General features: G+C 49.2%; 5 protein-coding genes and 1 long non-coding RNA gene across 12 annotated transcripts; 1 reads left to right on the top strand and 5 right to left on the bottom strand.

The window, feature by feature from the left end:
• Nucleotides 1–4,070: 4,070 nt before the first annotated feature.
• On the top strand, nucleotides 4,071–24,753 carry LOC140655421 (uncharacterized). Of its 2 annotated transcripts, XR_012043773.1 has the most exons (4): nucleotides 4,071–4,314; nucleotides 6,993–7,331; nucleotides 20,276–20,343; nucleotides 23,381–24,753. It is a non-coding gene; the product is annotated as an uncharacterized lncRNA (long non-coding RNA). The 2 variants fall into 2 exon arrangements; XR_012043770.1 differs by lacking the exon at nucleotides 6,993–7,331.
• Nucleotides 19,049–27,512, bottom strand: TXN2 (thioredoxin 2). 2 transcript variants are annotated; one of them, XM_072869937.1, is made up of 4 exons: nucleotides 27,392–27,512; nucleotides 26,498–26,715; nucleotides 24,749–24,872; nucleotides 19,049–19,799 (listed from the first exon to the last, which is right to left on the bottom strand). In XM_072869937.1, the coding sequence occupies exons 2-4, from the start codon at nucleotides 26,713–26,715 to the stop codon at nucleotides 19,683–19,685; spliced, it is 459 nt and encodes a 152-aa protein (XP_072726038.1). In that variant the 5' UTR covers nucleotides 27,392–27,512; the 3' UTR covers nucleotides 19,049–19,682. The 2 variants fall into 2 exon arrangements, with proteins under 2 accessions (XP_072726038.1, XP_072726027.1); XM_072869926.1 differs by lacking the exon at nucleotides 27,392–27,512 and adding an exon at nucleotides 27,104–27,194.
• A 2,197-nt stretch (nucleotides 27,513–29,709) lies between these two features.
• FOXRED2 (FAD dependent oxidoreductase domain containing 2) lies at nucleotides 29,710–38,629 on the bottom strand. Of its 2 annotated transcripts, none has more exons than XM_072869904.1 (9): nucleotides 38,498–38,629; nucleotides 37,358–37,903; nucleotides 35,496–35,747; nucleotides 34,706–34,975; nucleotides 33,800–33,966; nucleotides 32,981–33,146; nucleotides 31,771–32,012; nucleotides 30,707–30,877; nucleotides 29,710–29,975 (listed from the first exon to the last, which is right to left on the bottom strand). In XM_072869904.1, the coding sequence occupies exons 2-9, from the start codon at nucleotides 37,879–37,881 to the stop codon at nucleotides 29,710–29,712; spliced, it is 2,058 nt and encodes a 685-aa protein (XP_072726005.1). In that variant the 5' UTR covers nucleotides 37,882–37,903; nucleotides 38,498–38,629. The 2 variants fall into 2 exon arrangements, with proteins under 2 accessions (XP_072726005.1, XP_072726013.1); XM_072869912.1 differs by having other exon boundaries at nucleotides 38,444–38,556.
• A 283-nt stretch (nucleotides 38,630–38,912) lies between these two features.
• On the bottom strand, nucleotides 38,913–47,044 carry EIF3D (eukaryotic translation initiation factor 3 subunit D). 2 transcript variants are annotated; one of them, XM_072869879.1, is made up of 15 exons: nucleotides 46,910–47,044; nucleotides 46,382–46,515; nucleotides 46,017–46,062; nucleotides 45,481–45,617; nucleotides 45,296–45,381; nucleotides 44,730–44,802; nucleotides 44,478–44,593; nucleotides 44,129–44,261; nucleotides 43,352–43,499; nucleotides 42,976–43,106; nucleotides 42,418–42,503; nucleotides 42,059–42,188; nucleotides 41,429–41,571; nucleotides 40,094–40,374; nucleotides 38,913–39,074 (listed from the first exon to the last, which is right to left on the bottom strand). In XM_072869879.1, the coding sequence occupies exons 2-15, from the start codon at nucleotides 46,502–46,504 to the stop codon at nucleotides 39,061–39,063; spliced, it is 1,647 nt and encodes a 548-aa protein (XP_072725980.1). In that variant the 5' UTR covers nucleotides 46,505–46,515; nucleotides 46,910–47,044; the 3' UTR covers nucleotides 38,913–39,060. The 2 variants fall into 2 exon arrangements, with proteins under 2 accessions (XP_072725980.1, XP_072725991.1); XM_072869890.1 differs by having other exon boundaries at nucleotides 38,914–39,074; nucleotides 44,478–44,590.
• Nucleotides 47,045–62,033: 14,989 nt separating this feature from the next.
• CACNG2 (calcium voltage-gated channel auxiliary subunit gamma 2) lies at nucleotides 62,034–113,259 on the bottom strand. Its single transcript, XM_072848971.1, has 4 exons — nucleotides 113,049–113,259; nucleotides 66,798–66,881; nucleotides 63,046–63,186; nucleotides 62,034–62,569 (listed from the first exon to the last, which is right to left on the bottom strand). Exons 1-4 carry the CDS (start codon nucleotides 113,257–113,259, stop codon nucleotides 62,034–62,036), a joined length of 972 nt encoding a protein of 323 aa, XP_072705072.1.
• A 12,073-nt stretch (nucleotides 113,260–125,332) lies between these two features.
• Nucleotides 125,333–139,150, bottom strand: IFT27 (intraflagellar transport 27). Of its 3 annotated transcripts, XR_012043767.1 has the most exons (9): nucleotides 139,015–139,150; nucleotides 135,509–135,588; nucleotides 134,383–134,442; nucleotides 133,650–133,709; nucleotides 132,579–132,696; nucleotides 132,157–132,266; nucleotides 131,726–131,945; nucleotides 128,706–128,808; nucleotides 125,333–125,500 (listed from the first exon to the last, which is right to left on the bottom strand). XR_012043767.1 is itself a non-coding variant. In XM_072869859.1 (7 exons), exons 1-7 carry the CDS (start codon nucleotides 139,046–139,048, stop codon nucleotides 131,847–131,849), a joined length of 561 nt encoding a protein of 186 aa, XP_072725960.1. In that variant the 5' UTR covers nucleotides 139,049–139,150; the 3' UTR covers nucleotides 131,549–131,846. The 3 variants fall into 3 exon arrangements, 1 of the variants encoding a protein (XP_072725960.1); XR_012043765.1 differs by lacking the exon at nucleotides 125,333–125,500 and having other exon boundaries at nucleotides 128,087–128,808; XM_072869859.1 differs by lacking the exons at nucleotides 125,333–125,500; nucleotides 128,706–128,808 and having other exon boundaries at nucleotides 131,549–131,945.
• Between the last annotated feature and the right edge of the window lie 570 nt (nucleotides 139,151–139,720).

Below are 139,720 nucleotides of genomic sequence, written 5' to 3'. Positions count from 1 at the left end.
TATTTAAGCCCAAGTTCTAGCTCTGTTCATCCAAATTCTACCAGGAGCAACTGACATAAAAGAGCTGCCCTGCACCACACTAAGGGAAACGTGGCCCGGTAACCTGTCTCAGAAGCAGCCAGTAGCAGGTGTTAGGAGGAGAGTAGCCCTTTTCTTACAGAATGATGCTACCCTTAGCATGACTACCCAACTTCTGGCATGGCTATGGAAAAGGTACGGCTTAATTGGCTCATTTTCACATGTCGGGGTGCGATTCCATCATGCCCTCTTCATCAGCAAAGCTGGTTTTAAGATGCCTATTCTCCCACTAGCCATTCGTTCCTAATGCTGTGTCAGAGTTTACCACTGATGCAGATGTTTCAAAAGCCATATTGTAAACTGGATCACTGAAGTAGAGTTACAAAAGAAGGTTAAGAAAAAAGATCAGTTCACTGATCTAGTTTATAGGCCCACAGAGAGATGCATCAGCACAACTGAAAGGATTAAACTGAGGCAGTGTGACAGGAGTCTTTCAAATTGACTTTGCTGATGGAGAAAATTTAAGAGGGAACTATACCTGCACCCCAAGACTGGGGAGGAGGGAAAGAGCCGTACCTGGCATACTCTAGCATTCAAAAGTTATTCTACTTTTCACCTCTCCCCAACCCTCCACCCACACAGTCCCATATGAACAACCTGCTGAACTCCTGCTCCCTCATTGTGGTTCTTGCTTCAGCTTTAGTAAAAGAGGAACACGTTTTTACTTTCTTAACACATTAATTACAAGATCTGCAGCTGAAAAACAAAGCATTTACCTACAGCATCTCTGCTTGTGTGGGATACCATTCATAAGCATAAATCTCTACCCATAGATTATGTAGCACAGTAAGTATATTTATCTTGTGCCAGAGTCTCTCCTTTCAGTAATATGGGAGTGACACCATCTCGTAGAAGGGACCTTTATTGGGGAAGCAGGTTATCAAACAGCTGTGCTCTGACTGAACTCATGGAAGTATCCTCAGAAACACACCTAAATGAAAACTTCTGTCTTAGGCAGAGGAAAACTCTTCCTGGAACTTCTGAGTTCCTCCAAACCCCGAGATGGGATAACAGCTCCATTATGCATGGTTAGAGACACCACATTCCTGATCTGACATACCAAGAATAATGGCCCGGAGCTCTTTACCTCCAAGGAATTCTAATATAATTTCTGTCATCTAAATGCAAGCACAATGCTAAGCAACAGGCATTTTTTAGTTCAGTATATCCCCTTCCTAACCTTGTTTCCTCTAGCCATGTTCTCTTGCTGCTCACTACTTTCTATTCAGCTTTAAATTTGGAGAAAGCTGGCATTCAACACCGTTATACAAAAGGGCCAACAGGAATACAAGCCATCCAGCAAAAGTATCTTTGCCTCAAAACCATGATGTGGGATCTGAGTTTTCTGCCTTGGGCCTACCCAGACTTGTGCAAAATACCAGCAGAACACATCCTGTTACCTGCCTTAAATAAGCATGGCAACTCTTTGCTGCAGAATACAAACTGAGCATTTTCACACAGTCTGTTATGGCTTAGCTCCTCCAGTGATAATTCAGCAAGTACAATGCATGTAATTTTAGGCTTGTCTGTCCTGGCCTCACAGCCCCCTGGTTCAACAATTGCTAAGGATCCTTTATTAACATCTCAGATACCCCCCTCTGAGAAAGGGAGATGGAAAAGGAGGTAAGAAATGCTTCAGATTCTCGAGTTTAGAAGGGCTTGGGGGCATTCCTCTTACTCAGCAGAGGATAAGCTGAAAGGAGAGTAACATCCCACCCCAGCCCCTCTATCACCTTGCACCTGTCATGCTTGTGACACTGAGTTAGGAAACGTACTTGCCAGGCTTGGGTCAGATATTGATAACAAAAAAATACTTTAAAGAGATTGACAAATCCATCTAAACGCCATTTAATTCATCCTGATGAGGTAGGGCTGTGGAGAGCTTTACGCCACCTTTGCTTCTCTTTTTCTTTCCTACGTCTCAGGCTGGGCCATGTTTTCACAGAACCAAGAATTCAGTAGCAGGGTGACTATGCTATTTGGAAAACAGGACTAAGTTCAGAGAATACATAAAGGTGATAGTGTTTAGCTACTTTGCTTTTTTTTTTTTTCATTGTTTTAATTGCTTTTCAGCATCAGCCACCTTTATAGACCTCTAAGCAAAAGGCATCTAACTGGGTGCTTGCTTCCCTCTTCCTCTCCCCAAGCATCTTCCTGTATATAGCAGGAATTTAGTCTCACCTTATTTTTTTCCTCCCTAGAAAAACATGAGGGCACCCCAACTTTCAGCTTGCTGCCTTTCCTGAGGTTACTGTGTGAGCTTTTGCTCCACTAATGGTGCCTCTCAGCTTACCTCATGTTTGCTGTTTGTTTTTGGGCTCAGCCTGCAATAGTAATCAAGGCCAAATATTTGCTCAAATGAAGTGGCTCTGTGGTTCTCATTCCAGGGAGCTGGCTGAGGACAAAGTGAAACTAGCTTGAAATATTCTAGTATACCCAAGAGATGCTAGGAACAAGGGATTTTTCCAGTGCTGTAGAAAGTCATCCAGATTCTCATTGTAGCTTTGTTGTGGGAACTGCAGGGAAACTAACTCATTTATAGCCTGCCACAATTAAAGACACCACTTTTGTCTGCCAGAAACCAAAGTCAGTCCGGTCAAAGACAAACTTTGGGACCATTCTTTCGGGCTACAACCAGAAAGAAGACTCAATGTGAAGTTACGCAAGCATTCGTTCTCCCTCTTCTGAAAGACTGAAGCCCACATTTTTCTGATAAGAGGCGGCTACATCCTTTGTGCTTGCAAGTCAGCAGCAGGTCTTATAAACACACCCACAGATTCTCAGCGTAACATATTGCAAGCTCTGTGCGTCTGGAGCCAGTGCATGCTTCGCTCAACAACCCCCCTTTCATTTCTGCCAAGATTCCCTCCCACATTTGGGACTTTTTTCCTGCTCCCTTGAGAGCCTCCTCAATTCTCCCAGCTCCTCCGGCCTCCCACTGTCAGCATGGACTGTTCTGTATGGCTTTGCTGGTCTGCTCTGCCTTCAGAAACATATGGGCCAATGCAAGAAGCTGGGCACAAAGAAGATCCATGCATTGCCCTTATTCTCAGCCCCATGTTTAGGTCAGGTGGATGGACCAGAAGACTGAACTGACAGCACTGGCACAGAAGGCAGAAAATTAGCTGGGACTTACTGAGGTGTTAGCTTTGTGGGATGTGAGAAAATACCAACAGAGATACATGAGGTGCCATCACTGTGGGAAACCACCTTTTAGCTGAGGTGCAGATGAGCTCCATTTAACACAGTCACTTTTCTTTGCCGTTTATCAGAGCATCACTTCCTGGGATTATTCTGGAACAAAGAAACTAACTCACTGGGCAACCTACATGTTTTCATAAAACACAATTAATGCCAAAAATCAATATTTCACTGAGGAGTAGCAGGCTACTGAGCTTCCCAGCTGCAGGCTAGCACCTGCTCTGCAATATTTCTTAGCTACCAAGAGGCAGAGTGTTAGAGGAACCAAACCCACAGGACAGAGGTGCTCGGGGGCTTCTTATGAAATTCCTCTACATGAGGTAGCAGCTTGTGTTAGGCTGGAATGGAAGGAGTCCTGCAGGCACTGCTGCCTTCTGCACCAGCTTAGGGGAAAAAAAAAAAAAAAAAAAGAGGTTAGAAGGTTTTTTGTGGAAGAGAATATCTGGACTTTGAGTCACAGACCCAAGCATGATACAAATCTAAAGCATGAAATAAGAAGATAGCTCTGTTCTCTTCTACCCAGTGTGTCAATGCATTCAACCTGTGGTAAATCGTGTCCACTCCCTCCTTGTCTTTTCTGTTCACACGTGGTGTAAAAGCATCCTTGAACCACTTGCTACTCTACCGTTCTCCTGATTGCAACTGCATCTAGCACTGAACTTTAAACACATACCTGTATATAAGTTTGTGGCTAATTGTGAGACAGCACAGGGGCCTATAATTCTTTGACTCTCTATAGAGGAATGTACATGTATAAAAGCCTTCTGAATTTTCATAAGCCGCCCCTTAGATGTGGGATAGCAAAACACAAAAAGATGAAAACAAGATGTTCACCCGATGATTCAGCTTTCCTGCAAAGTTTCTTCTAGCAGCCATCATAACCCTGAAAATAATAATTCCAGCCCCTTTTTCCTGTGGGCTAAAAACACATCAGCGATGAGGATCATAATTTAAGGTTTTTGTTCCCACTTAGGAATCCATGAGAAAGAGCTTTGCATTACGTGGAGAAAAAAGAATCATATGCAGGAAAAGAAGGTATGTGTATTTTTTTTTTTTACTTAAGGAATGCTAAATCAGGTTTGGCTTTGCTAGGGGTCATACCAGCTGTCTCCAAGCTCTTTTTATTATGATCTCTCTTGTACCTTAATTGAGAAAGCAGGGTGTGGAAGTTTCAACAAAGGCTCCCCTTTGTAGTGTGTTAATTAGGCACAGGAGTTAACAAAACCCCCCAGTTATAAACAATTACCTTTCCCCAGGCTTACTTTCATTTTCATGCTACCACGTTTTTACTAATTTTCTATTAGTTTTCCAGAGTGGACAAGACTAATTTCTAAAATTAGTCTTCTAATTAGCAAAGAAAAGAAAAAAAAAACCCAAGCAGGAAAATATGTAAAGCAGGAGGGGGAAAAAAAAAAAAAGGTATAATTAGAAGCACTTAAAGATGCCTTTTTTTGTGCTTCTTCAGGATACAGGAGCCCAAGGTCTTTTCAGATCACTGTAAACTCTCCTTTAAAACTGAAAATCTAGATTATGGTCTCCTGGAAATGACTCTGGGTGTAAATGCCTGGGAATGGGAAAGAATCTGGTCTGGGTTTGCATGCCCTGAAATGAGTGCTACCCTCACCCCCACAGGAGGAGGAAACAGAGGAAAGCGAGAGGGGCTGTGAGCCATAATTCTTCCAGACCCCCTCCATCCATTCCATTTGCAAAGCAAAGTTTGCTTTAAAAAAAGGGCCCTGCTGGGCCCTCAGGACATCTTTTTGCCTGCTGGTGTCCTGGCTGCCTGCTCAGTGTGTGCTCAGACCCAGAGACACACAACAGCTGGGAAGGGAGAGGCCTCTGCGCTCCTCCCCACCAATGCTACGCTTGGTCCTGATGGCAATGACATCACCTCTTGGCACTGAGCTGTCCCGCAGGGGAGTGCCAGCCACCCTGGCACTGGTACCCCTCCGCCTCCTGGCAAAGGGAAAGAAGAAACCCAGGGGCTTGGGGCAGTCCTTCTGCCTCAAAAAGAGGCAATCCCAATGATGGAAAACTGTACTATAAGGACAACTGCCATCTTAATGCAAAATGTTTTACACCCTGCATTGGCATGAAACCTTTCACACTGCTGCTCTCTAATCTTGTTCTCTGTTGAATTTCTGGAGAAAGGTCGAGCAAGGCACTTTAACCTACAGTATTGGGAGAAGCATGTTATGATTCAGCCTCCAGTCAGTGTCACACTTTTGCCGCCTGTGATAGTGCTGTTTGCCCAAGACCTTTACAGTGCAGAAGGCACCCAGATATTCAAGCATAGATGAGAGTCTACATCTGTGTTCCCTGAAGGTTGCCTTTGCATCCAAGGAGCTGCCCAGAAAGCAGGGGAGCAGTGTTTATGTGGGACTGGGGAAAGAGTCGCTGAAGCTACAGTCCCAACAGGGTCTGTGTCTCCTGGCCTGCCAGCAGACCTGGAAAAGACTCTAGGGGAAAACTCATAATTCTCAAGCAACTTCCCAAGCATAGCAGTTCTCACTGGAAACAACCTTGCCTTTCCTCTCTGGAAGAGACTGAGGATAGTCTAGTGAAGATAGGCATTCCCCCCTGTATTACTGGACATCAAACCACAGTCCTCCTTTCTCACTGCGTTGCAGTAGCGTAGGCTGATTTTCAAGCCAAGATCAGCTCCTGTTGCTTTCCCCAAAGAGCTTTCAAGCTCAAACGGACCAGACAAACTCAGTGTGAGAGAGCAATCAGAAGTGAAGAAAGGCTGAGAATGTCCCCAGTGCCTGCAGCAGGTCCCAGGCAGGAGCTGGGTACAGGATACTACCCTGACTGACCAGGCAAGTCAGGGAACTAAGGACCCCATAGCAGCACAGAGCTGCTTCACGTACGATGGAAAAATGTTTAAACTGCTGTAGTTGGGGCCCACAGGAAACTTTTGGGAAGTGTGTGCTGGGTCTAAGGAACCAAGAGAGTCAGTGTTTAAAATATGCACTGACAATGAATTGCTTCATTACTTAGAGAAAAACTGAGAAAGGGGGGGGGGGAAGGAGTAAAACAGCCACATTAGGAAACAGGCAAATAATTGTCTGCCGGCCACACCAGGTCTCCTGACTGCTGGTCTAGGACTTTGCTGCTGCTCAGCCCATAGTGTCTTCTTCATCATAAGTTTCTCCTTCCAGGAGACAGCAAGGTCTCCTCTGCATTTAGGTATTCCCCATGGGGATGCACTGCATCTCAGAAAGGGCAGTACGTCCTTGGAAGATCATGTTCCTAGAGAGAAAAGCTGGGGAAGGTGGCCATTTGAAGGCTCACATGCTAAGCATAAGACCCTGAGGACAGCCTCCTCCCTTGACACCAACAGCAGGGGCTGCATGGCACAGCTAAGTCTCCCCCACTGTATGCCCCCGTGTGCCTCACATCCCCACGGGCTGTGTAGGGTGCAGGGGACGCCGCAAGAGAAGTGCCACAGCCATGCTATGGGATTAGGACCAAGCTCAGCAAGGTGGTGCAAACCCTGCCTACATGCTGGTCACCACAGCTCCTTTCCTGTCATGCAGTCCCCTGCCTGGGTACATCCTCTCCTGTCAGATCTCACACCCTGGAAAAGAACCAAGCAGAAACGTCTTGGCATAGGGCTGCTTACCACTGCTGCTAGTGTCTTGTTTTGCCCTGCTGTACTGTTTTTCTTTCTCTTCCTACACCTTCCCCTGTACATACACTCTCAATTGAAGAATGAAAGTGTCATGCTTCAAACTAAGGAAACTTTTGGGCCATGAGCAGCTGAAGAAAGGCACATAGACATGTGAGCCGCAGCCCTCCTCCCACAGCACTTTGTAAAGCAAGTCTCAGGCAGGAGACTTTCTACACTTTGAACAGTCCAAGGCAAGGAGTCGTGCAGGGCAGAGCACCTGGAGCAATTGGACCTCGTGACCCCGACGGGCTTGCACGTCTGTGAGCAGATACGGGAAACACTGCCTTCCTGGAGCTGGAGTGGGGAGGGGAGCCCTGGAAGCTGCAGGCAGGAAGAGCCTGACTTGGGAAGGTGCCCAATCTCGCATAGAGCGAGGCAGGTAATGATCATACAACTATTTATGGCTCTTTTTCGTTGTGACAAGCACAGCCTTATATGGGCAAGAGCACTCCACTCGAGGAAGAGCTGCGGAGGTGGAGCCTCAAGGGGCACTCCTGATGCTTGCTCCCAGGCTATCTGCCTGCACAAGCCACTGACCTCCTTCCCGGGAAAAACCCTGGGAACCCTTGCTGAATCCAGCTGTTTAAATTTCAAAGTACAAAATGGCCCGGCTCCCTTCCCCTTCTCCCCCATACCTCCTACTAGCTGGAGCTGTGGTGAAGCAGAAGCGTCTGCATTTGTAATGCTGTGGGTATCTGGGAGCACTGGGTTGGAGAGTCCCCTGCATCCAACGTGGGAAACCTATTCCCATCTGGTTGTGATAGTACTGAGAACCGGAAGAAAAAAAAAAGAAAGGAAAAACAAACAACCCTCCCCTCGCCCCCCCCCAGTGCTGCTTGTCAGACACTAGCGAGTGTGTGAAAGGCTGCAGCTGGCAAATCTGGTGCACAAACTCCATTGCAGATCCTTTTGCCTCTGGATGTGCTTTGGAGCCCCACAGTATCTCTGGCTGAACTGCCAGTGTGCACGCTGGGTTCTTACACATTTCAACCCTGTCCAATCCACCCAGCTGAACTATGCTGGAAACTGGTTACAAATAAAACCGAACGTAAACATGCTAAAAATGTCACTGTCATCAGATAAGGTTACTATGCACATAAAATTCCTAACACAAGTTCATTAAACCAAGGACATTAAAAGTTAAGCCACGTGCATACAGTGGCTGGGATGGGGAGAGGGGTACGGTGAGCAGGGATTCAGGCTGTAACTCTGTTTTTGGGCCTGCTGCCAGCCCCTAGGACATCACCCTGGTGTGACTCAATTTCTCCCAATGGGAGGGGGGTGAAAAAAAAAAAAAGCCACAGCACCCACCTCCTCCTGCGAACACTGGCATGCTTTGGGAAGGATCAGCAGGCAGGGATTAGCCATGCCGCTTGCGAGCTGTGGAAGGCTAGCCTTTCAGAGGACAAGGCACGCACTAACCATCAGCCCTTGGCAATCTTTACCAAAAACGGTCATATTTAGCACTCCAGGAGGCAGTTATCTCTGTTTTATAAGAGAGGAAACAGGCGCCAAGAGCTTCCTCTATAACACACTTCTTGTAGTTGTGGAGATGTTCGAGTCACAGAAATGCAGGGTTGAGTAGGCTAGATGCTACCACATGGGCTTACCAATTCTCAAACACCCAGGTTTGTACATGAGCTGCCAGATGTAATGACCTTCCCTACCACGTACTGAGTTTTTATAGTTCTCAAATACCACGTATTTTAAGAGCCAAGGAGGGCAGGAGCTGTGGGAGTGGTTCACAGGTGGGAGTGATTTCAGGTGATTCCCCCCTCTCCTGAGCTTACCACAACAGCCACCGTTTAACTGCTTGTAGGCTGTCTGTGGCTCAAGAAGGAGAAGCTGTGCACCCTTTCCCCGGGGATGAGTGACGTGGGTTAGGTTAACCTACAAGGGTGGAACATCATGTTCCTCCTCAGCCTCATAAGGGTCAGGGTTGGGGCTTGACAACTGCGCAAAGCCAACCCAAGTCTGAGCAGCCCCTGAAGGAAGAAGTCCTGTTCCCCTCCCTCCTCTGATCTTCACACTCTCACTGCCAGTCCCAGATGACACAGCCAGCTGATCCAGCTGGAAACGAACCAAAAGAGAGGTGTTTCCAGCTTGATCATTTTCTTGGTCCATTTGACTACCTGGGTGCTAGAGAGGCGCTGGAAATGCACGGTCATGGGCAGCCAGACATAAGCTGGTCAGAAACTGAAGGAATTGCAGCCTAGAGAGGCCAGAAAGCCTCCTTTCCAGTGGTACCATGAATGAATTTACTCCAGCTGCATAGCTGGTCACAGGGGTTGTTACAGAATTCCACATGCAAGTGGTTGTGATCAGTATCTGAATTAAGGAACGTCTATTGCCAAACATATAGGATTACCAAAATCACGCCATCATGTATTGTAGGAGGTAACTTTGGAGGTCTCCAATCCAACCACCTGCTCACAGCAGGACCAGCCTTAAGGTTAGAACAGGGTGCTCAGGGCTATATCCAGCTGGGTTTTGAAAACTTCTGAGGATGACAAATCCACAGTCTCTGTTCTTGCCTCTTGTCCTTTCACTGAGCACCTCTGACAATCTGACTCTACCTTCTGCATAACCTCCATTTGGGTAGTAGAAGGTAGCAGTTAGATAAGCCCCCTCACAAGGCATCTGCTCTCTTTGCAAACCAAAACCTCTCTTTGCAAACTCCCTCCCTTTGTGTGTCACATGCTCCAGCCCCCTAGCCAGCTTCATGCTCCTCCGCTGGAATTGCTCCAGTTTGTTAATGTCCCTCTTGCAAATGCAAAGGACTATTGTGAAGCAGCCTAAGGAATTGTCCGTCTCACCTCCTGGAGGAGAGCAGGTGTCTCTGCCTACTTGTAAAAGGACGAGTCTTTGCGAGCGTGTTTGTTGGTGTGTGCATGCACAGTACCAGCCTGTGTTAGTGCATGTACACAGTGTCACACAGGGAGTCGGTGCATCCACCTATCATGTAAATATTGGCTCAGAAGTTTAGGTCATAAGAATGGGTGCAAATTTACTCAAGTCCAGGGAGCTGTGCTGGTTCTGTGAGCAGAGCTGTACTGCATGTATCCTGTGTGAATGCTGTCCGTATGCATACCCAGGGATGTCTGTGCACTGACCTTCTCCTTCAGTGGTTCTATGCCTTAGCAGGCACAGATCCTCCTTCCCATTGTTATCAGAGAAGATGTTTATAGTCAGGTCTAAATCTGGTCAGGTAGCTTCTTGATTACTCACCTGTCAGTTATTACTCTGCTTCAGTAACCCTGAAGCTTGGAGAGAGAGGGTGTACCAGGTGGTAGCTAGGGCTGGAAGATAACAGAAATCATGTTCTGCTCTGGTGATGTTGCCCGAGGGCAATGTATCACTGCCATGATGTCATAACTGTGAGGCACAGCCTTCAGAGAGTAAAAACAACACCCATTACTCAGTAGGCCAGCAGGTGATATGAAAGGAGACAAGCGAGAAGGAAGACCTCAAAACTTTTACCTGCTTGCTGTCTTGGGGATAATGGTAGGCAAAATGACGTGTAACTGCGAATCAGCGGTGCCTTTTGCAATATCAGGGTTGCGGTGTGATGAGCGATCCCTCTGAAGTCTTCATAAAAGATGGGAAATGGGGAAAGCTGAGCTGAGCTCCAGGCTGTGGATGGGGGAAATGTATCGCAAGGATATGAGATGTCAGGTACGAGGCTGACAAATAGGTCATGGACATGATCTGCAGGCAGGGAGGGAGGAGGACAGCAGGGACAGGGCATCTCTATGCTGCTGGCTGAGCGTGCAGCTCAGCTCCCCCCAGTCCACCTTACACAGCTGAAAGCCCCATGAGGAGGAGTCCCTAGAGAGACAGCTTGGGGCAGTTCAGTGCAAGCCACACTCTCATTCCTGCGGTGTAGATGGACTGGGCAGGGTAGGGCCAAGGATGGACCAGTGGCTGCCCCAAGGTACAGAGGCTGCAGCAGAATAAGAAAGCCCAAGAGTGCTGGTTCTCAGCCAGTCATATCCGCTCCTCATTTTTCAGCAAGAACTGCCATCAAGCCTCTGTCGTAAGGAGCTTTGGTGCTTCCCAGGGTGCCTGACGCAGAAGGACAAGGGGTGCCGGGTAAAGACCTCCTCGGTGTTCAGCTCCAGGCCGGAGCTGTGGGCTTACAAAGAAGAGGAAGTGAAGCAATGCAGTCTGCTATGGGGAACAGAGATGTGAACCTGGGTTAACGTAGGGTGAGGCACTCAGAGGCCTGGCCTAGTTCAGAGCTGGGCAAAGTTTGCTCCCCAGCACTAGAAAACTATTACAGAAATGCAATAAAACAAGTTTTTACTACAAACCAAGGACAGGAATCACCAGCTGTTCATGTTACCCAGCTCCCTTTAGTCTGAAACAATTTGGGGACTGACTTAGGTGGCATGAGCAAAAGGTGGTCAGGTCAGGTTTGAACCGCAGCGCTCGTTCCAGGGATCAACATCTCCTTTTGAGACCCTTTGGTCAATCCCAAAGCAAGGCAGGAAGGTAAAATACAAACTCAGCTCACCTTCCCCATCAGTTGCACCTCTGGACCAATGGGGCCCAGCTGGGATGGAATGGGAAGCCATGTCTGTGCCACCACCACTGCTGGATATAGGTTAGAGGGCCCAAAATACATGCACAGCCACCATAAGCCATGGGACTTTGTTCTTTGCCCAGGGTGGCCCATCCCTCCCAGCTCTGCAGCCTGGCGTATCTCACCAGACTTATCTGGTCGTGTGCCTTCTTCCCTCCCCGGCTGTACCCCCAGGGCCAGGTTTTCCTGCTTCACCCCAAATGCTTATTTTTATTATTTTAAAACAAACAGAGTTGTGTCTGTTTTGATTTCCAGAAGAAGGTTAGAGGGAGGTCAGAGCTGACATCTGGGCTGGAGATAACATTCCCGTCTAATTAGCAAGCCCTGAATAACGAAGGCCTTCCTGTCCCATCCCCCTGTCCCAGCGCAGGAGAGGGCAGAGCCAGCGGACACTGGGGCAGAAACAGGGCAGGAGAACGGCCTCGTTCTAGTTTTCTAGTGCCCCTGGACCGAGCTTGCGGGACTGCTGAGAGGCACCCACGGGTGACGGCCGGAGGATGCCCCTCCTTCATCTCCACATGGGCACTGTTTGCAGGCACCCAGCCTCCGCAGCCCCTTTTTCCAAGTGTTCGGCCACAGCTTTCTGAAGTGCTAACGGCACTGCCCGTCACCCCCTGAGCCTATTGCCCAGGGAGAGCCCATTTGCCCTTTCAGCAAAGCAGAGGTTACGGATTTAAACACCCTGGGCGCTACTCGTACTGCTGTATGTGTGGCAAGAGAAGACACCAGGAGACATGATGTTGGTGCCAGACACAGATGAGATGCGCAGTGGGGTCCCCCTGGCACAGCTGGGCCATCCACTGCCCTCCCCTCAGTCTAGGGAGCCCTACATTGGCAGCTCCGTTCCCATCCCCACTGTCAGGAATTTGGTCATTTATCAGGGCGGTGCAGCTCGCTGGGCTGACACGATGCAGCTGTTTGTGCGCAGCAGCACCGCAAAGAGGAAGCAGCCGTGGCTTTGGCCAGGATGCTGGGCTGGGGGTGGCAAAGGGGCAGCAGTGCTGGAGAGACCCAGTTTGTGAGGGCTCTGGCAATTTGTAGACATATCCCCTGCTGCATCGGGGCACAGAGACACTGGAATAAAGCCTGACTCAGCTGGGTGAGAGGCTCCCCAGCTGAATCACCCTGGGCTCTGCACCTTCCCTGCAGCTCCCACACCATGGGCTGGATGTGTCCAGCCAGCGCTTGCAAAACCCCATGAGATCATGGGTGCAGGTAAGCGTGGCAGGGGCTGAACCGCAGCCAGGTGCTATCCAGGTGAGATTACAACACTGGGCGCATTCGCTCCATGCCAAACCCCAGCTGACACTCCTTAGCAGAGCCGGTGACACACCAGCCCGCTTGCCCCATCAGCCCCACGGCGGGGGGATTTGCTGCTGACAGCTTCTGACACGCAGCTGCCCTCGCCGGAAATGCCACAGCCTGTTGATTCCTCAGAGGGGACGTGACAATCATTCCCAGCCTCAGTATAAAACCCCACGAAGGGAAGGAAAAAGGAGGCAGGGGAACAAGGCTCGGGATTTAACATGGACAGAGCTCAGCCACCATGCCCCCAGCTGCAGGCTGGAGAAGATGAGGCTGGAAACCGTGCCCTTGGGTCAGCCATGTGCTGCTGGCCACCATGGGCTGGGCACAGTGCCACAGGGAGGCACAGCATCACGCAGGAGCAGCAGAACAGGGAGATGATAACAACCTAAGGAGTTTGCTTGCGGACATGGCCACGTGCTGCCAGTTTCTGTGCTGCAGGCTCCAGTGCGACCAGCAGTAATGGGTTCTTTATGTTATTGCATCCTTTCATCTCAAGGGTGCTGTCAGCTTCTGCCTTCCTGTGCAATGCCAGACAAAGAAAACCCCAAATGTGCTTCCTCTGAGTGTCACCAAGAAAACCGAAACTGAGAACAGAACTTGAGATCAAGGCCAGGGAAAGGGGAACGGGAACTAAACAGGGCCCAGAAAGGTACAAGGGGGTTGGTGTGCTGGGCGACCACATAGTTTAGCATTAGAAATGGAGTGGCAGGTGTGACAGCAGCAACCTTTAATATTACCCAAGCTCTATGAAAAGTCTCCATGCTTCTGCCGGGATCTTAGGGTGAAGCCCATGGGACCCAGCCTGGCTGGGAAGGGAAAGCTGGACCTCCTCAGGTGGCGAGCTAAACTGAGAGAGATAAGCTGAAGGATCAGCCCCTTGAGAGCAAACCTGGTGAAGGAGAAAGAACGCAAAGGTTTTGTCTTGTAGCTTCCTGCCAAAAACTGGCATAGCTGTAAACACAAGTGCAGAACAATAAGGTCTCCTGTCCCAGCAGCTGCTAAAGCCATCACCTGGGGAGCTTCCTGCCATCAGCCAGTGGAAGGACAAAAAGGAGCTCCCACATGCTTTCCTGCAATTTGTCATATGCCTGATCTCTGCTCAGTCCCTGCCATCCTCCCTTCCCCCAGAGCTGCCTGTCTCACGCTCAGAGAAGAGGATGTGGTTACGAAGACCAGCCTCTGGTGAGGAGCAGGCTCATCGTTCAGCCTTGCTTCTCCAAGCAGCAAGAAGTTCTTTTCTTTATGACTTCTGAGTCACCCGATAGCCTCCTTGCAGACAGTATTTCCCCTGGGCTGGTTCTGCCCACGCTGCATGGACTTCCCCTGTACCTGGGTCTGGGCGGCCCAGAGAGACCCACAGCACTCCACAGATCCTCGCTGCCCGCCATGCATTGCAGCTTCAGGGCTTACAGTGCCCAAAGAGTTGGCATGATCCTGCCACCAGCTTCTTTTCAGACCACCCTGCCTTTCCAAGGCGTTAATCTCTGGGTCTGAACACTGCCATGCTGGATCTCTCCTCACGGGTGAGTATTTTTAGAAAGTTTGAGCTCAGACCATGCAGTCACTCCTGAGCTATGCCAGGACGAAAAGAAAACAACCACTTTTGCCTGAACAATACAGGCACGGAACAAAAAGCCACTGCAAATGGGCTTTTTCAGCATCACTCAAAACTAGCTGGGCTTTGAAAGACAAAACCTGCAGTCAAACTAAAAAAAGGAAAAGGTTCCTAGTGAACAGAAAGGGCTTTGACAATTTACTTAAAAAGCCAGATTAAAGCAAAACGATGTTATAGAAATACTGGCGGGCGTGCCGGAGCTCGCACGCAGTACGGCGCTCCATCTCCGTCACTGCCGCTGTGCTAGCCAGACCCAGAGCATTCGTTACCTGCTGGCTGCAATGTGGCGAGGCCCTGCCATTAAAGCCGCCTGCAAGGAAAGGAGCCGCGCAGTCCCTGCGCCTGTGGCGATGGGCCCCCTGGGGAAGCGTTATTGCCTCACGATGGAGCAAGAAAGCAACCTTGGGGGATGCAGCTCCTCTCTGTCCCAAGGCCGTGAAGCAACAAGAGCTGGCCGGGACAAACACCCTCTCGCTGCCAGCTGTGTGGGACCGGCATGGAGGAGTTGCGGCCGTGCGGGTGGCTGGAGGTCACCATCGTCTCCAGAAACCACTGAAATCTCTGGTGCATTTTGTACCCTCTGGACAACTTGAAGTGGATGTTTCTGAGGACTCTCGCTGCAAAAATTTCCTGTTTTTCGATATTGCTCAACCACTCCTCTGCTCAGAGGGGAGACGGAGCTGGGGTGCCTTCAGCAGCAGAGGGATGAGTAGCGTGCGCTGAGAAGGGTACCAGGAGCTCAGCCTTCCCCTGAGTGGGAGAGCAAGCAGGCTGGCTCCTGTCCTCTTCTGTCAGTAGCTACAGCTGCTGGTGACATCTGCGAGCCCCAGAAGCTCCTGGCACTCTCCACAACAGAGAACAAGAGTGTGTGAGTGGATAAACACATATATATATATGTGCAGGGACATTTCTCCACACAAGCGGCAGGCCATGGAGAAAAACCAGTCAATTTTAGTACATTTTTATTGCGACTGTTTGGATTACGAGGGCCTAGGAAGTCAATGCGGGCAGGCAGGAGGTTGGATGCTGCCCTGTTGCCTGCAGCTGCCAGCTCTCCTCCGCCCACAGGGGACAAGCAGCTCTGGTCTGGCTTCTCTGCGTGGGACCGGTCTCCCCATCTCACCACCCAACAGGGACCTCTTGCCACCAGGAAGGCAGCCACTGGGTTTCTCCTCACTCCATCCCCACTGGGATGTGGAGTGCCACATTTTCAAGCTCTCCCCAGAGGTCTCTGGTTTCCACCCATTTGGCTCCTCAACAAATTTGGGGTTTCCCCTGCTGCTCCTGCTTCCATCCTTCCCTGGATGGTAGGATGCACCTTGGGGAAAAAAAAAACCAGGCATGGCTCAGCACAGCAGCCCCCTCTGCCATCACGCCCAGCCTGTGGCTACAACTCTTGCCATGAGTTGCAGCCTCGTTTTTGCCTGAGAAAGGTTTTAAGAGGGAAAGTGTTGCTGAATTTTCAAAGCTGCAGAGGCAGAGAAACCACAAAGCTCGGAAGTGTACCCCACGTCCTTGAGAAGAGTGGCAGGAAGGCATCTGCGTGTGGTGATGGACTTGAGCCTGGGTGGGTTGCAGGGGCAGGTAACGAGGACAGGACTGTGTAACAGGTGATCTAGTTTGGTTTTGGTCTGGAAGTCAAGCCTATGGTAGTTTTATCTTATCTTTTTATTGCTAAGGATATTGCAGCTGTGCAAGCTGTTATTTTTTAACTTGCAGGAAGCAGAAACTCACAGCGAGCACTTAATGCAATTCAGCAACACTTTTGAACAACGCTGAGCTTAATATTGCTGCTAACAGCCTTGCAGGGTTGGAGATTTTAATTGCCAATTCTGTCTGAATCCTATAATTACTTAGTTGAAAAAAATTGAGGGGGGGAAAGCTCAAAATGATGAACAAACTGTTAGGGCAAAGAGCCCAGCCAGGCTGCTGAAAGGCCCTGCCTAGGGCAGCATTAGTGGCAGCCATTTCCCTGTTGACATGGAGCTGGTCTTTGTTTTGTTCTTTGCACAGGAGGAATCATATAATACGTTGATAAAGCAAAGGATTTACTGTCAATGCTGGGTGGCCAGGCTGCTGAGACCAGACCTCATTGGAGCCAAATGTGGCCAAAACTGTCCCCTTCCAAGCTGTAGGGACAATGTATACACAGCCCCTTGTGTGCTGCAAACCAGGCAACCTGAATTTTCAGTCCTCTACCAGCAGTTGAAGCTGCTCTCAGCATAGCACCCCTAGCAGATAAGGCCATGCAGCTCTCCCTCCTTGCAGGCATTCGCCGTGGCCTGGAGCAGGCGGAGGTTAACATGGGGTTTAGCAGGGAGACATAAACATCTCAGGGAAAGGAGCAGCTGCATTAGGGCTTGATGCAAGTGTAAAGCCAACAGAAATGAATGGAAAACCTCCACTTGCCTGGGATCAGGCACCTTGGACAAGACTGTGAGGACAGAGGCACCACGCCTGACCTTTGGGGGGGATTTCGGTGTTGGGTTCAGAACACACCTGGGGAGGGAGAAGCGGGTTTAGCTGAGCTTTGCTCCCCTTGGGAAGACACCAACCACCATGTCCTCTTAAAATAGCAACCAGGAACATCAGGAGCCGAGAAAGCTGCTGTAATGCAGGCAGGTTTGGGTGGGAGAGAGCAAATACTTAACAGATCAGAGGAGCATTTGATGCGTTTAACTCTGAAAGGGAAGAGCAACTGCATCCTTGCTGGAGTGAGCAGAGGGGAAACATTTTCACAGCTGACATGGAAAAAGCACCTACTGCTGAGGAATTACCTTCTGCTTCAGCTCTCTTCTCTTGGGAAAGACCAACGTCATGTTCAGGTGGCATGAAAATTGCTGTGCAACCCCTCTTTTAACTGCTACATAAATACATTGCTGGTAGTGCTTCCCACTTGCACCTCCTCTGTTATTAACAGCAGCTGTGGGAATCCCTGAAGCCTCCCCCAGCAGTCGACAAACAGGGAGCTGAATTAAGATCCTGCCACAGAAAACATCCTTGCACTTTGAGTCCCGTTCTGTAGTGAAAACTGTGCAAAGTGCTCGGGGAATCTCAAGGTGCCCCCAAACCCCTCCTCCTCTTCTCCACCTGTTACACTTTTTATGAAAGATTTCCAGAGGGCACTGTTTGTGGGTCTTCAGCATTTATCTCAAAGAAACAGTTGTGGCTTTCACATAAAATACCCTAAAGCATGCTGGCGCTTTAATAGCTGAATGGCACCTTAGCTCCACTTTTCCTTAGAAGGAAGTTATAAAATAGCTAATTTATACTGTCCCTTAATTACACAATGCAAAGTCATTGTGTTTTTTCCTGTTCTGTAGGATGGTGAAGCATGAAAGTTGATTATTGTTGGGTACGTGACGCTGTTCCCCTACTTTTCCTGCTCATGCAGGAAAATGGAGATGGTCTTTACTAGAAGTGTTTACGGAGCAGGAACACCGAAACTGCAGGGCAAATTGCCCAGCCTGAAACTTGAGCAGGACATGAGCAGCATAGCTTCTGTGGTCTCCCAAATAAAATGAAATGCTGGTTTTTACTTATCATAACTGACCAAGAGTTCTTTACCAAATTACATCCAAGTGACATCACCTCTAGCAGCACACCAGGGGTGAGATCAGCCCAGCCTGGACAGGGAGGTACCCATCTTGGGGGGATCAGCACCACCTTGTGCTGCTGCCCAGGCCGCAGGGGTGATGGAAGCAGGTGGGAGCAGTGATGCCCACAGCACTGCGGTTGCAGCACGACATAGGAGTTGGATCACTGCTCCCCTGCTCCTTCAAAGGGCATAAATCGTTATTACAAAGGTGCAGAAAAAAATTGGTTCGCCACTCGTAACAACCTATACCAGGGAGGTGATAGGGAGCAGAGCCAAAGCAGAGTTAAGAGTGACTGAAGGAAACAGAAGCTGGGAAGGAAAAAAAGAAAAAGCAGCCTGTACACGGTTATTAAGCACTTACAATGTTCTCATGCAGCTTAGATAAGCAAACTGGAATTAAGCATTACATTAGGCATCAGCCTTGGTGCTGTACCCTGCCTACAAGTGCACAAGGAGGCTGGGAGCACTTAGAAGCCAGGTTGACTGGGAACAGGTGTATATAGGGAGGAGGAGGAAGAGATAGGAAGGGCTGAAGGCTGCTCACAATAGAAGCACATAACTGCCTCCCTTCGTCTAAAGGTCAGAGCAATTAAAGTCAAAATACTGCCTTTTGGCAGGGCTCGCCTGCATGAGCAGATTTAATCATTCACGCAAGGGCGAGGGAGGCTCTCAGGCTCCTCTGGCAGGAAAGGAGTGAGAAAAGCATGGGGGGAGTGAGCACAGCTCAAGTTCCTTGTGTGCAACAAGCCGCTGTTCCTCTGCACACAGGAAGCGAGTCCTTCTTCTGGCATCCTGGATCCAGCAGCACCCAATGGGGGTCCCAGAAGCAGCACTGAAAGCCCCGTGAAAGTAATCCACTTGTTTTTCAGCACATTACCTTTTAGTAGGGATCAAGTTGTAACTTGCGCTCTCCCAACCCATTGTTAGAAACCAGCCACTGTGCTGCTGATACTCCCTCTCACATCTCTGGACAGACAAGGGACTTCCCTGTGATTTCTGAGAATCAAGTTTTATTCTCCAGCTAGATAGCAGTGACTGATAAAGTTTGCTTTATTATAGACCTACAAAAGGAGATCCATAAAATACTTCTATTTTCTCTTATAAAATTATGATGGGAGCCCATGGATTTGTGGAGGAGTTGTACCTGTCCCAGCAACACAAGGGCAGAGGGACAAAGAGACAGGTTTCACAGACAAGGCAGAGGCATTCTCAGCTTTAAACAAACCCAGCCAGGGCAGGTATGTACCCACATCTTGCAGGGAGCAGCTTCCCTCTGCTCTGGGCTATCAGATGCTAGGCAAAGAGAAAAACATTCCTCCTAATTCAGCAGCAGCAGCTCCGCACATCAGCTCTTGCTGATAAACACAGGCTCCTAATTCCAGCCGCATTCCCCATTTTGAGAATAAGCAGCCCCACTCCTCACCGCCCTTTACAACTACTGCTGCTCGAGAGAAGGGGGAGTGGGAGGGGAGGGTTAGAACACTGTCCATCTCCTAAAAACCCCAAACCAGAAGAAAACCCCAGGTTGTACAAGGTAGGCAGTTCACACGCCCCTCAGCTCTCCCAGGCAAGGAATGCACAACATGGATGTGTCCAGAGGCAGAGGTACAGCCACCCTTTTACTTCAGGCTCCGATGAGTTTCTTGAGGAATGCCTCCAGCTGATCTTCGTCCTTTATTCCCACAAACTTATCCACAACATCTCCGTTCTTCATAGCCAGCACGGTTGGCACTGCTGACACCTGGGGGCAAGAGAAACAGGGAGACACAGGTAAGCAGAGGTTGTGGGGAGCCCAGCTGCACCTGGGTCCCAAATGGAGCTCTACAGAAGAAGGGGCTACAAGGGAGCTGAGCATACACTGCTCAAGGGTAATATGTCCTCTCGCAAAACACAGGCCAGCTGAGCTCCATGTTCCTCCTCTCCCTGTGGCCTCATCTCTGCACTGCCTTAATGTCGCACTGCTTAAGTCAAGGCTGAGCAGCTTTTTGAGTTTAAATAAGACCCAGAATTGTAAAGACAAAACCAAAGCTAATATAAAAACAACAAGGCAAAGCTTTTCCCCCCATCTCCAGTACAAATTCCTCTTTTCCTTCCCTTTTGTCCTGTCATAAGCAAACAAACCCAGTCTTTTACCAGGACACCTCTCAGACATGATGACCTTTGGACATTTTACAGCCAGAGTGGTATCTTACTGGACCCATGTTCTTCTCCAAACAGGACTGGAGCTGGAGGAGGGTCCCCCACCCATCACCGCACAGGCAGATTTCCTGCTCCATCCTACCATGGTAATGACAACCCCCCGAGACCCATCTTTCCTTTTCTGCTCCTGTTTTCAGTGGTTTAGCTGGGCACACACCAGTGGCTATTCACTGCAGATCCCTGATGATTAGGTAAGAAGTGAAAAAGTCTCTCTGACCAGAACCAGCAGCGCTGCTCCGGGGACTGCTTTTTTAGCCTAGAACAAAGTTTTCTGAGAATCATCCAAGACAACAGTGGTGGAGATGACAACACTCCCCAGGGACTTGCCAGCTGACTGGCGACAGAAGAGACCCCAGGGACACGATCGAGAGAAGGAGCAACAAGAGCCTGGAGAGCTGTGGCGGCAGAGAGATCTGGTTGTGCTTCTGACTCCACAGCTTCGGTGCCCTTATCTCCGCAAAGCCTCCCACCCCAAAATATATCCTATCATTATCTTGCCTGCTGCCTCCCCACCAGCCTGCGGGGCCTTCCCGCGTGCACTGCCAGCCCCGCTGCCAGCAAGGATCTGCAAATCCTTCCTCGGGAAACCTGCCAGAGGGCTGGCTTTTCTCCCATCGGGAGCCTGAGATGAAAGGGACATTTTGCGCTTCCCTTCCCACCCAGTCCTGGCCGGCCAGTCCAGTGTGGCTCCCTGCAGTCTGTCCTCCAGGGCTTGTGCAGTCTCATTTGAAGGGATGGGAGCGCCGGAGCTGCTGCAACACACGATCTTCAGCTCCTCCTAGTGACTGGCGGGAGCAGATCCGGAGGTCTCAGGCCCCAGAACTGGTGATGGTGCTGCCAACATGCTCCCTTGTGATTTTAGGGGTGAGAAAGGACGGTACTAGCACTGTACTCAACTAGTCTCTCCCTCCCTGAGAAGGGCAAAGCTCCACTGAACTTCCCTCTGTTTTCCAAAGTGGGTTAATAATGAGCAGAGTTGCCCCAGGTCCATCCAAAAAAACCAGCATGCCCAACCAGCAACAGCAAGCATCAGGCCATTACAGCCTGAGTGAGGAACAGGCAACTCTGAAGCACTACAGAGAAGCAGCTAACACCAAGTTACAGGGCTCTGCATGCTGACCAGCACACCCACAAGCTTCACATCGATCCCTCCATTTCTTCCCCTTTTTGTGCTGGTGAGCAAACCCTGAGAATGGGTGGCAGGTCTGGGGCTGGCGCTGCAGAGCTGGGTACCAGGGGCACTGAGCAACTTGCCTCTGCCTAGAAAACATGACGCTTTTGACAGCTTCCTTCCTGCTAGCTGCAGCAAGGGCAGCCCATTAACGGAGCACATACTTTGTTTTGCTGCTTGAGAAGCAAATGTCATGGAAATTTCTAGAATGCAAATTTGGGGCCTTTCTTTCTTTTCGGGTCTCATCTGCACTAAACCTAAACAAACCCTCCTCCTTCCTTAAGAGGATTTCTAGAGAGAAAGTCAGGCTGCTTTTGATCAGCGCTGACCACATAGATACATAAACAAACGTGGCCATTTAGGCTGTTCTTGGCAGCACCCATACCAAGGGGTTTCTCTCCCGTCTGAACTTGGGCTTTTATACAAGCTCAGATACCACACAATGGAGCAGGGGGAAGGATTTCACCCAGGCTTCAGAATGAGGCATAACACAGGACCAAGCTCCGCTGATGAACGACCGTCCCTGTACCCAGCAGCTCTCCCGAGCTGCCCACCTGCAGTGGCCAGAGAAGGGGCTGCACTTTCCCAGTGGCCACGCACGTGGGCAAGGGGCCAAGGCAAGAGATGAATCTAAAGAATTTTAAGAGATGACAGATTAAACAAAAGTATTCCTTCTCCCCTTCTGCTCTCGGGTCGAGAGGTCAGGAGCGGGCTGGAGCAGCGGAGAAAGGCCACAACCAGAGATGAAAGGTGTTAGATAAAAGGAGGAATCCCCAGAGAAAGAACTTTTGTGCTGGACATAACCGGATGGGGCAGGGCGCCGGGGACACTTCTAGTTCCAGGAAACACGTCCTTGCTTCGTGCTAAGCCAGGACGGCTGGGAGCCAAGGGCAGACAGCAGCATGCGTGAAGGAATGCGCCGGCATTCCTTGGCTCTTCCAGGGGGTCTCTCCCCCTCGTGCTGCCTCCCCCTGCGCCAAGGAGGCTGCTGAAGAGGACATTGTGCAATCGGGCAGCAAGCCAGGGTCTGTGTGCGTGGGCAGGTGAATAAACATGGATGGAAGGAGGCTTCCTGGCAGCTAGTGGAGGAGTTGTGGGGGTGGCATGGATGCTGAAAACCCCCGAAACAAAAACTTTCTCAGCCTGCAGACATCTGATCCCCAACGGAATGGCTTTAAAACAAATATATCTTTCCTGATCCCTCCCAAATACCACCTTTGTTTTCCCTGATCTCTCCCAAACACTACCTTTGGTCCCTCTTTGATCTCAACTTTGTGTCTTCCCATCAGCCCTTATGCTCACATCTCCTTAAGTGGCAACTTCCCAGAAGATGAAGCAAAACCAAGCATGTGCTCAGCACATGAACCAAACCTCTGCCTTGAAAAGGATGCCCCAAACTATGAAGATCAAAGCAAAAATTTCTCCTTTACCCCTACCCATTTGCAGCTATCCTACTCACAGACACTACCTAGGGATGGGGTTTTAGCCACGGGGATAATGGTCAAGACCAGATGCACACATCACTCCAAGAGCGGAGGACGCAGCGATGATCCCCAGGCCCTCCTGCAAAACAAAAACTTCATCCTGTTTGTATATAAGGCTCCAGATAAATTGCTGGAAGCCGGCCCTTGCCTGCAGCCTCCATCCTGCCTGCACCTATGCCACCAGGGCTGCCAGACAGACAGACCCTGCAGACAAACGCATGTACACAGCAGGCTGTGCAGCTGCTCACTCACCATCTGGTGGGAGAGCACACGTAGCGTGTCATCAAACCTGCACAACTTGGGAACTCTAAGCCTCTTTTTAAAGACCTTTCTTCACATGCACACACTCCATTTGCCGTTTTCCAGTCATCTGAGATTATCCTCTTGTAATCCCAGCTAATTCGATCTACTGAAAGGCTTGGAACAACACAAGAGTTAAGCTAATAATCTCTATTCTTTCCTCCTTAGGATGGGTGCTACCAGAGCCTTGCCTGCATCTATTAGGATTTATGCACTTTCTGACCACCGCAGAAACAACCTCACCCTCTTCAACTTCTTCTCACCAGCACCCTTGAGCTACGCAGCCTTTGGGCTTGCAACACGCAGCCCTGCTCAGGAGCCAGTAGCCACCCTCCTTGGCCTGGGCCATATCTGTGCGTGCACCACCATCGAGAGCAGCACCGGAGGCTCTCATGCTCAGCTTGTGGAAGCTGCAAGTCACATTTGTGGGTGCCATCTGGGTGGACATGCCACCACAGCACAGGCAGAAAGATCTCCTCAGGAAAGAGTGGGAGGGAACAAGCTGTTTCCACTTCCTTCTCCTTCCAGCACAGTAGGGTGTGGGAACGGCACAGAGCATCTCCTCTGGGCTCAACAAAATGACAGCTTGCTCAGGAGATGGTTCACACTTTGCTGGGCAACTTGAGGAGCTTCCTGCGCTAGCCTCCGCCCTGGGAGCAGGACTTCGTCTGCAGAGCGGGAGCAGATCAATCTACGTGATATACAAGTGAAAATTAAGCACTCTCTTCCTGTAAAACTGTAAAACACAGCAGCAGGATGCCCCAACTCCATAGACTGAGTTCTTGTTTACAAGGAGAGACAACGGAGGCAAGCACAGTCGTCAAAGGGGTTTTTGTGTTTCTTAAACTACCTAATCACTGACACGGGGAAAAAATAATGTAAACCAAAGCCGTGGCCTTCTCCAGTCACTCTGGGAGCAAGGCAGCACAGGGAACACACCCAACAGGCGTGTAAAACACTAGCCTAAGCACCAAGGTCTGCGCTTGTCGAGAGCGGGATGCATGCTCCTGTTGCTAATGTGCGTTCTCTGACCTGGCTTCTACCTGTCCAAACAAAACCCACGGTTTCTCCTTGTGCTGCAGCTTAAGGATAGGACATTATCACTCAGCAAGAAATCTTGAACAAGGAAGGGAAGGAGAGGACAGGCTGGCTGCACAAAGAACCACGTTCAAGAGCAGAGCAGACTGGGCTTGTTACTTCATGTTCCTGCCCTGCACCTGAGCAGCCCATGCACACAGTAAAATGCTGCCGGCTTCTCAAGGCCAGGCAAGCGTTTACATTGACAGATGACTGCAAGGCTTACAGTATACCTTTCTGCAGAATTAGAGGTGGGGATACTGAGCACGAGCAGCAGAGCTGGAGGAGACCCAAGCAGTGAAATCCACCTACTAATGAGCGACCTGAGGGATCAGGAACCTGTACGCACGGGGCTTCCCCTCCCCACCAATGCCGCTGCCGTGCGGGCACACCTCTCCCTAGCGAGGGACCTTCTTTGCATCACCAGCAAAAGAAAGTCCGCGCTCTTCCAGCTCCTACCTCGTACTCAATAGCAAGGTCTGTGTGATCGTCAATGTCCACTTTGGCCATCAGCACCTTCCCCTCCTGCTTGGCCACCATCTTCTCTAACCTGGGGCCTAGGATCTTGCAGGGGCCACACCACCTGATGGAGAAAGAGGAGAGGGGACATTAGAGGCGGCAAGCACAGCAGCAGCCGTGGAAGGCTTGCTGGTATGCCAGTGCCTTTACCACCATCGCCGTTCCATTCAGGAGTCAGCCTGGAACCACCATTCCTGAGCCATGGCTTCGAAAAACATTTCTCTCACAAAGGAGCTGTCAAAGGTTTTTTGCTGTGTGGTGGTGGGGGCTGAGTGGAAGAAGAGGTCACCATTCAGCATTCATGGTGCTTTTGATGTCATTTCAATCACACCGCAGTCTGCTCTGCCAGCCTTGGTGGTCCTCCTGCCCCCTCTTCTCAGCCGTTCATCCCTACCCTGCTTTGCATCCTCGCTGGTGCGTACGTGCAGAGCTGTGACCCTGCTGACCTCAAAGCTGCCGTAGAGTGAGTGTCACTGCCGGGTGCAGGGGTCGCAGTCCACACTCAGATCGGTTTATGCCAATCATCAGATCATAGACTTCCCCTCTGCACTCATTGGAGGGTTTACAGAAATTCCCCTTTAGCTGCAAAACTCATAGAGGCATCGCATCTGTTCAAAGGGAGACCACCTGTTCCAAACCCAGGTGCAGCAACAGCAAACTCTGCAAGGCCCTGTACATAGAGAACACCCCCTGCATCCTCTAACTGCACCAGTTAGGATGGCACGAACTTACTCAGTTCAAGGAAAACATGAGTGAAAACTTTAAGTGCCCTTTTCTTTTAAAATTAAAGCTCTGGTAAACTTTGTTCTTCCTCAGCCTCCCTCCGTATCAGGTTTTAGGCTTTCAATCATTTGTACTCTCCTCCCTGGGTGATTCCTATTAACATTCATTTTGGTTTGTCAGTTTGGTCTATTTAGAGCAGAAGTTTTCAGGCCGTTTCATACTCTGTTTGCCCAGAATCAGCCACAACAGGCTCACATGACAGCACTGCGGAACTATGGAAATATGTGAGAAAACAAAGATAATCAGCATTGTTAATCCAGCAGATAACATCTAGGAATATTTTTACTGGCAAGAGGATGACAACATTTTTATTGATAGCAAATGCTGCCATTGGTATCACCTGGCTGTTATTAATACATAAAGGCATTTGCTGTCAAGAGCCCTGCCTCAAGAGCACACAGCATAAGAAAACTGGAAAGACACAACATGATGGTGCAGGGGTATACCACGTGCAGTGTTCTTCCACAGCTGTTAACATCATATAGTGCTTTTAAGAGGACATTTAATCCATGAAGCTGAAAAAGGGAGATATCAGAGCTTTTTCGTGATGTATCTTTTGCAGGATGATGCAATGCCAGGGCCAAGGCCACTTGGGAGGTACAGCTACACCACCCTGGGGAACGCCTTCCTGGCACTTGTATTTTATGCTTCTGCAGGGTGTAGCTACACCTACAGTGATGCAACCTGACGAGTGAAACTTCTGTGGATTGTGCCGTAGGGGAAAAAGCGCCTTTTAACACCAGATACCCGGCAGGGCGGTTGGCAGCTCCACAGCTTGGGAAGCCCTCAGGCACACTCACATCCCTGGTGCACCCAGAGTGCCACTGTGTCAGGAAAGCAGCAGGGACACACCTGCACACGTGACGGCAGAGAGAGGTGCAAGAGCCGTGGCAGGGGGGAACTTACTGCGCATGGAAGTCCACCACAACAGGTTTAGGGTTGTTCAACACCCGGTCCTGGAAGTCGCTGCCATCCTGCACGGTGAAGGTGCTCCTGCAGCCTGCTGAGGTGCTGAAGGCCCTGCTGGGGGGTGCCGGGGGAGCACACAGTGCCAGGGGGCCCTGTGGGGGTAGTGTCCTGGGGGTGAGGGACAGCAGCCGCCGGAGTGCCAGCCTCTGGGCCATCTGTGGGGAGAGGAGGAGGAGGTATGTGGGATGGGGGCACCCCATGGCCGGTCCCACTGCAGCAGTGCCCCACTCAGAGTCCCCTCAGCAGGGTAGCCCCCAAGCCAGGGGGTGCCCTAGACAGAAACATATTGGGCATGGCATGGGAGTGCTTACTGCCCCTACACCCAGCCCTTGCCACCCCACTGCAGCTCCAGCCCCACAGCTGTGGGGTCCCACCTGCCATGGAGCCCCCAGTTTCCTCCCCATCTCTATGGGGCAGGGCACCCGCCCCAGGCACAGGGTCCCCATTTCCTCCAGCCCTACAGAGCACAGCCCTCCCCCCGGCCCGTTCCTTCCCACCCATAGGGGAGCTCTCCCGGCCACGGGACCCCCCTTCCCCTGATACCATGGGGCACGGCTCCTTCAGCCAGAGGGTCCCAGCAGCTCCCATCAGTGGGACAGGGCCCCCCAGCCATGGAGTTCCCCCTCAGCTCCCCAACCCAGTGGGAAAGGACAGCCCCCCCCCCAAGCCACAGGGGCCCCACCGCTCCTCCAGCCCCAGAGGGCAGGACCCCCCAGCCACGGGAGCCCGACTCCCCTCCAGCCCCGTTCCCCCGGCGCCATCCGGCGGGTCCCCGCCCACCACGGGACGCCCCAAACCCCCGGAGCCACAGCCGCAGCCCCCGCCCCGCACCTTCGCGGGCCCGGAGGTGACCCACGCCCAACCAAACTTCCGCTTAGTGCCCCGCCCTCCCGCGCGCTGATTGGCCGCCGCCGCAGGAAGGCTGCGAACAACGGCACGGCCACCCTCCCCGCCGATTGGCCGCCGCCCCAATTTCCGACCTCTGACTGGCCGTCGTGGCCGTCCTTCAAGCCCCTTCCCACCGGCCTGTAGGTGCCGGCGGGCTGTGTCACGCGGAGCGAGCCCTGGATGCTGATTAGCCGCCGCGGATGATTGGCGGCGGCGCCCTCCAATGGACGCCGCGAGCGCGGCCCCGGGCGTGGCCCACGTTCCTCAGGTGGCGCCGGCCCCGGCGGCGGCCCCGTCCCGCCCGGGCGGGCTCCTCGCCCCCCCGCGGCATTTGTAACCGCAGCGCCCGGTGGAAAACGACTCGGGGCTGGCGCTCCCGGCCCCTCGCCGGCTCCGACGGCACGGGGCCCAGCAGGAGCGCGGCGGGAAGGGGGAGGGGCGCTCCCGCCCCTGCGCCGCAGAGCCCCTGGAAGCGGGCGGCAGCAAGGCCGCTGCGTTCAAGTGCCCAGATCCGACCCTGGGAGACGGGCGCGCAGCACGCCGGAAGTATATATTCATATACTGTGAATGTACAGCCTGCGGATCTCTTGTGGGAGTCTGACGATGGAAGAGGAAACGGGGTGCATCCACAAGAGCGTTGCGCTCCGTCAGCGCGTACCGGGAATAGGTGAAACGGGCTCTTAGTGGCAGACAGTCACCCCAGCTCAGTCACAGGCCCTTTTCTTCCCCTAGACAATCCCAAAATAAAAAGCCCACGGTGCCAAGGATGTGGCGAGTAGTGGCACCTCCCAGACAACTACAGGCCATGAGAGCCACTCCCGGACTGGCCTTGGAGCTGGGGCAAGGGGACGTAAAGCCCACGGAAGGATGCTGATCGGCGCCAACGGAGAAGGTGATCGTTTCCCCTTTCCAGCTGCACGTGAACATGTAAGGTGTTCCAGCAGCATCACTAGCATAGCCCCGTATTCCCAAAGAGGAGCAAGAACTCATTTGTCATCTCCTTCACCTCTTCTGCCCCCCAGCCTCTCCGAGCATGAAGCAGAAGCAGGGTAGGAACTGGGGCTTTACAGAAACAGCAGCTGAATTCGAAGGATTGGGAGAGTTTTAGGTACCTGGAGGTACAGCCCCCCCCCAGCCTGGGGTATCGGGAAGCACAGGTGCAGAGGGGTATATCCTTCTAGATGCTAAGGGGTTGGAAAATGTGTGTGGAGGTAAAAAGCCTGTTCCCCCTTGCCCCTCCTCTGTTTCCTAGAAACCACAGGGACATCATAAGGTCAAGCTCAAAACTGCTCTTGCTTTGCAACTCCAGGGCTGGGGAAGGAGCCCACAGGGAGGTGACAGACAAATGCAGGTGGCTGACAGAGGGAGCAATAAAGTGCACCCATTCGATGCCAGTAAGATCTCAAGGTGACTGGAGGGGAATAAAAGAAATAAAAGACAAGCATTTTAACAACATCAAAGTCCACCTGAAACGTTCTTGATGGGACATAGTGCAAAATAGGAGAAATACTGGTCATGCTTTATAAAAGACAGGGGCTAACCTTTCAGGCTGCTTGGTGTGGGAGAAGAAAAATGTGAGGACAGCGGAGCCAAACTCAGTGTAAGTCTCTGTCCCAGATGTTCCAGGCAAGCTATCCTCTGTGGAGGGAAGGGTCTCCTGTAGTGCTCTCTGGGAAATGACAAATTATCCAACCTACGTGTTAACTAAAAAAGACCACCCCTCTCCACTCAAGCTACAACTGCCCTAGCGCAAATGCAGGAAAAAATACCGTGAAGTTTGCCTGGAGTACCGCTTAGGGATTCGGCACACAAGCAAATCTTCAAGTATACGCAGTGTACGGTGTCCAGGGACCAGAGAGCCTGCACCGGGCTGCCACAGGGTGCGAGCAGGTCACCTCCGAAGAGGGATGTGACATTTTAAGTTACCCAGGTGTTCCTGCACCCTCTCTTCTTTGACCCCTGGACATCGCTGCAGGTAGTGGTCTGTGAGATAAACATAAACACCATCTTCAGGCAACTCTGAACTCTGCAAGGACAACGCAGGAGCCTCAGCATCACTGGATTTTGGCCCCTCACTTATCCTTCAGAGCACGTTGGTCCTCTTTGTAACAGCAAGATCCGAGCAAGTCTTTGGCAACTCATGATCAGTGGAAGGTACGGGGATGGAAAAGGTGCGCGGGAAAGGGCAGAATCCTGCTGTGGATCTCTGTTACAGTATTGTCACAACAGCACCTACAGGTTTCAGTGTGGAGTGAGAAAGGTTAAAGTTCATCCTTGGCATTAACAAGATGCTGCAGCGGACGAACTGGTATTGCGTGATCTCTCAGCAGCTGGTCCTGTGACCCTTCGTGGCTGTCAGGGGGTCTGTCACCCAAAAAGTCTGTGAGAGTGTAATCCTCCAGCAGGCCAGCTTCTACCGCGTGGCGCCGGAGCCCCTCGCTCCCCACAAGCCCTTGCATTCTCACATACCCCTGCCGACAGAAGGGAGGCAGCTTCTGATGGGTGAAGGCAAACAGGAAACAGGACTCTGCGAGGGAAGAAAGGATCAAAAATCAGACTCAGCAGAGAATAACTCCTGTAAACTCTTGAGGACTCATTCAGAACAAAAGGCAGAGACGATGAGGGAAGATGACTGGAGTTTCCCACCCGGCACCCTGCCCTGGATGGCAGCAGTGTAATCAACTCAATACTGCAGAGCTCAGGAGATGCAGGGTGGCATCTCCTGTCTGCACTCTGAGAAGCAAAGGAGCTGGATTTGAGCTTGCAGCCCTCTGGCATCTTCTTCGTACCACAGGATTGTTTCCCTCTGTGTGCCACGTGGGGTTCCTGCAGGAGGTTCCCAGACCAGTCTTCAGACCAGGAAGGGAGACCAGCTCTCACATCCCAGTGCTCCCATTTCCCATGGTAAAGCAATCCCATCATAAGTACATGAAAAGAGATCTGGTACCCGATGGCACAAAGTAACATTCAGATAATGGAGGAGGAAGGAAAGCTGCAGGTAGAAAAGGGATTGAACCAAACCTCATACACCTTTCCCTAAATCCGTGTGTGCCTGGGGCAGTCTCTTTCTGGTGGTGAGCAAGAGCAGAGGCTATTGGGGAACATACAAACAGCACCGGCACTTTTTACTGTCTGGGGAGTGCATCAAAGAGGTGTGACTGACAGGGAGATCTCAGCTATTTGCAGAAAAGATCGCTCCTGTCGCACGTCCCTCGCATCCCTCCTCCTCCTGCCACCTTGACCCTGTGCTCAAATTACCTGCAAAGAAATTGCGCAGGTCGGTGCCGAGGCAGTTCTCCAAAAAACGCCTCAGCGGCAGGATGTGAGCGTTCGGGGCTGTCCAGTCTGTCAGAAAGTCCTCCACAATGTGATGGACGGCATCTGGGCGGGGGAGAGGCCAGTCTGGGGGCCGAAGTCTCATATCACGCTCTGCCAAGAGAACATTAAGGGATTCTCTCAGAATCAAAATGGCATTAAAAAGAGCTTGGGGAGTGGAAAGCAGCTACGACAGCTGTTCCAGCTTTTGTCCTGACCTTTTAATCCCTACCTTACTTTCATTTGCAATCCCCTCTGCTAGCTCTGTCCTCAACAGCCCTGCCACTGCACAGCTGCCGCTTGTTGCTGCCCACAGTACTTCCTGTCATTTCACTCCCATTCCCCCTGGGCAGGGACTGCCAGACGGGCTGAGCTGCATTCAAGCTTTAATGCTGCTACCCATTACGCTTCTTTCTGTGCAAGGGAGGCCAGACCCTGACCCTAGGTTTCTGGAGATGAAGATTCAGCACACTCATTTCCCAAAGAAATCTATTCTGAGCGTGTTTGTTTTCTGGATGTAACACTCATCTTCAAACCCTTGCCTTTGGCTGCTTCTGTCGCTGCGTGACCTCTCAGACCTGGGCCAGCCACAGAGAGCAGCTTTCTTTTGGCGGTAACACTGAACAGCCCAGCCTCATCTGCCAGGACTCTGCAAAATACACGCAGGGTGCCAGCCAAAGGAAAGCAACGTTCCTCTTTTTGGGAATGGGGCAGTTCCCAGCACACCTGTTTGTTCCTATTCTCAAATGTATTCTCCAATTCTCTGGTACAATCCCCCACCCCACCCCTCGTATCGGTCTGACCGATGGAAACTTCTTGCCAATTCCCAGCTTCTTCTTCAGCTCACACAGTGGTGGTAGGTGTCCCAGAGGATGGATGTGAAGGAACTGGAGGAGAAGGGTGTGCAATGCCTTCAGGTACCCCCCCTTCTTTGGCTCTGAAGTATCTTCATCCCTCTCTGTTTTTCTCATATCAGATAATTAGCAGGGAGAGGCAGGAAAGCTTACCTGTTGGGAGGCATTTGTAATAGTAAATAACAGGGTGCAAAAAGTTGGATTGCCAGGCGTGCTGTGCCTCTCCCACGGCTCGGTTGTAGTAGAAGACATCCTTGTCAGCCCCAGAGAAATTCCTCCCATACTCCATGATGACAACAAACAGCCCGTTGGGAGCCTTTCTCCCTGTCTGCATTTCCAGCTCGGCCAGGACTCCAACCGGGTACTCTTCCAGGTATTCAAATGCTGTGGCATTCCTGTGAATTGCAACCACAACCATTGGACTTTTCCACCAGAGAAAAGCCAGCTGGGATCCAACACCCCCTCAGCTGGTCGACTCTACGGCCAAAGAGCCATCAGATAGTAACTATTTTTGGTCACAGAATCATAGAATGCTTTGGACTGGAAGGGACCTTTGCAGGCCATCTAGTCCAACCCCCCTGCAAGAGCAGGGACGTGTTTAACTAGATCAGGTTGCTCAGAGCCCCATCCAACCTGACCTTGCATGTTTGCAGGGATGGGGCCTCCACTACCTGTCCGGGCAACCTGTTCCAGTGCCTCACCACCCTCATTGTAAAAAATTTTTCTTAAATCCAGTCTAAATCTGCCCTCCCTTAGTTTAAAACCATTGCTCTTTGTCCTGTCACAACAGGCCTTGCTAAAAAGTCTGTCCCCGTCTTTCCTATAGGCTCCCTTTAGGTACTGGAAGGCTGCTGAAAGGTCTCCCCGCAGCCTTCTCTTCTCCAGGCTGAACAACCCCAACTCTCTCAGCCTGTCCTCGTAGGAGAGGTGCTCCAGCCCTCAGATCATTTTCGTGGCCCCTTTCGTGGTCATTCAGATCTGGGCTGGACTTGATGCAGAGCTTACGAAGGCTGCAGATACTGTTACAAGACTCCATTATTTTCCCAGATTATGGGATTCCTCTTTACATGAGACTGCTCAAGGAAAGCTTTTCCCTGGGGACAGTGAAAGGGTACACTTCTGAGCCTAGAGGGAAGGTCTGGACCATTTCAGCCCCTTAAGAGAGAGAAGCAACTGGCAGAATTGGGCGTAGTGGCACCAGTCAACAGCAGTGGTACAGGTTTTGAGGTGGCTGCCTATGTGACGCTAACATCCTTAGGCAGCGACGGAGCAATTTGTGTGGTGGTACCACAGGAAGCAATGGTAAAGAAAAAGGAATGAAATGATGGAGTGCAGCATTGGGAGTAATTACTCACTCACTCACTCTCTCAGCAGTATGATGTCAGCCAGGACACTGAACATCTGGTAGAGGCCTGACGCCTCATTCACCCGCTTGATGATGGTATTGGTCAGCTGTGTAATAGGGTAGACTGTGGATGGCCAGGGGACACCATGGTGACGGTTTTCCAATAGGCGGTGGACTGCACGAGCTAAGACATTGAGAGAAACAAAGACAACTTAAAAATCCAAGCTTACGCTTTTAAGAAATCTGATTGCTCTGCTGCAGCACACACAGATACTGGCAGGACACAATAAATAAGCTTTATGGCTCATCCGTGCTCCGGATCTCCCATCCCAATCGCTGGTAACTGCAGTGGAGATGCCCTCTGAAAGCTGATGTGATGCTAAATGGTTGGTGAGGGGGTGGGGGGTCCTCGGGGATATTTCTTTACTTCTGAGCAGTCCTTTAATGATAAGGATGGGCACACACACATAAAGACAGAAATTCTCTCTACTGCCCAAAGCCGCTGGGTTTTCACTCCACAGCACAGACCTCTCACCCACAGCCTGTCACGAGGCAGAGCATCTGGCAGGCAGAAATCTATTGTGTTACATAAATAAGAGACAATGGGCAAGAGAGACACAAGACAAAACAAAGACAGACAACCAAAAACTTCAGATATGACCCCAAGTCACTTGTCCTCCACTTCAGATGACGCAGCTGCAGCTTGGCTGTGTTTTGTTGTTCTTACTGCCAGCACAAGACTAAGGGTGATCTCTTTCCAGCAGTAAGCTATGAATTGTTCCTTCAAAGAGGGGAACAATTCCCATCCCTGCCCTTTCTGTACACCCCAGTACTCACTTGTATACCGGAATCCATGGATAAAGCCCCCAGCAGATTTCCTGAAGTCAACAGAGTGGCTAGCAGTGCCGAGAACAAAAAGCCCCCGAGTGCCTCTGGACTCGTAACTAGGTTTGATCTGAGGATACTTCTTTTTATTCCCTTTTTCTGGCATCATTCTAAGGGATCTGATGTGCAAAAGAGAAGAGCAGGCTGTCAGGAAGGGCAGGGGTAGAAAAGTAAAGTGTTTCTGATAAGGCACACATTATATTGCAGCCACTGCAAGACACTGCTTCATGTCCCCACTGCCTTCAGTGGGATTTACTACTTTTCCGAGAGCATAAAGTCAACGAGGGTCTTCCAGAAGGCAAGGGTGCTCATCTCAGTGTAGCTCTGGACAAGATCAAATTCCAGCCTGAGCCACTAACAGTGAATTTTGGAAGACAGTGAAGTTAGCAGTATAATTTCCAACTGCAGGGCGTACTAGGAGACAAACCAAGGTGGAGTGAAAGCTGCATCCCCAGGGAAAAAAAAGCAGACAAAACCTTTCTGTAGCAATCTGTACCTGTACCATCCTAATTAAAAAAAAACCTAACCCAAAACACAAAACATTGCTAGCCTTCTCCATGCGATGTGGCAGGTCAGGATGTTAAGTTCTAAAGGCACAAGCTTTTTCTGTGTTACCCAGGTCCCAACACTGCCATTTGCTCAGTCCTAGAGCCTGTTGGTCAGCAGTGGCACACACGGGACACGGCCGTAGCTGCAGGGTAAACAAAGGACTGTGCAGCACCAGGTAGCTCAGAGCATGTAGAGGTCCAGGCAATGCTGCCAGGAGAGGACCTGCCTTTCCCTTTCCTCCCTAGTCAGGCCCTTCATAGTCCCTCACTCTAACTACCTGCTTCATTATAGATCCTGGTTCTCCCTCACCTGTTGTAGATAGAGAAGTCAAACTTCCAGCCCAGGCACCGGATGACACGGTCATAAGGTGCACGGGTGGCAAAATTATCCAGTTCGTCCTGTGGGAGGGTGATGGAGTCGATGCCTGCGCTGGTGTTCCTGTTATCCAGGTAGAACCGGAGCGTGATGTGCAGCTTCCCTTTCTTGTCCTTGACAATAGCCAGATCTTCCAGGTTGCCCTCCAGAAGCCCATCCAGAGATTTCAGCTGGTAGGTGTCCAGCAGGCCGTTGTTAATTGCTCTACAAAAAAAAGGAGAATGTAAGAAGGGCTAAAAGAAGGGAGGAGAGGTGGGATCCACGGTTCTGTCTCAGCTGCTGAAAATGGGACACCTTTACCAGGCATCCCACACTCCCCTTCAGCACAAAGGCTATCCCCAGAGCCTCAGGGCTCACAGGAACAGCACAGGTAACACAATCTCACTGCCCTTGCAGGGTGTAGTCAACCTCTCAGCTCTCCTCTGTGATTGCAAGAAAGGGAACAACTTGGGAGCCAGCACTTTTTAATGATACAGTTTCCAAGGGGACATTTTCCTATTTCACACAGAACCCCGAAGAGCTCTCCTCAACCTCCTGTGTTCAGCAACTGCAACCTGGACTGCTTTAAACCAAGGACCTAAAGATAGAAGGCCCCATGTTTCCTCTGTGACCCCCAGGACGATAGCACCTCCTCTGCCAGTCCAACTCGTTGCCTGGGCAAGAAGTGATTCTCCTTGTTCGTACTTCAGCTACGTTAGAAAGAGGAAGAGGAGCGGTTTCCTACCTCAGATCGCCAACATAGTGGGTGGCCCACGAGAGGCGCACGCGGGACCGGCTCACCATATGGATGAAATTTGTGACGCCCAGAATGTTCTCCGCTGTCTCAAAGGCCGAATTCCCTCGGCCCAAGATCAACACGGTTTGGCCAGCAAAATCCTCCGGGTTGATGGACACAGTCTCGTAACCCTCAACGTATTCTGAGCCAGGAAAGTTGACCACGTTGGGGACCCACATCCCAGTGGCGACCAACAAAGAGCTGCAAAAACAGGGATAGCACTAGGGAATATCGGAATTGTGGGAATGGGGCCATCACTCCATCTCATCACTCCTTCCTCCTCCCGCTGTGGAAGATGGCTGTGATGTGCCCCCTCCAGCCACTCTGGATCAGCTGCGCAGGTCAGGGTTTCAAGAGAAACCTCTCCCCAGCTTCACCTAATTACCTGCTCCTCTCTTCCCTATCCTCAGGCCAACAAAGACGACTAGGAACGTCATTATATACAGCAAAAGTCAGTGCGGGTGCTGCACATGTATGTCTCCCTCTGTTGTTCATGAATGTGCAAGTACTACTCATATGTACTTGCTGACAATATATACAATACTGAATTTTCAAAGGTTGATTATATGTTGCATAAAAAAATAACTTGGATTTAAAATTTGTATTGCCTTTTAGTACAGCAGAACAAAAGTAATTTTTAAGAGGGATAGAAAATGGTTTCAGTATTTTAAAATGTAACTCCTAACATAAAAACACGTTAGCAACATCATTAATTGTTAACACTAGAAGTACAGTAATCTTTTTATATCTCTCCGTAAGAACTTTTAGTTGAATCTTTGGGAAATTTTTGTGACTTAGACGGAAACACCAGGCAGCTGAGGCTAGCAGCACTGTCTGCCGTCCCAGCCTTGCTCACGCAGCTCCCGAGAGCAACTCGCTCGTGGTGCGTGGGTGTCTGGGATTGCCTTCTGTCCCCTCAGAGCTTGCCATCCAGTGCACCTCCAAGTGACAGCCAGTGCAACCTGCTGTCATAGAGCTGAGGTTCTCAGGAGAGGTGAGAAACATACTCCGTATGTTCACACAAGTAACTTCTAGACGGTTTTTAGGAATGTAGCTCAGTGGTGGTATGAGATACAAAGGCATGAGCAGGGAAAGGGGAATTCAGGGACCAGCAGCCTTGAGGGTTATTCTTCACAGTCAGCTCCCTCTACTGCAACAGCCCCACTTTTCTCTGGTTCCCTCCTGCCAGTTCTGTACTAACCCAGGGCTTCAGTTGGCTGGGACATAGTTTTAAATATTGGTTTTCTAAGCACATGTGGGTTACCGAAGGTGAGGTGTCGCTGCACTGACTCACCCGAGTTTGTAATAAAGGCAGCAGTGGCTACAAGTACGACTGAGTTATATTTTTTTTACAGAGAGCAATTATCTAGTGATAAAACAAAAGTGATTTCAAGCTTACATATCAAGCATGGAAACTGCAGTGATGGCAACTGCAGCCAGTTTGTGTCTGCCCTGACAGCTCCTCAGCTGTCCGAGGCATAACTTTGCTCGTGAAAGGCAACCTTCCCAAGAGCAGTTATTCCAGCCACCCACCCCACCGATCCCTGCAAAATGTTTTTCCCTGTGATGGTGGTTAAGCCCTGGTGATGGTGGTCAAGTCTCCAAGAGACTGTGAAACCTCCACCCTTGGAGATACTCATACCTCAACGAGGTAAGGCTCTGAGCAACCTGACGTCGCTGGCCCTGCTTTGGGCAGGGGGTTGGACGAAATGACCTTCACAGGTCTCTTCCAACCTAATTTATTCTATGATTTTGTGACTTTGAAGATGCCCATGGAGAGCGGTGTGGCTAGCCTTGGGTTCGCCCATTACCTGCACTTGTAGTTCTGCCTGTCCTGGTCGGTCAGGAGGAAGTAGTGACCGTTCCAGGCCTTCACGTCCCTCTCCAGCGTCACGTGGACGATGGCCGTGTTGTACTGAACCCGCAGCTTCAGCAGGGAAGCAAAGTCCTCCAGGTAACGCACCATTGTGTCAGCATTGGGGAAGAAGTCGCGGGAGTAGCGTCGGAAAAGCAGACGGTGGTCGTGGCTGAGGAGCGAGTTCCAGTCGTGGCGGAGGTTGAACTCGCTGTTGGATTTGCCCGTGTACTGCTTGTTGATGCTGATGAGCTTGCGGTGGCGAGGGTAGAGGGCGAAGAAGCTGCCGGGAGCGTGGCTCCGCTCGAAGACAACATAATCCCGGCCGGCTCGCTGGAGGAAATAGGCCGCCTGCAAGCCCGAGGGGCCGGCCCCAATGATGCAATAGTCGTGGTAGAGGAAAGCGGTGCCGCTTGCCGCACACAGGCTGCCGGTGTACAAGGCCAGCCCCAGGAGTGTCCTGCAGACTGCCGGGGCCATAGCAGCGCCAGGACAGCCGCCCCTGCAGGGAAGAGGACCGGGCAGGTGTCACCAAGGGGGCAAGCGGCTCTGGTGGGCGGAGGCCTCCCCACAAGAGACCTCCAGCCTGGCCGGTCCCTGCCTGCCCCTGTCCCGGCCGCGGCCCAGCCGCCATGATGCCACCACCACCCCTCAGTGCCCCAGGCCGGGGTGGGGCTGTGCAGGGCCCCGCTCCCTGCCAGCCAATAGCAAAAGGGGTTCCAGGTCTTCCAGCCAATGGACATACATGCCCCCCTGCCCCAGCCAATAGGAGGCAGCATGGGGCCAGCAGGCGGGAAGGCGGGGCAGCACCTGTGGGCTCATGGCCGCAGGCCCCTGCAGTGCCTCTGTACCCCAACAGCCAATGGGAAAGGGAGACGCAAGCCCATCACCCAATGGGAGATGGGGTGCCCCGCGCTGCCCTCCCTCCCCCGCCAATGGGGACCGGTCTCGGCCCCGCTGCCCCCCCCCCCCCCGCCCCCGCCCAATGGCGTGCGGGGTGTGGCCGCCACCCGCGAGGCGCCGCACGTGACGCGCGGCGCACCTGGCGCGCGGGGCCGCGGCGAGCCGGCCGGACCCGTCCCGCCAGCGGCCGCACCTGCACCATAGAGCTCGCGCCGCGCCGCTCCTCCCGCGCAGCGCCCGCCGCACGCGCCGGGGGTGGGGGGAGGGGACAAGGCGGCCGCCTGCCGAGGGGTGGGCGAGGGGGAGGCGCGCGCCCCGCGCCCAGCCGCCGCCCCGCGCCGCGTCACGTGAAGCCGCCGCCGCTTCCCGCCGCCGGCACCATGGCGCCGCCGCGCGCGTACCACGTGTCCGGGGGGCGGGGAGCGGCGCTTAAAGGGGCAGGCGCGCGCGGGCAAGGGTGGGCGCCGCTTATCTCGCACCGGCCCCGGCGGCCGGCCTGCACCTCCCCGCCCCGGCGGCCGTCCCGCCCCCGGCCGCCCCAGCCTGCCCTCCCCCACGCCGGCGGAGGGCACCCGGCCCCAGGCACACACAAGGCAGCGTCACGGATGAAAAGTCACTTTATTCCGCATTCTCCCCCCTCGTCATCTGTTCGCAGAAGAGCCGGGTGCGAAGGCGCAGCCCCCCTCCGCCCCTCCGCCGGCAGGGCGAGGGAGGGCTTCCCCGGGCGCTGCGGCCCCGCCGAGCTGACCGCAGGGCTCAGCTCTCTTCCTCTGAAAGAGAAGAGAAACAGTAATGAAGCCAATGCAGCTGGGGAAAGAAAACCACCCCCAGCCCCAACGCAAACCCTCTCGGCCAAGGAAAGGCCACAAAGCACAAGGGAAACCACGCCTGCCCCTTCAGGGAGATTCATCCCACCTCAGCCTGCCTGTCCCCCCCCACCCCTACACACACACACACGTCACTTGGAATTACATAATTTACGTTCCTGAGCAAATTATGCAGCGACCTAAAACTTCCATAATAAAAACCAGAGCAGCCAGGATAAGTTTGCAGCCTTAAAAAAAAAAAGGGCTGGAAGATATTTTTCATATCACAGAAGCAAGAGTTCCAGGTCAAATGGTTTCCCACTGTCGACAGAGCACAGGCACATCATGCATCGGGGATCACAGATGGTTTCAGGCAGTGAAGCGATGACAGCAGTCGACACTGCAGCACCAGCGATCCTCCGGAACTCTCAGACTGGCCCTCTAGTGATTGCTCAACTTCAACATTCACTTTATAAAACCCTTCACTGAGTTACCTCAGTCAGGCTAGGTCACCACGCATTCTGAATGTGTCATCTTACGATCACTCCCACTTCTGAAGCTGCAGTAAAAAAATATCCCCGTACCAACAGAAACCAGCACCCACGCCCCCAGATCCTGGGGCTGTTGAATGAAGGGCCTCTTGGCAAGCTCCGCTTTCCCACTCGGTGCTCTGGACCCGGGCCCTCTCCCCCAGCCCTGCTAACATCAGTCCTCGCTCAGTATCCATACAGAGGCACAACATCAGCATTTCTAACCTGCAGCTCTTTTTGCTTCCAGTTGAGTACTCCCAATGTCACTCACACACACCTTTTCCACTGCCGAGTCCCATCCTCAGGACTACACGTTCTCCAGCCTCACTCCGCTCTTGTCACTGCACTAGTCAGATCTCACCCTTTAGATCTGGTCTTTATCACAGGTCACCCCTTTTCATCCAGTGACCAGCAGATCACTTAGAGGCATAAAACACCAAGTATGCTACAAACCTTCTTCTTCCTCTTCTTCCTCCTCATCCTCCTCATCTTCATCAGAGCTGAAGGTGCCATCAGGCAAGCTGTAGATCCGGATCACCTGCTTGTTGGGGTCTTTGAGGATGAGGTACTTCCCCTCATCCAGCTTCATGCAGATGTCGATGACGCATCGCAGGATGCCCCAGGCGTTCTCTATGCTCAGGTTAATCTGGCTGGCAAACTCATTTGGCTTGAACTGCTGCGTGCCCAGGATCACGTGCCGGGCAGAGTCCTTCACGTGGTAACGGGATACGTACCTGGGGGGTCAAGAAGGAACCAGAGGGATATCAGGAGATTAAGCCCAACCAGCAGCAGAATGACACTGACAAAGGCACTGTGATCAGTTTCATTTTGTTTTCTAGGCTGAAAAATCCTAATGCTCCAACACTGAAAGCTAAGAGGATCTCCTGGCTACGAGCTGCCAATCAGTGATGTAACACTACCCCAAATCAGATGCGGTGGTACAAAAGATATAGAAGAACTGGTCTCACAGATAAAAATTAAGCACCAGCATGATTAGCAGGGAGTTTGGACTTAAAACAGATGCAAATGCATCAGTGCCGTATCTGAGGACAGAACCTAGGATTGCAGAACCAGCAGAACCGAGTCAGCAAATGCCTCTTGTTCACTATCCACAGCAAAAAAAGTATGTGGTTGTATATAAGTATATATATAATTATATACCTATTATATTATATATGATCAGCCATATCATCTGCTGTGAAAGCTCACAATGGGAGTCCTAGCTAGGGGACTCACCAACTCTGTGCTGGTGCTGTGCAAAGAAACCACAGGAAAAGCACTCTGACCAGGATGCCTGGGCAACTGGACGCCTGGAAGCAGCTAGCACACAAAGCAGCCCATCCAGGCCATCAATAGCGGGACACAGACTCAACCGATTTTAAGCTGACAGTTTGAAATGGGCTGTGGCGACACCCCCCCCTTCACCCAATGTCTCATTAACGGGGCACTGAGGATCTCAATCAAATGCCTGGCAGGTAGCACAGCTGCTGCATTTATTTCCCTTGTTGGCAATCTCAGCAAACAGGGTGAGAGCCACAGAGGCCGCCTGCCTGTCATGTGCATGGGGTCTCACAGGGTCCGTCACAGCGGGACACATCAGCCAGATGCTGAAGGGAAGCAGTTTACACCAAGGCTGGTGTGCTCACCACAAGCTTTCCCCTCTTGGCCACTCCAAACATGGGCTGATTTTGTGATTACTCATTCTACAAATGGTTCAATTTGACATGTACTGGGTTAAATAATGGAAAACACACCTGAAAGATGTTTGGTGTGAAAACCCCATCTTACCCAAGTTTAAGATATTCTGATCCAGCCAGCAGTGCACAACACGTCCAACGGGCTAATTTGTAGCTGTTGTTTTTCAGCTCTGTGGCAATCACAGCTCCTCTCTGAGAGTCGAGCTTCTGGCGCCAGTCTACTCCATTGCAATACTGAGAGGAGAATTGAAACTAGGGTCAACCTAACAAGCCAGCAGCAGTCATCTCTTCAGCCATCTTGACAACACGTAGGAAAGTTTCTTCCATCTACCTTACGATACCATATGAGGGAATGAGAACAGCAACCTACAGGGAAAGCCCTTGCACCGGAAAGGGAGGAAAGCAAACAGCGGGTATCGGCCAACATTTGTGGCACTGCTTAGGAAGGGAAGTTTGTGAGGGAAGCGTTCAGGAGGGAAGTATGGGAACAGACTGGCTACTGTGCCAGTAGCCAGGGGGCCAAGAGAGTTCAAACCAGCTACCTCGCATCTGGGGGAGAATCCCATCAGCACGGCTTGGCCACCAAAGTTATGGGCCTTTGGTGGAACGTAACCACCCGGGGGACACCGCCAGACGTTTGTCTCATCTTGCCTGCTGTACCTGGCATGTCAGGCAGCAGTGAAGCAGTTAGAGCTAGCTTTGGGATCTCGTTCTTCCTCACCCTGGAATCCCACTCGTTCAGTGTTTTGATGTTGATGAAAGACACTTCTCCATTTGCTCCTGTCATCACGCCATCGTGTTCACAGCGGACAATGAGATCTATATCATCTCCCAGCTTCCACCTTCGGTATCTGTCAACAAACAATCCAGCTGGTTATTTCTGACCCTTGTTCTCTTCCGGATTGATGCAAGCATTCAAAAAAATCCTTTCCTCCTCTACCTGTTCACTGTTGAGGATGTCCACAAATCCCTCTCATCGTAAAGCTTCTATCAGTAACATTCCTGACTCATTTTACCTCTGTATCACACTGACATCCTGCCCCTTTGCCAAACCTGGGCATCAGAGAGAGATCAACATACCTGTATGCAACAGAGGCTACTTCGTTTTTATCCATGTCATCCTCCACAAAGGGATTTGGGTTGGGAAACTTGTATTTTTCCTTTCCCTGCAGAAGAAAACAGAAGGGCACATTAGGGGGGGGAAAAAAAAAAAAAGCTGACTGAGCTCTCCCCTATTGGATAAACACTCTCTTATAGCAACAGTAGCTAATTTCCCTTATATAGAAAAACACCAAAATACTAAGATAGCTGATGAGAAGCCTCATCTTCACATTAGTCACTTTGCTATAAGCAGTAGTTCTACTGGTACTTCAGCTTCCCTAAGTGTACTCAGAAGCCTGCCTGCTTCACCAGCGGGAGCGGAATTTCTTCTTTGTGGAATAAAGGTGAAAATCTTTCTACAACAAAGCCACAATGCTCACCAGAAGTAATCCCACCTCTTTCAAAACTGAAAGAAGATCAGTGTAACATACCTGTCAATTAAAACACTTCTGTGCTGTATTAAAGCAGCCTTAATGAAGTCTCTTCTGGAGACTCTATGAAACACAGACCCTACTACCCAGCACTGCTCAACCTTACCATCCTCAGACACTGCTGCGAGAAGTTATGATTGATGTAGGTTGCTTCCATGGCAAGGTTGCGTGGAGAATTAAAGGAGTTGCCCTCTTCCTGTGGTGGTTCATTGGCTGTTTCACTCACTGTCAGGAGGTCTGGGAAGGAAACCAGACACAAGTGGTTATATGCAGGGGAGAAACTACATCAGCTTCAGTGAGTCTTCTAGCCCCACACTGGATCACATCAATATTGAAATTACCCCCACAGCTAGCACAGTAATCAGCTTGTTCCAGGTGTCTCAGTCTGGACCCCGAGACACAGAAAAAAACTCAGAAAAAAACAAAGAAAACTTGACTCTCTAGTTAAGGTAACAGCAATTTCTTTCAGGCCTTTTCCTCACCAAAATCGGAGTTGTCCCTCTTGTCAAAGAAAAGCTTGGATCCAACTCTCTGGACAATGATGTCCCAGGAATAGACAGAGCGAGTGCAGCTCATCAGTGTGGCCAGGATGGCATCTGTGGCAAATACATTCCCTTGGGTCTTTGCCAGCTATGGGTACAGGAGGAAGAGAAAACCGTGTTTCAGCAACACTAACAGACACCCCTTCCCTTCCCCAGCCAAAAGCAGAAGTGTTAGCAAACCAGATCATGAATTTCTTCGCCCAAGCTGAGGAAGCTAGACTGGTAGGTACATCACCAATTGCTAGACAAAGCGTGAGGTACTACCCAGCAAGCCAGGCCCACCCTCACCCAAACAAGGAAAAAGTAAGAAACCCACTACAAAATGTGAATTCTGTTGGGAAAAGGCAAGGCTCCTTATTGCTGATTGGGTCAGAGAGAGAAATCTCCGAGCCTTTCTCATCTCCAAAAGCAGAAACTTCAAGAACCAGGTCTCTGACATGGAAGTTTCTTTCCCAACACAGCTCAAGTAGCGGTCTGCTTGCCTTTCCAGAATTACAGCTTTTCCTTGGCCAGTATTCCTAGTTTTGCATTACTCTAGCTCTGCCTTGGACCTCAGAAAAACAGTGACACCAGCTAATGCTTCTTTTCCTTTGCAAGCTCAGGGATCTGCGATTTTTCTGCCCTTCTCTTAACTTTGGTCTGACGGTGACAGCTGGTCTGTAACAACAGCACGCACCGAGAAACATGCTATTGGTTTTTGCAAACCAGTAAACATACCTTTCGGATAACTGGATCATCAGTAGTAGTGACGGTATGGAAGATGCGCTTAATGCTCCTCAGTAGCTTCTCATTCCTCGTTGTAATGCGGTCAAAGGCTTTGTCATAGTATTCTAGGGCTCCACAGCACTCTCTGCAGAGGTAAGAGGACCATCTTGATACCCCCCTACAGGTAACACCACCCACAAACCACATGGGACCGAGGGGCCTGTTGGATGTTCCACTACCTCCCCCTGCTTTGGGTACCTCAACGAGAACACTGGGACCAGGCCAGGAGACCCTTGCCCTCCTGCTTTCCAAAAATCCGATCAGTTCAGGAAGCAAGCACACGGCTGCTTTAGGAACTCACATGTCTTGTGGCTCCGACACCTCTAGGTAGCGCATCTTCATCAGCCGAGGGAAATCCATCTCTTCTTTCACCTCCCAATCACTGCGAACTTCAACAGAGGAGTCACGAGGCTTCTGCTGTGCGGCCAGAGGTAGGACAGATAGGGACAGAAACGGAGACACAGCACATCAGGATTTGTGCAAGAGGAGCTGCCCCGTGAGCACAGCCACAGAAACCAAACCAACACAGGGAGCAGAAAGCTTGCTAGTTTACCTGTGATTTTTGGTCCCATTTCTGCCTCACTCCAAACTGCTTCTGAAATTTCTTTTGTAGGCGCAAACGATCTCTAAAGTGACAAATACGAGAGAAGCCATGAAGAGAAGTTCTCGATTCCTACGTGCCACAACCATTCCTACGCTTCCAAATTACCACCAGAGGGGCAATGCTTCTAGGCACCAAGCCACTGAAACATTTGCTAAGCTGTCTGTTGATCAAGACACCCGAGGCATTAAAAGCTCTGTTCTTTACTCTGAGCAGCTCTTTAAATATTCATCTCTCACGACTGCAACGTAGTTTTCAGAAAGGGTATGCTCTGCTTTAAAACGTTATGCTTACTTTCTAAACATGATCCAAAAATCCTTCTAAATTCTTGGATAGCTGTTTGAAACCCATGCTTGTAACTACCAGCAACATCAGCAAAACATCGGACTCGAAATATCCTGAAATTCTTCTTTGCTGGCTGTTCACTCTAGTGGGTTCTGTTACAGTAACTTTAATTTATCAGCAGTATGTTCACACACTCCAACCCAAGTACGGTACGCTCATATCTGCAGCCTCACCTCTCCTTCTGCTTGGCACTCTTTGGCAGCGTCTGCATGCTGAACTGCAGCATGTTCCGACGGTCCTTGTCTCTCCGAAGGTTCCTCTGCAGAAATGAAGGAACGAAATAAAAGAACATTTTAGCTGCAAAATAATTCTGTGCTGCCGAAGCCCTCCTTTGAACCTGTACCTGAAAACATGTTACCTGTGCAAATCGCATACGATTCCTCTGGTATGCCGTTTTCTGCGTTCGTGCTGTATCCACCAGCTGGAAGCTAGTCTCATCCTCCTCATGGAAATACGCATATTGACTTCCACCACCAAACTGCGATGAGTACTTGTCTGGAAATAAAACAAAGCATCTTGACACCAAGCTTCTAGGAAAAAAACCCTGACACTTTGCTCCTTTCTCCCCCAAAATTCCCTCCAACTGCCTTCACCTAAGTCTGATGCATAAATTGGGACTCCTGCCTTATGCCAGCATGTTTCCTCCCCTCCCCAAGTCTCCCTGGGAAGCCCCAGTCATGACGCAGTACAAAAACGAGGAGCAAGCCCCACGAACAAGGAGAGCCCCACAGAGCTCTCCCAAGAGTGAGGCACGCTCCCCTAGTTTACGGAGCCTCTCTTGCTGAGGTGCGCAGGTAACCACCAGAGCGGGTGTGAGACATGAAAGCAGGAATGACGCTTGAAGAAAACTCTGTAGGAAATAAACCACAGGAGCAGCTACTAGACAACACGTACTTGTATATCTTTTATCCTGATACGTGGCTCCTGTCCAATCGGCCACCTAAGGACAAGCATAAACAGCCAAAATAAGCGACTATTAAGCTGACAGTTCCCCCCACCTCTGACTTTATATATGCAGGACTTCAAGCAGCAAAAGTAAATACTGCTGTACGCTCCAGAACTAATCCTTTCAACTCCCACCTCTGCTTGCCAGCCCTGCTAATTGTTCACAACTATGCTAAGTGCTAGGATGCACTGCAAATGGTGTCAGAGAAACAGCCACGGTACTAAGAAGCGAAAACCGGTGGCAGTGTGCAGAGGTAGGATGCCAGAAGGCTCGTTCAGCAGCAGCCCAACACGCCGTGGCATGACTGAGGTACCTTTCCCAGGCGGTCTCCTTTGCTGAAGGGCTGGTAGGGCATGTCCCGGAACTGCTCGGGCACGGCGCAGGGGCCCCAGCCGGAGGGGTTGTCCTGGATCACGGGCGTCACAAACTTCGCCATTTTTTAAACTTCTAGAGGGGACAAAAAGCAAAAAAAAACCCCAAACCCTCAGCCGCCGCACGGTGAGCCCCGCCGCACGCCGTGACGCCCGCTGCGGTGCGGCACCGGGGACCGCGGCCTTGACCCCGGCACAGGCCAGGGCGCGGTGCCACCGTGAGGGGGACAGCGGGGAGGCCACCCCCGCCAGACGGGCCCGCACCAAGGGGAGCGGCCGGGGCAGGGTGAGGGGGTGCGGGGAGCCCCGGTCGCCGCTGCCACTGTGTGTGCGGGGGGCGGGGGGGCGGGGACCCGGCCCCCACCGGAACCGGTGGCAGCGCCGGGGCGGGGCCGGGGGTCCCGATGCCCGCGGGCGGGTGCCGGTAGGACCGGGGGCCGGCCCCGGGGCGGCCCCGACAGCCCTCTCACCTGCGCGGCCCCGTCACGGCCCCGATGGCAGCGGATGCGGCGGCGGCGGCGGCGGCAGGCGAGGAAAGAGGCCGCGCGCAGCCCCGGCCCGCCCTTTCCGCGTCAGCGCCGCGCGACAGCGCCGCTGTCGTAAAATTAAAAAAAAAAAGAGGAGAACGCGGAGCGCGGCTGCCGTAAAGCGCCCCCCTCCCAGAGTACTCAGTACGTCACGGCCATAGAGCTGCAGGAGAGCCGGGCTAGAAAAGCCGCGGCGCGCGGCGGGTGGGCGCGGGCGCCCCTGTGACACATTCCGCCAGCGTCCCGGCGCGCTGAGGGGGCTGCGGGGCGAGGGGGCGACCGCGCCTCGTCCTCTGGCCACCGCGTGTCCGGCTTCGTGGGCGAGGCCGTCGGAGCCGCCTGTCGCCGCTGCTGAGGGGCCGTGGCCCGGCGGGGAGGGCGCCGGCGGGGGGCAGGTGCCCGGGGTGAGGGGGTCTGTCTCCCACTTTGTTGTGCCCTCTGTCACGGCGGTATCGTTTTCCGAAATCTCGCTCCTCCCTAATGACCGCTTAATAACAAAAATGAGTAGGAGTGGGAAGAGAGTGATGTTAATGGTGGTAAATTTGCCCTATTGATTAAAAAGCTTGGGCTTGGCTTTTAAGGAGAAAAGCCGGGGGTGACATATGACAAAACCGCTCAGTTTGTACCCGGCTGTCACAAAGAGGAAGAAAACATCATTTTCTGTGTCTGCTGAAAGCATGGCAGAGCACGGCAGCTCAAACAAACAATGCTGAGGTGTCAGAAACATCTTATCCGGCAGTAATGATGATTAAACTTCCTAGGAATGTGGAACGTCTCTTAGCAGAAGTACTTAAGCCGACAGTAGGCAAATGTCTGTTGGGAATGGTTTTGGGGTAACTGACTCACCTGATGGCAGCGGGATGGGATAAGATGTCTAACAAACTTCCTCCTCCTGTTTATCCTCTAATCTCATGAAGATAACTTGGGCTTCGTGACCACACAAGGGACTGCCCAATCTCAAGAATATTTTTTTTCCTTTGGAAGAACTTGAATTCAAATTATCTGGCCTAAAATCAGGTACTGGAAGAATACTAATCCTCAGCTTAGTCAAATGAAGACTTCAATTACTAGCATGCAGCTGCCCATCTGGTTGTGCCAGGTTGTTCTACAGACATGAGATGGAATTATTGTGAAGTCTGGTAGGTAAATTCTTGTTTTCACAGATAAAAATGGAGTTAGAAGCTAAGAGGTTTATGACTTTGATAGAGAACAGACTTACAGGGCTCTGGACAAGAAGCATATCAATAAAGCCATGTGTCAGGACAGGAAACATGACTTAATACTGTGCCTCTTAATTTTCTCACACACACACAGCCTCTTGAAATAAAAATATATTCCAAATTATGCAATGGTTTTGTAGAAAAGCAGGTACTTTTCAGGTTGTAGTTGTGTGATCATTCAACCAACTTTGTGTTTTAGAGGCAGTTACAAAACACTTGATGTAGAGAGGTAAAGATGTGTGAAGAATGGGAATCGCAGTTGCCCTTGCTGTGTTCACAATGAGGTGTTCAAAGTTTTGCGTTGTCCCCGATGGCTTTCCTTGACCTGCTGGAGGGGAGACGTAGGGCTGGAAGTTAGGATTCAGCCCTACAGCCTCTCTAGGAGACCATGAACCTGTCATTTAATACAGCATGTGCCTCAGACCCCTGTCTCTGTAATTGGGATAGTATTTCTTCTCAGGGAGTGAGGGAAATAAATCATGAAATCTCAGATGTTCACATGCCAGAGTGATTGAAATTTTATCTACCCCTAAAAAGAGCAGGATCCAGTTTACAGATATCTTCAGCTCACAGGCTAAAAACTAACTCTTTAGAGAATTTTACTGGGTATCTTTTACCTAAGAAGAGTCTAGATCAATATTGTGCAGGCAGAGAGGTGTGCATTTTCTCCTTTATTTACCACTTGTAATTCCTCCTTGAGAAAGAACTGAAGCTGCAGCAGTCTCTGCTTTGCCAAGACACCCCACCATTAATCAGAAGTGGGATTATTAAAGCACTTTCCCCCGCTAGCGAAAAAATCCACTTATAGAAATACAGTTTATAAAATACAATTTGTAACTGTCTCACCTAAACAGCCTTTTTAGAGACAAACGTCATTAGTGCTGGAACTGCCTCGCTGGTTGCTGGCGGTGGCTGGGTGCGATCCCAGCTCCAGGTAACCCCCGCAGTGCCCCAGCAGCGCCCGTCCCTCGCCCTCCCCAGCCGGGGCAATGGGCTGAACGGGCTCAGCAGGGCTGACTGGTGGAAGGAGTTGCTGTGCTCATGTCCTGCTTAGGAGATGGTGATAAAAGGGTCAAGAAGTCCTGAAGAGAAAACTGGACTAAGGAATGGATGAAGAGAAGCAATGATAAACAGACTGATAAACTGAAAGCCCTTGCTTTCCACTGCTTCCTCTTCGCTCCCGAGCCTGTGTGAGGTGCTTAAAAGAGGATGTAATGCTGCTGCTGTCTCCCGGAGATGACAGATCATGTGCAGTTTGGGCTTAGCCCATGAGACCACCTCTTCTGGGGACAGCGTTGGGTATAGGTGTGGGTCGGAGGAGAGAGCATGCGTAGGGAGTGCCCAGTGCGGGATAAATGCTCCTCTGGGCACGGATGTAACCTTCCAGTTTCTTATCAAGGGGAAGAAAGGTTCTAAGAAAAAGATCCAGTCTTGAAGCAGGTGAGATTTGCTGCCACATTTAGGTCAAATTTACTAGGAGAGGGGAGGGAACAGGTCTGTCTTGCTTTCCACTTCATGCCAGGCACTGCACCTCCTGTCTCCTGTGCCGTGCTGCGGCCAGGGCCCCGCAGCTGCCTGCGCCTCTCGTCCTCTCTTGCTGACCCCTGCACTGCTGCTGCAAACGGTTTGCCGCCCGGCCTCTAGCTTTCGTTAAAGGCACGTGAGATATGTTGTTTCCGGGAAAAGTACTCAAAATACACTTGCTTGCAATCATTTGATCCTTCATCCATAATTTCAGTTCATCAGTTAATTAATCACTTAATCAGTTAATAAGGCTAATCACTCTTCCCTGGAAGATGCTCATGAGAACAGCCAGGATAAATTGCTCCCATCTGGTTTTCCGTTCTTGTCTCCCACTTCTCCATTTTTGGGCTCTGTGCTGGTGTTAGCAGATCCATAAAAGAGGGGCTTGTTCCAGCACCGTGGCTCTTCCAGTCCAAACACCTCACTGCCATCAGCCTCCACCGCAGTTCGGGGCTCGTTGGAGAGCTGTCGCTCCGTGAGGTGCTCTGCGTTGAGCAGCAGCCTCCTCTTGCTGAGTGAGGACAATATGCAGCTCAGGCAGTGTTACCAGAGGTTTGCCACATTTAAATGAAGGAATCATAGAATTGTTCAGGTTGGAAAAGACCTTTAAGATCACCAAGTCCAACCGTTAACCAAGCACTGCCAAGTCCACCACTAAACCGTGTCCCTAAGCACCACATCTACACGTCTTCTAAATACCTCCAGGGATGGTGACTCAGCCACTTCCCTGGGCAGCCTGTTCCAATGCTTGACATCCCTTTCAGTGAAGAGATTTTTCCTAATATCCAATCTAAACCTCCCCTGGTGCAACTTGAAGCTGTTTTCTCTTGTCCTGTGGCTTGTTACTTGGGAGAAGAGACCAACACCCACCTTGCTACAACCTCCTTTCAGGTAGTTGTAGAGAGCGATAACCCCTCAGCTTCCTTTTCTCCAGACTAAACAACCCCAGTTCCCTCAGCCGCTCCTCATAAGGCTTGTGCTCTAGACCCTTCACCAGCTTCATTGCCCTTCTCTGGACACGCTCCAGCACCTCAATGTCTTTCTTGTAGTGAGGGGCCCAAAACTGAACACAGTATTCGAAGTGCGGCCTCCCCAGTGCCGAGTACAGGGGGACGATCACTTCCCTGGTCCTGCTGGCCACACTATCTCTGATACAAGCCAGGATGCTATTGGCCTTCTTGGCCACCTGGGCACACTGCTGGAAAGGAAAGCAAGTCCAAGTGCCCAGCCCGTTAGGGGCCTTCCTAGAAAATAGATCACCTCTGCCTTGACTGAAGATGCCTTGGAAAGCCATTAAGACAGGAGCTGCTTTCCAGCTTGCGTGACTATACTTCCACTCAAAGAGGCAGCTGAGGATTGGAAGACTAATGTTCACATTAAAACACTATTTTCCAGTAGTTCCTTTTCTCATTCTTATAACAAATGCATCAAAAAGAGCCAGTTGGGTTCTTTTTCCTCACTAAACAACAAACACACCGTATGCCTGTGCCATATGCTTAGTCTCCACTGCCCTGTGCTTCTTGACAAGCCCAGAAATGAAGGGGAACAGTCTTCAGCCTTAACGTCTTCCCCCTGCAGAGAAGCCTGACATTTACACACCTCTTCAGGTCAGACTCTTCTTACGAAGTCTTCGTCATTGTCTTTAAAGCAGCAAAATTCACTGCTGGCTCCTGGGCTCTCGTTGCAACCAACCTTGGCCATATATGAACTGGCTCCTGCCACAGGCCGGTCGTCACAGGCTGGGAAGCCCTCCGTCCTTCTCTGGCCTTCCTCTTTGCATCCTATCTTTCCTGTTGCACTTTTATCTGCCTTCTCAGCCTGCTGTTCTCCCAGGCCAGGTGCTTCGCTGCGACGTGTGGCCTCCTTTCCAGCGCCTTCATCCCTCTCCCGGGTGCCCTGGAGGCTGAACTATAAACCTGCCCTCCTTGCATGGCAGTTGCTCACCAGCTTTTTCGGGGAAATGCTTGACTGGATTTTCAGGAACCTTGGAAAAACAGCCATAAAGCAACTTCACTGTGCACGTGCTGCAAATCTGATTTTTAATTTGCTGCCTGTGCGATCTAGCAGGGCTGGGAGCAGGTGGCACCTGGCAGATTTGCTACATGTGTTCAGACCAGCCATGTCCGTACAGTAAGGTCCACGCAGGGAATGTGCTGAGTTTATTATTCTTGGTAGCAGATAGTGCTTTCACTGCAAGGCTTTCTCCCTCTTCCTCCTCCTGCCATGCTGAGCTCTCCCTGTGGCTGCTGAGCTGGACTGTCTTGCCCTCAAGGACAGACAGGAACCTGGCAAGGGCAGGCTTCCCCTTCTTAAACCATGTTGCTTCTGTAGGCTGGGCTCAGAGCCTGGCCTTACATTGTCTGCTCCTTCCATGCTACCAGGAAAAGCCACAAATTTATGGCACACCCAAAAATTGTCTTTCTCTGAATTAGTGCTGTCTCTTGCCTGGCTTTGACCATTTTTATCACCAGTGTCAGATTTCTCCCAAGGCTTCTGTAGCTTTGACCATCAGGGCCTGGACCACATGTAGCATCGAAGAGGCAGTGTGTATCACAGTCCGTCCTTGTCCTCAGCTGCCAAACACTGCCCTTTCCAGAGCTGTAGAAGGAGCCCGGGTCCAGCTGTCTCCCTGCAAACTGTCAGCAAGATCGCCTCCTTCGATCCGCACTCAGCGCTGGATTTTATCCCAGCAGCCAACAGGCTAATTCCACAAGTTTATTCTACAATGCTCAATTAGAGCAGCTGGCGCCGGCAGCGTCCCTGCTGGCTCCGAGCCTGCGGAAGGGGAGAGGAAGGCTGGTGCAGTGGCTGAGGTATGAGCTTGGGAGTCCACAGGCTGAGCTGTAAATCCCTGCTCTGCGGCTGTCCTCCAGGCCACCCCGGTAAGCCTCCCCAGTGGGAGCTTGGCACCTCCATGCTGCACAGGGAAGGACAACATCTCCCTGCCTCACCGGAGGAGAAATACGTTAGAGATACAAGCTATTGTGGTGGTGGGGAACCATGTCAACAGAGGCAGAAGCAGGTCACGGCTGCTGCATCTGGGAAATGCTGCATAGATCCAGCCAGACCAACAGCGGGGAAGAGGATGGGGCCCTGGGTGATGGAGGGTGCGAGGCACACCATGCCTTCTCAGAACTGAGTTAGCGGTTTGCTTTTCAGCTGCAGGAGCCCCACTCCGTGCCCTGTGGTTCTCCAGTGCCTGAGTTACATTCAGTGCCGCCCTGAAAAGGATCCTGGTGTGTGTGAGCAGAACTGCAGGCAACGTGGGCTTTCTTTACAGGGGCCCTTGCCCAGCATAGAAGCGCCCACATTTATTTCTTTCAACATCAGTGATGTTAGAGTAACCTCCATGAAAAATCAGAGTCTTCTGGAGCTAACCACGCTCTTGCAAATGCTCCTGCCTGGCTGGTCCGCCCTCTAGAAAGCTTACTGTTTGTGCAGCCAGGTAAAGAGATCTAAGCAGGGCATCAGGAGGCAGAAAGAGAGTCCAAGAGATCTCTGCTAAGGAGCAGAGTCGAACCCCATTTGCACAAGACCTAGTTACCAAGGCAGTAAGGAGTTGAATGCAGATGCTACCTATGTATAACATGCTGTTCCCCTCCCAGGGACTCTCAGGAAGGTCCCCACAAAAGAGAACAGCGGCAAGGGACACACAGCAGCCCAGCGAGCCTGCGGTTGCCATTCCCTTCCCTGCCCCTCGGTAAGTCAGAGGCGGGGCTGGCCAACACGCTTGGCCGGGTACAAATGTGCCTCTCGGGGTACAGGGAGTGCAGAGCCTCGGGGCTATTTCTTCCTCTCCTCTTGAGCAGATTTCAGCGCCATCTGCTCTCTTCTGTCTTTGGAGGAGTCAGCCGGGTGCTTTTGTCCCTTCTGGCAAAGCCGTGCTGCGTATGTCCCCCATCGGGCGTCAGGCACCCTGAGGCAGCCGGGAAGGATGCGCACTCTCAGCCTTGCTCCAGAAAGCTCCCACTGCAGCAGCCCAAGGTCTTTCTTTCTTTCCTCTTCCCTGTCCGCAGCCTGTCCCTCTGGATGAGGCACTTCCCAAGGTCGCAGCTGACTCCCAAGGTCGGGTCCAGGCTTTGCTGTGGCCTCTGCAGGAGGGGATGGGAAGGGGCTGGGGCTGGGAAGGGACCTTCCCTGCACAGCTCACTCCCCAAAAGGGCCCACAAGCAGTGCCAAGCCTTTGGGGGAGAGCAGCAGGGGCAGGAGGAGATGTGGGGCAGCCATGGGGCTCCCTGACCTGGGAACTGCTCCGTGGGGTTGCTCTTTTCTTTGCACGTGTGAAGTATCTCCCCGCTAAAGACTCCTATATGATCCCTGGCCCAGCACCAGCTGGAGACCAGAGGAGCTGCAAAATCTGGGGGAGGAGAGGAGGGGAGGCTTGCTGATGGCTGGCAGGTTGCTGGGACATGCTGAATCGAACCTCACAGCCACACCAAGCTCAGGGTAGGAGCTTTGTTGTCTGTCCTGCCCTACTAAAATCATACCTGCCCCTGGGCTGGCTGGAGCCTGTCCCAGGTGGGGGTGAGCCGAACCCCCATGTCCAGGTGAGTTACGTCGTTGTGTCCCCTCTGAGCTTTCCTGCTGGAAGGAGAGGGTGAATGAGGGGAAGCAGGTAGTGAGGAGCCCTGGCAGACTGGAAATGGTCCCTGGCCACCCCTGTGCACCAGTGGGACACTGGGTAAGGGTCCCACTGCTGCATCTCCTGCAGAAGCTGTGTGGCTGCTCCAGCTCCCGCACAGCGTGGCTTTGAGACTCCGCTGCTGTGCCCAGCTCGTCCCACGGGATGGCACTGCCTGCTCAGGAACAGGCAGCCAGGCCGGCGCTCCTGGCAGGCATAAATTCAGCAAATTGAACGGTGGTGGCAGATTCTGATTGACAGGTCCCCAGAGAGCAAAGTCCCTTGTTTTCTCCATCCCCGAAGGGATCAGGAGCAGCAGGAGGAGCAGCAGCAGAGAAAACCCTTTCCCAATCCCAGCACTTTGCCCTTGCGGATCTGTTTCTGGGACTCAGCCCATACCCATATATCTTGACCCCTTTGCTAAAGCTGCCGGTGCCAGGCCAGCCGGCTCCTTCACTGCGGACGTTCCGCAATGTCAAGAGCTGACCGCTGCGGAGGATGACAAGGATGCCTCATCCAAGCCCTCATTGCACACATGAGCCGTTGCACCCTTGTTGCTCCATGCCTGGGGTGCAAGGCCTGGAGGTTTCTATAAAGGGCAAGCAAAATGAGGCCAGCAGGGTTTGGCGTCATTCGCGTGTTACTCTTCTCCACGCTGTAAAACTGGCACAAATGACAACACTCTGCCAGAACAGTTCACGTCTACGTTGGCTCTGCCGGAGCCAGGTCAAAGCTGGGATTTGCAGCCTGAGAAGACAGGGGCTGGGCGAGCACCCAGCAGCCAGTCTCCTGCCTCTGCTGCTGCACCCATGGGAAGCAGCATGGCCCATCGGGGTCCTGGCTCCTCTGGTGGGGTCCTCACTGCAGCTCTGTGCCCGCCAGGTCCTCAGCACCCCTCTACCAGACGGTGGTTAATGGCTTTAGGATGGAGTATCCACCATGGACACTGGGACATCACAGATGTCCACCCTACCCTTGTGGGTACAGACCCCCAGGAAGAGGTCTTTTTAGGACCTGTCCCATGTCCTGGGGACAGGTCCCTGTCCCCTCTCCCAGGCTGGAGGGGAATTTCTCCTCTCCATGGGGCATTTTGGCTGTGTGGCTGCTCTGGAGCTCTGTGGAGCCACCAAAATGTGGTGCAGGTGCACTCGGTTTGGTCAGGACTTCTTGTAAATGCCCCGCCTGGGTGAGGAGCAGTGTACTGGGCAGCAGCCCCCATGGGGTCCGGCTCCATGCCTCAGCTTAGCGAGAGGGATGACTTGTTCTCTGCTCTTGGAGGGAAGACTCAGGCTGGTGGCATTTAATTCATATCCCCTTAATCTGTATAGGTCCTTGGCTACTCTTAAAATTTACCCTCCCTCTGCCTCCCTTCCCTACCAAAACTGTTGCCTTTTCTTTCTGTCTCTCCAGGGAGTGTCCAGAAGGGCCTGGGGAGAGGAGGGGAGAAGCCCCCGGCAGCTGGAAGGCACCCGGGGAGGGGATGCCGAGTCGTCTGGAGCCACCTCTACCCTTGGACAGACCTCCAGGACATTCAGCTGGCCTGCCCTTTGCCAGCCTTGCTCACTTAGTGGCTTTCATTAGGTTGACTGTACCTCCTCACAGACCCCCTTTCTCCATCAGCTCTCCTTCTCGAGCCTCTCTCCGTCCTTGGCCTCGGTGCTTGGCTTTTGAAAGGTGAAATATGTGGCTGTCTTCTTCCCCCGTGTCAGTCCTCACACACAAGCAAGACAGTAGGCTTGTGTGTCTGACACTTGGCCTCTCTCTGTAGTCATTTGGCACTAAAAATTATCTGCAGAGAAAAGTACTGGGCTCCATACCTGGGTCTTAATTTCCTCCCTCACCAAACCATTATTACTAATTACCGCTCCTAGGTGTTTAAACCATTTCAATGATGCTGTTAAATGCCCAGTGTTAATTTAATAGCCAAGTATCTGGGTTTCCCCACATGAGGAGTTCTCAGAGCGTCTCCCACAGAAGCAAAACCCAGCCAGCCCTGGCTGTGGTCCATACAAGAGAGGCAGCAGAGGAGCGCCGAGCACACGTTAACGGCAGACCCACCAGCGCCAGGAACCGGGCATTACTCAGCAGGAAGCACTCCTTCATCCCATACTGTCCCCCAAAGGGAGCCCCCTCTTCAGCCATGCTGCCTCCATGGCGAGGGAAGACCTGGCACTGCTGCCAGTGCTGGCTGGCATCCCTTGGGCAGAACGTGCCCTCTCGAGCTCGGATCCTTTGCCAGAGCCATCCTAGGGGATTGCTCCATCCGAGTGGGGCAGCACTCTCCCTGGCAGATGCCCTGCCTGCCTTCCACCCATCCCCAGCCAGCATTTGAGAGTGTGTCCTCAGATTTGGAGGGGGGGCTGTCAGAAATCAGCCCCATGCAGGGCCGGGTGCTGCTTTTCTCCAGCACCTGAAAGCAGGTAATGGCCATTGCCCCCAGAGAGGTCCCAGGTCTGAGGTGTGACGGGGACCTGGCTGAAGGCATCAGACCAGACTTTGCCTGCTGCATCTCCCCTCCTGCTGCACTGCAAAGGGCCTGTGGCTCTCCTCCCCTACTGCTGGGGCTTGGGACTGGGGCAGGGGGACTTTTCCAACCCAAATATTTTAACTGACCTCTCAGTCATAAGTCTCTGGCATCCCCAGGACCTCAGAGGCTCAGTGCTGTGGAGGAGAAGACCCTGGTGCCCTGCTCACCCCTGGTATACCCAGGGCCTGCCAGAGCACACAGCCAGCACTGGGAGAGGCAAGCAAGTGGCATGGGGAACGCTGAGACCCAGGAGGGGCACAGGGTTACATTTTAGGGTCTCCCACCCACCCAAGCATTAATGCTCCTTGGGAGAGAGGGGGAATGAGGGCTCCCGTCCATGCACAAGCCCTTTGCTTTCAATGCCATCCCTTTAAGATATCACTTGATATGACAGATTAATTAGTTAATGTTTGTAAAGTGCTTTGAACATGAAAAGTGCTGTGTAAGTGCTGAGTATTAGTACTAATTATTATGGCATGGAGGCTGGCCCCATCTGAGCAGCATTCCCCACGCCTAATTTCAGGCCAATGCTGTTTCCCTGCTCCTCCCCCTCCATTGCCCCATCCTGTAAAAGCCAGAAGGAGAAGGGGAGAAGCAGAGAGGAAGAAATAAGACCATCTGCACCCTGCGAGGAAGGAGCCCCTCATGGAGTCGTGTAGGGGGGCTGAGCCATGCAGCCCTTCTGCTCCAGGCAGGGCATTGTGTGGGAAGCGGAGCTGCATCTCCCCAGTGCCCCGCTGGCATGGGGGGGACAAGGGAGCACCCCCTTGCTCCCAGCTCTGCAGTGAGTCGAGATTGGAAACGTCACAGGGAGGATGGAGAAGATGCAGAAGGGGTTCTCCAGCTCATCCCACCCATCCCTGGGTGGGGGCACCCAGCACTGGTGGTGGCTTCAGAGCCAGGCAAGGGGATGAGGAGGGGGTGAGAAGGTTTTGGGGTCTGTGAGCTAGACGGGGCGGGGGCACGGCTGCGTCCTAGATGTGTGCGTGGCAGGGCCGGGAGCTCCCCGGTGTCCCCCGGAGCCGGCGCCTGGCCCGCTTTGCTGCCTCTCCCCTCCTCGCGCCCTCCTTCTTGGTGAGGCTGCTCCTGGGAAGGGTCCCCGGAGGAGGAGCAGAAATGGGGCGGCAGGTGCCCCCAATTACCTAGGTGTTGAAGCGTCCCACCGGCTGGCCCACAAAATGCGTGTGCTGACAGGCACACTGGGGAGGTGTGGGGTGGGTGTGAGGTGCTATCGGGGGCTCGAAGGAGAGGGGTGAGCTGGAGCAGGGGGCCTGGGGAGGACCAGAGTGGGGACCCACAGGTGCCGGCTGGGGGATCCGGATGCTGAGCACCGGTATCAATCTGTGCGAGGTGCATCAGGTGGCAGGGAGGACTGTGGTGCTGTGATTGCACTGCAGCCCATCGATGTCTGCTGGGACACCTGGAGCCAGGTATGCCTTCACCCCGCTGCCCCCCTGCCAACACTGAATTACCCCCCCTGGTCCCACCTGCTCGTTCAGCTCCTGGTCTCGCTCACCTGCCATGGGTCAGACCCTGGCCACACTTCAGAGAGGGTTTGTCACTCAGGTGGCTGCCCTTCCCTGTTACCCCTCCGAGCTGGTGGTGACGGGATCTGGTGGGGATCCTGGTCCTCTCCAGAAAGCCATGGAGGGTCCCACAGCAAGCGGGAGCCCAGTGGAGAGTGAGGGGGTCTCGGCGCAGCGGCACCCCTGCTGCTGGTGGTGGGGTGGGAGGTGAGGGGACATGCTGGGAGCCTGGTTCCCTTTGCGGGACTCTCACCTCCCTCACCCATTTCTGGGTCTGCAGCTCTGGCTGTAAGTAACCCCCCACTCCAGGCTCCGACACCAAGCATTTCCACCAGGCAGCCACTGCCAACCCAGCTACTGAGGAAATTGCCAGAAATCGCATGAGTGGCTGAACAAAACGCCAAAACAATGTTAAACCTGCTTTCTTTTCTCTTTCTTTTTTGAGCTCTCAAGCTTGTGCAGATTCTGACCTCGCTGGCGGTTCTTGGCTTGCCGCCACGAGAACCGCTGTCTTCGGGTGGGAGTTGGGCCATCATCCCTTGTGGTTACACCACCCCAGGAGGAACGGGACAGGAGGGTCGATGCTGGGGGCTAAACAGGCTGGAGCGGATGTTTTGGAGGGCAGCAGGGAAAGCCGGCACGCGTGACTCGAGTTTACCTGCATTTACTTACAAAAAAGTTGTGCAAACCCATCTCTTGCCTCCTTGTGTTGCAACGAGTGGCTTGAGAAGAGCAGTTGAAGCAAGACTGTCTGCTGAAGAGCACTAAGCTGTCCGCAATAGTTGACTCTCTTGCTGGGCTTCCAGGGTCTCCTCTGGCACAGCAGGACAATAAACCCCCCCAATAAATCCACATGAACGAGGACCAAGTTATAAAAAAAAAAATCTTTATTTCATGTACCAGGATTTTTTTTTTTTTGTCATTTTCTCTTTTTAAAATTTTTTTTCTTTTTAACAGTCTGAAAAAAACCACGAAATAAAGAAAATGGAGGTTGGTTTCTTGTACTGGTTTGAGCTGGACATGAGCAACGCCCTCGGAAAAAAGCTTCCCCGCCAGCCCTCGCCTCCCGCACGTGCTCTCCCACTGCTCCCGTGCTCTCCCCTTCCCGCCTGGCCCCGGGGCACGCTCGGCCCTGTGAATGCTCCCCAGCTCCGCACGGCGTCGGGTGGGCGAGGGTGGCTGGGGATGGAAACCCCAACGCCGCCTTCCCTCTATGCCGGGGTTCAGGAAACCAGCTTTAACTTATTCCTTGGGGGGCATCGGGGGGGTGTTTCCCTGTGAATCTTTTTTAAAGGGCTGGGGGGTCACGGGAGGGGATCTCAGCGGTGTGGGGGGTCTGGACACCCCGCCAAGCCGCTTGCATCCTCCTCTTGCCCTGTGATGCTGTTTTTGGGGGTGACCCCCTCCCACTCCTACCCCGTGCCCTGCCCCGGAGCAGGGAGGGGGGGGTTAAAGCAGCGGGGGGGGGTAGTGGTGCAGGGAGGATCAGGCTGCTTTTAAGCAGAAACCCCGCTGGGACCCAAAGCGGGGGACTGCGCGGCTCCTAAAACTGGAGCAGCACGAACGGGGACGGAAAAAAAGTCGAAAAGTGGGTCTGAGCTGCCGAAGGGCTCGGCAGTGCCATCCTGCAAACCCTCGGCCTCGCGCCTGCCCGGGGCGCTGCCGCTTTTGGGGAACAGCCCCAAAAAGGGCCCTGTCCTTGCCCCGGGCTGGCCGGCGGCCTGTGGGGTGTCGCAGAGGCTCCCCGACCCCGCGCTCCCCTGCTGCTGCCTCCTCTCCCCCTTGTATCCGCAGCGGCCATCGTGGGGGGAGCTGGATTAAAAGCGGTTTCTGGCACCCCTGGCGCCCCGATCCCCTGGCACAGCAGGGAGGGAGGGGGCCGCGGCCAGGCCGGGGGTCCCGGGGCAGGTTGGCAGGGGCCCAGCTCTCCTCACCGCTGTGGATGAGACCGCAGCAGGCCGGGACCCCCCAGCGACAGGGGGGACGAGGACAAAACCCAGTGGGCATGGAGATGCCCGGTGGCCTCGCACCTCTCCCTGGCATGGCTGCCGGGAATCAGGGGAGCTCAGGCCTGGAGCGAGGGGCTCCCGGGGATGGGGGCCGGGGGGCACATGTGTCAATGCCAAGCAGCCGGCGGCCAGCTTTGGGTCAGGGCGGGCTGGTTGTGCCCAGCGGAGACAGGAGCGATTTCAAGGGGTGGCTGGGTGGGCCTTGCCGCGCCCTGACATGGCTGCAGCCCCACTGGTGGGACCTAAGGGGGGTCTGGGCAGATTTGGGGAGCGCATGGCGGCCCCAGGGAGCCTCCAGAGCATTCACAGGAGAGCGTGCGCGCGCCTGGGCACGCGCGTGTGCGAGTGCCGGCCCCCCGTCGGCACGCAGCCCTCGGCTTTTGCCTCCCGTATCCCCTCAGCCTGCAGCATCCCGAAGGGAAGGGAGCCCCGGTTCCCCCCCACCAGCCCCCCGCCCTCTGCCTGCGCCTCCCACCCCGCTCCCCGCTGTCTTTTCCTTTTTTTTTTTTTTCACAGTTTAAAGCTGGAGAAAACAAAAATTAAAAGAAAAAAATACTATCTGTTTTTCTTGCAAGTAAATCCACTTATTATATTTACATTTATTTATAGCTGTTGTTTTATTAAAAAAATTGCCACTTTTTTTTTTAAGAAACCTTTTTTGTCCTTTTTTTTGTGTGTGTGTCTTTATTTACTGTGTCTGTTTGCTTTTTGCACTGTCACCGTTAACCCCAGGGTCTCCAGGGCCAGGGAAGCGGGGACCCCCTCTGGGGACACTGCGGGGGGGTGACTCGGCATCGGACTCTGCGCTCCCGGGGACAGGAGTCCCTCTTAACCACTGTGGACCCGCGGGGGACGAGCGGATCCCCACGGATCCCGAGGGAACAGAGTGGATCCCCACGGATCCCGAGGGAACAGAGCGGGTCGCGGTTGACGCCGGCACCCCGGGATCCTCCGTAACTGGCCCAAGGACACCGAAGTCGCTGCCGGCCGAACCCCCATCCCCTGTCCCCCGAGGAGCCCGTGCTGGGTTAAAGGTAAGTGGGAAATAAACTGTAAAATTAAAGAATAAACCCCCCCAAAATCCAAAGAGCTGCCTCCTCCTCCTCCTTCTCCTCCCACTTGATTTATTGTCATTTGTTATTTCTCGGTTCCCTTTTATTTTTTTTTAAGTCTGTTTTTATTAAATGTTAAAATAATGGTACATGGGAAATCATGCATTTTCTTTTAAATTTATTTCTATTTTTTAAATCTCTTTCTCTCGGTTTTAAAGTTTTTCTTTTTTTTCCTTTTTTCTTTTTCTTTTTTTTTAAATAATTTTTTTCACTGTTGTCTCTTTCCTCGTGTTTCCTTTTCGTTTGTTTGTTTGCTTTTTTGTTCGCTCGCTTGTTTGTCTGCGTATCTGCTTGTTCGTTGGTTGATTTTTTGTTGGTTTTTTTTGTTTGTTTTTGTAGTTTTTTGTGGATTTTTTTTTTTTTTTTTTTTTTTGCATTGGGAAGGTCCCCACCCCCCCCAAGGGGCACTTCCACCTCCTCCTTCCCACCCCCCTGCTGCCCCCTGCCCCCTTCCACCCTCCCCACCCCGCAGCCCACCCCATCTCCTCCTGCCCGCTCCTGCCCCATTTTCAGCTCCTGGCGACGGCTTCATACCGGGGTGGTCCGGCGGTTGGCTGTGTTGGTGTGGATAGAGTCCTTGTTCTCTTTCTGGATACAGTTGTGAACCTGGAGGAAACTGTTATCCCTGTCGGAGTTGTAGGTGGCGGTGGGGGTGGTGGTTGCCTTCAGCGGGTCCCTGGTCAGGGTGTACATCGAGATCTCTGTTGATGGGAGGGTGTTGAACCCTTTGATCCCGACGGGAGAGGCATCCCTGGAGTGTGAAGGCTCGGTGGAGCGGGAGCTGGAGCGGCTGCGTCTCTGATAGCGGTACCGGTAGCTGGGGATGCGGGTGATGGCGGAGGACTGGAGGTAGTCCGTGGCACGAGCATTGGCGCGCAGCTGTTTGTGCCGGTCTATGAACATGTGGACGGCCAGCACTCCCACCATCTCAGCTATAATGAAGGACAGGGCCCCGAAGTAGAAGGACCAGCCGTAGGAGTAGCTGTTCTTCTTGGAGTCACTCTTGGAGGGGTCTCCAGCGTTGGCTGATATGTATACGATGATGCCAATTATATTACTCAGACCTACCAGCCGGCCGGTGGGGGAGAGAGAGGGAGATGTCAGGAGGGCTGAGCGTGGCGGCGGGGGCCGTGGGGTTGAGCCCCTGCCCCCGGGAGGGGAGGACGGGAGGGCCCGCAGCCACCCATCCCCTCCAGGTGGGCGGCTTTCCTTGGGAAACCCGGGCAAGACCCTCCTCGCATGCCTGCCGCATCCCTGGACTGCACTCCCGGCTGGTTCCTGAGAGACGCCGGACGGATGTAGGGAAACCCTCTCCCTCCAGCAGCTCCCAAGCAGCAGGAAAGCCTCTGCCTGCAGGGTGCTGCTGCCTGCCTCTGCCATCCCTGGGAGGCTGCTTTCACCCCGAATAAGGCTCATCAGGGCTGGGAAACACACGCGCTCCTGCCTAGGCAACCGTGCCCCTGCAGGATGCCCCACCGGGGCAGCCCCCCCACCTCCCGGAGCCCATCTCCGGGGCATCAAGCCCTGTGCATCCCTTTACCTGCAGACACGAAGAAGATGCCGGCACTAAGGATGATGTTGTGTCGGGTTTTGTAGAACTCGCTGGCTGCAATGCAGAGTCCACCCATGAAAAGCAGAATCACACTCAGGATCGGGAAAATACTAGAGGCTCTAACAGCCCCTGTGGAGGAGAGAGGGAGAGGGGCAGAAAGAACAGCGCAGGCATGAGAGAGAGGAAAAAGGGGCATGGAAACAGCACCGGGGTGAGGGGACGGGGGGGGCGCGAGCACGTTTCGTGGGTGGGTGCGAAGGGGAGAAACAGAGGGCAACATCCGGGGGGGGAGTAATTCAAGGAGGGATAAAGGCATCGGGGGACGGAGGGAGGGAGAGAGAAATAAAGTGTGTCAGAAAAAGAGCGGACCGAAGCAGCTCTCCCGTGCCCTGGCCACTGATGCTGCCACGAAGCTGGTGGCCCAGTGCAGGGAGGTGGAGGGGGCTGCGGGGCCGGTGGCTGGGCTGGGAGCCTGCCCATGCTGCCTGTCCCCCCTCACACTGTCTTTCCCTCCGCTTTCAAGGGGATTACAGGCTGGAGGGGGAGCCCCGGCACCGTCTGGCTTCTCCTCCTGCGGGGTGCTGCCGCTCAAGCCCGCTCTTCAAAGAGCAGCAACCCAAATGCTTCCCGTGGAGCTCCTCAATCTCGAATCCTCCCGAAAGGGCAAGGGCATGAGCATCTCAAGGAGAGATTTATTTTTTTTTTTAGGGCTGGGAAGGAGCTCCTGATGCCGTGCACTGCTCTGCAGCTGCAGTAAGGACTCAGAAGTGAAAGTCCCAGCCCTGCGTGCCGAAACACGGAACTTATCCTAGTGATTAAACGACTGGGCTCCTTCCGGAGGGCAGTGATGGGTTCGGATGTGCCAGCTCCCACACACGCACGCTCTCCATCGGTCGATACGGGAAGAGCTCAGCCAGCAGAGGGCAATGGCATAGATGCACGTATATGCACATACGCACATGCAAAACATACCCCAAAGCTTCTGGGGGGACTCTCTTGTATTCACGCAGCGAAATGCCAAGACTGTGTATACGCACACCTGCGCACACTTCTTGCACGCACGCACACACTTCTCGTGGGCTGTTCAGTGGGTACCAACTGAACATATTTTTCATATGTTCATATTTTTTAACTAGGAAGGCCTTCCCTCCTCCCTTCCCAAGAGAAAATAAGCTGTTAAAGTGTGAAATGAAACCTTGCTTGATAAAGAAAGTATCAGACAGGCTGGTGCAATTCTGTTTGTGGAGCAAAGATCTGGAAGAGGGGTGTGTGAAAGCTAATCCATCCTTGCCTGCAAGAATGAACCCTGCTGAAGCAAGGCAGCACTTTTTCCTAAGAGGGCAGAGACTGTGCTTCAGAGACCCTGTTGGCATCAGCATCCCACCAGGCACAAGCAGTCAGGTCTTTGAGGGGGCCCCTAGCCCACTGCCTGTGCATGGGGAATGCAAAAGGCAGGGAGAAACCTCTCTTGCTTGCTTTCCAGTTCTGCCTGGCTGTGTTTCAGGGAACAGGATAGTGATAATAACCATCTTAATAGCTTCTGGAAAGCAAGGCAGGATTTGACAATGGGAAGCTTAAATGGCAGTAAGCAAACATCAAGCAGAGATCCGCTGTTCAGAGGGTTTCTGGAGGGATGCTTGGTCAGTCCCGCAGCCTGGCCCTGACCACATCAGTTTTATGTAGGTCTTAATTCTGAAATTCACGTCTGTTGGGAGAACACAAAGTTGCCGGCTGACATGGGGAGTTGTAGGAGTTATGTGATGCGGGAGGACAGCAGCCTCGCTCAGCCCCTGCTTTCTGCCCCTCATGAGGACCATGCCAGCAAGAGAGGGGTAGAATCTCATCCGGTCTTCCTGGGTCCAGAGCCTTTGGTCTAAAGAGAAGAGGACTCATGGTGGTGTTTGGATGCTCCCTCGTATCATCTGTCTACTCTCTAACTTGAGTGTCTTCTAGCAAAGAAACACAGAGATGCTTCTGCTTCCTCTCTGACAACAGGCGTTTGATTTCAAAAAGCCTAAGACACCTTATGTGGACGGCTGGCAGAAATAAAGTCTAAGCCCTTCTAGCCAGGCCATGGACGCTGCCCCTCAATCGTTCTGGTCCCCTGAATGAGGGAACCACCTAAGTCTGATACTAATAAACTGCTTCCTAGCTGTTCTTGCCAGTACGGCCAGGCATCGCCCGTGCAGAGCACCCGGGACTCCGGTTTGGCAGAAGTCCTGGGAAGAAGCTGTTCAGTGGGGTCCCTCTCCAGTCAGGTCTAAGCCAGCAGAAATCCCACTTCCCTCAGGAGTGGCCCAAGTAGTCCTTTATTGACTTGCCAAATCCGTCTTTGAACCTGGTCCTTTCTTTAAAAGGGCTCTACCCTGGGGACACTGTCAGGCCCTGATGTTGGGCCAATTTTTGTCTTCAGATCTTGTTCCCTCTGAGGGAACAGACCTATCCTTCTTGAGGTGTTCACCCCTTCCCCTAACTCTTCTTTCTGAAGTGCAGCTGATGCTGCAAGCAGCTTCCTCGCTCCCAAACAACTCTGCAAGAGCTGGTTTGCCCTCCGAGGCAGCCTGCACAGTTGCTGTGCCAAACCAGATCAAACCCCAGACTTCAGCTCTGCTGTTCAGGGGCCACGCAGCGATTAAGAGACCGATGCTGCAGAAAGGCATCTGAAAGAAGCAATCTCCCTGGGTTATTTACAATTTACGGTGGATGAAAAACTGTTTGAGAAACTAAGAGGAAGCAGCATAAGATCCACCTCTTTTCACATACAAATGAGCTTCACAGAGCCTAAATTATCTCTCTCATCCCTGCCGCAAGGCTGGGTCTCCACATCTGTCTTGAAGCACGCCCAGGTGACAAGGAGCTATTCTGAAAGACTCCCAGCCTTTGGAGATCTCTGATGCTTAACCTTAGGAGGTCAAAAGCTCTTATCTCAGCTTTCTGAAGGGAGAAGATCTCTTCTCATGATGTCAAAAGGCATTGGGCTTGTGGAGGGAGGGCAGGATAGCAAGGTGGCGACCTAAGAGGAGGAGTGATCCCTGTTCAGCTGTGCTTCACCCGCACGTCCCCGGCTGGACCCGGAGCTCAGGTTAGGTTTCCTTACGGAGAAGCCATGTGCCTGGGGTGCAGCACCTCTCCCGGGGGCTCTGGGTGAGCACCAGGTCTTTTCTTCAGAGGGCTCTGACTGTCCTTATTCCTGCTTCCCGTTCCCATCACTAAAATCACTAAAACCAGCAAAGATCAGATCTGCAGCCTCTGTAGGCAAGTGGTGTTTGGGGAAAGGTGAAGAGGGAAATAGGTGCTCCTCAGACACACTCCAGCTAATTTCTTAAATCTGAGGCAACTGGAGTATCAGGTAAGGAAACATAAACTTCCTCTGCTTTAGGAGGCCACACACACACTCACACACACTCACACCGCCCCAGCTAGCCCAGTCCTGACCTGCCCACTCAGCAGCTCTCCAATGGATTTGAATTAAGACTCTGGATTTATATCGTAATTAATTGCCATTAATAAAAAATGCCACTGGTTGTTACTATGAGTTCGAAACTTGCACTGTCTCATGGGCAGGGCCCCAGGGAGGTGAGAGTGGAGCTGTTTTTGGGGGGTGGCAAGGCTCTGGGGTTGCCTTCTCTGGCCTGCTGAGCCTCACAGGTCCCAGCGTCTCCACCGCCCTATCTTCAGAAAGCAAAAGGCACCCGACGCTAGCACCTACGAGCCATTGCAAGAAGAGCCTGCAGACTTACGGAGGAAATATTCTGCTGTATCGGCTTCATAATCTGCATCCTCAGGGAAGTGATCGATTTGCTTACACAGACCTTTAAAATTCCCTAGGGAACAAGAGAAAAAAAGAACAAATGAGAACACCAAAACCTGCCTCGCAGGAACAGCTGCCCTCTGCGTCGCCCTTTGTGCCCGCCCTGCCTTCCTCCCAGGCGGCACGCCTGCTCGTTTATGGATGCCCATTAAATGCCCAGGTACTCTCCTCACACACTCGCACACGTTATCTCCCTCTTATTTGCACAGGAACATGGGATTCGCCATCTGGATCCAGCCTGATGCCCACCTAGCCCAGTGGCTCTCACTCAATGGTGAGCACCCGAGGCTTTGGCCGGCAGGTCTGGCTCCTGCCGGAGGCGGACAGGAGAGCACTGCCCGCCTCTGGGGGAGGTGGGATGGGAAGAGGAGACAGACACTGGGTCACGCTGCGAAGCACGAGGGTCAGGGTCCCTTCCCTCAGCATCGACCGGCGTAACTCTGGGTGTTTGTATTTCACCTGGCGTGGCCTTGGTGGATCCCAGCAGTGCTGTGTACAGCGGGGTGATCAGGTCTGGGTGGAAAAGCGTTTGTTTCTCTCAGCTGTGAATTTTCTGCCTATTCATTTCATGGGCAGGATACATCCCATTGTTCTGGTGCGGTAGGAGGAGAACAAAAGCTCTTAATCTACTTTCTCCATATGACTGCTTGTTTTTGCATACCTTTATCAGGCCTCCTCTTGTGTCCTCTCACAGACTAAGGGTACAAGAAGCTTGGTGCAAGTGTGTGTATGCAGCTCAGCAGCAAAACACCCTTTGCACTGGGGGACCAAAGTCTTCTGCCATAAGTGAGGGAAGCTGGGCTGGTCACCCTCATTTTTGTCAGGCTGGTTTACGTACAGGGCCTTCTGCTAGCTTTAGTCATGGGGCACCCTTTTTCACACACTCCACGACCAGCAAAGCCATCCCAGCAGGAGGCCAGCGACATCTTCCCAGTCTTTTGTCATCTTGGATGTCTACCAGGCTCTTATTTTCATCATTCACGTCTCTCTCCTCTTGAAATCAGACATTCCGCTCCAGAGAGGTAATCCTCAAGCCACATCATCATCATGACCACTGGTTGACTAGTATCTCAAAGGATCAGGTTGTTCATTCTTGTACAGGGGTGACCATGTGGAAGGCAATTTCATTGTACCTCCTGGGGTTCCCCCAAACTTTTTCTCCTGCCTTCCCTTACATTTCCCTCTGGACTCTTGCACTGGCTGGCCATTAACATAGAACTGATGGACATAATCTGTTCAGAAAGGAGGAATGCAGTGTCCGCATGAGGTGCTTGGTTAGGCACGGTGATCCCATGGGCCCCCTCACCAGAGGTCAGCCACCAAAGTGGTTCAGGCTGACTGATGCCCCAGCAGAAGAGTTTGGAGCCTGAGTCTGGAGAGTGACAAATGCTGTGGCAACCTAGGAAAGCTGCCTGCCACCCCAGCCCTGAGCCCAGCTGCTGGACCAGCTGGGTGTGCAGGGCGAGGGGACAATGAAGCCACCACATTTGTGGTTGTTGCCTCTTGGGAAGGGTTGCTTGTGAGGAACCCAGAGCTCATCCAGGACAACCCTTCCCAGGCTGAGACCTGCAGGGACCATTCAGGTCCCTGAGTCATGTCTTGGAAGGTTTATTCCAGATGAATTCCAATGATCTTTCAGGTATTTGGGAATAGCTGGAAGAAGGACCAAGCTCAAAGAATTCCCCCTGAGTTTGTTCTCTAGGCCAAGCCTTGCTGGAGCAAGGTTTGGGATGCTTTGGGAGGCAGTGCTGAGCAAATAGCTGTAGAAGGCAGGTAGGTGGGTTCCTCTAGATCAGCCCCCAAGCTCAGCTCCTTCTGCATCCAGTCGGCTTGTGTTTGAGGCTTCTGAGATACCTATCACCTTTAACTACTAGTTCAAAGAGCTTCCATGAAGAGGCTAGAGACAGCAGAGGAGTGCGTGTGCATGTAAGAGGTAAGTAATAGGAGAAGAAAGTAGGAACAAAGCCTCTCCATGTACTTCTGAAGTGTTATTCCCACATTGAAACTGTGGGTTATGAAAGGAGGTTATTAATCACTCATCCTCAATCCAGTTACCTTGTTCAAGAAGTGTCTGCTTCTCAGCCATGGCCCAAGTGTCTGCTTCTCAGCCTTCCTTCTGGAAGGAAAGCTTCATAGCCAAGCAAGTTCCCTTGCCACACTCCCACCCTGCTGCTTGCCACTTAAATACCTGTGAGGAAGGCAGATACAGCGTGAAGGGGGTCCTTTCCCTTGCTTGCCCCTGACTGCCTGGGGCCATCTGCCCACGACAGACGAGCAACTCATCACCCTGGTCCTTTGGCTGCGGTCACTGCTGTACAGTGCACGTGAACGCTGCCGCTCTCCGAGGCACCAGGGAAATCTCCAGCCTCAGATTTCAGCTCCTTGCCCAGCAGACCCTGAACGCTGAGTGCCTCCTACCCGTACACGCTGGGGGAGCAGGCAGAGCCTGCGTGCACCTCCCAGGCGAGGCTCCCGGTGCACAGCCAGAGCCCCCCAGTTAGAATCAGCCAAGGAGGGAAGAGACCCTCTCTCTGTGCCATCCTTCCCCTGCTTCCTCTCTTCGCCCTCTCCCCCGCTCCCTTTCTTGCTGTATTTGAGCCTGATTAATTCCTATGGGAAGAATCAAGCTGCCTGGGAAAGATGCTGCATCTTGTGCAGGGTGTCTTTTATATGGACCTGTGTGGGATAGCTAGCTAGAGGTTCAGCCGCTTAGGCAGGGTGAGGGGACATGCAGGCTCTTTGAAAATCTGCTCCTGGTGCCGAGTGTCCAAAGGGCCTTGCTGATCTGGCTCAGGAGGGTGCTTGGCCATGGGGGTGTCCAGCCTTGGCTTGCTTAAAATGCTGTGGCACTGAGGAGCTGCCCTTCACCGCAGGCTGATACGCTGCACCAGGCTGATCCCCCTCCCTGGCTCAGCCCTGCTGGGGTTCGTGAGGGCAGGGTGGGCAGCGCTGGCCCCACTTTAGCCCCTGCTTTGCCTGTGCTCAGCACAGAGCGCCGTGACTCTGGATGCTGACTATTTGCCTGTGCTACCACGCCCTCTCCTCCAATGCCTCCTAGCTCCTCTGGGCGATGGATGGGGAAAGGATGCAGAATTAGGTCATTAATGCGTTAACTGGGAATATAAGAGAACAACATTCAGTTTTTGCTCTGCCACAGGCATGCTGTTAAAACCACTTCTCCTCTCTGGCTTAGAGTCCCACCCTGTAAAATGGGGGTGACAGCACTCCTCTGCCTTGTGCCGTACGGGCATGTGTTAAAGAGAGCACGGTGTGGGCGCGCTGGTGCCAGCGGCTGTGCAAGCACATGGAGTAGGTGAGCGACGGATGGCAGCAGTTCAGAAACCCGCTCGGTGCGGGGAAGGCCTTGATGTCACTTCTTGCGCCAAGGTCACTCGGCAATTCTCTGATGGACATCTGTGGCCTGCTGAGACGGTGCAGCAGCCTCCCTGGCACCTGTGCTGGTGGAAGTGCCGCGGCCGCATGCGGAGAGGGGGATGGAGCAGCTCAGCAGCGCTGCCGAGGTCTGACACAACAGCCTTTTCCCGTGCTGCACGTGCGGTTTGCGGAGCCAGGGAGGGAAGAGCCATGTGCCACCCTATAGTTAATACTCCCGAATGCCTATGCAAGAGCAAATCATTATTCGGGAGGGCATGTAGGGCTCTGAGAGCTCCTCAAAGGAGTAAGAGCAATATCTCTTCTGTACTTGTGTCCCTTTGCCCTTCCCATTCTTCCCGACTTGAGCTATTTCATGCTGCGAACCCTGAAAGAGGCAGGTGTTGAGCTCTCTGGCTTCTCCTGCACGTCTCTCTGAGAAACTTCAGCCACGCGCTTTCACCTCCTCCTTGCAGCTCTCCCAGCACAGTTCGGGCTCTCCCCTCATCCTCTTTCTCGTGCTCACCCACCAGATCTTCCTCCTGTTTCTCAGTCTCTCTCATTCATAGCAGCCACCTCCCTCTCCCTGGTGTACTGGCGTGGGCATCCTTCAAGCAGCCTGCTTTGGGATGTGCAGGCTGCAAAGGAGGCAGGAAGGAGCTCTGACTTGTCTCAGGACAGAAAGGCTGGGGATGCCCAGGTCCGTGGAAAATCACAGAGCAGCCCCCAAGTCCTCTGGGTATTACTGGGAGTCCTTAGACGAGATCCCCACCGTTTGCTTGTCACCTGCCCAAGCTTTGGAAAATGCAGTCTGGAGGAGCTAGGACTGGTGCAACAGGCACCCCCCCAGTGCCTGGACTGGGACAGAAGTTGCCCAGCTGGGGCATTAAGAGCAGAGATAACCTGCCATACTGCCAAGAGGGACTGAATGTCTAAGATGCATGAAAATCAACGTTAACTGTGCGTTCAGCCCTCAGAGAGACCTTCTCCAATGCGGCCGGGTCATCGTTTGGGTACATGCTGTCTATCCAGGACAGCTGGCAGCCATCAGCTCTGCTGCAGTGAGAGTCAGACCGAGTTACCCCCGATGAGAACCTGACTCGGTATTGTTGGTGATACGGTTTATTTTTGTGCCACTTTGTGCAGCCCTGTTTCTTTCAGAAGTCTCACTTGCCTGCGGAGTGCAACCCATTGCAAAATAGTAAGTTCCAAAGAATGAAAAGCTACTCCCTTCCTGCAGGGTAGGAACACTTTCAAATGGTCAGGACTGTACATCTGAAAACTGGGAGCCAGAGGCAGAGGAAAAGACATCCAAAAGGAGAGAAGCAGACAAAGAGGGACGAGAACAGAAAGACCTGTTTTCCCAGAATGATTTGTGATATTTCCATTTATGGAAAAAAGCAATCCACTGAAAGCTTTCCTTCAGTCTCACTCTCCAATTTAGCAGAGGTTTTGGCATGATGGCTTCTAGAGAAATAAATAAAGGGGGCTGGATATAGCTGTTGTGTCTAAAAGCTCAGAAAGATGGCTTGGTGCCGGCCAAGGATTCAGTACCTCTTTCTGCCACACGCTCCCTGTATCATTTTAGGCAAGTCACTTAACTCCCCTCTTCTTTCACTCAAAATGGGAATAACGGTATTTCCCTGCCTCAGGGAAATAGCCTGAGGATATTTATATTAAAAACATGAAAGTGATCAGACACTGGATCATTTGGGCCAGATAATTCTACCCACCTTCCAGTTCTCCCCAAACGTAACGTGCTCATCCTTGATGTGGCCTTCTCCCAGACAAACACGAAGGCTGCACACACGTGAAAGCTCTCCCAAATTCACACTTGTGATTCTTGCCTTAGAAGTAATCTTCGTTGCAGTTTAAACTAATATTTGCTATCTACCCATGAAAGAAATGCGAAAAATCGCGCACGAAGGGCGGGTAGTCTGACATAAACACAAACATTTCTTGCTGCTCCAGGACCCTGTTTCTGAGTGGAGCCTGTTTGGTACCAGGTGGTGAAGTGGGGCTCAGAGCCAGCCTCTGGGCTGGGAAGACAAATTCCACAGCTACATGGCAAGCTGTTGGCGTGTCTTTCTTACACATATTGGCAAAGGGCTTCCAAACCAGGAGAGGAGGTCTCCTGTCCCTGTCAAAAAATAACACTAGTGACACTAAGTTGTTAATGCCCAACCTGACATGACTTCAAGAGGAAGGAATGAGGTTTCATGAAGCGCCAAGGGAAGCACAGGAAAAGCCCTTCGAAGGCATTTTGCTGGCTCTCCACCCTTCCAAGAATGAAGCACTTGAGAGCACTCATCGTTTCGGGGGATTTGGAGCTGATGAAGAGCACAGTGGCAGGGAGCACAGACAGTGTTCGTGGGCATCTGCTTTTACCCACCTGTGCTGACATGCCCAAAAGAAAGGCTGGCTTTTCGAAAGTACCAATTATCCCTCTCGGGGAATGTCTCCATAGATAGCACCTTACAAAAATTAGGCCATCTTTTCACGTGCCTCAGTACACATTTAAAGGCCTTGGTTACAGGGTGTAGGGTTATACCAGCACATGTAGCTACTGTGCCACAAGGGATGGTCATTCTGGGGCTTGAGCAGGTGCTGCTCCAGGAGCTCTGACCCTGCACAGTGGCAGGGGATGCTGTGCTAGTGGCAATACCTTTTGACTCAGGCAGGTAATTTTAAGACCAAAGAGTCCACAGCTCTCCTTAGGGACAGAGGAACTTTCCACTACAAGGGGAAGCTCAGTGGGGCAGCAAATGAGGTCTGCAGGGGTGAGCCTGGGACAATAGCAGAGATCCCATGGGAACAAAGGACCATCAGAAATCTCGCCACCTTCCCGTCCAAATGCAATGTGCCTGCTTTGATGTGGTCTTCTCCAACATAAACATGCAGCAGTGCATATGTTAAAAAAAAGCAAACAAAACCCTAGCAACATAACCAGTATGTTGCATACATAATTCTCTCCCTGGGGAGAGGATAAAAGAACAAACCACATGTGACTGATATCAAGCCCCATCACTTAATGTGCCACTGGAAATAATTCAGATATTGTGTTGAAGAAGCCTGTAAAAGAACTGATGCAAAATAGAAATTGATCTTATAGTTATGAAAGAATATCCCCCCCTGCCTACAAGGTAGAACCATTATACCAGCTCTCCTGACCTTATTATTAATAATCATGTTTATTACAGCTGTTGCTGAGGATCAGATGATAAAGGGAGTTTACTGCAGTAAAAATGGTACAAACACTGCCTTACAGACCATTGCTGCCTTGATGAGCATGCAGGAAGGGGTATATCACAGCACATTAGCAATGACCGAAGCTACAGCAGTAAAATGGCCCGATAATACCAATTCTGGGGAGATTATTTTAGTCAGGAGATGGTTAATAAACAGAAAAAGAAATGCAGACTTAGATGGCAGGGGAGAAAAAAGTGGGAGAAGCCAGTATGGGGTAGCACTGAGGAGGAGATGACGAGGTGGAAGGAGAGAGGTGGAGTGAATAGCCACCAAGCACCAGGGAAAGAAGTCCCATCCAAGCCAGTACCAGGCTCCTGTTCTGCCTTTTTCAGCTCTTACACCTCACTTGCTCTCTGCAGCCCTCCCTGCCAGTCACCCGGCGGAGGAGAGGGGGCTAATGACAGAAGAGGACACCATGTGTGCCGCTGGAGGCAGCTTGGGTCCCCCCATAGAGCCTCGGCGGTGTGGGAGTGCAGAAGAGCCCCATCACGTCCTGGCATTGCCCGCATGGTCCCCTGCAGCGCTCCGCCTGCTGCGGCGGCGAACGGGATCGCGCTGCATTACGGCCGGACCCTGCGCCTGCTCTCAGCCTTGAATAGCTTTGCATTTTTCCTTGGAGGCGGCAGCCTCCTCGCCTTCCCACCCCGCTCCCTAACGCTGCTGCATGCTGCTAAGTAGCCGATAGACTCTGCCTCAGAGCTGGCTATAGCTATTCCTTGTACGTGGGAGGAGATGCAGTGGTAGCAAAACCTATTATTAAGATTATATGAAGATCTCCATTTATAAACACCCTCTTTTTACAGGGTTGTAACTTTCAAAAATATCCTCACTGTGGCTTGAAATTTCCCATGCTTTGTCACAGGCAGAGAGTGAGATTGGCTGGGAAAATTGGGCAAAGGCTCTTGAACGTGTTTTGGTGCAAACACAAATCCAGCACATTTGAGCCTTACAAGCTGAAACATTGCGGGTGGCTGGTTTTCAGGGACTGCTAGACATCTGTCCAAGTTACAAATTAAAAACCTCAACACAGCAATAATAAAAATCATTCAAAAAATCCTTTTTGCACACATCCACTACAAACATCTCCCCCGGTAAACAATTCACTCTATTTTCTAGACTTTGCCAGTATCAAACCTGAGCTGAATTTCTTCTGAAAATAGTACTAAACACAAAAATGTTTTAGGGTCATCTAAATCATCTAAAGCTGTGGATAACTTTGCTCCTCCTAATGTTGCATTTCTCATTTTTCCCTGCTGTGCTAGCATTCTGGAATTGAAAATAGTTTTATATATACATATATAACATGCATGTTATGATTTCATATATATGTCAATGAAATTGTTTTTTCTAACTGATATTTTCCTGTGTGATTCAGTGAATGTGTAAAGCATTGACAATATCTCTGATTCCTCAGCAGAGAGGGTAGAAACTATTTCTACAGTTGTTAGAGTGACTACTGTCACTCTAGGTAGGAAAAACATACGAACTTTCTGGCGTATGAACCCTGTTGCAGAGTTTTCAAGGTATATCAGCTGAGTCAGTAAAAGCTATTGCCTTTGCCTTGCAAGAAGAGGCAGAACTGGTCTTTAAATGAGATGGAAATCAGAAAAAGAACTGAGAAAAGGGTTTGTAAATAGTTGTGCTCAGATGTTATAACGTGATGTTGGGTTTTAAACTCCAGGAGCACAACTTAAGTGCTGGAGCTGCTGGTGTGGAGGATGGAAAGGTGAGGGCAGAGTTGATCAGGACACGGAGAGAAGTCTGAGAAAAAACAGAAAAGGCAAGTGAAAGAAACCAAGATATTACAGAGGATTTAAAAAAAAAAAAATCTGCAATTTGTAGCAAGAACATTTGTGCGTGTGTGTGTAACGAGTCAAATGTGACACTACAACTGTGAGCCGAGTGACAGGAAGGGTGATGCAATTATCTGCAGTGAGAGAGAAATGATGTGCATAAGGTGTGGGAGGAGAGGAGATGCTCCATAGCTACCACAGGCAATCCCAATCCACGGCTGCACATCCAGATGTCAGAGGAAGGGAGATACTAATGTAAGCCTGGAGGGAAAGGGTTGGATGGGATGAAGGGAGCATTTAAGAGCTGTTGCTTCTCTTTTCTTTTTTTTTCCCCCCTATCACGGCAACAATATTGTAACTAGGACAGGTTTTGCATATAGGGTTACAACATCAAACTCTCAGAAATCAGAGCATGTAAACAACATCCTAGCTGGATGAGGACATAAGGACTGAACCATCCTGAACCTGAACTCAAAGACCCAGAGCTCAGGTGGGTTAGTCTCTCCCCAGAAGTATGCAGAGGAAATCCATGGGCCAGAAAATGTATAATTCAGCTCATCCTATCAGGCTGCATTTTTCTCCTCAGATATAACTGTGTGGCTGATCTGTGAGCGTGCACCAGAGGACAGAGCCAGGCTCACCTTGTACAGTAGGTCATGTTTTGGGTCAGTGGTGAGACTACAACTCTAGGGGTGATTGGAAGTTACTGTGCACAGGCACGGATTTACCAGGCAAGAAGAGAGGGAAAAACAGTCTTCCTCACACCGTGAAAAGTGGCCTGCACAGCCTGGGACACAGCCACGAGCTGTACAGTGCCTTGGGTCAGATGCGGACTGAGATCCTACCCCAGTGGCAACTTGGGCTTGGCTATTCCCAAACTGCAAATCTTGAATCTTGCAACTGTAATACTGCGTTCATAAGGTTTTTTGAATGCAATTTACTTAGCCATTTTTAAATTACGAAGGAGGAGAAAAGGCAATTCAAATCTTTCATCTCCAACTCCACACTGCATTTGTCTCTGACATATCCAGCCGGATCTATAGGGAGACGCTGTCCTCAGTTAAACTGCTGTAAATCTAGTGTGACTCTGAGCTGCTCCTTCAGTAGATATGGTCACAACCAAGAGAGGAATTAGGCTTGCAGCTGGCAATTAGCTTATGAAGTATGTGGTGTGCTTTAGGGTCCTTCAGGATGCAAACTGCTATATAAAAATTATTATTAGTTATTAATAATAAAAATACCCAAGAACCCCAGGGAAATAACCCAAAGAACGGAGCAAGTCAATGACAGAGGCAGCTTTCAATCCATCCTCCCTCTTCTGTGCCACTTAAGCCATTCTCCCCCTTCCCCTCCAAGGCTCAGACACATGGAGGAAGGGAGAGACCCCCATTGCACATGTTTAGCAATTTGGCAGTCTCAACAAGTCTCCTGTGTTCTCCCACACAACATTGTCAGCCTGCAGTAGGAATTGTCAAATCTGTAGCATAATTAACAGCCAGCAGTAGAAATTTTGGGGAATAGCAGGGCGTGGGAATTCCTCAGCTTGCTTCCCATGGGAAAACTGCAACCATGCCCCGGCGGTCCTCAGGGCCTTTCATCTCATTGCCCTCCCTGCCCCTAGGAAAAGAACTGGGCAGGTAGGAACGGCTTGCTTTCTTTATGATCTCTGGGTGAGAACTGGGGGTCCAGTTGCGGTCGCCTGAGTTGGGGTGAGCGGCTCCACTGGAGATGCACAACCTGTTTTGGCTATTCCAGCCCAGCAGACGAGTGTGAAGTTTATTTTAGGTGAGGAAATAGAACAAGGGAAGGGCTGGGTTTTCTCTAGCACTTTTTATACCCCAGGGAACCCAAAGCCCTTCATGCAACACTGAGAAAGATCCCCCAGCGCGGTGGCTCCACAGATGAGCATGGCAGCCATTACGCGCTCACTGAGCTCGCACACGCTTGCCCTCAGAGAGCGGAGGCGGCTTTACCCAGGCAGGGAATATTGGTTATCCCTTACTCCGTTCAGAAAGTGCGCTGGGATTTTTGCTGTCCCTTCAGGCAGCCCACCAGAGATGGCCAGGAGGGAACTCGGTGTAGGATTTCCTTGGCAGAAAGCCCTGCTGACTGCAGCGCTTCGGGCTGAGCTGCAACCTGCAGGGCCAGGCACTCGTGGAGCTTTTCTGCCCTGTGCCCTTTATGCCTTGAAATGCACCACCTACCACCAGAAAATGAAACCCCCGAGGAAGAGGTCAGGACTTTCTAATTTTGAAATTTCCTCTAGCAGTCACTACGTCTCGCCCTGCAGCACTGGTGTTTCGGGAGAAGCCCAACCCAGAGCAGCCCCCAGCTGTGCCAGAGCTACCCAGCACCGTGCTCTGGGAAGCATCCTTGGATGAGAGGTACATAAGCATGCCGAACCTCTTTAGGATGCTCACCCCTGGTAAATCCACTCCTGACCTGGACCTCACTCACAAAACAATCCAAAGCCTCCCAAATGCTCCTAAAGCAATAAAGAATAAGAAACTGGAGGGAAGATGGGGCAGGAAGAGTGGAGGGCTGACCTGATGCACAGCAAGCCCCTTCTTACAGACAGCTGGGGAGGAAGCCACTGGTCTCCCCAGCTATCCCAGGAAGGGGAGCTCCCTGCCTTGGCAATGTCCCCAGGGTGGGGACAGCCTCCATTGCAATCCCTTCCCAATCAGCCTGAACACTGAATCCAAACGTGGCTTAATATTGTTTCTTGCATTTCCCAGCTATGCTGGGATTCGGGATTTGAAGAGTTGTGTGGGTTGCGTGTATGGGTCCCAAACAATTTTAGGCTCATACTGCCCTGGGATTATTTTGGTACAATTGCTGGCAGGGCAAATATCCGGAGTAACAACAGACTGGTCTGTGAAAGCTGTAGGAAAGCAGTGCCCTCTGTGCTAAAAGAGCCAGGACACAGAGTTTGCTTTGTTACACATGAAACAAACATCATGCTTATTTTTGAATTGGGTCGCTGGAGTTCAGAAAGTGTTGGTAAACACAGTCTATATCCCACAGGGCCGAACAGGGTAGCTGGCCCCTGTGAGCCTGATCAAATTGCATTAGCACAGCTATGCTGTGGCTCTCAATGTCTCCAGACAAGCTGCTGCTGTTCCAACTTGCTGCTTTACTCATAATCCACATCAAACATTGGGTGTTAAAGTAGATATTGCACAGATTTGATTTTAGGTCCCTTTTTATGCAGCTGAGCAAAAAATAAATGCCAAGCCTTGCGAGTGGTGTTAGCTTTTAGAGGCTGCTATTAGAACATTAATAATTTTATTATTATTTCCTCTGGGTTGCAGGTACCCCAGTGATTTACAAGGAAACAAAGTGACTTGGCCCTCTCCTGAAGCGCTTACAACAGAAGTTAGACTTAAGCACAGCACTGGGCTTATTTAACAAGCAAACAGTGCCAGCAGGGTGTTTGGAAGAGGGAGGTTTATAGCAGCACAGGATCATGCGACATTTACGGTTGTGTGCGTGTGTGTATCCCGGTTAGTTTATGCTGGCTTTTAAAAAGAAAACCATGGAGGGGAAAAGTGTGCTAGATTTAGGGACAGTGCCTGCAAGAAAGGTGAGCGGAGGTCAGTGAGGGAAGGATGATTTGGAAAGGGGAGGTCGAAGGGGAGGCTGCGAAAAAGGAGTGTGAAACTACCTGTGGCACAGCCAGAGAAGGCAGCCGGGGGAGCAGGTACTGCTGCTCAGTCATAATAACCCCTTTGAAGCTTGACTGCAAGCCGTGCTGCTGCACCAATATTTTTTCATCCACTGAGCATGCTAATTTATCACAGAAGAGTCTGTAGGTGTGAGCTATGTGCTAGGGCTAATCTCTGAAGCGTTTTCAGCTGCTCTACACATAACATTACTCTTGCGTCCTGGGGAGGAGGCTATTCATAACGGGATAAAATTTACTCACAATACTAGACTAGGGAATATTATTTCTAATGTGATCTGGTCCAGTTACACTCAGTTAGAAACCTGAAAGGCCGTTTCAGGGTTTTGAATCATGTCCAAGCCAGGTACCAAGCCACCTTCTGTGGCCAGGATTGTATTACCCGGAGACATGCCCATCAAAGCTTCTTACACCAAACCGTACCTCCCCACTACCCCACACATGGAGTAACATAAGTCTCAGAACTGAAACTTCTCTGCTTTAAAGTCTGTAAAACAAGAACTTGTCTCCTAAAGACTGCCAAAACCCAAACTCCTTCCAGATTTGCCCACTTTTCCTTGGAAAAAATTACCAGTTCTCCACTGGAATCACTGGTCTGAAATTCCAGCCCCTTCCTCAGTTTCTAATTTACTGCTATAGCTACAGCAGTCTGTGAAGCAACAACAAATGTTGTGTAGATCTTAATCTCATTATCTTACCTTCAAACTGGAGTTGCCAGTCAGGCAATGTGCCAAGACCAAAGAATGTCAGCATTTCAGTCTCACTGTGTGTTTGTCTCTCCATGAGTAAATCCCTGGTTTTGCCCGTGCTACAGCCACTGCTGAAAGCCTTTCTCTCCTGAAGTTGGTCAGAGTTTTTGAATTAAAATTTGATGAGCAATGAAATTGATGAGAAATGAAAATTTCTCAGAGGGATACAGAGACTGTGACCTGATCACCTGAATCCCAGGTGAACAAGGTGAATTGGCTTACCGGCTTACTGACTTACTGTTGGCTTACTGACAATTTCAGTGCATCTAACTCATGGTTTTGGTCAAAAAAATAAGCCTTTAAAAACTGTATTTGTCCCACCCCACTGTAGAACAGGAAGCTTTATAATTGCAGTGTTTTGTGGGACAGGAAAGTAGTTCTCCATGTTTTTCCAGCCTGGTCTTTGCATCTACCTGACTTCATGTCAGCTACCATGCATCTTATTTAGCATAGGTTTGCAGCTTCTGTTTGGGTCCTGCTGGGACAGCTGTGGCTGCTGAAGACACAGCTGGCCAGCTGTTCCTTGGGGACCACTTGTCCACTTAACTCTACCCATAGTTGCCACATCTCAGTCTATCAGTCTGTTTCTTCAAAGCCGACCTCTGAGATACGTTGTGCACCAAGACCTTGCCCTCTTGGCCCTCTTGATCAGCACAGCCTTGCAAGGCTGTGGCCTTGGTTTTGCCAAGCCAACACTAGAGTCATGTCAACCTCAAACATGAAATTCAGTCTACGCATTAGTCTCTGGTCCAAACTGTCTCTCCTGGAGCCACTTTCAGTGAACACCAAAATGAGTTTTGGCCAAGCTAGAAGCAAAACTGTGCGGGTTTTCCTCTCGCTTGCTCTGTGACCTGACATAATAAATGCATTGTGTAAATGCCTCTTCAGGGCTGCCCTCCATTCCTACTGAAGGGCTTCTCTTTTCCTGTAGTGCACTTCACGGTGTGCTGCGGAGCAGACGTGGTTAATACATCAGAGCAAGAATGAATGACTTTGGCTAACCACCGGGATCCTGTAACAACCCCGGCACTCGGAGATTCCCCTGCAGGGGGGAGAAGAGAGAGCATTTCTTGACTAGCTGGAAGCCCTGTGTACAGAATACCTGTGGAGACTGGCAGGGAAAGCGAGCGAGCTGGGACTGGATGCCTTCCAAGCATCAGAGCAAAACTGAGTCTCTCAGTGGAGGATGCTAAATTTTGACAACGGGAAAGAAACAGATAGACAAAGGGTGAGTGGGAGGGGAAAGCCTTCCCCTGCTAATGCTGTCTGCTCGTAGTGTTAAGCATTATTATGTATTTCCACGTGCCATCATGTGTACACAGAATTTTACTGGCAGCTAAAAAGGCAGAATCTTGCCCCCAGGATTTCACAGTACAAAGACCCCAGCCTTTGGGGCACTAGCAAGTGAGGATGCTCAGCTCTCCAGAAGAGGCTCTCGGCAGCTGTTAGGCAGCGACTATGGGGCCTGATCCTGCTTCTGGTGAGGTCAGCGGGAAAACAGTGGGGACAAGATTAGGTTTGAGACATGCGGGCTGGAATGGGGGAAAGAAGTGCCTGAGAAAGGTCAGAAGCTGAGCTATGGCATGTTCATGTCTTGTTTGCTCCTGGCTTTGGCTGGGTATCTCTGAATCATTCCTCATTCTAAAGATGTAATATGGTAAACAAAGTTAATAGTCAGAAGGGGCAAAGCTTGCCAAGGGCATAGGAGAAGTGGAAGTCATTAACGCAGGAAGACTAGCTGCAGTAAATGAGTCCTGAGGGCAGGCACGAGGGAGGTGAATAAGGTTGTGCCGTGAAAGGAAGGGAGCGGGCAGCAGGAGAGAAGGAGCAGAGTCATTGCTGCAGGGAGATGGAGGGGAGCCGGGGAGGGGGAGATGTGCTGAGTGAGCACCGAGTAGGGTGGGAGAGGAAGGAGGGAGCAAGCTCCGACAGAGCCACGTGAGGCCTTGAAGATGAAATGAGGAACTGAACTTTGATGTAGAAGGAGACTGGAAGTCAGCACAGGGTTTCGAGAAGAGAGAGTGACACAAGTGGAACAGCAGGTAAGGAAAAGATAATGTAGCTGCTGCACGCTGGGTGTTTTAGTGTGAGTATTAAGCCTCCCCTATAGTCCTGCTGAGCCTCTCCGGCTCCGAGAATTGAGTGGGTTTGTGCTTTCGTGATCTGGTCTAAATAGCTTGGTAAAGCATTGTATCTATATTGCTTTTGCCTAATCAATCAGCCACACATCAGGAGTGTTAATTTGTAAAGGGAGGCAGTCTCAGGGAAAGCAATGTCTATGAGCGGTGGGATGGGTGCCCTCACAGCAGCAGAACACCACGACACTGAGGGACTGAGGATCTCCCATCCTGGCCCACAAGCTGTAGGGTGCAGAGCATTTCTACAGGAAGGAAAGCAGTGGAATCACCTCCAACCTCAGGACCTTCCCAAAAGGCAACCAAGGGGATAATCCCAGCAGCAGAGCATTTCCTACACTCTGCAGGTTCCCAAGGAGATCAATACTGCTGTCTCTGTTGTTTATTGCAGCTTCCCTAGATCATGTCCTACCAAGGGTAGTTCCTGCAGGACAGAACTGCCAGCACGAGCAAGAAACACTTCTGTTCCTGTGGCTCCCTCCTGGGAGAAGCCCCATCTCCCATCTCTGAAACTCTGAGTAGATACTATGTCTTTTATTTTTTAAACACCTCATCTCTCCTTTCACTCCTGAAGCAGTTTTCTGCATGTGAATTTCTTCTATTTTCTTACCTTCTGTCATCTTTCAGACTTCTTACAGTCTTTGCTTTATTACTCCAACTGTAGCAACTCTTTCTTCATGGTGCCCCTTCCTCTTCTCCTTCTTTCCCAACTATTGGCATGCAGTTTCTCACCTTCAGCTTCCTGATCTCTGGGACTCTGTCCAAATGAGCCCAACTTTTCCCTCCCTACCCAGTGCTGCCGTGCTTACTTTGCACCAATCCCTGTTGTGTCTTGATCTCAGGATTACACTAAACCTTTGATTCCCTTCAAGCATTCTCCCCACATGCTTTTTAGTGCTCATCTGCAGTTTGACTGGCTCCCTCCTTTCCTCTCTCAGTCCATTACGGCAATACCTGCAGTGCTGTGTTAATCTCCATTTCTGTCCAACGCTGTCTGCATTAAAAACCCAAACCAAAACCAAACAAAATCCATCACTTCAAGATCTTCTTCAGGATACTTTGTCCGGTCTCTGATTTTCAATCATTTGGGTTATACTTTCAGAAACAACAGTATCAATCCCTCCTCCATATCCAGCAGGAGACTTAGGGCAGTTTATTATGGATAGTCTTGTTCCTATTCCTTCTTCATTTCTCAGACTGCTATTAGCCCTTTCTCCTTGTTTCTCTGACACTGGTATTCTTCCCAACATACCCATGTTGTTCTCACCTCCTAGCCCTTTTCCAGACAAGTACAATATACTTTTTTCATCTTTCAATCACAGATTACCCTCATTTATCTCACTTAGACTTAACACCCCCCTTTCCTGAGCCTTTCTCATGCCTCTCCTCCTACTCTCTTTGCAGCCCTGGAAACATCTGACATAATTCAATCGCTCAAGAAAACAACTACTTCTCTTGACCCTGGTACCTCTCATAATTTAGGCCTATCTCCTTACTCCGTCTTTTTACTTTACTCCTGTTTCGAGTAATTCCTTAGCTTCAGGTACTCTGCTCAGCTCTTTGAAAATAAGCCATTATCTACCGTGTCCTCAGGCTCCTCCATCGACACCGTTGTTCCATTTAACAAGCACCCAGAGCCTCCTTATTCTTCATAGAGTGCTTAAGAGAGTCACTCCCTCTTATCTCTCCTACATGACTGTCCTTGTCCATTTTCACTGTAGGTTCATGTAGACCGTAGTGCAGAAATCTAATGATCTCCTTTCTGCTAATGACGCCTGGTCCCATTTCTTTTTTACCTCGTGGCAGCCTTGTGAAATGGTTGCCCACTCCATCCGTCTCGAGGTACTCATTGCGATGAAGGTACTCTGGTTTCTTAGCAACTGCTCAACTTTCAAGCAGTTCTTTGGACAGGGATGCCTCTTCTGTGCTGGGATCCCTTCTCCAGGGACAAATCATCCTTTAAATCTTTTTCTAATAAAAATTATAATCATACTTAACATTCATACTGCTTTTAATCTGTAGAGCTCAAAGCATTTTGCAAAATCAGTAAGCATCATTTTCTCCATTGTAGAGATGGAAAAGCTGAGTCACTGAGATATTAGGGCCAATATTTTCAGGTGTTCATTCATTTTATGCATCTTCATTTCTGGGAACCCAGTCTGAAATAACTTAACCTAATTGCTTTGCTGTAGGACTTGAAAGGGAGCAGTAGGTCTTCAGCACCTTTGAACAATACAGAATAGAACAGTAGGTGCAAAATATCTCAGATAAGGCACTGAGAAATGAGTACCTATGAAAATGTAGTTGTATACCATCTGATCAAGACCACACAGAGCTCAGTTACTTCTGGCATCAGAGCCAGAGACCTCCATTCACGAGGATACTGCTGCTTCAGGGTCTTCTTTCTGGCTTAAGTGGTGGAGAGATGTGATGGTGCAAAGCATCAGGGTATTTTAGAAGTTTCAGAATAAATCTTCAGTTCATACTGTGACATATCCATACCTCCTCAGTTGTTTTTTCTGTGAGGAAGGGAGAAAACAACCCTGCCCTAGAAGAACTAGTGGTCTAGCAGCTATGCTTAATATTGAAATGGTAGAAACTGGTTGAAAATTCTTCTTTTCACCCAGCAAAGACTTCAGCCTGGATTTCCTGTATTCTAGATGATGAGTTAATTAATTATTTGGCTCTTCTGATCACCTCTTCTCTTTCTCTCCTTCTCACTAGTGATCCCATCTCAGATCTAAGCAACCTTTTCAGCTGAGACTAGAAAGTATGTTCCTGCAGAGTGTCAGCTTCAACAAACTGACATTCAGACGAAAAATGTGTTTCAGTAAAAAATTCCTGTGAGCTCTACCAGCCACTTTAATGTCAATAGTACTCAAATACACATACCTTTTATAACTGCACTGGCTCTTCCCTGCTTACCTGCAGCCTCTCTTGCCTAAGAAAGCTTCTGGATTTGCATCAGCTTTTCTCAGTTAACTCCTTCACAGGTAGAATAGCTCCTCTTAATCTAAAATGTTTCAAATAATCCATATTTCTTTCCTGTCCCTCTTTGAAACCTGTTCTGCATATGCTAGGCATAACTTGGGCATTTTTGTGAATTTTAAACTCATCTTCTCTACCTAGGTATGTCACAACAGCAATTCTACCAGTCATAATGTCTATAGCATGGTCTGACCTTTGAAATGTTCTTATTCAGGGCTTTTCCAAATTTGTGTGTACAACTAAACATAACTGTTATTACACCTTTGCCTTTTCATCTCAAACTCTTGGTTTCCCATTCATTTCAAGGCAAATTTTCAAATTCCTCTCCTTTATTTTCCAAGCTGATTTGCTCCAGTCTGTGCCATCACTCACATTTCTCTGCTAGCGCCAGCTTCGCCAGTGTCCCACAGCTCCAGCTGTTGACATATCTTTTTCCAATACTGCTTCCTTGGCCTGGACTAACATTTCCATCTCTCTGCTTTTTGGACTCTCTCTCTTTTTCCCTCTGTCTTGATTTCAATTGATCTTGGATTTGTTTTCAGTTGTTTTTTAAAAGTTTAGTCTTGTATTTTTCCACTGTGAACCCAGGCCAGCCTGCTGTCTTCTAGCACACAGTACAAATGTTACAAAAGACAGGATTGAAAAGCAATGCAAAAGTACAATTCCATGCATGATCAACAGAAAGCTCTCCTCTCTTTCGAAGACTCAGGGAGATAGCCACTCCCTCAAAACTATTAGCCCTCACTCCCACCTGTTTTCAAATAATTCTTGGAGGAAAGCAATAATTTCCCTTAATTTGTTGTTGATTGACATTTTTTGACAACACAAGGGCAATTCAACCTCCGATTTGTTTGCTAATCCATTTCTGCCAGCATTGCTTTAAGTATATGAGATGTGAAATTCAGTTCTTTTCTGACTGGACACATATACTAAATGACTTTTATCCTATGCCATCAACTGGAAATGGAAAATGTTTTAGTTTCCATTGCCCCCCCAAAAGGAAGAACATATCAAAAATGTGCCCAGATAAGCAGATACTTTTGCAGCTCTTGTCATTGTGTGCAAATTCTAAGTTTCCCTCAGACAAAAATTTCCAGTAACAACTTGGTAGTGGCTTTAACTCACTAATAATAGTGTCTCATCAGAATGAATACTTTTTGATTATAGATTCAACATTTGCTTTTTACAAACATGTTCACTTAAATGTTGCTGTTTGAGTGAAAATCCGTGCCAGTAAATATGTTGCTGGAACAGTCACAGAAGGCAGACAAATGGAGTGGGAACACAATTGAAGCAAATTTGTTTAAAGTAAACTGAATGATCACACACAAATATTTTATGTGATATTTACTAAAACCTATCTCCTTGCCCATCTGATAACCACCACATAATTTTTGCAAAGTAAGATACAACATCCTGACAACAGGCCCATCAGAGCGTAACCTGTCCCTTCAAATGGTAGGAGTTAACCAACAGTGGGAGATGTAGCATGCTGAGTTTTCATTAAAAGGGTAGTCTTAGAGGTTAGTCTAAAATTCAGGTCACATACACTTTTCACTCCAAATGCATGTATATGCTCAGTCCTGGTTTGACTGCAACCGCAGAATCCCTCCTTGATGAAATAAGCCATTTAACAAAGAAAATGTGACTGGAGAATCAATACTTAAGGATAATGATAGGTAGAGGGTATGAATTGCTACCTTCTCCTGGTGGAAATATATCAGCTTTCTCAATTACTGGTCTGTCCAGCTATGTTTCTTTTCTTGGCTGCTCCAGGAACGCTACTGTTGTAGTACAGAGTAGTCTTACAGGTGCTATTAGGAGCACCACATCACTATCCTGTTTATTGGCCAGCAAGGGACAAGTGCGGGGGAGTCCAGCAGTAGTTAAGATAGTTTAAGTTGTGTGAGTTATGTGCTGGCAGGACAGAGAAAACGACACATTACAGCAGCTCACACTGCCTCCAATTCACTCAGCTCAAGCTGTGAATGCAGCCAAATGTATACAATTTGCTGGCATTTTTATTAGTTATAAACTTCCATCTTCTCCATCTGAGCCAGTGAAACTGCTCTTGTAGCTTGCTGGATGAAAGGCCTTTGCTCCTGAGTGGAGAAGTCCTGAAATTAAATCCCAGATGTTGTGTGCAGTGAAATGGCTGCAGTGCAAAGTAATGGCTGCGGGTAAATAAAGTTGGTATTGGAAACTTACATTGCAAACATCAGATGAACTGTTTAAAAGAGAGATGACACAGATGACAGTGTCACCACATCTAGCTCTGGATCAATCATGCTACTGTACACCATTACATGCCTAACATATAGATTATAAACCAGCTATAAAACCGATAAGCAGCCCTGGGAATCACACACATTTCAAAGCCGACAAAACACCAAGTGCTCATCTACCATAGGTAGTGCAGTGACACTCTGTGCCATGGGGCATACTAGGGAACACCAGCAAGCAAATTTGGGGCCGTTTGCAAAGTCATTTGACTGGGTTCCTCTGGCTGCACAGCATTAGGTTTGGAGTACAGTATCTCTCTCTAAACATAGCCTCATTTCCTAGCTGGCCTGGGAAGTCGCTCCAGGAAAGTGGGATTAACAAACCGATACGTGTGCGTGCAAGGAATGACTGGAGGTGACAGTAAAGAGGAGATGCTTGCGACCAATGCAGCCACTGCTACGGCAAAGGGGGAAGCTTCTGATCATGCAAGAGGCCCAAGCTGTTACCAGGGGTCTGCACAAAGCTGTTTGCAGCCCTATGGCCGGTGCCACCGGGGCATCAGCATGCAGTACCACCCAGAGGTGCAGCCTCTCCCAGGAGCCCGGAGTTTGGGAAGGCTCCTCTGGCTGCAGGTTTGACTGCCCTGACAGGACTAGATCCAGTGGGCCAGCATAAAGCCTTTTTTGTGTGTTTGTCTAACATGTATCACAGTAGGAGAGCCTAAAGCCTTTTTTGTGTGTTTATCTAACATGTATCACAGTAGGAGATACTGCTTTATGAAATACTTACTGTTTCTAATTACAACCCAGGGTTTTCCAGAATGGTGGCATTGGCTGATAGACGTTCACATGGTCTCAGATTGCCTTTTACTGTGTTTCTCATCCTCTCACTTGTCCAACAGACCATTGAACTATTGAGCAGCCCTGGCTGACACAGTTTTGCAGCTCTGAGACCCACAGCAGTAGATCCTCAGCATATGAGGACTATGATCCCTTGTCACATTTAGGAGAAAAAAAAAGTAGTTTTTATCTGAAACAGTGAAATTGGTTAGTGTTAAAACTTTCCTGTAGGCTTTGCACTGCATGATGAGAGTAGTATACTCCCTGAGCTGTTGTACAATTTCCTGATTAAGGAGCCAAATAAATGGGATTTCAGAGGGATATTTTTCTCCTTGTCCCTCCTGACAGGGCATTATACATCGGTGCAGGAATCCAAATCCAGTAGCATCCATGATGACCAGAGACAACTTCACTGCGTTCATACACTTGCCGCTGCTCCTAGGACTCTGAGGATGGCCTGGATGGGTTCTGATGTGGTGATTCCTCCAGCCAGGAAGGCATAAGTTCCTGTTACATGCACAGAAGCCTGTAAGAGGTGGCTCACAAAGAGGAGTACCCTCATCCTCAGGACAGAGGGGAGCCCCATGTGCATCTGACTGCAGGGACTAGAAATAGGGTGCATGGGATTTCACTTACTGGTGCAGAGAGGCATCAGAGGTGTTCCCATGGGTTCACAGCCTCCAATGTGCACACAGTGAGCTCCCAAGGAGCTTGATACTGCAGATCACATTTTCCTACATCTCTTACTCCCTGGCTACTCTCTAGTTATTGTGATAAGGTAGATGAAGCACTGCTTTCTCTCTGCTTGTGTGCACCACCTAGGAAAAGTCATACAAGGTGCTTCCTTTGGCTTTCTTACAAGTATATGGCCAAAGCAGGGCTTACAGCTTATATTGATTTGAGATCTAAGATGGGCTATTTTCAGTTCTTGATCAGTACCTACTGAGGACTGCTAGAGTGAGGAGCTGGGATAAGTTTCAAAGGTGTGATGCACAAACCACTAAGACCTCAGTATTAATTTTTAAAAAGCCATATGCCTCTGGAAGTTTGGGCGTGGCTGTTCTTCAGTGATATACCACATTCATTTGAAGTTCTGCTGGGATATGCCATCAAACCTGGCCCTGGCTGGATAAAGCCCTGAGCAAACTGGCCTGGCCTCACAGCTGACCTTGCTTTGAGCAGTAGCTTGTACTAGAGACTTTGTGAGGTCCCTTCCCACCTGAATGCTTCAGTTAGTTATCCTATGATTCAAACTTAATCAACACAACTGTCTGACCAACCTTTTCTTTACCGATACCCCCTGCCCTGTGATTGGAGGGTGTATATAAACAAGCACAACTGGAGGTGAAAGTCAGTGCTATGTCATTGCAAAGCCTGGCAAGCCAGTGCTAAAATACATACACGTGATAATGACCAGACTACAAATACCTACGGAGCAACTGTAAAATTTTATCCTACCACAGGATCCAGCTGCTGAAACTTGTGTTATAACTAGAACTTACAAGGAGAAAAGGAATCAGATTGAAAAACATGTATAGGGAAAAACAGACTTTCCCAGAGGGGCAACATATTGACAGGCTTCTGTCAGTGCATCATGTATTAAAGAAACTTCCATGCTAGTCTAAACATAGGAAAAGGATGAGTGCTCCAGCAGATCCACCCCATTGGCTGGTCACAATGTTATTTATAACTAGTAAGCCTCTGAGAACATTTTGGGATGGAAACCCAGACTTCACCTAAGATTTATGATGCATTATTATTTCCAACTTAACAGTGAAACTGAATCAGAGAAAAAGGACTGAAACTGACCTCTAAGTCAGGCCACAGTGTTTTATTCGACTTGGGGTGACCATGGGTCCCACCACATTTAAGAAGTGCTGTGCGCAGAGCAGGAAAATTGGAATCCTGAAATCCCAATGAAGCAGTCTCAACAGCCAAAAAGCAATGCACTTCACTGGATGTTGCTGCATTCTGGTGGAAAGTAAAAAATCAGCTTGTAGTTCACAAGAAATTGCAGCAAGAATCCAAAATCCACTGACTCTTAAAACCACCAGTAAACCCCAGTTCCTTCCCTCTCCAGCCCTGGGCATAAGGTTTCCTCACAGGCACGCCAGGTCATTTCTGGGCATGCACTTGCAGAAGAGAGGATCGGGATTATTAGTTTTGTCCCTTCTCCAGTGGGGCTTGTACAAGTTCATTCCTTTACTGCACCGATGAGACTGGTGCAGGCAATGAGGTCATGACTGCAGTTACCTTGGGCCTTCGAGGGTCTCTGGGGAATTGTAGCCCTTTTCTCTAGGAATGCAGCTGCACGCTTTCAACCTGCATTTATCCTACAAAGCAGTGTGTCTCGAATCGAAGTTCTGCACAACAGGATTCTTCATAATGGACTTGACAAATCTGGGGCAGTGCATAGAAAATCTCCCTGCAAGGGAACAGGTTCAGGTGCACTGACACCGATTTTCACTCTTCAGCAGATGGAAGGCTATTTAGAGGTGGAACACTGAAGATGGCGTTATTGCCAAGACTTGCACCCTGGGGTTGAAGGGAAGGGAGCTGTCAAACAGAGAGGTTATGCTGGTAAGAAACTCCCAGACCACCCCAACTCCATTGCAGCAGGAGGACTGAATGATCAGTGACCTTGAGCAGATATTTCTTTTATGGGGGTAGAGGGCTTCATAAAGAATAGTTGTCCCTGTGGAATGTGTCCAAGGAGAGATTTGAGATGTGTCTGAAGAAAGAATCTAAGATGAAACAAGAAGCGTACAGCCATCCAAGCAGATGGAGAGTGGTAGCACTGACTGGCCTGACAGACTCATTTGTATGTGCATGGTGAAGCCTGGAGATGAGCTGCCAGGGATGGCTGAGCGCATTCTCTCCCTGAGGACTTCTGGATAGGATCCTTAGACTGGGATCTCCCTGTGAACTCAGTGAAGCATACACCAGTTCCAGACTGTGTTGCCATGCTCAATCGCTTGTGGGAGAGGAGTAGTGTAAAGACAGTCTTGCCACCCTGGACTTCAGAGGTCACTCTGGCGGGGGTCAGAATCTTCACTCCTCTGCTGTAATGAAGGAAATGTCCCAGGCACGAATAGAGTCCCAGGGGGTCACACAAAATAAAGCTAAGACGAGCATGCTTCAGCTTCTGATGAATGGCAAAAGGAGAGGGATGAACAGGCTTTTCCATTTGTTGCCCCATCCTGCCAGTAGCTATGGGACTCTGTAAGGCTGCTGAGGTATTGCTAACTCACTGTGTTAAAATCTGCTTGTTAACTCCCCATGGATATAAGAGAGGAGTGAGGGCTCGTTTGGGAAAAGGCAGAAGGAGAGGGAGTATGGAAAAGATCTTGGAAGGAAAGCCAAGGACAATCAGATATAGTCATGATGCTTTGGCTGGGATCTATCTTGAATAACACTTCCGAATTGCCCATAAAGTCAAGATCCTGGCAGAGGATGGATCTGGATGCTAACTCAGCATTTGTGTGCTATGGTGAGAATACCATGGGGACTCAGTCCATTTTCCTCATTGAAATGATCAACTCAAGTGAATTAACTGGGTTTCCACCTCACCCAACCTAAATCATCCTCCTTTGAAGTTCTCCTTCCTCATTCATGCTATGTTTGTGCCCTATATATAAAATCCAATGTGTCTCAAAGGCAGCTGGAGCAGAAACCACAGAAGGGACACAGAGGCCCTTTATCCAAGACAGACCTACACAGAAAATTAATCCCATTTTTGGACACTGTAACAGCTCTCAGATTAGAGAGACAGAAGAAGGTAGCACGGCTGGAACTGCTGACTATACCTCTGCTTGCTGCCCTTGAAAGGAACTGATTCAGGGGACTTTTCTCACCCACACTAAAACACTTGGTGAGTTGGTGGAAGGTGGAAAACCTTGTCCTGATGTTACATAAGCACATCGTGTAACTTAAACTGAGGGATCAGTTCAACTCTGTAACTGTGAGCAGGCATAACTGTAGTGAAGTAAAATTGTTATAAGAAGGAGTGAGGAGGGGCTTAGGGACTGACTTTTCTGTGATATCTCTCAGGGAGAAAATCTCAATGAAAGCCACCAGTATTAATGAAAGCCAATTGGAACTTGATAGGAATTATTTTGCTATTTTGTCAGCGTTGGTTGGAACACAGGGATTTAGGAAGATTTCCTTGTAGAAGCACATCTAGGAACGCTGTGCTGTCTCTTCTGAGCTTTGAGATGCACAAGCCTTTGGGAATTTGTATTTCTCTCAGGATCTGGTTTGTATTCAGCTTTCCAGATTTTTATGGGAAACCAGCAAACCCACTTTACCAGCACCCGTTAACTGGATGAGAACACACGAGCACAGACACAAATCCTACCTACATGCTGTGAGGGAACCAGAAGGTTGGAAGGGAAATTCAGGTTGCCAGCTCTAATCACTGCACCTCTTCTAAAAATCACCCCCATGAGCTAAGGAGAGGAGAGCCAGTATGGATAAACAAATACCTTTTCACAGTGGGGTAAACTGCCAAGTCCCAAAGAACGGGCTTCAAGAAAGTCCTTCTCAAATCATTAAACAGGTCATATCAAAGAAATGGCACATGAGAAAGTGGCCTCTGTTGCCCACTGTCATGATGGGTCCAGGAACTGGAGTGGGAAGGGGACACGGTAAGTGGGGACCAGCACAGCATGTAGAGATCCCAGAGAAAGGCACATACTACAGCTGAGACGTTTCCTAACTGCATTTGCTGGTATTGCACTTATCTCTGACCAGAGCCATTCATTGCTCTTTCTTGGGAGCACACAAACATTCCCTCGCATTTAAAAGGAAAGAGAAGGAAGAGCTCAGCTGCAGGGGAGAATAGAGAAATCAGAGAGCAAAGGAGGGAGCAGTGAAAGAAAGAGCAGGTATAGTGCACGTCCGATGATGTCCATCTGTTCCTCATTAACCAGATGTCCCCCACCCACCTCCTGAAGTGCCATTGACTGTGTATTGTCAGGACAAGAAGGGGATAACAATGCCACCATGGTGCAGACATTCATACACCAACAGGAGTCCTGCCATGCCGCCATCCCTCCCTCTACTGCCCTTCCAGATTGGATGCCAAGTCCCTCTTTTTCCTAATCAGCTTTTAAACAGTTACATCCTCATAAAGCTTCTTGCATTATAATTGCCATGTTTTTCATCCTGCTCTGAAAATGGCAAGTTATTTCAGCCCAGTTTACCAGAATCAGACCTTACTTCCTGTAAGTGTGTCACCACTTCCTGCAGTATTTAAATGAGAGTAGAGTGAATCCTTGATTTAAAAAGTGATTTCTGCTTGCCAAACTTCATCATTTTAAGAGTCAGAGAGTCCTTGGATTCACACCTGTATCCAAAGAACAGCAATAGATTTATGGACAGTTCAACCTACTAAAGATTATTCAGAAATGCAGGAAGAGCCATAAATTACTTTGTCTATGTTGTTAGCCAAGGATCGTTTATAATAAGAGCCCATCGAGTCATCCTTACTCCAAGGGTGATCTGTGCCTTGGTCTGTGTGTGGGCATGTCAGCGTAGGAAGACTCTGTCTCATACCCTAGGCTGTATTCAGAGCCTGTTCATGGGAAGCCTTCCCTTAGCTCCATGTCCCTGGTGAAACCAAAGCACTTTGTCCTCTACCCTCTAAATCACACCACAGCACAACTCATAAATTGTAGTGTGCAAATGGAGCATCTGCTGAGCTGCAGCCACAGATAACGTGATGTTTTCACCTATTTCCCTTTATAAAAACATGCAGGTTATGCTGTGCACTGGATCTCTGACTCATGTAAGAGCTAGAAGCTAATCTGTGTCCTGATCTTGTCTTTTTGCTCTGAGCTCCTGTGCAAGGAACTTAAATGGATGGGGGAGATCCAGGTAGGCAGGTGTCCTCCAGAGCCAGCAGCTCTGAACACTTGCCAGATGAGCAGCTGAAGGCCCCAATCGCCTGTTGAGATAAATGTTTCTACCTCTTTCAAAGTCATTGTACTTATTGAGCCTGCAATGCTACTAGAACAGCACTAGATTTAAATGCCTCTTCCCTGGGTGCCAGCTATTGAACAACTGGTCCTGAGCCTCATGTTGATGTGGGACCTCTGCATGAGTTGCGTGCTCTTCTTGATGTCACGGTGTTATTACACTGCTGTAACTATGACAGTAGCTTCAGTGTGGATGCCTGCTCACTATTAGGCAGAAGAGTCCTTCATACATCACTGACAGTAGCTGGTCCTTGAACCCTGGCAGGTGATGACTGAGACTGAACACAGGGGTGGTGGGATTGCTGAGCCCTATGAACATTACAAAAAGCTGAACGAAGCCAGGTAAGGATGGAAAGGATTAAAGAAAGACTTGGATGAGGAACAAAACAGGAAACTTCATCAAGAGACAGGAGAGAATGGATGGCAGAGAGGGGAGTGAATGTTTTTTGAAAGAAAAAAGCCTAATTTGGTGAAGGGAATAACCATGTTCAGAAAAGACAAATTACGAACTGGCAATCTGAAGGCAGGAGATCCCCCGCTGAGTCAAAGGGAGAGGGAGCAGTGGGTGGGGACATTGTGTTTGTTGTTTTCTCATGATCTGTACTTTCTGAGAGATGCTGCGTTCAGACATTATGTGCAACGTTCATCTTTACCACACATGTGTTACATCTAGCAGTGCCTGATGAATTAAAGTGTAAGCCAGAAGGCTCATGCCTCATGATAGGGTTCTGTGAAAGGCTGCACTGAAGCTACCTGGGGAAGTTGTGTGAGCCTGCAGGGAGAGGCAACTGCAGTAGGAGGTCAAGCTCTCAGGAAGGGATGGTCGATAGAGGCTCTATGCCCCTCAAACATCCCTGGAGATGCCCAGTCAGGTGTAGTGCTTTTGTCTCTCTTTACGCTCCAGAGGCTAAAAGCACATTGGAAACTCAGCAGCGGATTCTGCGGCAGCAATCTGATGAGTGTCCAACAAATGGCTCCCAGCCAGATTTGTGACAACCTGATCAATCAAATTCAGAAAATCCCTTTTTAGCTCCACAGCTGACATTGGAAAAGATCTGGGAACATGTTTGGGAATTGAAGGCACCTGCTGAACATGAATGAGAAAGAAAAAAAAACAAAGACAAGCAGGTGGAGAAAGAAATGAAGGGATGATGGTGAGATGATTCCTTGTGCTGGTGTGTGGAAGAAAGCAAGCAATGTGAGGTGCCAAAGTGTGTCTTTGCCTGCATCACGTAGCACACATGAGGCTGCGCTGCGGTGGCAAGTTAATGTGGATGCATTTCCATGTCTTGCTTTTGCAGTAGAAAAACACACCTGAAAATTTCTCCAGGTGAGTTACAACTGACGTGGAAAGCCTGAGGAGAAAGCTGGAATCCAGCAAGACGTGGAAAGGCATACCCACAGTGACTGTTGTTGCTATTAAACACCATCTGTCACAGATGTACACAGAAACTCAGTACTGGATCTTTCTTACATCACAAAGGTTAAATGAGATAATCTGCGTCTTAGCCTCACATGCATCATTGCTGAACATAAGAATCAGTGGTTTATGCTCACTTGTAGTAGCAATGGATTTGACCCAATATGTCAACTTCAGGCCTTACTCCCCTGACACTGCCCAAGACTTCAACAGCATGGGTTTTCTTTTTCTTTTTTCCTTTGCTGTTTTCTTCTTCTCACTCAAAGCATTGTAGAGTTGGTTTGTTTTTTAAAAAAATCTTTTTTAGATACCAAGTAAGTCTGCAACTGCAGCAAGAGCAATACCCCAGTGTTCTCTCTTCCCCCTTTGGTTCTAAAAACCTCTGAGTATCAAACGGGCTTTGCTTTGGAGAGAAAAAAGATACTAATGAATGACTTAAAATAGTTCTGCTGAGGAAAATATGAGTTTGATTTCAATTGCAGAGTGAATACCTGGCTCACTCACTGACTCCAATAGAAGACCAGCAAGATCTGATGCGGCTCCTGCAGAGACCTCCCATGTTCAAAGAATCTGGGAGCTTGCAAGAAGTACTGTAGAGCTTGAATCGGCTCTAATACATTACTGATTGCAATCCATGACATTTCTGTGGTGCTTTAGAGATCACCTACGTAGTTCACACCCTTCTGTGGTGTGACAGGCAGTGGGGCCAGGTAAACAGCCCTCTGGAAGGATGGTGGAGTGATCTGGATATGGACTTAAGACTTGACGAAAAGTGAGTTCAGCTCTGCCATAGTCTTTGTGTGTACTTGGCTAACCACTTAACCTTCCTGTGTCCGAAATTTTCCACGTATAGAATGGGCATGGGAGCATTTTCTAGTGCTCCAGGGACACTGGGTGATGAAATGCATTGAGGAGTGAAAAACCATGCACTAGCAGAATGACTTCTGTTGCTGTGAGCAGAGGACAGCAATGGCATGCATAGAAAACACAAGTTGAAACCTCACCAGCAGCATTGTTTTTGCTGACAAAAAATGGGACATTTCCTTCAAAAAATCATCTGTTAGTCTTTGTTTACCTGACCAGCGATGGCACTAGTGGGTTGGGAATGTCATCCTGATTGGTACCAGTAAAACTTTCATGCCACAATCTGCCACTCTCTATTCTGGAGGTGCCATGTGTGTCATGGAAAATAAATTTATTTTGAGAGGTTTAAAAATGTTATTGAGACTATTCTTATGTTCCTTCTCTGTGAAAGCAAGCATCAGTTACTACTCAACTAACCACACAGACCTCACAGGAGGCCATAGTGATCTTTACAAAAATCCTAGAATAGACTTTCTATGCATAAAAAAGTCAACATTTTAAACTCTTGCCATTCAAAATGACTTCTGTAGGGAAGCTGTGGAATTCCAGCTTTCTCAGTGGTATCTGAAACAGGATGGATGGTGTGGGGGTTAAAGGTGGCTTCGTGCTGAGTTTGTATTTTTCTGACCGTCAGACCAGAAGAGATTGGCTTAGTCTCTGATGCAAGTTAGAGTCACCTACGGGCTGTTCTAACATAAACCTGACCAAATCATAACTCAAAACAAGGTACCACTCAAGCAGGGGACTCCTGGAACATGATGTCTTTTTACTTGCACTATTTGTCCTTTGGCCACATCCCCTAATTGAGGGGAGGTTTATGCATTTCTTGGCTATGTGGGGGTTTCCCTATAACAGGGAACTTAAACCAGCAATGTGCAGCAATGTTAGCAGAGGGCAGGATCTCTTTCTGACTCTATGGAGTCAGGCAGCAATACAATTAACTGGGATAGCATGATGTTTTCTGTTCCAAAAAAAAAGTCACTGGCTCAAGACTAGATCTTGCCTGTTTTGGGCCTTGGGCAGGTGTTGTTTTGGAGGGGACAAATCACAAAAGTCAGAGTGTCTATTTAAACTAATAAACGAGACAAATGCACATTTTCCAGGGAAGAGATACTTCAGCCATGAAAAGAGGCCGTAACCAGGTGCACTAGAAGGCCACGCAGCAAACCCTTCTCATCATTCCCCTGACATACTCCAGCAGGGCTCCTGGTGAGTTTGAGAGATGGTATCTGAGGAACCCAGCATGATCCCATGACCCAGCAAAAACCTGTATGACACAGCAGTACCTGACATAACCAGTGCAAAATCACCACGATAACCTGGCATGACCCACAGGATTGACCCTGTGACAACATTTGATTTATTACAAATGACATGGATTTAATCACTCACCGGAGAGTGCCGAATGACGCAGCACAGCGTTGCTCACTGTGGCTCTACTGAACTGGCATGCTCTGATTGGCTTCGGGAACACACCCATTGGGTGATTCATCCAATTAAAGAGCAGCCAATCCTCCCAACGCTAATGAAATACATCTCTATTTTACTTGTAGCACTTTCTAGCAACCCATTTAGGCTTTTCTGCTGCTCTTATCACCCTAAGGTATGAGCACATCGTAATTGATGGACAGCTGGTTTGCAGTTGAGGCTAAAAGGAAAACCTGGTTCCTAATAGGATGGAGTTGAATAATTTGTGAGTTTATAATCAGAATACAAATGTTCAGTCAGCTAATTAATTGCTATACTGGCTTAGCACAGGTTGGATGATGTCCTCGACCCCAATAACATTAACATAGAACTGGTAAGGACTGTGTGCACTAAGCAAACCAGTGTTAAAACATTGTTGTAAAGTGTGCAAACTATATCTCAAGTATGGTTTGAGATTTCCTGCAGACCATGAGAAAGACTCTGTGGTTCTTCTCCACTGGAAGGAAAAGTAAAGATAGCTTCAAGGTGCATAGCAAACTGCCCACTAAGATTACTAATGTATTAGCATATGTCAGCCAGAGCATAGATACAGCGCTTGGTCCTCAAATTCATTCCAGTTGTTTCACCCTGTTTAATAGCACAAAACAGCAAAGAATTTTGCTTAAATTCCATCTGAAGACATTCTGTATGTGGGGGAAATCCTGGATGACGTAAATTCAGGGACATGTGAATGTGACGGTAGTTTAAGACTCTTTTCTCCTCCTCTGTAATTCTGGACCGAGTATAATCCAGACATGCTGGCAGATCTAGTCCACATGTGAAGGACAGCCAGTAGGGTCTGTCGTGAACTAAACTGGTTCAATAGTATTGTCTCAACCTTCATAATAGACCTAATTTTTCCTGTTAGAGCCTCAATTTCCCCTACTCCTTTTGCATGTTCCTTGGTCTAACATGCATGAGGTGCCAGCTCACTTCCTTCCCTGCATGAAAATTAAATCTACCCTCAGCTGTAGGCTCTACCCCCATTCCCCACTCATTTTGCTGCTGTACAATTAAAAACCAGATTCTTCCTCATTCGCTGTCACCATCCTCCTAATCTAATGCCCTGGTGTTATTTTCATAACAGCATGTAGAGATGTGAACTGATCTGCCTCCCATCTTGTCATCTTCTCTCTCATATCCGACCCAGTTCCCAGGGTCTGATTTTGTACAACTATGAACATTTATTCTTGAAAATTGATCATTGGCCCAGAGGCTAAATGTTTGTTATCCGGAAAAAAAAATAGACGGCATTACAGTTATTCTTATTTTAGGTCCTGAAAAGGGCAGGAAGTCCTACTACATTAGCAGTGAAAGGAACAAGGGTGGCTCAGGAGGGTCTTGGCAGGTTCATAAAGTCACAACATTTGAAAGCAAAGTCCACATTTAATCACCTATCAACAATTTATCAATAGCTCAGTGATTAAAAACAAAGCTCTCACACTTCATTAAACACATTCAGTGCCGTTTGCTCTGCATTCCAAATGGCTGAACTGATGTTCCAATGCAGCCTATTTTTAGTATTTCTGATTAGTTCATTATTTAGGAAAAGCTACTGACTGTGTATCTGTTGCAGAGATCTAATTCTTCACGTGGATACCAAAGAAGAGCAGGGCTTCATATCAGTCTTAAGAATTTGTTTGGATGTAGGTTCAACCTCTGTCCCTGTGGTGCAGCTCAGTGAAGTGATGGCCATGGAGCTTTCCTCTCCTTGAGTCCTTTCCTTTGGTTTTGTTATGGGGAAGAAGCCACGTACACCTTTTTCCAAGAAAACTAAGATCAAGATTGACAGAAAACTAGCAGTCTCAGTGAGAATTAAACAAGATACTCAAAATAAGTGATCTCTTGGGTGTCTGAGTAAATTACCACCTCCAGATCAGATTTTATTTATTTTCAGAACAAACTATTTCTTTGCTGGTAAATCCTGCAGTTTTGTCATGAGTCCAATGAATTTTCACTGGTAAGTGACAACCCTAGAGACAGAAGTGGCCGTGTATCCCCAGGGCAGATACCACATGGGCAAAAGAATTCCAGCATTGCTTCTTCAGCAAGCTTCAGCCCTCATGTGAAAGGACAGGATCTGCAGGTCACATGGAGATTAGTCTCCGTGTCCTTCAGCCCTGCCTGCTAGAACTGCAAAGGAGAAATCCAGCTGTGATGGCATCTTCTGGCTCCAGATTTCTCAAGCACTCGGAGACATGTCTGGGACCAAGCTCCCTTTCAGAACTCCAAATAATACAGTACCCCTCCCCTAGGAACAGAATGAGATGTGATCATTCTTTCCTTTCAGACCACCTGTGGTTACCAAGTATGGGGAAGAAACCCCTCCAACCACACAGGCATGCCCATATGGGGATACAGGAATTAGATTTGGATTGAGAGCCGAGAGAGGCTCTTACTGTAAGTCTCCATGGCACAATGTAATGTGACCTTGCATGGGTCTTGGAAGCAGCACACCTGAGTAAGCGCTGCATCCTGACAGCTCTCAGACACATTGCTAATTTGCCTGTGCAGAGCACCATGCTTGAGTAGCTATTAGGGCTTGAAATACCCAGGCTAGCTTGCTTAGAGTTATTCGGGTATCTCCTTCTGGCACTGCCTGATGCTGGGCAGACGTGCCCCGTTCTGCATTCTGCTCTGCCTGGAGAAGGAGATGAAGTCAGTTCTAGGTGTAATATCCTCTTACTGATGTCAAAAGCAACAATGCAGAAACAAGTTCTACACGTTTGCTGTCTTCTGCTTTGCTGCCTTTCATATGTCATTTGTCATCTTATATTGTCACTTCTCTGATGTAGGGACGACAGCTTTTGTGTACGCACAGTGTCTAGCATAAAGGTGTTTCCACCCTACGTGAAGCATTTTGGTGCAGCCGCAATGGCACAATGGCAATAAAAAGTGAAATACTCAGAAACCCTCTGCTGCAGAGCAGCAGCCAGAGAGGAGCATTAAGTTTTGGTTCCCCTGCTTTACCAAAGATAATCTGGCCAAACCATGTGTTCTCTGCCATGAAAACTGTACCCCAGGCTTCCAGAAGAAGGACAAATTCATGTGCTTACAGCTGTGAGACCGGCGGAGAGCCTCAGTGTAGGAGGTGGCCATGCCTGCCTTAAGTTGCTTACATAGATAAATTTCTTGGCATCACCAAGCTGGGACAAAAATTTTATACTCCAGCTCCTTTGATTCTTCCTCTCCCCAGCTTTCCTTTGACAGACTTTACCGCACAGAGCCACGACCACTGGTCACACTTTCCAAATTGCTGCAGATCCATGGTTGGTTGATTTGTGTGATTGATCCTGCCCTGTCTATGTGCGTCTAAACCCTTCTCTTCATGGACTGGAGCATGGGGGAGAGGGAGAAAAGGCCTTTAGGGGTGGCAGATGCTGGCATCAGACAGGAGAAAATCCATCCCATTCCACTAGGCAGAGAAGATGAATAAGGAGGTCTGTCTCTCCATCCATCAGCTCCAGCTGATATTCCTGGTTCCCTCAGCAATTCAGGTCTCTCCTATCTCTGAGTCCCAGGGTTTCTCCTGACTCACCCTCCTCTTTCAGACCATATTTCTCAATTATCTCCTTCCAGCACTCACACTGCATTCCTATTACCACTTCCCCATGCCATGCCGTGGCCAAGTCCTAGGTCCCCTCTTGCCTAGTGTTTCCTTCTGGCCAGCTGTGCTTTCCAGCTGCCACAGATCCTCCCAGCCCCAACCGTCCCTCTGTTTCCAGCATGCAGAGATGCTTTCCTCCACAGCTGAGTTAGTCTACTCCCAGAAACAAGCCATTGCTTCAGTTTCTGCAGAAGAGTATAAATCCTCCCTGGCTCTGGTGCCTTTACATCCTCACAGTGCTCTTTCTCACAGTCTTGCTTTGCTCTGAATGCTTTCCCCCTCACTGTTCCTGTAAATGTGGGCCAAGCTGTAATGATGCAGCACACAGAAAAACACCTTTCTTCCTGTGATCTTAGACAGCCCCTAGAATTAATTCCTGGAAAGCCGTTCTTGGCGTTTCTGAGTTATGCTTTCCTGCGAACACACGGACAAAGTAATGACTGAAGAAGGGAAGAGTGGAGTGATGATTGGGGAAGAGTGGTGCAATGATTAGGCGGTCACCTGAAATTTAGGAAAATTGTCAATCCCATGCTTTTCCTGTGTGCTGTGCTGCTGTTTGCATTGCAGTTCACTCAGCAGGGTAGACATATTTGTTTCTCTGTTGCTCCCTTTCCCAACAGCAAAACAGATGCACTGCTCTGCTCTGCTCTGCTCTTGGCAGTTGTTTCCTTCGAGACTATCGAGTACACTTGCAATGGAGGTGTCTCAGCTAGAGGACACTGTGCAACGTTCAGCTCCAATTAATCTTTAACATCAAGCCTGTTCGCAGCTGCTGTTACCCCAAACCCTTGCGCTTCATGATAGAACCTGTCATCCTCCCTGGTTTCCTCCCAAACCTCCTATTGGACTTCTATGTGAATTTTCTCTTCCTTGAAAGGAATACATGGCTCCCACTTTTGGAGACACAAGGGGAGCAGGAGAGATGTAAACAACTCCATGACTGGAAGACTTAGGGGACTAGCCCACTGTGCAATCCCTCCCAGCCTGGAAGATATGAAGGAACCTAGCCCTGGTTATTTCTTGAGGGAGCAGCTACATGTCTCCAATTCTGTTGTTTTACAGGTCAACTTACAATTTCTCTTTGTGCTGCATACACTGAGATGATAGGGCTCCAGGCAGGCAAATTATTTGATTAATATCTGGGACAGAGGCTTCTACACCAAACTGTAGCACGCCCCCATCCCAAAAGCACACACTGCAGGGATGCTCGGAAGCGAGTTGGCAGAGATAGGAGCCTGGAGATAGCTATTCCTGGACCTTTCCTCTCCCCCAGCTGCATTTCCACAGTGCGTTGGGTATCTCTGTGTCTCACTCAGTAGTTTCCTCTGGACACCAGCCCCTCTTGCTGTCCCCAAAATACTCTAAACCAGCTCTTCACCCTGCCTACAATGTTCCCACTGTCTGTGGCCAAGTATGAACTCCCAAACACAGGGAAACCATCCATCCTGTGCTCATGTCATTCAGTAAAACTTCATAGTCACTTCAACCTATTCCCTGTACTTTATTTCAACTCTCAAGCACCATTCCTTAGTCTCTGAATATTTGATTTGTCTTCCCCCCCCTCCGCCTTCACACAGGATGACATTCTTTTCTGCTCGAGTCCTTTCAGGCGCTACTGATCTTGAAGTTCCCCAATTACAACCACTTTTCTTGTGATGGTGACACCTTAAGAGACAACAGCAGCTGCCTATAAAGGGCCTCTGCCATCTGTTTCCTCCGCCACTTCTTTGAGACAGCTCTATCTATATACAGAAAAATATTTATCACAGTTCATTCACTCCCTCACTCAAAAATGAGCAAGAGAAAAATGTCTTCTTTCATGATTCTGCCACTGCCCTTCAAAAACCCGTGACCCTCAGCCTAAGGAAAAGGGCAATCTAAATGCTTGAATCTAAAAGGAAGCAGCAGAAATTCTTGATGATTGATCCCTTGAGACCCTGTACTCTGAAGGCAATTCTGGGGGGCATCTGCATTCGGAAATGACTCCTCATGGCTGTCTGAAAGGCAAAAGTCAGAGCCAGGCCCCTTCATCTCAGCCACGAAGCTTTCACACCGACCATATCTGAAAGGAGATGCATGTGTGCACGTCTGCACATACACACACATGAATACACTTAGTTGTCAATCCTTTTCTACCACCACTCCACAGAGGCTGAATGGGATGGGATCAAGGGGAGTAGTTCCTACCCAGAAGGACTATGGGCTAGAAATGTAAAGGGAAGAGAAGAAATGTCATCGGGGTGAAGGCTAGGGGAGAAAATGGCAGACATGAGAGATGACGTGAAGAAAAAGGGAAGAAAAGAAGAAACAGTGAATTCTGAAGGGGACTGATGGAGTGAATGAAGAAAGATTGAAACCAAGAATGAAAAAAAAACTAAGGAAGAAAAGTATTAGGCAACATCTTCAGGAGGAAATAAAGCTCCAGGAACAGGTTCTCAGAAATTTACTGGTTACAATGGACAGGTCACAGTAAGGTTGCAGGAGTCAGCAAATAGGGTTGTATCAAAAGTGGTTTGATTGACAGTGCTTGGTCTATGATACTGAATGAACATGACCATAAACCTGGGAAATATTCAGTGTTCAAGTGTGATCCATCGCACTGCAGCTACACTGGTGGTATAAACAAGACCTGAAGAAAAAAAGAAGTTCTCTGAGCGATAGCAAATTTAAGAATGAAATGTAGTTATGAAGCAGTGGGAGGAGAAAAATAAAACAGACACTAAAAAAAAATCATGTTCAGGAGGAGAATGAAAACTGAGAAATAGGAAGAGAAAAATCAGAAAGGGATAGAAAATCCAGGGGACGGAGGTGGATAGTGTTATTCTTTATTTGACAGAATGTATACTTTATACAACAAGCTAAATCAGAAATTTATAGTTGTTTGCTTCTAGCAAAAACACACATCAGAAAAATTCCTACCCATGGATAGGATGGCATTGCATTCTCAAGTTTTTGTATACCATCCTCATTTTCTGTTTTTCACAGCTAGCAGGTAGAAGTATATGCTCTGGGGGAATAGGAGGTGCAGGATAAAGTCCATATGCTTCTCTGGGGAGTTATAGATTTGATAGGAAGCTAGTATAAAAACTTCAGCAGCCTGTGCTACAGAAACAGAAGTGGAGTTCACCTATCCTGCAGGGCTTGTTATGAAAATTCTGCCTAGTTTGGAATTTTATGGGACAGCTTTTCTGTAACACAAAGGGGATAAATGGAGCTGGGAGACAGAAAGCTGTCAGTAAATAAAAGAGATTCAATAAAAGATAGAAATGCAGAAAGAATGAAAAGAGAAAGGTGAATGCCAGGGGGTTCATGGTCACCTCTGCCATTTTACACACTCACCGATCCAAGGTGAGGAGACCGTAAGAGGATTTTTGCCCCACAGGGAGGTCAGCCAGATTGAATTTTTCTAATGAGGGTGAAAGACGATGAAAATGGAAATAGTTAAAAAGGGAGCTGCCGGACTGGCTGAACAGCTGGCATAAATAAGTGCAGAATCTCATTAACTTTGGGGCTGTTGCACCCACTCACACTGGAAGTGAATTTGGCCCCTGGTTTGTCGGGTATGGCACTGGCAAAGCGGGGACACACAGTGACCTTGGGGCCATGGCTATTCAAAGCACACACAGCCCTTCCTCAGCCTCATTCTCCCCTTGCCTACACAGACAGCGTAAGCAGCATGGCTCCATCCGAGCCAGTGAGGTTGCATCAGTGCAAACGAAGGGAGAATCGAGCCTTCATCTCTTGTGCATAGAAACACTACAGTATTGTACGTCATCAGATGCCAGTTCAGTAATCATTTCCACAGATACAAGAGAAAAGAGACAACCTCGTTTCTAATTTAGTCGTGGTAGCATCAAAGAGACCCAAAGCCTATTGCTTTCTGGGAAGCAGGGACTTCAACAATAATAATTCTTCGCACATATATAGCACCTTCATTGCTAACTACTTACTTTATACCCTGGGGTGTGAAGAAAAAGGACTCCACTTAATTCCATATGCTCTTAATTGCTCTCTATCCCAGATCCTTCCTAGAAAAATTTGATAGAAATACCTAAACTTGCTGTTAATTTGTCAAATTAGGGCAGTCATTGACACCAGCAGAAACTCAGGCCTAGTTTGCATCTTATATTGCAACTGCATAGCATAGCATCTAGAAACAAAAGAAATGCCAGACTAAGTAAATCTGAGCTCTGTTTAATCCCTGACAAATGTTTCAGGGAAGAGGCAAGAACCACATGGCAGTCAGATAGGGGATAGACTGCCCTTGTGAAATGTTATCCTAGTTTTTATGGCGACTGGCTTAATTGCTGAATTACGAAATACCCAAAATGCTGTTCACATCCATTAGGAGGACGCTTAATTTTCGTGAACTCTGTCGTAAGTGCCCACTTGCTTGCTAAATGTTGTTAAAATTGTGGCCACGGGAGCTCTGGTGGCAATGAGTTCCACAGCCCTGATACGCATCAAATGAGAAAGCTTTAACTGGGTGTCCAGTGACTCACGTCAGGTCCTCCTGTCTGTGTGTTACAAAATGAGGAAGTCAAGAGCTACTGATCCATCTTCTCTAGCCCAGTCATTATTCTATACAGTCCAATAACTTTCCCTCTCATTCACCTCCTTTTCCAGGCAAACACGTCTAGTCTCGCAGGCTGCCTTCATACACACGGTCTTTCCTACTCCTCCTTGTCCCTGTCCCCCTTTTATGAACCCTCTTCTGACTTTGGAAAACCCTGCCTCAGATGGCCCTTGCTCCTGCACTCCCTGCTATTCCCCCTGCTCTACTCCTTATACCTGGGGACTTGCTGGTGGTGGGTTTTCTGTCTACAGCCATGTGCTGCACTGGGCCACTAACAGCAATATCCCTGTTTCTGGCATCCAGTGAGCCGCCGTGGTTCACGTGCAGCCCTGCGTGGTACGCAATCCCCCTTTTCCCACCAGCCAGCGATACCCTCTGGCCTGGCTCACTAAGGTTCGTACAGCCGATCATTGAGATCCACTGGGCCTGGAGACCCCAGCCCCATTCACCTCATCCCCTTAGGCGTTCCTGAGAGTCTCAGAGAAAACCATCCCCCTGTAAACAGCTTGAAAAGGACGACTGCTTGCTGAGACACTTCTTCCTGACAACTGGAGATCCTCCACTGTAGTGCACAACAACTGCCCCAGGGTTATGGCTACAGAGACCCTTATTTTCCATTTGGATCCTGGCCTGATCCATGTCTGAGGGTTGCCAGGGAGGGTATTTAGGGCTGCCGTGAGCTCCTTCCAGCCCAGTTGCTGGCTGCATGCAGATGAGCCAGCTCATCAGCTGAGCTGCCAGTGAGCCCTCCGGCCATGGGAGGTCGGAGGCAGCAAAGTGGAGGGATGTTGGCTTGACCACAGGCAACGAGCAATGAGGGGAGCAGAAGGAAGGGCTTGGGTCTCACCCCCTTCAGAGGTAGCTGGGCTGCCCTGGGGGCAAGAGAAGACAGTGACAGCAACTGGTGTCATACACTGCTTCGAGGAGGGGGAACACTGGCCAGAGGAAGGAGGAGGGGGAGAGACAGAGAGGGGTTGGAAAAGAGTTGCTTTAGAGCGTAGAGGCAGCACAGCTCCAAAAGGATGGGGTCCTTCAGCTGTGGGAATGACTGTATGTGAGACGGGGGAAAGCCAGGGGGAAATGACGGCAGAGAGAAGAGGAAAGAGGACAGAGAGATGAGACGGCAGGAGCAAAGGGGACAGAGGAGAGCAAGGACGAGATAATATAACAGAGGAAAGAGCAAGGGGGATGGGCCTCGGAGAACTTGGAGAGAAACAGGGAGAAATAATGAAGGAGAAGCTGCTTTTGAGAGAAAGCACAGAAGAGACATGAAGATGAAAGAGAAAAATAAAGAGGAAAAGCAGGGGAGGGAAATGAGAACAAATTAAAATGGAGATGGATAGAATGAGTCAAAGATGGAGGGCAAGGAAAAAGCTGGGGTCACACAGGCAAGGGAAAAATAACTTTTAGGTGTATTGTATTTACAATACGTTCTGCATATGCCTGACCTGTTCTGCGCTCTGTGTTTCCCCTGCCGGGTAGCAGTCGCCCTGGGATGGGGGCTGCAGGGAACGGAGATGGAGCGAGAGCCCCGCTGCTAACCCATTCCCCCGGCAGCAGCCCCCTTCCCTCCCCGAAAGCCCCCTGCAAGGGGGAAGGTTTCGTGCCCGTGAAAGGCAGCAGCACATCCCCTGACAACGAGTGCAATATGGAAGGGAGAAGCAGCACAGAATGGAGCAGCGAGGGCTCCCCCTGGGATAAACCGGCTATGCTGGATTGGGAATCTGCTCTTAAAACAGGGGCAGGGGGCAGAGCCATCTGAGAGCCTGAAATGTTCCCTGCTCCCCACGGCAACCTCTTCGCTATTGCTTTTAAATTAAATAAATATGGAGATTCTGCTGTCAAACCTCAGTGGTCCTCCTCCCTCAAAACTCTTGCTTAGATCGTACCAAACCGCAGCGAAGCGAGACGGGGGATCAGAGGGCTGCATGGGGAAATGAACGGGTTAAAAGGGAAACACTGGATAGGAATAGCTCCTGGTCTCCCTGGCAAAGAGACATTTGTTCTATCTCTGTGTAATTTCTTTATACATTACTGCTGCCACACTGCATCTCCATGTCCCTCCCACTGCATTTCGCTCTCACTCTCTTCAGCAAGGCAATTTCTGGTGCATTTCAGGACAATATTAACCCATTCCTCTTTTTCTGGCAGTAGGAAGATTCATAATTTAAAAGCAATTTAAAAGTCACTTCTAGCAATTCACCGGTGAGGAACGGCATTTCCTTGTCAAATCTTACAAAGGAATTGAGCTTGCAGGTCCCAGCCCCTCGAATTCATACCTTCTCGGTGACTTAGAGTCAGGTGTGAATTTAAGCTGAGAGGAGAACCAAACCCATCCAAGTCTGAGATCCCAAGTAATGCTCCCTCACCATCAGCCACCCCACTTTTAAAAAATCCTTTCTCTTCCTCTTCATCCAAGGCCTGTCCAGCCCTGCATCCTGCTTCTCCCTGGCAGATGCAATGCCAGCAGCAATCAGCTATGTGCCGGGCCATTGCCTCCTGCTGCATCTCAGGGCTATGCGAGGCTGCTCCTGGTCCTGAACCGTGAAGACATGGAGACCCTGACTTAATTTACTGCTATTTTCACTACGTGTTTGGAAAAGCCCCTGGAGTAGGACAGCAAGAGTCAGGGAACAGGACCCCGGCAGATTTGTGGATCCTTAGATGTAGGACGGCAGGCAATTCCACAGCGCAAAACTAGGGACGCTGACAGAAACGAAGGGTGAAAGAAAGGAAATCAGGAAAGGTAAGAGAGAAGATAAGGAAAAAACCACTCATAAAATGGGCATGAAAGGAAAGAGGTGGCCCAGGAGCAAACAGCAGTGGGAGAAGGCAGCGCAAGGAAGCGACGCAGCGCCAGAATTGTCTGGCAGAAGCTTGTCCGCTGCCTGTGCCCTGCCTCACTTTGCTGTCAGCTCTTCATTTTTGCAAACACTGAAACTGCACTTAACTCTCATGTACTGTTCAGATATAACAAGCTGGAAAGGGAACAGATCAGCTCATTAATTTTCCTTGGGAAGGGTCTCTAGGCAGGAATTATTTTCTGCACCAACATCCATTCAATTACTTGCCTTCACACCAGTCAGATCTACAGGGATGTCTAACCCCATGCGCATCACTCATGCCTGCCTGCCCTGGACTCTTCTCTCCCTCCTTCTCGGTATAAAAGCCTCCCAGACCTATCCCTTTCCTAATAATAATGACAACATGACAAAACCAATAACCTGCAGATATAAAATACATTTCATTTACTTGCTTCATAAGACCCTGATAAGGCATCGTCGCTCACTTTTTGAGATCCTGTAGGAGATCTACAGGAGCTAATGAAAGACTTAGACAAGGCATCACTCATAATAAAAAGTGGTTTTAAAGCATTTAGTGCCAAGGAGGAATTAGGCTGGAAGATCTGCAGCTATTTCAAAGTTGTAAGAGGTGCAGTATCCATGTGTGGCATGAGCTTGCAGATCTCAATTGCTTGGTGTATGTGTGTGTTTTGTGCCTACGCAGTTAAAGGGCTGAGAAAGGCCCTTTTTCTTGAAGGGCAAAGATTTTTGAATGTCCTGGGGACACATTTGGGCAGCCCCAAAGACTGAGAAAAAATTATCTCAAGGAAGATTAGGAAAAAAATCAGAAGTGTGATCTGCGGTAATGTGAACTGACACCACCTTTCCTTTTTAGCCCTGCCATGGTGCAGGGGCTCACTGTAGGACACAAGAAAGGGGGGAAAGAAATCCTGATAGAGGAACATCCCAAATGGCATTTTTCTTTGGAGCAATACAAAGATCTGAAAATGCTGACTGAAAGTCCACTGTGGGGAACAGAATGTCTGAAGAGAGGGGAACTTGAAAATTGAAAGCCCAGGACTAAATTCTCCAAGAGGAACTTGCAATTCTGACCACAGCGTATCTGCGTGTACAGCCTGAGACTGAGTCCCCACACCCATTTTTGCTACTGGATATCTTGGCCAAGAAAAGAAAAGACAATTTAGCACAGTATTTTGAACAGGAGGGGTCCACCATCTCTAACAGCCTACAGTGTTGACTAATGCCAGCGTTCCCCCACATCCCCAGAAATGAAGGCAACCTCATCAGAGGCTTCCTACCAGTAGCAGGAGGCAGTTTGGGCTCCTTCTTTGATTATTTTCTTGTAACAAAGCCTCCTGCCCTCCTCTTCACTACCTCCCCTCACCCTGTAGACCTGCCCTGACACCCACCCCAGGCAGCAGAAGCATGTCTGTCCCACACCCTTTGCCAGGTGTCTTTGCCACACCGTGGGCAGGGTGTGAGGAGAGTCCAAGGGTTTTGCCCTTTTTACAGCCTCCTGGGACGCAGCCCTTCCCACTACAAATCTGCCCACCCTCTGCATCATGGGGGAAAGGAGCCTTTCTTGCACCCTTCTCCCTCCCACTCACCAGCAGGCAGTTTTCACCAGGGAGAGCGAGTCAACCAGGGACACCTTTCTGACTCCTTCTGCCAAGAAAGAAGATTACCCCCCCTAAGGTGATCAGACGTGACAGTAAGAGGCCTGCTGTCCAGGGGCTGGTGGGGATATTTGGCTGTGCTGTCCTGGGAGCAAAAGAGTGCCAGCCACCAGCCCATGCAGACTGTGGGGCTGCGGGAAGCCAAGCAGAGGCGTCCCGGCAGTGGCAGTGCCAGACCTGTGCCGTGCTGCCCAATGAAGCAAACCCGTGCCCAGGCCCTGCTCGGCATGTGTCCATAGGGCTGGTTTTGCCTTCTGCTGAGATGCTCTTGCTACCGAGCCTTTACCCAAGTTTTGGTGCAACCTGTGCCCTCAGGCTAGGGACTCAGAGCAGGGCTCAGCTCCTGTGTGGTGCATTGCACCCCCCCTTACCTCGCTCGCCACTTCTGCCCAGCATCCAGGGGCTGGGGGAATGGGCCAGCCCAACCCTCACATGGCTGGGGCAAGCGAGAGCACCCTGCCAGGGCCACGCAGCTTGTGCTCAGGCTGCATTTCACACCCCTCATGCAGGGCTGCAGTTTGAGCCCACTGGAGAGCATCAACAGGGAGGGCAGGGGGGACTGGGCTGGCAGCACAGCGCTGGGGGGGCTGGGGGCACTTTGGAGCTTTTAATTGGAAGCATCCTGGCACTTTCCTTTACCATGTAAGCTACTTCTCCACAGTGCCTGTGGGGTCCTGTCAGATGTAAAGGAGAAGGGGCCCCAAGCTCCTCCGATCTGACAAACCTCACCCGCCCCTTCCTCCTCCCCCTCAGACCGCGTCCCTCTGGGTACGGCTCTATGGGCAGATAGACATGATCTGAATTCACTGCCTCTCCTGGCCGGGGACCTCATACCTCCTGTCTCCACCCCAGCCTCCCTTCACCCTCCAGCTTGGGGACACGGCTCAGGAAGGGAGTTCTTCCCCGCAGCCTCCCTTCCCTGCATGGCTTTGCATTTGGGCTTCCTTTTTTTTTCCCCCCCTTCCCTCTCTCATTAATTTTTAATTAAGGAGATGTCTCCTTCCCCAGTTGTAATGAATAGCTGTGTGAAAGGCTTTTCATTTTTTATTAATATACACCTCTATATATTTATCTATTTGGAGGAAATGTGTGCATGTGTGTGAGCGAGTGTGTTTAAAACATCCCCCATTAATTTACTGCTATTGATTTTCTGGCGTGGAGACAGCATATAGTATTCAGCATAGAGCTCCTCTGCAGGATATGTTAAAAGGCAGCAGTTTGGGTTGACAAAGGGCACTAAATGCAGTATGCGTCAAATAGACCATCGCTCAATGAAGTCACTTAGCTATTCAAAACATGTCCAGCCATCACTCAACCGTTTGCACCAAGAACGGGGGGGAAATTCGCGCTTCTTCCCGGACACAACCATTTCCAAACAGCAGCTTTAGCTTGCTTTGGTGAGAGACGTCAGGACATACATAGTTTATTCCCCCCTCCCCACTGCCTTCCATCTCCCAGTGCCGGTCTTAGAAAATCAGTTCTGCGGTACCCACTCCCCATTCTCTCCCATCGGGGAGCTCCAGGCACACCCAGCTCTGGTGGACACCGACAGACACAGGCATTATCCCTGGATGTCCATAAAGCCCCCGCAGCCCACCCTCCAGCTGGGAGCTGATTCATAAACAGGGCTTTTACAATGGGCTGTAATGTGCGCTCTTGTGCTCTCGCTCTCTCCTTCTCGCTACGTGTGTAACATAAACCACGCATTTACATCGGTTGCCCCTATCCCTCCAGCACAGGCTGAAGACCACCTCCCCAGCCCACACGTACGCCAATAGCAGTACTGAGCAACACATATTTAAAAGCGAATCACTGGTCCCTCTTTTCTTTCCCCCTCCCTTAGGAACGTCTGATTCCAGAAGTTGGCTGCGGTGGTGTCTCTTCTGCCATCAGACATGTCACTGAGTTGCTGTTCAGTTTCACCACATCAGACTTAGGCTGATTTTTCCATTCAGAGACTTGTTTATTTTTAGCTTACCATAAACCTTAAAAAAAAAAGCCCCAAACAAAAAGCCACCCCCCAACAACAAACAAACGAGGGAAAAATCCCAGCCCCAAACCAAACCAGTCAGCCTCCAACTAGACCCCTCTGCACCCAGCCCAGTGAGATGTGGTTGCTTACAGACATTACGAAATGCTCTGAACTCTGCTCAAGATGACTGGAATCGTCAGATTTACTGTACGAGGCATTTTGGACATAACAGGGTTGCTTCCCTTTCTCTCTTTTTCCCTCCTAAAGTGAACTAATAATTGCATCCGAAGTGCTTTGCAGTCACCCCCTCCCCACATCGCCCCTCACTCCCAGTCTTGTCTTTGCAAATAAGCCATTTGCAAAGAGAGCAATTATTTCACTCTGTGGTTACAGCCGGAGCACAGCAATCATACAGCATTTTGGCATTGCTTTCCCAGGCAATACAAACAAGCTGAAGACAGGCAGACTGCACAGTTGCTTTTTGAAAGGGTCTCTCAGTGTTTTTGTAACACACACATTATTCCAGTTGGAGGGGGGAAGTGAATTTTTGGGGAAGGGGGGGGAGGGGGAGGAAGAGGAAAGGAGAAGGGAACGGAGCAGAGAATGTTTTGCCTGTCTTCTTGCCTCTGTGCCCTGAGTAACTGAGCCCACCGCTCTCGATCCGTGGTGAAAGGAATGAAGTGAGAAAATGGTGGAATGTGGAGGGATTTATTTGGAGAGGGGGAGAAACATGGGGTGGTGGGAGAGGAAAGGGGGGGTGTGTGGAGATCCAGAATCAAATACCTTCCAGGCAGCAGGTTCTCCATAATCCAGAATGGGTCATGACTTCCTCGTTCTTTTTGCTGGTTTCGTTCTCACTGACAGTTTTAGTCTTGCAAACCCCTCTGGAGTAAAGCCAGTAGTCGGTCCCCACAGCTATGGTCATCAGGCTGAAGGCAGCGAAAGCACCAACGGTGGTTAAAAGCATCTGAACACCTCTGTCAAAGAGCCCCATAATTCTTCATTATACAAATACCCAACCGCCTTCTGATTCTTGGGGTGTGTGTGTTTAATAAAATAAAAGAATAATAATTCCGACTAATAATATAATGGGTATATATAGAGAGATAGATATCAAAAAAGGGAGGTAAGAAAGCCCACGGAAAAGAGTGTAAATTAGAAAGACCACACGGGAAGAGGCTTGCCTTTTAAATCGGAAACGTTCTGGTTGAAATATAAAAAAAGGAAAAAGGAAAAAGAAAAAAAAAAAGAGAGAAAAGAACCAAGAAAAACCAAACAAATAAAGAGAGAACCCCCCCCAAAACGAGACGCCTTAATCCCTTTTTCTAAAATTCTGGTCTCCAGTTTCCATATGTAATGGCTAATTTGGAGATGGCTTCCACAGTGAACAGGGGAGCAGCAGCAGCATCCTCAACACAATCTCTCATTATCTGGACCTAGACAGTTAGAGACTGTAAGAGCAGAGATGCAACCTTCAGTCTTCTTGCTTAGCTCTGCAGCCTGCGCCATGAAAATCCTTTTCCTTCCCAGTTATCTTCCTTGGGTTTTTATTTTTTTTTTTTCCCGGCAGCGGCAGTCGCTCCAATCCTCTCTCACTTTTCCTTGCTCGCTTCTCCTTCCTTTCGCCCGCTCCTACCACCAAGCCAGACTGCCCAGTATACTGTAAGCCCTTGATTTCAGCTGAACAGGTGCCGAGGTCTTGCCTCCCATGGCTTTTCCGCACAGCCGCGGCGCTCGCTCCCGGCGGAGGTGGGCGAGGAGAGAGGGGGGCTCCTGCGGGGGGGAGGAGGGGGACAGGCGCGGCGCCCCTCCCGGGCGGGGGGCGCGGAGCGGAGCCCGGCTGCGGCACCCCCTGCCCCGCGGCGGCCCCCGGCGACTCCCGGGCCCCGCTACTGCATCAAGGCGGCGGCGGCGGCGGTGGCGGCGGCGGCGGCGGCGGCGCGGCGCTGGACGGCTCCCCCGCGGCGGCGGCGGCGGCGGCGGCGGCCGGCGGTGCTGCAGGACAGCTCCCCGGGCGGCGGCGCGGGAGGAGCGCTCCCGGGCCCCCGGTGCTGCAGGACAGCTCCCCGGGCGGCGGTGCGGGAGGAGCGCTCGGCGGCCCCCGGTGCTGAAGGACAGCTCCCCTGCCCGCGCCGCCCGCCCTGCCCGCGCCGCCCGCGCCCCAGCATCCGCGGGCGGCAGCCGCCCTCCTCCGCTCCGCTCCGCTCCGCTCCGCTCCGCTCCGCTCTGCGCGGGCAGGCAGGCAGGCAGGCAGGGAGGGGCGGAGGGGGCAGCCTCCCCCCTCCCTGCGCCTAGCCCGCCGCTGCCAGCCCCGGGAAGGCTTGCTCCCCCAGGCTGCCGCGGAGCCCGGAGGAAGGCGTAGCTGGGGCTCTCCCTCTTTCTCGCTTTCTGCCTCTCTCCCCCCACCTCCGCCCCCCAGCTCAGCCTCCTTCGCATCCCCGCCGTACGTGCCCAGAGCTGCAAGTGCAACCCGCACACCGCGGTTAGACCCGCACAAAACTTCGGTCAGCCGTTTCTCTCCCCAGGAGACGGGTGAAATGTAACGCGGAAGGGTAACTTCACAATAAGCTTTTATTACTGTTATTCTTGCTGTCGTTGTGATTTTTAAGTGCTTGCTCTTCACTCTTCTCGGGTTCGCTGCGAGTTGCATATGTTCTGGTGTTGCTCGTTTTCCGTCCCTCTGTCTCCCCCTGACCAGTGTTGTGTGAATCCCTGCGTTCTGACTTTGTCTTTATAGCTTTCTGCGAAATCCCAACGCCTGCTCCAAGAAGCAGACATTTTGGGAAGATTCTTCACGAGAAACGACGATTTATTATTTTTACTATTATTTTGTTAAGGAAAGGAACCACCAAAACTGAATCCCTCCCCCCCGCCCCCCCCAACCCCTGGAAAGCAATCCACGTTTCACATCCTCATTTTACACAGAAAGATGCATGAGCTGAATGGATGCAGACTGAAATCTATCACTGCTTAAGTTTCCTGTGTCAGACACAACCCGATAGTACTGGGAACATACACAAAATTGTGCAACACTGACATCTAAGTATGTCATAATCCTCTCTCTCTTCCTCGGCAGTATCATTACACCAGGTTAATTACATTAGTCACCTCCTGGTTCTATACATGTAGCTGCTCATTAATGCAACAATCATAAAGAAAAGAAATAATCTAATTCTTGATGCTACCGATTTTGTTTCTCTCTGATCGGATCCATTGTTCAGTGAAAAAGAGACCAGAAGAGCTGCTTTAGGTTCACTGCTGTTCTGTGCGGGGCAGCGGGGCTGAGGGAAGGGGGTGCTGGGAAGCTGAACCAGTTGGAGGTCTTCAGCCACGTTGCAATTTCATAACCCCATTTATTTCTCCTCCTTTCTCCCTCTCTGCGTGCAGACTGGCACTGCCCTTTCAGGACAATCTCCCACAGGACTGTTGGACATGAAGGGCTCTTTAGCAAGCAGCAGGGGGGCCACTGGCTGCCCTACAGAGCACTGATCATTTCCCCAATTTGAAGGGCACAGACCAGGCTGCCCTCGCAGCTGAAACCGACATAGGGGTGTTTACCAGCAAGCACTCACGGTGTCTGGCATCAGCCGTATGCAGATCACCACGAGCAGGCAGGAAAGGCTCTGGGGGAGGCAGGAGAAGGGATAAGAGGGAGCGGTGGTAGGAGACATTGCAGGTTGAGACCACTGACACATTGTTGGGGAACAACCACAGCCCCTGTCGTCACCTGGGGGACTCCTGGCCTTGCCCTCTGCCACAGGAGCTGGGGGTCTCTTTCTGCACTCACTGAGCTGCCGAAGAGCTGAGGATGGTTCAAAGGAATTTGAGAGGCAGAGAGATGCAGAGAACACCCCTAAGCTGATGGTGGATTATGGCTCTACGTGGATGACCTGTGGTGAGGAGGAGGCTCTGTGAGGCTCTTAACTGGGGAAGCTAGAGAAGATCACTCGAGGACCTCTCCTTCCCTTCTGAGACATTTCCACTGAAAGAAGGAAGGGCCTTGAAGAGGGAAGGTATAAGGGAGGAATAAGTAATTTTTGGGACTCTGAGCCATTTTCTTTTTGTGTTGGTGGTTGTTCCTCTCCAACCCCAGTCCAGTATTCAAGTCTTCTCATTCTTCAAAGGAGTGTAGAAAAGCTGGGCCGGGAGCCTGAAAGACTCTGAAGAGGAAAAAACTTCAGCTGGCTATTCTGGCACTCAAATCCATCAGGCACCAATATGGCATGTGTGGACAGGAAAGGCACTCTGGAAAACTGTGGAGCTCATAGCTCCACAGAAGGTGGGCTCCTCAGTTACTCTGTACCCTCAAAAAAGTGTAGCACAGTTCTTCTAGTAATGCCACACAAGCAACGTGGCTGGAGTGGAAGCAAAAAGGTCTCGGGCCCTTTGAAAGCTCATCCTTGCTTAGACAGCAGGGTCATTCAAAGAGGAGAGGGAGAGAAGGGATGATGCTATGTGTTTTCACTTAGGGCTCATCTGAGTAGCCCATGTGGTTAAGTGTTTATTTTACTGCTACAAGTGGTAGTGCTGCTTTGGGTCAAGGGTATGCTGGGATGCACAGACAGGGGTTGTCTCTGCGTTGAGGAGCTTGCTTCTGTTGGTATCTGAGTCTAGTGAGACAAGTAGGGTAAGCAAGCAGTCACTGCAGAGGTTGTGGATTTGGGCTTGCAGGGGACCCCAACACTGTGAGAAATCACAGATTTCATCTATAACAAGAAAAATATTGCTGCAATGTCAGGATTACTTATCTTTACATTTAATAAATCCAATCAGATATAGAGGATGAAGCAGCAGCTGGGCCAAAATAGAGACCCTCAAACCAGTCCAGAACTGTTGCCTTTATTACATATTTCTACAGCTTTGACAAATTTGGTTTCAAGTGACTACAGCAACAGGAGAAGGGCATGTCCTCCCCAAAGAAAGCATGTTCTCCCCAAACTTCTGTGCCAGTGTAAGAAGGTGAGGTTTGCACAGTGGTGAGTTCTTTAATCTCTGGCTAAGAGGAGTGAGACCTATGAGGGCTCAGTACATCTCAGGATCAGGACTAAACATGGCTTCCTGCCTCACACTTCCTAATTTCCATAGATAATTCTCTTCCTGCTACCCTACTTATACACTCTTAGACCATTCACAATAATCCCTCTACAGTTCTAAATGCCACAGGAGAAGAATGGAACAAAGGCAATGCAAATGCCAGAATGTCCTGTGTGACTGCTTGTGCTGTGGCTAGATGCTGTGCTGAGATTTCATCTTTCCTACAAAGAATCATTAAAAATGATAATACAAAACAAGAATACAGAATAAAAACACTGTGGCAGTTTTTTACAACAGTCGCATCTTACTGAATAGCGCAACACAGAATGACATCTATAGAAGAGTAAGGAGAGAGAAATTAATAGTCTGGAGGAAATAGAGGGATTTTAAATTACATTTTAAATTACTTGAAATGAGAAGCTGATGAGACAGGGAGCCGCAGGAAGTCTGCTTCCAATGGCAAACCAAGAGTGCTGCTATTTGTGGAGAGAAGGGGCAGTGCTGTAGGAAAAAAAGGGGCACAAGAAAGATGCAGGAAGGGAGATGAAGGGCACGAAGTCGGAAGCAACTCCATGGGATGGTAATGGAACTGAATAGAGTGTTGTGCATTGAGTACTGCAGTGGAGCGTTTCAGCACATAGGACAAAATCAGACAGGGATAGTACATGAAAACTGGTATCTAGGAATCTTCATCCTGGGGAGGCCATCTCAGAAGAAGCTGATGTAATGAGATGTAAAAGAGATGGAGTTGATGCAGCTGTATTTGCAGGCAGAGCAGAGGTGTTAATAGACAGATGCACCAGCAGAGGAGATGTTAGGAAAAATTAATTGGGGTTAGGGTGATGATTATAGAACTGGAAGCCAGTGGGGCAGAGAAGATAGAAGTGAGATATGATGCAGAAAGAGAATTAATATTTAAGAGATTTCACTGGAGAAAGTTGAAAAAAGTCACATATCTGTATGGTTAGAAAGCAGAGGGGGTGATCAGAGAAGTCATCACTGGCATCCAAACTAAGGGTCCCAAAGCACTTAAGAAACATTATTCACATTATATCTGCATGCTGGTGGTCTTCTTAGACCAATTTAACAAACTAGCCAACTGAGGAAATAAGATATGTGTTTTTGCCAGAGAATCACAGGTGGAGATGATGGAGAAAGAGATAAAGATAGAGATGGAGATGGAGATGAGATAAAGATAGAGATAGGGAGATAAATACAGATAGAAAAAGCCTCAGTGGTCCTCTGTTCTTATTTTCAGGTTCATATAACTTGAGGATCAACATAAAAGGCAGTTTAAACATCAAATATTCCAATACTACAGGAGCTTTATCTCTAGTGTAACACCGTGACCACAAAGGAAGAAAAAAAGAAGGGACATACAGGGTACAGAGGTCTAACAATTAAAATGGGTAGGTTTCCATGCAAAAGTGGTGCTGGTGCTGCCCTGAAAGTGCATTAAAAACTCCTGTGTTAGACAGGAGTGGAACCCTGGCAGGGACCAGTTATGAGGTTATAAAGCTGCAATACATAACTCCCTCAGTTTCTGACCTATATCCTCTTCCAAGCTAAATGTTGTGCAAACAGTTCATTTAGCCTCATAATACTCTTACAAAGTAACGTTCACTAGTTTGCAAAGGCACTGAGGCACTGAAAAATTCAGAACATAATCGCAAAGCCCACCAAAGCGAAAACATTTGCACTGACTTTAGTGGGATCTGGGTGCTGCTATAAATGAGTTGGGTACCCATGGATATCCAAGAAATCTGTTCCAGATTGAGTATTGAAGCTAGAACTCCTGTGCTTTCCATGCACTACTCCCTTTTCTCACACAACCTTTTCTTCCATTGAATGGTAACCTTTGAAATGTTTGCTATTTGAAGATGGTTGGGAAAAAAAGGTGTCAACTCATGAGCCCTGTGGGTTGATTTCTTCAAAAGGGAAAGGCTTCCTTCTTTACTTGAAAGAGATAGTGGGAAAAGACTGGGATTCCCAGGATGAATTTTCCACCATGATGAATTGCTGGGATGTGAACTGTTTTGCCTCTCTTTCTCTTTCCATGCTGTGCTGAGATTTGTATGTACAGCAGCCTCCTAATCAATAGGAATAGAAAAAAAAAAAAATCAATGCCTGCAACCCATTAGCTCTAACAGAGGGCAGGCTGCTAACAAGTCACTCTAGCTGGAATTCCAGTATTTGGTAAAGTATCCTCAGTGACGATATATGCATACATATAGATACAAACTTACTGAATAAGACAAGCAGAGAAAATCAGTTATGAGAACATTCCGCATCCCACCAGCTTGTCTATCCCCATGTATTTGCATAACTATGTTAAACTGGAGACACTATCCCCACCACCCAGATGCTGTCCCTCATACTTTTCCATTCCAGAGCACACATTTTTCTACACTTGATCTCTAATCCCAGGCTACCTTCATGCTGGACCATCCTGTATATAAATAAATACATGTCTCTACACATCCTTACTCCTTCATAAACCATACACCATAGAAATCCAATTCGAGCCCCACTTATTCACAAGCATACAGACATTTCTTCTCCTTTGCTGTATCCCCAGATCCTTCATGGAAATCTTCTTTTTTCTTCCCATTCATATCCAAAATCAGGCACAGATAGTTCCCACCGACATTCACATACATCCAACTCTGGAATCATATTCCAGGAAACAAAAAGTTGGCACAGGTTTTGTAATCAGAATCTGATCTAAGGTCAAGACACAGGGAAAGGGGCTCCAGAATGGATCAGAGAAGCAGTGGGTCTTGCTGCCCATTGTGCATGAAATATGGGCACAACTGTCTTGCTCCAAATAAAGCCTTTGTCCATCCATCTGCTGACTGTAACTAGAACCGACTCTGACTCCTGATCTGCCTCTCATGGAAGGCATGGTCTCTCCTGATCAACTTCAGAATCCATGAGTTAAAAAAGTCATCATTTCTTGATAAACAGGTTCATGAAACTCCAGTGAGGAAATGTGCAGCAGCTGTGGTTTGGTTCTTAAAGAAGAAAAAAGACTGTTTTCATGTAAACATAGCAGTAATCAGAGAATTGCAAAGAATAAGGCAAGAAAGAGAAAGGCCTTGGTTTTTTTTCTGAACTGAAGGTTTTCAGAATCTTCCTGGAAGCATCAGCACAGTAATAAATGCTGAGGGAAAGGTGAGACATACAGTGAGGATGGTTCATATTGACATTGATCAATATTCTGTGATATCAGGCTTTCTTCCAGAGTAAAGAGCACAGATGGGGACAGAGAAGAGGATCCTGTGCAGCCTCATCTATTCAGTATCATAATTTAAAGCCACAATCCAGCCCAAACATTGCCATCTGGTCCTCAGCAGCCACAGAGGTAGCACTGGGGTTTCCTGTATGAGGCAGACTTGCTCTCCTAGGTCTGGTGGTACTGACGCAGGTAACCCTTCTGCAAGCCAGCTGTATGAACTTTTGTCTTCTTTAGGACATCCCTAGCTCTTCTTCTATCAGGTAGCTTAGGGCAACAGGGGAGGAATATTGAACTTTTAATTTTTCTGATGCTCTGTCATAAATCAGGGTTAAAAGAGACTCTTGAAGTAACATCCTAAGCAAAACAAGAGAAATGGTTAGTCTCTGGGATAGGTTATTTAGTCCCTCTAACTTTTCAGAGGGACAAAGCAAGAGAAGCACATATCCCAACACCTATTCAGGAGCTCAATGAGTGGGCAATCCTAGGAAATTCAAAATCAGGTCCCACTGATGTCAATAACAGGCTATTGATTTTAATGTGAGAAGGGTTTCTTTCTGTAGTCCCACACAGGGAGGCATGCCATGAGATGTACATGTACTTTAGACACTGTTTCAGAGAAAGCCAGCTGGTGTATTGTGTCCACAGAGCCATTATATGAATTCCTAGGATTTGGGTTTACACTGCCATTGTAGTGGTTTAGAATCCCCAATGTGAATTCCTATAGAGGAAGTAGGTTAAACACATCAGATTAAGCCAGTCAGATGCTAGACTAGAGCATTATGGTGATGTACAGAAGAGTATACCATAGATAGAAATCATAGAGAGGTGATATTCTCTGCCTTGGGAATAGAGGCCTATTTTAAAAATAAAGCAAAACACATACGTCTATTTAGGCTTCTAACTCCATGTTTAGACATCGAAGAACTGTCCTGATTTTCAGTTGTGCTGAGCAGTCAGCATCTCACATTGATTTTGCAGAGATGTAGAGGCTCCGAATACCTCTGAAAATCTGGATGTCTGTTTTGATGTCTAAATGTCACCTTAGCAGACCAACTTTGACCTCGTATAACAACAAAATTCTTAATAGAAATTAAATCAGAAGTCCCAAGGCCAAATGCTGGGCTCATCGGGATGTGCCACTTTCAGTCATTCACTGCAGTTACTAACCACTTGTGAAAATTTCTGGGAATGGTCTGAAAGCAGAGTTTACTTATACTGTGGCAAATCATGGGAAGTGAGGAGTCTACTGCAGAGCAAAGCAATTCCCAGCAGTGTACTTGGCTCATCCAGCTCTGCCAGACCAGGCTCAGAGCCTTGATGATACCTTTCCGCTGGCTATGTGGGTCTCCTTGGCAGCACAGACCCCAGCAGAGGCTGGCCAAACACTCCAGCCCATCTTCCAAGGGTGTGGGGGTATGGTTCTCCTTTGTGCTTCTCTAATTTGTTTGCTCTGTTGTTGTCCACTTTGCCACAGTGAGCAAGTCTGGCAGGGGACACGGGGACGCGTAGCTCGGCCATGCTCCCCCCTCCATATCAGGGACACAGGACCACGCACAGGAGAAGACAGCTCAGAGCAGGAAAAGGGAATCTCAGGCTGGTTATCCCCTGGGTTAAGGGGGTGGCTGGGAGACGAGCAGTCCCCTGTGCAGAGCTGGTCCTCCTGCCATGCTCACCACTACTACATTCTTTGACAGGACACTTTTCCAGGTTGCTTGCATCTTTTAGATAAAACTATTCAGTTGCCATCTTTCCAGTAGCCAGTCTGAAGCGACAAACCGCTTCTCTGTTTCACAGACCGTTGGGACTCTTCTCTGCAACTGACCTATATTAGTTATAAGCTTCATTCGTTCTGGCCTGCGCTCTTCTCTCTTCTCCCACATGGAGCACATGCACTGCTCCTCCCCCTCAAACAAACACCTTTACACATCCAAGGACATTGTAAAAATAAAATGATCACAACCTGGCCCTCCGGGAACCTCAGTTTTACAGTTTGTCCCGCTCTGATGCCAACAGAATTCACAACCCAGTTCAAGAGAGACAGACAGTGAGTGAGAGAAAGCAGGCAGACAGGCACAGACAGAAGGAGATGGAGGAATGGGGGAGAGATAAAAAGGAGCAGAAGAAAAGAAACAGGGCAACCAGAAGGAATGAGCTGCAACAACAAGGGAAGGCATGTAAACTAGGAGTCTAGAACACAACAGAGAAAGGGGAATGGAGTTACAAGGAAAAGTAAAAATTTAAAATTATAGAAAGTTGAAGTAAGAGATAAAGAAGGAGATGAAAAAAGACAGAGGAAAGGACAGAAGAGAAAAGAAATAGTCAAAGGCAGGGGGGAGGTCAAGTCAGGCAGCAAAGCAAGGTGGTGTCCATGGCATGAGGCGGAAGAATTAAGAAGGTGCCTGTGAATTTGGGCACTGCTTTTTCACGTCTCCTTTTCCATTGAGAGTACATTGTGAGGAAAAAGGCAAGAGGAGGGGGAAGAAAAGGACAAATAAATGCCTGAGCTGCCATCTTAAATAGCTCATAGCAGTCAAGCAGGTACACTGGAAACAGGCAGTCCACAGGTTGCAAATGCTCAGGTACACATTGCAGTTCAGCAGGCAGGAAACAGTCTGCAGTGGCACGGTGGCATTTACACTCCCAGCTCCACTGGGTCTCTCTGTGCACTGACAGTGAGCCATGCATACATAAAAATGTTTCTCTTTAGGGCTGGGGAATTGTGCTCTGATCTCTGCCCTGCACCCTCTCTCAGGTTCCAATAAGAAAACCTCAGCCCCAAACACGAGTGCTGTTAGTCTCCCTTCTTCTCAAATGAATCCCCTGCCTCCCCCCCGCCTGATCCCAGTTCTTGTTTGCACTCTGAGGGCTGCCTTGCCTTCCCATGCCTCTCTCTTTCCCAGGGTTCAGCTCTTTTGTTCCTCTGCTTTATCTTTCTCCTCTTCCCTTGTGGCTCTTCTTCCTCACTGTCATTCATTCAGCTCCCCCTTACACAGACCTATATAAACACCCCCCCACACACACATACTCTTTATCTCCATCTCCGTAGTTATCCACATACCTATTACTGTAGTACCTAGCTGACACACATGTCTCTCCCAGAGACAAACCATCTATCTCCACACCACACACCGGCCAAATCTGCCTGTCTTTCCTTCCGTCACAGCCTTTCTCTCACTGTCCCCCAGCCAGTCCATTTCTTTGTCTCCCCTCGCCCAGTTCTTCTGTCTTTCCCTCTACAATCCATTCCTCTTTCCTTCTCCCCCACCCTGCCCATCTGTCTGTCTGTCCCTCCTTCCCACAGTTCTCTCCAGCTGATACACATGTACCCCAGTCCGTCTCTCTCCCCCCCCTTCCCCCCCTTCACACATTTAATCTCTTTGTGTCTCCTACACACCCAGGCCCACGCTTGCTCTCTCCCATACTGAGAGGAGGCGGCAGCAAAGAATTTGCTGCTGACCGCTGCATTGCTAGGAGGCAAACACATGGCCGGCCTTGTGCAGGCCAGTTTCTGCCTGAGTGCCCCAAGCCACATATCCCCAGCATCATCTCCAGCACTGGGAAAACAGATGGTATAATAAATGAGCGCAGTCTGATAAAAGGAGGAAAGGGTGCCTGCCTCGGATGCCCCTCACCCGCACAGAAACACACATCCAACATGGGCATAGCTCTCTCGCTCCTGTACCAGTCCAGTTTCGTGCCAGAACTAGCCAGCTGAACAAAGCACAAGCTCTACCCTAGTACCAGATGGAGAGGAGAGGGGTAGGAGAGGGTGGTAGTGGATAGAAAGACCAGTGTTTTTTTCCTGACAGCAGCTTATAACCCCAGAAAGAAAAGTAGATGGCGGGATCGAAGCAGTCTTAAGGTAATGGGGAGAGCTGTTAGCACGGGAGGCGTAGCAGAATTGTGGGGATGTATAGTTACAAGACCTCCATGTGCAGGGACAGTTAGGAGGAAAAAGGCAAGAGACATGGACAGTGTAGAGGAATCAGATGTCAAAATGGTCGTGGACCGAGATGGCATCCAGTGATCACTTCTGTCTTGGTGAAGAGGGAAAGCCACCCTACTGGCAGTCTTAGCTGCGCAGGCCATCAGGAGCAATGACTTAGTCCACTTAAAGGAAATATTCCCAGGGTCTCAATGGGTGCAGAAACTAGGGAGGACAGACTCTGCATTACACTGCTTTTGCTCATACCAGAACTGTCCTCCTGCCCTTACCCAGTTTCATGACATTGTCCAAGAATGCTCCTTTACCTCCTCCGCTACCTCCCCAGACGTCTGCTTCCAGAGACTCGCAGCATCCTTTCCTCTGCATTTACCTCAGTTACAAGAAACCCACACTTGTTACCCATTTCCAAACCCACCAGCATTCCTTCCCCATCTAACATTTTCACATTCATTGCAGCCTGATCTCTCTCTGCTGACAATAGCACTGCAAAGCATTATCTTAACCCTGTAAGACATCTTTCCTAGATGCTCTGTTCTGCTGTCCTTACAAGCTGATTTTATGCCTGATGCTTCAACTGCAACCTGAATTTCAAAACTTCCAGTTTCACAGTCCCCAGACTGAAGCCACCCAACATCACAAAAACAAAGTCCTAGAAACAGCACACAATGGCCATGCACAACTGTTAGACTAAGAGAAAGCGACACTTTGCAGGAATCAAAATTAATTAGCAAAAGCAGAGAAGGGAAACCAGGACAGAAGAGAGATTCCTCCCATGCAGAGCTGAAGGCATTTTTTTATTGTAGGTAATTTTATTCATGAACAGAGTGATTTCTATCTGCTTTACATTGACCTCATACCCATTGCATTTTTCTGGTTTTTGAGGTTAAATATCGATATTCTGGGGAGGTCTTCCGCTGTATGAACTGATTGTGAAGTTTTTGTTGTGAGATGCCAATGCTCAAGTTGTAGTGGGCACTTCTGCTTGGTCAGGTGACATGCAGGTTCTCTTTTCATTCCCTGAATGGATGAACATAATGTATTCAGGATGCTGCAGCACAATTAGGCATAAGTTTATGTGTCATTGTCCGTGTGTCGTGTTCCCCCCCCCCAAAAAAAAATTAAAAAAAGGTTTAAGCAAATAGATCACCCCACTTTCTGGCAAAATAAAATAGAGTGCTTGAACTAATTTGTGTTTTAAATGATACAAAGATGTGTGGGTGACAATTGTAGGCGTCCATTTCCCTCCACTCAGAAATCCTCTCAGAAGAACTGTACTCAATCTGAATTTCCAACATCTCTTCACAGTCTTCCACCCTGCTAGTCTGATAGTGTCCTTAGCTTACCTACTCTATTTTTTCTGGTCTCATCTGGATATGCTGTCTCCAGCCACTGCTCCTCACAGCATCACAGCTTACTGTTCTTATCTCCCCACGCTACTGCTAGGCTTATCATTCTGGATTCTAGCTATAGCTCTATCAAATCCCAGTGTCAACCCTGTCAGGCAGACTTTAACTCATCCTGCTTTGTTCTAATGCAGGTCCTACATCTTGAACCTAAACTGATGGCTACCATTGACCGTACTCATCATGGCTCCGAATTCCCCAAACTGACCTTGGCCCTGAAAACCTCTGTTCAGAGGTTTTTATTCTTACCACCTGCCCTCCCACCTGCAGTGTCATCCAGCTCTACCCTGTATCCTCATTTTCCCTCAATGGCTCATGCAAAAATTACTTTTCCTCCCACTTTATTTCCATACATCATTCTACGAGCCAGGAAAAGCCTTACGTCTCCCCACCCCTAATTCCCACCCTCCCACTCTGCCTCAGCAAATCCTTTGGGCTCTTCATGAAGGGATATAGACCCCACTCTTTCCTACATATTCCTATTCCCCTACTGCTCCTGCATTTCCCCGCTTTGGGATACAGCAGCTGATAATTTCTGCCTTTATACCTTTCTGCTCACAGTCCCTAACTTGAAGCCCTCATATTGTATATTTTTCCAGTACTTGTGCAGAAAGATTACAGGCTCCACATTTCTCCAATTGATGCATATCTGGCTGGAGGGAAACTCATCAAACTGACCCCATCCCTGACCCCAGCTTGACATGTAGGGTCTGTCACATTTCCCTTTTAAACATTGCCAGATTTGGATTTGATCTCAGAGACCAGGAAAGAGAGCAATTCCAGGCTTCTCTTGACAAACAGCTCTAGGGGAGGAAATATGTGAAGCTGTGACAGAAGAATGAGAGAAAGACCCCCAAGGAGAAAAAAAAACAAACAACAAACCAAAACTCTAAGTCAGAATGAGAACAGCCAGTGTCTGTGAAACTTACACTGCAGAAAGCTCTGAAGAGCCAAGATGAGGCTGCCAGGACTCAGCTGGGGGTCTCCTGCCAGGAAATTACACTCTAGACTGAGCAACAGCCCCATCTCTCAGGTGACTTTGAAAGGGAGTCACAACACCTAAGGAGCCCTGAAAAGACTAGAGACTGAGTAGCTCTCTTCTTTCTCCCTCCCCCAAGCATTGTTGTTCCGGGTCAACAGAGCCAAGGGCAACTGGCACAGAAGACATTGTTCTCAAGGCAAGATGACAGCAGGAGGAGGAAATAGGATGCAAGAAGCAGAGAGATGATGTGCCCTTAGGCTAACAGAGACGTTGCAGGGGCCAACATGGCCCTTGAAGAGCTCCTGCTCAGACTCCACCTCTGCTGCAGAGGGTCCTAGAAGTCCCGTAGCCTGAGCTTCCATGGAACACCATCTGCAAGATGGAAAAATTACTCGCTAAGAACAAGCAGAGGTGGATATTCTCCATCAAGAAGTGATATGAGATAGGAAAAGAAGGACCGAGAATGCATGGGGAAGAGAGGGATCCCATCATGGATGGTGTCAAGAATAGGAATGTCTTCCTGCTATTAGCAGATAATCTGCCATCACCCCGCTGGCTTTATACAGGCAGATGAGACAACAACTGCAAGCAGTTGCCTCCTGAACATCATAGATACAGTAATTATTAAAAGCAGAGCACAGTCTTGAGCGGGGTATGGACCCCCATGGATCTGTGTAAGCACCAGCAGAACACAGTTGCTGCCTACAGAACAGAAATGCAGTGTTTTCCCTGCTGTCAGCACCTGCGTCAGGCTCCTGGTTTCTCTTGAGATACAGCTCTTAATTGGGATAGATTGTACGTTTTCTGCTGTAGCCCAGCCCAGCTCCCAGTTTAATTGCTAGTTTATGACTTTGCCTGTTTTGTGCTTTCCACGCTACTTCTTTCCCCACTTAATCTAATAGAATTATAGAAAGTATTGCTGGGAGGACCTCAGGAGGCCACACAGTTTATCCTTCTGCCCCAAGGCAGTATTTCATTTTCAACAACATCACGTGTCTTCTGCTATCAGGTCAGATCGGTCCAAGATGTATAGCGGGTAAAGAAATGAAGCTTACCCAGGGGAGTCAATTGGCATAAAAGACTAAATCCAGCCCTTTAAGTCACTGAAGTTATATCAGAAATAACCCTGGTCCAAATGGTGTCATTTATTAGATCAGTTTTCTGAAAGATGTCCTTTCTTAAGTTTTAAGTCTCTAAGATGAACAAATCTCTAGAAGAAACTGTTCTGACAGCCCCATTTCAGTATATTTAATGCTTTATTATGAACAGCAGTGACCACTCCATTGTTAAGAGTGAACAAATCTTATCACAGTCTGATCAGCTTGAAACTCCTATTAACTCACACAGTAAAAGCTGATCTTTCTGGAATTTTACATCCTGCATTTCACTCCACAGTAGAATATGTCTGGCAAGACAAAACAAAACCATTAAAGCATCTTTAATATGACAACTTTACACAAACAAATTTCCAGTAAAATTTGAGAACGTCAGTCAGCTTCTTAAGGTTCTTTCTTCCAAGACAATTTGACTAAAAATTCCACTTTTGTTTTCTTTTGTCTATTAATCTCTCTAAGAAGAAATGTCTTGCAGACTTGGGAATAGATAATGCAGAAATTAGAAGGATAAAAAAAATCAGCTGGTGATGTATCAAGCTAAGTAAAGCAGGGCACAAGTATAATAGGGATTCTGTGCAGCAGAACCATGAGGACCAAAGGAAAGGTAAGAAGGAGGGACTCCAAGGAGGAAAGAATGTTTTTTCTCTAATCAAACAACCAAGCAGGAAAAAGAAGGACTATGTATCTCTTAAAAACAGTTAAAGGCCTCTTTGTTTCCTCACCCTTCTTTTGAAATTCCAGTTCTGGTTGAGCTGGGCCTCTTCTGGGTTGTAAACATCCATGCTGAGCACCTGCAGCGCTGCACAATTGGACAAAGTAGGGGAGCTGTAAGAAGACAACAAGCTTCCTGGTCAGCAGACAGGCTTTCTGCCTTCCTCCCACTGTTCTCCACATTGTCTGTAATTCTGAGTGATGCTAAGGCTATAAGCAGCAAACATGCATCCTCACCCTACAGATGTGACTGCAACAGTTACTGAACACAGTAAGAGAAACTTAATAACGGCTTCAGACTCTTACTCATCCTGCTTGCCCAGCTCACCTACTCACTACCCTAAACTCCTTCACACAGACACAAAACTATTTTCCACAGCCTTCCTGTATCTGGCTCCCATGTTCTCTACCCACTCCTCACTATTAGCCTCTACAACAAGGGTCATAAATAAGCTAGGAAAATAGCAACGAGCATCACCTGCATCATGCTCATATTATATAGCACATTAGCCAGGAAGGACAGTATATTATGCTTTTAAAATGCATTTAGAAGGACTGAGATGGTTATTGTCAAACATACCATTTTAAAGGACATTAAATTGTGTCTACATTAGTGCTTGAAATAGTCCTATAAAAAGCAAGTTGGGAAACATGCTTTAGACACAACCTCTTTTCTAATTCTAGTCATGGCCTGTGGAAAGAGGGAAAGGGGCAGTGGGTGAATCCCTACTGCTAGCTAATTAGATCATACATTTCCTCTCTCAGGCAATATATCTTTCCCTGCATGGGATGCATTTTTCTTCACTAACCTCTCAAAAGCAGCTTCCCTATAAATCACAAATCACCACTGCAAGCATTCCCTTAATGAGATCCTCCAGCTTTGGCATTCATTTCATAAAACAGCGTTACCCAATCTTCATCTTACTGGTGCATTTAGACTGTTCTGTTTATTTGAAGTTATGGGAGGTCCTTCAGGTGCAGAGAGATTGAACTCCCTGGTTAAAGATTGCATAGGATTCACTTTATCACCCATTCCAAAGGCATTCATCTGCCCTATATACCACGTCACAGGTGGCATACACACCTGGCATGCTATTTTCAATATGAAAAAATACCTGCCTTGTCTTGTAATCACATCATCAATAGAACCAGGGGGAAATGAGCTACCAAATCAAAACAAACCTTCTTTAATTCTTTAACTAGATCAGCACAGCATCCAAAATAACTTCTATTCTTAATAGTCAGAGGTACTGGCACCTGCAGGCAAGACTCTACTCAGCCCATGTAAATCAACAGGCATGCCCCCAGAATTAACAAGACAACCCATGTAAGATAAAAACACAAGTAATGCTAATCCAATTCAAAAAAGAGTGAGTCTTCTAGTTACTCTAAGCCCATGGAGGAGTCCTTCCTTCTTTGGAGGAAGCAAGAGCTTTCCCAGCTGGTTCTGTCATTTTTTGAGGTGGCTTCTAGCAAAAGAACCTAAGCATTTTCTTGTCTTGTGGGCTGAGCTCCTACTTAACTTCTTTAGCTGGTATTCATGCTCCCTAGCTAATTCCCAGCATCAACACACTATTGCCAGTGAAATGAGCCCAGCTGCTTCTCCAGATTCTTGAAGTGCTTCATAAACTCAGCTACAACATCTGCAGCCATATTTCTTATATTCAATCCAGTGCAGTTTTCCTATCATTGGGCATAAAAATGGTTATAAAATGCACATATAAAAGTCTTGAAACACAGATTCCTGAAAAGCCTGCCTGAAAAATCACTTAGTGCTTACTCGCTACAAAATTCAGCTTGCCTTGCCCAAGGGAGGCTAACATAATCTGGGAGAAGAGAAAGGTTACAGTTTTGAACTCCTCGGTGTTAAGCTCAGTTACAAGGCAGTACCTTACCATGGATGCTTTCACATACTGCATTAACAAACAGGCTCTCACACATGCAACATCAGTACTCCACACAAAAGAACAGTTCTGTCTAGGCTTTTATCCTTTCTGATATGAAATTTCCAGCCAGACATGGTGGAGTCAGAGTAACTTAGCCAGGTTGTCTTTCATTTCCTGAGTCCTGTTTCCACTAGTGACATCAGAATCACGGTCTTTAATCTGAAATTCAAGGACAAGCAGGGAAAGTTTAACAACAAAGAGGACTCTGATTCTAGTAAGGGACTGAGAACTGAACCTAATGAGAACATGGTATTGCCAAGTTCAGCTGACAAAAAGAAAAATGACACAAAAACATGTAAGATGACAAATGCAGGAAGAAGGAAAGATAGTTTGTTTAAAATTTTGGTCTCATCCCTAGAATAAAAGAGTTATTCTTGCTACCTGACCCCATTTTGCAGATAAGCCAATTTAGATGTGCCTGTAGGAAGTCCTGCTTCCTTCAAGAGAGGTAGCTTCTTGAGAAATCTTGTGACCTGGGACCAGCAGAGGGCACTGCGTTACCAAGTGACAGCGATACAGATGCAAGACAGGCGATGAAAGTGAGCCACGCTGAAGAAAAAAACCAGACTCTAGAAGTCAGAAACACATACTAGTCATCAGCATATCAGTCCTACAACTGATAAGGGTAACACTGTTAAAACAGGCCTCAAACTCTAGGTGCTCCTAGAAACACACCTGAATCTAATTCGGTCCCCACACATCTCAGTCTCCATGTGTTGATTTTAGGGAACAGGCCTCCTACTGAAAGTGCTTTTCAAGCAGCAGGGCCAAATCAGTCCTGCCCAGCAACGTATGTATCAAGGCTGGGTTGCTTAACTTGAAAAACATCCTGTCAGCTTCCTCTCTCCTTCTCCAAACCTCTAAATTGTTGCTTGTAGCAGCAGGAAATCTGTTCAGACAAGACAATATCAAAGCAAAGAGCTGGCAATTTCCATTCTGCCCTCCCCTTTTACTCCCCGCCTCCTTCAACCTAGCAGACTTTCAGTGAGCAGAGAACCAAGTTAGAGGACATGAAAGGAATGCTGAGGTAGCAACTTCAGAAGAGTGTCTTTCCACTTGCTTATTTCTCATTTATTTTGAATTACCAGAAGATGACCATGAAGAAGCAAATAGCTCATCTTTTTTCTTCTCTCTGTATTCCACCCTGCAGGATTCTGGGCACCAGAAGAAGCTTAGAGGATAAATAAGTCATCCCAGTCACGGCCCTCAAGCTAGTGAGTGAAAAGTTTCCACTTTTTCTTTGTACAGTTGGTGGAATGACTTTGCCAGGATGTGGAAAGGGGCCTCAAAATTTTTCATCTCCTTCTGTAAAGAAATAAGAAAGTTGTGAATGATAAATGGAATAAGCATTTGACTATTTCTGCTCTAACTGCTTCACAAAAGGCAGATTAAAACTGAGGGTGAGTTAGATGACAAACAAATGGAAGAGCCTCCCCAATTATCTTTCTTTACCTGTAAGAGAAGATAACTTTACAAACACCCACTTCCACAGATGGTGAAAGGAGCAGATACTCACCACTGACATCTCACAGTATTCCAGGCCATGTTTCTCAGCCCACTCCTGTGCTTGTTTCTGCTCCACAACTCGACGACCAACCAGGTCTGTTTTATTCCCCACTAAGACACCTACAGAAAAAAAAAATGAAACGAAGGAAAAACAACAACCCAGAAATGCTGACTTGTTAGCAATAAATGCTGGAACATTTGTAGAAGTAGCTGAAAAAGTTGGAGGCGTGGAGAACAGTCTACAACTACCTAGAAAAGATTCCACAAAGGAAACATATTCATGCCTTATCTGCTTTGTGATAAAAGCAAATGAGTTGGAGGAAACCATGCCTGCCCCTGGCTTAAAATAAATGCTCTATGCCACATCTCAATGGGAACAACTGCTGTCATACAAGAGGGGAGCAGATAACAAGAATCTCACCCATTTCTTACCTGGGATGTGGACTCCAACTGCTTGAGCCCTCAGCTTGTCCAACCACTTGGCACAGTTGTTGAAAGATCGCTCATTAGTGACATCATACACAAGGCACAGGACATTGGGTTGCTCCCACTGCACAGCAAGAAAGGAACATTGTCAGTTCTAATGAAAATGATGTGGTCAACAGCCAGTCTATAAACACAGCAAACACAGATGCTAAGACAAAAATAAAAAGCCTAACATACAGGAATCCTATGCCCTGGCTGAGGTTTCACATTTCAGTTGAGCTGACTAAATGGATAGCTGGTACTGGGAGAGATGGTCTTGCTCTCTTTCCCCATTCCTATCTGCATGGTCCTGCTCCTTTACTTGTATCAGCTCTGGCACTCATCTGATCCCTGGGGAAGATAATTCTTCATGCTGAATCAGTGCAAATTTAATCCTAGAGAAAAAAGTAGAAAAGTTTTCTTCCAGTTTGAGAAGCTGAGTCAGCTTCTAGAGGGGTCCCTTGCAAACCAGACCTAGGGCAAGGGCAAAAGTGGAATTGCCTCTTGTAGAGCAATGAACCATTAGGTTGATTTAGCCATCTTATGAAACCTCACATCAATTAATTGATCCTACGTCTCAAAATGAGATAACACAATGGAGAACTGTACAGGTAAGGACACAAATGTGTGAAGGAAAAAATCAAGGGCAGTATTATGCTCAAGGACAAGAACGAGTCCTGTTGGATCAAACGCATCACTATAACACAAAAAACCCCCACTACTGCACTAGCAGCAAAATAGATGTTTTTCTAAGAAACACAAATAACTTCAACCAACAGCACACAGTGATTCTCAGTTAAACATCCCTATTTCCTTTGTAAGAAAACTGAATGACTATCTGCCTTCTGTCCTCTGGAAAGTATTTCTTCTAGTACTTTTACAAGTTTTAGAGAGGCAGAACAGGATGCATTGGCAACTGAGGTAATTGCTCCCATTTACACTAAAGACAAAGTTTGGTACATCTGCCAGACTGGGAAGTTCAGATCTTCAAAGCAAAAGCACTTCTTTGGAAGAAGAGGACTGTTACATAAGACTTACCAGTTTCTCCAGCATTTCAGAAAATAGATCTTTTCCTGCAGAGTCAAAAATGAAGAATTCCTGAAAGCGGAAGCAGAAAGAAGGCTCTTGCCAGGAAAAATGCAGTGTAGGGAAAGGTTTTGAAAGTAAATACTGGAACTTGTAACTCCTGCATTTTGTTCAGTACAGCAGTGTCATGTCCCTAAGGGACAAGTTCTCCGCACTGAGAATACTCCAGTTCAGAGAGTATGAGAAAAGAAATAGCTATTTTTCATGTATAACCAATAAAAGGGTTACCTCCAAGGCCCCAAGTCTGGTTTCCATCCCTACTGGAAACAGAATATGTGGAGCAGGACAGTAACCTGCACTATTTATACAAATTAAACACATGGTCCACATGCCACTAGTGGGAGTATAGGACATTAAGGAAAAATAACAGATAAGTTCCAGCTTCTGTAGTTCTAAGAAATACGAACTAAACCTGAGTGCCCTAAAGGACAGAACAGAATCCTAACAAAGCTGGCAACAGCTTTGGTTTAAGATGTCATGTTGGATACAAATATGTAAAACTTACATTTTAAAGATTAAACTAACCCTGGACTATCAGCAATTGTACACAATCAGCCTCATTTCCTTCATGCAACTTAATGGCCTTATGAACATGCAAAGCAATCTTCCACCAGAATGAGGCTGAAGTGAGGTTTGAGCTCTGGATGTCTCTTTCTGACCCAATTTATGTCACAGAAAAACTCACCACACTATCACTTGTCTCTGGAACTGATACAGCCTTCACCAACAGTTCTATGCCTGTTGTCTGTCAAGAAAAATCAGGAAAACAAGGATCAGAAGAGTTTTTAAGAGCCTGTCCGACTGCATACCAACGATGCATTGGATTGAGGTAATTCTTGTGAAACATTACAATCCCATCAAACATAAACTGCTGGGAACTCCTCATAGCTCTGGTACCATACTCCCACCTACATGCCAAAGCCACGTAGATTTGCTCTGATGGGGGAAAAAGACAGAGAAGAACCAATGTCCAGAGATTTGCTTATATACAACTAAGGGTACTGGCTGAAATCTGCAGGGCTATGTTCACTATCACATTGCTGCTCTAAAGTATGCCTTAGAACGTTTTGCACCAACCATGTGATCAGCTAACATATGGGACTGAGGTTATTTGTGCCTCTTCCACCTTTTATCTCATTCTGCTTTGTAGCTTGTTTGTTTGTTCTATTTCTATCCTTAACTTCTGGTTTCCAACTTTATTTCAATGAATAAACATATTTTAGGGTTTTTTTCTCCACACTCATATTTTCCTTTTTTTGCTTTACTTATATTTACTTTTATTTTTATCCTGCTTCTGATTAGTCATCACCATTGATTCTCACACTGAAAGACTGCAAACTGTATCCTCTTCATCTGGGAACAGTTTCTGTAGATTATAATTATCTTGGGGCTATGCAGCACATCTTCATGTTTGCATAGTGATAAGCGCACTGTCCACATGCACATTTAATAGTTGGAATTAAAAGCTTTCTCCTTCAGCAATGCTTTTTCATAGAGCACTCCCTAAAGGGGGAAGCTCTCTAACACCACAAAAGCTTGTGAAAACATTGGTTCAGCAGGAAATTTATAAAATTAACTAAATTACTCTGCATTAAATTTCAAAACCAGCACCCACATAATGTAAAGACTTACAGAATAGTAAATGGTTTCTCTTCAGAATCTAGGATGTACGAGAAAGAAAACCCTCTAAGACCCTATCTTGAATGCCTCAACTTAAAATAATATTATTTATTTTGTTCTAGACCTTCTTACTTTTCTCATGCAACTTAGAAAAAATGTTGGATAGCAGTTTGAGCCTGTTGTATGCTTACCAGTGTGTAGTTCTTCTGAAAATGAGCCCCATCATTGCGGAACATCTGGGCTAAAGCACTCTTCCCCACAGCTGGATCTCCTGCAAAACCAAAAGCATAAAAGATTTTTGTTTCATCTTAGAGAATCTTATTTTCCCTCAGTTCTGTTACTATTATATGCCATAAGAGCTTGGATGCTGTAACTCTGAATACAGGCAAGATAACTGTCACAAGAAGCACAAAACAATCTAAAAGGTAATACCCACGTGAGGAAATTAATATTGCCATTATGCATACTGGTGCTGACATCAGATTTCTGCTCTATGAACGACAGTAAAAGGCCCCCAGATCAGGGTGGAACTGCTGTTTGTTCTAAAATTCATGCCTACCTTATAGCCTTTACCTAAGAATTAAAATTTCCCAGATATGTTGTCATGTAGAGAAAAACACAATGTGATAAGGGAGACTGCGCTGCACAGGAGGCTATTTCCTCTCCTTAGATTACCCGTTTCCCCAGATTCAAATCCTTGTTATATACTGAGTTTAGGGAAGAGACAGGTCATTTATATATGACAAAGCTGCTTAAGCTGGTAACATTCCTCGATGGACTCTTCTTGCTGATCCTGCTAAGAGAGCAACTCTTGCTGACTCAATGCTGCTGGTGGCTCATTAGTTGCATCCTGGGCATAACAGAAGCAAATGTCACTTGGCTGGAGAGAAAGAGCCTGCTGATTCATCCCTATATGGAAGGAAAACCAAGGGGCTTTAGTTTGTGCTCTTCTAGAGACAAGGCTTTCTGGTATGGCTTGCACAACACTTCGGGCAAACCTGGCATCTGCCTGCTTTGGCCTGCTGTTACAAAACTCCATAAGATCCAAAGCAATGACAGAGAACTGCAGAATTCATATATGCCCATATCATGCCACGAAAAATATCATAATCCTTGCAAAACAAAGACTTAACTTACTGTTCCTAAAGGGCTTATCCTCTCTTCACATACTGTCTCAGTAGCCTGGATAGTTCAAAGGACAGGAACCAGGAATTAAATACCTCAGTGGTTCTAGCTTTACCCTTAAAGGAACACTCATGGCAGCTGAGTCTGGAATACAAGTCTTTTACGTTATGTTGTTAATAAATAAACCCAGAAAGGGGTATATTTTGACCCTATTACAGCTTCCTAGGTGGTGTTTTGATGGAAATTGGTAAAGCTATCTTCTCACATAATATTATAGAGGAGGAAGGGTGTTTCGGATAGTCACAATTGCTCCTAGATGCATTAACCAAATGTAGTTCTTGTTTAAACACTTTTAGCATGCTTACTTACTTTGAGCTGAGTTGGGCTCATAATATTTAGACAGGAAAATCTGGTAAGTCAGCTTGCTTGTTCCCTGATCAGTTCAAGCTTGTGCTGAAGACAACACTCTGTTCTGAGTGGAAGCTATTCTGTATTTCAATAGACAATTAGATCTGTCTTTGTAAAATGAGATCGAGAAACATACATTGCTCCAAACTGCGCAGGCATCATCCAGTGCAAATTCTTAATTAATGTGTTGCCTTTCTTCAATTTGACAGCCCCAGTTGTTCTTTCCCTTTTCTTATTCTTTGCCATCCTCTTAGCCCATTACATCACTGTACTTTCTCAAAATAAGTTTCCTTGCCCTTTTCATTTAGTTTGGTCTCATCTGCCAGTACTACAACCCACAGTATTTATTCCATCCATATTTCTGTTATTCTGCCAGAATCTGTAGTGTGTCTCTAAAATGCTTGCTACTGCCAACTGTCTTTCTACAATGAAAACCTTTTCGTAGTGTCTCCATAGTGAGCTCAAACAACAATATCTTTTACTGCGTGTCTGTAAATTACCCTTGAGATAACACAGGAATCGCTTTCTATTGTCAAGTTAATAGTCTCTCTTTTGCTAATAAAAGCCCTTTTCCCCTGTTGTTCTCTTTGACCTTGGTGCAGCTCCCAATACTGTGAGCCACTCTATTCTTCATAACCACTTCCTTAGGTACACAAGAGTTCCCTGTTCCATCTCTGATGTTTTTGCTCCTACCTATGTAATTGCATTTTCTTGTTCCCTTTAGGTTATTGTGGTTATGTCTCTCATCTCTTATGTCTCTTTCACTATATTGGTCTCTTCTGCAAGAGAGAAGTTATTTTGCCTCGTCTGCTTCATTAATTTATTATCTTTAATAATACATGGCTATTATTGTAGCACTCGGGAGCACTACATATGGGACAGGACCTTCCTGTTGTTTGTGTTGTGAACAGAATTGACAAGGCAGCTCCAGACCCAATTAGGATTAAGCACATAACTGGGTCATCCAAAGAAAACCTATGTGAATTTAAAATGGTCACGGCATTGGCCTTCGGTAACACTAAACAACAAAACGTGAAAGACTTAAGCAAAGCCTACGTATTGGGACCTGGAAACTTCCAAATTGGAAATGATGTGCAAGTTTCAAATCTAGAAGACAGGCAAGATACTTGTGCTGTCCACAGTAACTATCAACAGAGGCATGAGGGAGATTAATTCTTTTGCATTTGCCAAAGATCACACCTGGCTTTGTGTGAGTTGATGGTTAGCTGCTTCTGAGGCTAAAAAAAGGCAATAATTTTATTCTGGATGAAGGAAAACAGGTTTGAAGCAAAGAGTTAAACCCGGCAGTTGTCTGCACACAAAGGTTTTATGGATTTGTGCTTCTGGCTGAGGCTGCACAGAGCTTCAGTGTAGAGGAAGGGAAAAAAAAAAAGAAAAAGCTTTCTTCCCGCAGTGTTAACAGTCAGCTGTACTTACTCTCAACACCTCCATAATCCATCCTGACTAAATAAACCGGTGTCTTCACCTCACTTTTTTTTCAGGTTAACCTCCAGTTTGCTTGGGGAAAAAGACGCCTCTGTGAAGTGCACGTGCTTCGTCCTTCTCCTCTTTGCTAAGGCTCTACCTTTCCACCACACTCTCGGAATCATCCCAATTTCTAACATGACTTTTTCCTCCAGCACAAAGGGAGCCTCCCACAAGAGGCAGGACTCGGCTGTCTACCCTGCTCCCTTCACCCTTTCCCCATCCTCAGCCCACCTTTCCACACTGTAGAAATACTCTTTTTTTTCCCTTTCTTTTTTACAGATCCTGCCCTTGCATTTCAGCTGGTCCGACTACGCTTCACACCCTCCCTGAACACAGCTCTTGATTCTCCGCATGTCGTAAGAGGGAGAGGATACGGGATAGGTAACAACAAAGATGATTTCCACCGTTCCCGTCCCGAGGAAGCTGCGGTCTCCACCCCTCTCCTGTCGCCTCTTTCCCCACCTCTTCTCCGTCGGGGCGACCTCTCGACGACAGGCTGAGACAAGCCAGCCCGCCTCCCGGCGCGGCCCGCCACCACCCGCCCGGGGCGCCCCCCTCGCTGAGGGGGCCCGGGTGTCCCAGCGCCGCCCCGCTGCTGGCCTCGTCCCACCCCACGGAGCCCGCTCTAGGCCCCTATAGCCAGCGGGGCGGATGGGACCGGACGGGGCGGACTCACCTGCCAGGAGGCACTTGGCAGCGAGCTTCACCATCGCCCCGGCTCGGGGGAAGGCGGCGGCGGGCCAGGAGGGCAGCGGTTGCCGCCACGGCGCTCTGTCGCGGCCCTAGCAACAGCGCGGCCCTAGCAACCGGGCACCCCGCCTCCTGTAGGAAGCGACGGCCCTCCCAGCTCGGTTGGCTGTGAGCTCTGCTCATCAATGCTAGCCGGAGTTGTTATTGGTCCTCTTGTCTTTTCCCGCCCACCAAGCATCCTGTCATTCAACCCCTCCTCCGCCCCTTCTGGTAGCTAAGGCGGGGCAGCGCGCTCAGCGGGTGGCGGCGTAGTGGTACGGGGACAACGGGGTGGTTTCTGCCCAGCAACTAACTACGCTGCCAGGCGCCGGCTTGTGGTTGGGTAGAACACAGGGGACCGTACCACGTACTCGAAATTAACCCACTGGGGACAGGGCAGAAAATAATAAAGTTACGGGCAAAGAACTACGTAGTAGGGGGCGCGGCAGCACCAAGGTGGGAAAAGACAAGTGAGAGTGCGGAACGGAATCCTCCATTCCCTGCCTATGATCCCACGGAATGGAATCTTCCGTGCAGAACCGCCCTCACTCTCACGCCTGGCTGAGTGCCTTCCTGCGCATGCGCGCGATCGGACGCCCGTCTCCCCACCCCACCCCCGGCTTTCCTGTCCTGTGGAGCGCGGACGCGCCATT

Source organism: Ciconia boyciana, chromosome 1, assembly GCF_034638445.1.
Source record: "Ciconia boyciana chromosome 1, ASM3463844v1, whole genome shotgun sequence".
NCBI lineage: Eukaryota > Metazoa > Chordata > Aves > Ciconiiformes > Ciconiidae > Ciconia > Ciconia boyciana.
The sequence above is the reverse complement of the archived record's forward strand: the minus strand, read 5'-3'. Positions and strand labels throughout refer to the sequence as shown.

What these genes read in the sequence shown, in the direction of transcription:
- CACNG2 (XM_072848971.1), bottom strand. Translation starts at nt 113,259, where the DNA reads ATGGGGCTCTTTGACAGAGGTGTTCAGATGCTTTTAACCACCGTTGGT. An exon ending in TACAGCAGAATATTTCCTCC is followed by an intron (nt 63,187 to 66,797) that starts GTAAGTCTGCAG and finishes TCTCCTCCACAG; the next exon opens with GGGCTGTTAGAGCCTCTAGT. An exon ending in CATCTTCTTCGTGTCTGCAG is followed by an intron (nt 62,570 to 63,045) that starts GTAAAGGGATGC and finishes GCCGGCTGGTAG; the next exon opens with GTCTGAGTAATATAATTGGC.
- EIF3D (XM_072869879.1), bottom strand. Translation starts at nt 46,504, where the DNA reads ATGGCGAAGTTTGTGACGCCCGTGATCCAGGACAACCCCTCCGGCTGG. An exon ending in TCAGGATAAAAGATATACAA is followed by an intron (nt 45,618 to 46,016) that starts GTACGTGTTGTC and finishes TTTTATTTCCAG; the next exon opens with ACAAGTACTCATCGCAGTTT. An exon ending in AGTGCCAAGCAGAAGGAGAG is followed by an intron (nt 44,803 to 45,295) that starts GTGAGGCTGCAG and finishes TTGTCACTTTAG; the next exon opens with AGATCGTTTGCGCCTACAAA.
- TXN2 (XM_072869926.1), bottom strand. Translation starts at nt 27,148, where the DNA reads ATGGGAGCTGCTGGGACCCTCTGGCTGAAGGAGCCGTGCCCCATG. An exon ending in GTGGTGGACTTCCATGCGCA is followed by an intron (nt 24,873 to 26,497) that starts GTAAGTTCCCCC and finishes TTTCTCCATCAG; the next exon opens with GTGGTGTGGCCCCTGCAAGA. An exon ending in ACCTTGCTATTGAGTACGAG is followed by an intron (nt 19,800 to 24,748) that starts GTAGGAGCTGGA and finishes TCTTGCCCCCAG; the next exon opens with GTGTCAGCAGTGCCAACCGT.
- IFT27 (XM_072869859.1), bottom strand. Translation starts at nt 139,048, where the DNA reads ATGGTGAAGCTCGCTGCCAAGTGCCTCCTGGCAG. An exon ending in TGCCAAGTGCCTCCTGGCAG is followed by an intron (nt 135,589 to 139,014) that starts GTGAGTCCGCCC and finishes TTGGTTTTGCAG; the next exon opens with GAGATCCAGCTGTGGGGAAG. An exon ending in AATACTGTGAGATGTCAGTG is followed by an intron (nt 131,946 to 132,156) that starts GTGAGTATCTGC and finishes ATTTCTTTACAG; the next exon opens with AAGGAGATGAAAAATTTTGA.
- FOXRED2 (XM_072869904.1), bottom strand. Translation starts at nt 37,881, where the DNA reads ATGGCCCCGGCAGTCTGCAGGACACTCCTGGGGCTGGCCTTGTACACC. An exon ending in CACTATGTTGGCGATCTGAG is followed by an intron (nt 34,976 to 35,495) that starts GTAGGAAACCGC and finishes TTTTTTTTGTAG; the next exon opens with AGCAATTAACAACGGCCTGC. An exon ending in TTACAAATGCCTCCCAACAG is followed by an intron (nt 30,878 to 31,770) that starts GTAAGCTTTCCT and finishes TTCTCTTGGCAG; the next exon opens with AGCGTGATATGAGACTTCGG.